Source organism: Haliotis rubra, unplaced genomic scaffold (assembly GCF_003918875.1).
Source record: "Haliotis rubra isolate DU_JTF1 unplaced genomic scaffold, ASM391887v1 Scf550, whole genome shotgun sequence".
Classification (NCBI taxonomy): Eukaryota; Metazoa; Mollusca; class Gastropoda; order Lepetellida; family Haliotidae; genus Haliotis; species Haliotis rubra.
In genome coordinates this window covers 300,764-444,942 of record NW_025767247.1, presented here as the reverse complement: position 1 = coordinate 444,942, position 144,179 = coordinate 300,764, and the positions used below count along the sequence as shown (strand labels likewise).

Here is a 144,179-nt window from a genome sequence, read left to right as displayed (position 1 = left end):
TCACAAAATGCATCAATACAAATCGTAAACAAAGTGTAAAGTCAAAAAAGAAATTAAATCTGATGTTTCATCCGTTCTGTAGCGTGTATGGCCACCACGTGCGTTCACAACTGCCAAGCAACGCTTCCTCATGGACTCATGCATGTACATGTAAACAACACATTATTGGGGAGTCGGCGCCATTGTTTTTTAACATTTACTTTTTTTCTCAAAGGAACCTCCAACGGTGGTACACGAATTATATTTTACACATAGTTGTATGGAAATTACAAAGCACAAAGATCCTGCAAATTCCGGGGTTGGTTCCTGAGAGTGCGCTGACGTTTACCAAGAGCATCCTAGATGTGCTCGATTGGATTGAGATCAGGTGACTTTGACGGCCAGTCAAGAACGTTGATTCCTGCGTTCAGCAGGTAATTCCTGCTCAAGGTGGCTTTATGGGGTCTAGCATTGTCATGTTGAAAGTGCAGACCTGGACCATGTGCTGCCATTAAAGGAGTAAGTTCTGGGGCTAGCACCTGATGACGGTAACCTGCAGCATTAAGGTTCCCACGGATAACCAGAAGTCCCACTGAGAGAACCCCAAACCATGACACTCCCGCCCCCAAATCTGTCAACTTCCTGTACACAACACTGAGCATAACGCTCACGGCGTCGCCTCCACACTCTCATCCTACCATCAGCGAATCTGAGGGTAACTCTTGATTAATCACTGAAAACAACTCGATTCCAGTCCCTCTGAGTCCATCGGAGGTGTCGTCGGGCCCACAGTAAACGCTGACGTCGATGTAATGGCGTCAAAATGGTTCCGCGATATGGTCGTCAAACATGAAGGTTGGCAGATCGCAGCCGGTGTCGGATAGCTTGTGCCGACAATCGACCCCTAAACAGCTCACTCTGGTCCCTGGAGCCGTCCAAAAGGTGTCCTCCCATGACGCAGACAGCCAGGTCGCAGACACCTTAAAACAACAACATTTACGGTTCAGTGAACAGATTATCTACTACCTGTTACTTACACATTATTACGGAATAGTAAAAATAAAAACACAGGAACAAGCTGAAGCTTTATTATTTATTTTGAAAGATGGACGAAAAGACAGTAATTTCAATTTTTATTGCTGCAATATAAAAACAGTTTATTTTCATAAACATTTCGGTTGAACCTTCTAGTCTAATTGAATTGAGTCGGCATCATCATAGTGAAAACACTGTTGTATCATATAAATCAAATAAAGACAAATGTGAACCTAAATATTATTCATATGTAATAAAGAAGTTTTGCACACAATATTAAGATATATGACGAGTGCACTTAATTACGATTTATTAAGAATAAATATTTAAAATATGACGCATCATGTCAATGTGGCCATGGATGTGAGAATGTTTTTCATTACTTCCTTGAATGTCCATTGTATACTACTCAAAGACAATAACTGTTACAATCTTTAGAAAGTATTGTTAAAAGTAAAACACTGATTTGTATTAATCGTATCTTACATGGCAATGCAGGTGTCTCATTTACTGCAAATCAGAATGTTTTCAAATATGTACAAATCGATATCTCTCCAACAAAACGTTTTCTCAGGTAACTTCTGTTGTGCATATGCTATTGGGAGGGGGCTTTTCTATCAATAAACACAATCAAACCTCTCAGTGACAACCTGTTTTTATGTTCGATAGTAATTGATAGTAAAAACAATTTTGAGAAGAGAAATAATTTATCATTTAAACACAACAAAGTTCTGTTTACCTACAATCAAACTTCACAGTAAAGAGCCTGTTTCAGGCTCACCCTGCTCTTCTCACTAGACAGTGGACTGTTCCATTATACCCGTAGGTGTTACCCTAATTAACCTTCTAGTTCAGTGTCAAATGGGTGTCTGTCAATTGGGTGCCTGTCAAATGGGAGATAACCGTCCAAAACCGGTTACGGCGGTGACGTAACACAATTTGACGGTCCCTAGCCTGTGATCAGCAGTGGTGCCAGTTTGTTGCAGTCGAGTCTGTAAATCATAAACAGTCTGACAGCTGCACCCCATTGTTCTAGTCTGTCGTACAGACCCTGCAACAAATATATCCAAGAAAGCCCATGCAAGTCTAGAATATGTGGCAAGTCTAGATTTCAACAGTTTCAGGTAATGAAAATGAAGAAAGTCTCAGGGGTCCTTTTCATTATATATATTTTTTTACTATGAACTGTTTTTTCTGTAAAATATGTTCATTTCAGGGACGAGTTGTTGGTCGACCCATTGTCGAATGCACGTGCAATGATTAGATCACGTGATCAGTGGCACGTGAAAAGAGTTTAATCTTGAGTCGATACTTGGGGATTAATATTATGATACCCGAAAACTCGCTGCTACAACAATTCATGTATATTTATCTATAAATATGAATTGTGAAGTTTTTATTTTGACTCAGTCTATGTATACGATTTCAGTGCTCAAATGCCTCTGACTCGTCTGCCAACGTGTATACCAACTTCTGAGGCAAAACTATCTCTTTTGCATCTTTTTTTGAAAAATCATAAAAATAATAAGACTACTAAAATTGGAAATGAAAATGAAAGACTGTGAAGACAATATAAGGAAAGATTTCGGAAATATAGATGAGGCCATGCTGTCAGAACTTTCTAAACATAAGATGGAATTAGAACAAATAAAGGAAGAAGAACTAAAAAGTATTCAGATTAGAAATACTGACTGACTGACTGAGTTTGGTTTTACGCCGCTTTTAGCAATATTCCAGCAACATCACGGCGGGGGACACCAGAAATGGGCTTCACACATTGTGCCCATGTGGGGATTCGAACCCGGGTCTTCGGCGTGACAAGCCAATGCTTTAACCATTAGGCTACCCCACCGCCCCAGATTAGAAATAGAATTTTATGGTATGAAGAAGGAGAAAAACCAACCAAATACTTTTGTAATCTAGAAAAAAAAGAACTTTTGTCAGCAAATCTATAAATAAACTTGTTACTGACAATAATGAGGAGATTACAGATAGCATCTCAATCAAATGTTAATTTACAGAGTGTTGAAACACCTACTCTGAATGATGAATTAAAAGAAGAACTCGAAAAAGATATTGATATGGATGAAATCACCTTTGCAGTGAAAAATATGAAAAACAATAAAAGTCCTGGTATTGATGGATTCCCTGTTGATTTCTTTCATTTTTTCTGGAATTGCCTTAAAATATGGATTTTCCGATTTGTTAATGATGTTTCTGTTAAGAATGAATTATCTTTGACAATGAAGAGAGGGGTTATGACATGCATACCCAAAGCAAATAAAGATAGAACTCAATTAAAAAATTGGAGACCAATCACTCTTTTAAATGCCCTGTATAAAATACTTAGTGCATGTATAGCAAACCGTGTAAAAAAGACTTTAGATTTACTTATACTTGAAAACCAAACAGGTTTTATTCCAGGTAAAACTATTAGTGAAAGTACAAGATTATTATTTGACATCATGTTTGAAACAAAAAAAAGAAATATGCCAGGATTACTTATTGTAATTGATTTTGAAAAAGCTTTTGACACAGTTTCAAAAGATTTCATCAATTCAGTCCTTAAGAAATTTGGGTTTGGTCCACAAATAATACGTTGGATTAATCTACTAACATATCACACAACTTCTTGCGTGATACAAAAAGGCCACTTATCTGACTTCTTTGAAAATGAAGGGGTTGTAGACAGGGAGATCCCTTATCACCATATTTATTTCTCTTTGTAGCTTAAATCTTGGAATGTATGATAAGAAATAATGATAAAATTAAAGGCATTGTTATTGATGATAAAGAATACAAGTTAGGCCAATATGCTGATGATACCGAATTATTTCTTGATGGTATAGATGGGAGACTTTATGCAGCTATTGAAACAATCAATACTTTTCATAAGATGTCAGGTCTGAAAATAAATATAGATAAGACTAAAGCTTTCTGGATTGGCTCAAAGGAAGGCAGTGAGGAAATATTAAGTAAAAGTTTGAAAATTGAACGGTATAATGGAGAGTTTGATGTTCTGGGAATCAAATTTACCCCAAACCTTGCTGATCTTTGGATGATTAATACAAGAAAAAGACTGGAAGAAATAAACAGATTATGAGCAGTATGGAGAAAAAGACACTTGACATTGATAGGAAAAATCAGTGTCATAAAAACATTGGCCCTTTCAAAATAAGTACATATTTTCAGTTCATTGCCCAATCCTCCAGATGACTTTATCAAATCCCTTGAAAAGATATGTTTCAAATTCATTTGGAATGATAAATATGATAAAATAAAATGCATCACAATGAAAAGATTAAAGACTGAAGGGGGACTGGGTATGGTAGATATAAAAATATTTATTGAAGCTCTAAAATTATCACCTCTTAGGCTCTACTGTAAAAAATCATCCGACAATAATCCTTGTAATATACCTTATAATGATATCTTCAAGTATGGAGCAAATATTGACAAAATACTCAACATTGAAAACCCTTATTGGAAAGATGTTTTAAAAGCATGGAACGATTATTGCAAAAAGTTCAATGCTGATTCTGACAATATTGATTACATTCTTGCAGAACCATTATGGCTCAATCATAATTATAAAAACCCTTGCCATGTTATTATTCACTGGGCGGATAAGGGTTTATTGACAATAAAGGATTTATGTGATGAACATGGATTTATGCCATTTGATAAGTTAAAGATAAAATGCAAAATAAGAGGGACAATATTAGACTATAACTATCTAATACCTGATATTTGGAAAAATGTTATTAAAAGGACAAGAATCATTCCTTCCTACAATTTATACATCAATGTTTACCAAAGAAATATGTTAAAGCTCTCCAAAGGTTCAAGAATATTTTATGACAAGCTGATTTCTAAAAATGATAAACTTGAAATTTGTACTAAATGGGAAATTATATTCAATGATTGTGAGTTTGATTGGTACAAAAATTTTGACTTTTATAGACATGGATTGAAAGACGTTAAACTTCTTGATTTTCAATACAGGTTTTTTGCAAAGAGTTATTTATACTAAAATAGAATTATCGAGAATGAACCTGATTGACAATGATTTGTGTAGTTTTTGCAATGATTTTTCTGAGAGCATTTGTCATGTTTATTGGGAGTGTTGTGAAAGCAGGAAATTCTGGAATGATCTAGAACTCTGGATCAATAACTATTTACCACGAAAAATAAACATCACAAAATATTTGATTTGGTTTGGTACATTGCATAATGATGTATTACTAAATCAAATCATTATCTCTGCCAAAAAACATATCAATTTATGTAATATAAAAAAATCTATTCCAAAATTCAGTAATTATAAAAATGTATTAAAAGAGATATTTTCTGTAGAAAAATTTATTTCAAAGAGAAACAATGAAATCGCAAAATTCAATCTTAAATGGAATTCGCTCATCCCAATATTCAGCAACTAATTATTATTACATCTCTACAGCAATGTATCTTCACCTTTTCTGTGCTTGTTGCTACCATATACCCTTGTTTTTGACTTTGTAACCATTGGAACAAATAAAAATAATAAATAAAAACAACTTCTGTGCGTGTATTGAATAGCTGGCAGTGATTATATACTCATGCCAATAATGGTTGTCACCCCCTCCCCATCCCAACCCCCACACACCTCAAACCCCACACCCCACACCCCACACCCCACACCCCACACCCCACACCCCACACCCCACACCTCCTCTCTAATTAAAAGAATTGAAGGGGGTGACAACCATTATTGGCATGAGTATATGCAACTTGACAGTTCCCTCTGTGAGGCACCAATTATGCAGAGACCATTTGATCTTGGCGACATACATTGTGCTGTCTATAACAGCACTGGAAATGATCTATGATCCATTTCATGAAATTGACCGTGTATATATTCAATAACCATTATCCCATCGTATCCCACCCGTGAATATCGCTGTTCATAGTGTCATGACCATGTCATGTGGAAGTCTTTTGTGTATATCATTAGATATTACTAAAACTGAGGCCTGCATATTTTTTTATGAACGTTATAGAAGAAGTGAAATGTTCATATAAATATTATCTAGGAATATCTTTGAGTTGTCCATAAAAGTAGGCACTTCTGTTTTGTATTTAAAGCAATACGTTTCTGTCGTAAGAGTTCTTCATAAAATATTCCTCTGTGATAAAGTTGCAAATAAGTTTAGTCTAAATCTTCCCCGTGGTGACAGTTGATGTACTTTGTCCAGCTTAATGAGCTGTGTCCTTGTTTACCGACTCTATCGTGTTACCGATCGCCTGCAAATATGAAAATAGTTAAATGACCTTATATTTCCAAGGTATGTCTTTTGGTTCGATTAAAAATTCATGCCCGTATACGGTCTTGAAAGGAAATACAATGGCACACCACTCACTGGTATGAGTAGCCCATGCGTATAGTTGCGAATCGTAGCTCCTATACACCAAACGTCCGCAATACATTTGAAATTGTACAAAGTCCTAACCGTTTCCATCTCCGGGAATTTAATGGAAACGTGTCATTTCGAACTTTTGAAATAATGTTTGAAATAATTATTGTAAACTGCCCAAATGTTCCTGAATTTAAAAACTGCTGCAATTCTAGTCCTGTGTGTTGTCGCACCTGGATTACTGCAATGCATTGCTGTACAGTATCCTGAAACACCAACAAGCTCCAGCCATGTCAGAATACAGCCGCCAGACTCGTGACCAAGACAAGAAAGGGCCAGCATATTAGTCCAGTCTTAAAGAACTCACACTGGCTCAAGGTCGCAGAGAGAATCAAGTTCAAGATTCTGGTACTAGTGTTCAAGGCGACGCAAGGACTGGCACCACCCTATCTACAAGATTCTTATACTGGTGTTCAAGGCGACGCCAGGACTGGCACCACCCTATCTACAAGATTCTTATACTAGTGTTCAAGGCGACGCCAGGACCGGCACCACCCTATCTACAAGATTCTTATACTAGTGTTCAAGGCGACGCCAGGACTGGCACCACCCTATCTATAAGATTCTTATACTGGTGTTCAAGGCGACGCAAGCACTGGCACCACCCTATTTACAAGATTCTGGTACTAGTGTTCAAGGCGACGCAAGCACTGGCACCACCCTATTTACAAGACCTCATTGACGAGTATGAGCCACCTAGAGCCCTGACATCAACAGGACAACATCTTCTCCGTGTTCCACCACCCAGAGCCCTGACATCAGTAGGACAACATCTTCTCCGCTTCTGAGCAGTTACTAAACTGGATACTAGCGCTATAGAAGTTATTGTGATATGGCGGACAGTTTCTTCAATGATTGAGGCCCTGTGGCCAAGGGTACACTGTGACACATTGCATGGTGATGTGTGTTTCACAGCACATGAATACAGTAGGTGAGAATATCATTTTCTATAAAACTGCCTTATTCAGAAAGATGCCTTATCTTTTTAAGATTTGCTATTTCCTGTTAGCATAAAATGTACAAGTTTCTGTTTTAATGGATATCGATAATAGTATGTGGCTAGCAACATCTCTCTGCTTGACCAATAGTAATATATGTATAGTAATGTATATAGAGATGTTAGGTTCAGTAAATACATGCTGTCACAAATCAAAAGTAGACCCAATGGATATTCAGCACATATTACAAATGGAAAATAAAACCTGTTTAGGCCAAATGTGTTTATTACATTACGGCCTTACTTCACAAACAGTACCATGAAACAGTGACATTCTCCACAAGATAATATAGGTAATCAGGGCATCTTGTACTAATCAGCACAAATATACATCCAACCACATTCAGATGGCGAGGCAAACAATGGTCAAAAGTACACACAAGTTCACTGATGGTCCATAAACACAGAATGTCCACAACAAAATAGTCCATGGATGTAATCCTGTATACGATGTGTAACATCTCTGTTTGTTGTCGTCCAGAATAGTGTAGTACTGCCTTATATCTTGACGAACTCTTGACTACGAAAACCAGAAGTGGGAGCAATTTTCCCCAAGTTAAAAAGGCCTTCTCCTTAGATCTCCCTTGACAGTATGAAGTTCAACTGTGTTAAATTCAACTTAACAAGGCTTTATATAGCACATTGAGAACCAAATGCCTGTTTTGCACAAAAATGAAATGGTGTGTTTGGGAGATCTGTTCCTACATTAAGGCTGACATCCACCCCTACCAAAATACATCCTAAATAACTTTCATAAAAAGAGCATGAAACATGACACATGCTCATTTTTTGTGTATAACATTTTGCAATCAACAGACATCATAACATGTCATGTGTACAAGTATCACACCTGCCTGCCTGTGTAAAATTACATAATGTGGCAGAGACAGAACTCGGGTGCACGAGCCATAAACCAATGCGTTTTGTTTATGGTGTATAGCCTGATAGGTGTTAAGTTCAAATTGCATGTGGTCAGTGATCGGAGTTGCATGTTGTCATTAGCAGACAGGCAGGCAGACACATAGGTGTCAATAAAATAGACATTGAGTTTTGTCTGTGACAGTTAGAAATTCTGTCAATGCTAAATAATGACATTGCTTTTAAGTATCGAACTGAGAAAGTGACTCGGTAAGAAGAACGTGTGGTGAAATAGACAAATAAAATAATATATACAGTAAACTCGGTAATCTAGCTACTGTCACAACATATAAAAAGCTCGCGCCTGTGAAATATCAACAAAACATTAGAAAAATAACTCACATCAAAGCCTTCACCGAGTACTCACGGCCAGCGAAGGTTTGAACGCCTCACTGGTTGACATATAGCTGAGTAGATCTACATCCTAACAAGGTTCTTTTATGTAACGAGTAGGTTATTTATTATTTGTTTTATTAGACTACTCCTGCTCACGACCTTATAATACGGACATCCCACTTCCAAGCTGCGCGAACATATTCACTGCACATGCGCTATGAGCGCAGCTCGGCGCAGCGCAGCACAGCTGTTGAAACCAATTTTCACCCCAAGGTGGGGTGAATTTAGTGAATCATTTGAACACGCGGGGTTTTTTCATCGCGTTATTTTTCAACTTTGTAAGTTGAATTTGCATTTTTGATGATTTGTATCTGTAAGTCCATACCGAAAGGTATCAGAATCTGCAAAGTTGTGTTTTACGTTGCATGTGACCTTTGAGGTATTTCTCAAAGCTGACATAATGTATAATTTAGGTTGTTGTAATGATATATGTCATTCATTATATTTGTGAAATACAGAAGTAAGTTTTATAACAAGTTTGGATGGGATATCAACGCATCCAGTACGTGACATGAAACACCCGCTGGTCATTTGGCTGCTGTCGGAAACGTTCATTTCCCAGCGTAGGTATAAAGTTGGAAAATACATTGGTGGTAGTAATACCCAAACGAAGAGATTCCAGGTTATCCCCGACTGAAGGTAGAAAGAGCTTCACCAAATCCTGTCATCACATCCTGCGACAACAGAGGGCAGCTTTATCTCAACTGTCAGTTTCACCCAGGAGACGGCAAAGACCACTTTTATCTCAACTATCAGCTTCGATTCGGAGACAACGGAGAGCAGCTTTATCTCAACTATCAGCTTCAACTCTAAGACGACAGAGAGCAGCTTTATCTCAACTATCAGCATCGTCTCTGAGGTGACAGAGAACAGCTTTATCTCAACTACCAGCATCACCTCTGATAGAACAGAGAGCATCTTTATATCAAGTACCAGCTTCACCTCTGAGAGGACAGAGAGCAGCTTTATCTCAACAACCAACGTAACCTCTGAGACAACGGAGAGCAGCTTTATCTCAACTATCAGCATCGTCTCGGAGGTGACAGAGAGTAGCTTTCTCTCAAGTACCAGCTTCACTTCCGACACAACAGAGAGCATCTTTATATCAAGTACCAGCTTCACCTCTGAGACGACAAAAAGCAGCTCTATCTCAACTACCAGCTTCACCTCCGAGACAACGGAGAGCAGCTTTATCTTCACTACCAGCTTCACCTCTGAGACGACAGAGAGCAACTTTATCTTCACTACCAGCTTCACCTCTGAGACCACAGAGAGCAGCTTTATCTCAACTATCAGCCTCACCTCCGACACAACAGAGATGAGCTTTATCTCAACTACCAGCTTCTCCTCTGAGATGACAGAGAGCAGCTTTATCTCAACTACCAGCTTCACCTCTGAGACGACGGAGAGCAGCTTTATCTTAACTATCGGCATCGTCTCGGTGGGGACAGCGAGCAGCTTTATCTCAACTATCAGCATCGCCTCGGAGGTGACAAAGAGCAGCTTTATCTCAACTACAAGCTTCGTCTCTGAGACGACAGAGAGCAGCTTTATCTTAACTATCAGCATCGTCTCGAAGATGACAGAGAGGAGATTTATTTCAACTATCAGCTTCGTCTCGAACATAGCAGAGAGCAGCTTTATCTCAACCACCAGCATCGTCTCGTACGTGAAAGAGAGCAGCTTTATCTCAACTACCAGCTTCACCTCAAACGACAGGAAGCAGCTTTATTTCAACTATCAGCATCGTCTCGTAGGTGACAGAGAGCAGCTTTATCTTAACTACCAGCTTCACCTTTGAGACGACAGAGAGCAGATTTATCTCAACTATCAGCATCGTCTCAAAGATGACAGAGAACAGCTTTATCTTAACTATCAGCACCGTCTCGAAGGTGACAGACAGCAGCTTTATCTCAACTACCAGTATCGTCTCGTACGTGAAAGATAGCAGCTTTATCTCAACTACCAGCTTCACCTGAGCCGACAGGAAGCAGCTTTATCTCAACTGTCAGTATCGTCTCGGAGGTGACAGAGAGCAGCTTTCTCTCAAGTACCAGCTTCACCTCCGACACAACAGAGAGCATATTTATATCAAGTACCAGCTTCACCTCTGAGACGACAAAAAGCAGCTCTATCTAAACTACCAGCTTCACCTCTGAGACAACAGAGAGGAGAATTATCTCAACTACCAGCTTCACCTCCGACACAACAGAGAGGAGCTTTATCTCAACTACCAGCTTCTCCTCTGAGACAACAGGGAGCAGTGTTAACTCAACCTTCAGCATCGTCTCGGAGGTGAGAGAGAGAGGCTTTATCAACTATCAGAATCGTTTTGAAGAAGACAGAGGGAACCTATATTTCATATATCAGCATCGTCTCGGAGGTGACAGAGAGCAGCTTTCTCTCAAGTACCAGCTTAAAATCCGACACAACAGAGAGCAGCTTTATCTCAACTACAAGCTACACCTCTAAGACGACAAAGAGCAGCTTTATCTCAACTACCAGCTTCACCTCTGAGACGACAAAGAGCAGCATTATCTAAACTACCAGCTTCACCTCTGAGACGACAAAGAGAAGCTCTATCTCAACTACCAGCTTCACCTCTGAGACAACGGAGAGCAGCTTTATCTTCACTACCAGCTTCACCTCTGAGACGACAGAGAGCAACTTTATCTTCACTACCAGCTTCACCTCTGAGACCACAGAGAGCAGCTTTATCTCAACTATCAGCCTCACCTCCGACACAACAGAGATGAGCTTTATCTCAACTACCAGCTTCTCCTCTGAGATGACAGAGAGCAGCTTTATCTCAACTACCAGCTTCACCTCTGAGACGACAAAGAGCAGCTTTATCTTAACTATCGGCATCGTCTCGGAGGTGACAGAGAGTAGCTTTCTCTCAAGTACCAGCTTCACTTCCGACACAACAGAGAGCATCTTTATATCAAGTACCAGCTTCACCTCTGAGACGACAAAAAGCAGCTCTATCTCAACTACCAGCTTCACCTCTGAGACAACGGAGAGCAGCTTTATCTTCACTACCAGCTTCACCTCTGAGACGACAGAGAGCAACTTTATCTTCACTACCAGCTTCACCTCTGAGACCACAGAGAGCAGCTTTATCTCAACTATCAGCCTCACCTCCGACACAACAGAGATGAGCTTTATCTCAACTACCAGCTTCTCCTCTGAGATGACAGAGAGCAGCTTTATCTCAACTACCAGCTTCACCTCTGAGACGACGGAGAGCAGCTTTATCTTAACTATCGGCATCGTCTCGGTGGTGACAGCGAGCAGCTTTATCTCAACTATCAGCATCGCCTCGGAGGTGACAAAGAGCAGCTTTATCTCAACTACAAGCTTCGTCTCTGAGACGACAGAGAGCAGCTTTATCTTAACTATCAGCATCGTCTCGAAGATGACAGAGAGGAGATTTATTTCAACTATCAGCTTCGTCTCGAACATAGCAGAGAGCAGCTTTATCTCAACCACCAGCATCGTCTCGTACGTGAAAGAGAGCAGCTTTATCTCAACTACCAGCTTCACCTCAAACGACAGGAAGCAGCTTTATTTCAACTATCAGCATCGTCTCGTAGGTGACAGAGAGCAGCTTTATCTTAACTACCAGCTTCACCTTTGAGACGACAGAGAGCAGATTTATCTCAACTATCAGCATCGTCTCAAAGATGACAGAGAACAGCTTTATCTTAACTATCAGCACCGTCTCGAAGGTGACAGACAGCAGCTTTATCTCAACTACCAGTATCGTCTCGTACGTGAAAGATAGCAGCTTTATCTCAACTACCAGCTTCACCTGAGCCGACAGGAAGCAGCTTTATCTCAACTGTCAGTATCGTCTCGGAGGTGACAGAGAGCAGCTTTCTCTCAAGTACCAGCTTCACCTCCGACACAACAGAGAGCATATTTATATCAAGTACCAGCTTCACCTCTGAGACGACAAAAAGCAGCTCTATCTAAACTACCAGCTTCACCTCTGAGACAACAGAGAGGAGAATTATCTCAACTACCAGCTTCACCTCCGACACAACAGAGAGGCTTTATCTCAACTACCAGCTTCTCCTCTGAGACAACAGGGAGCAGTGTTAACTCAACCTTCAGCATCGTCTCGGAGGTGAGAGAGAGAGGCTTTATCAACTATCAGAATCGTTTTGAAGAAGACAGAGGGAACCTATATTTCATATATCAGCATCGTCTCGGAGGTGACAGAGAGCAGCTTTCTCTCAAGTACCAGCTTAAAATCCGACACAACAGAGAGCAGCTTTATCTCAACTACAAGCTACACCTCTAAGACGACAAAGAGCAGCTTTATCTCAACTACCAGCTTCACCTCTGAGACGACAAAGAGCAGCATTATCTAAACTACCAGCTTCACCTCTGAGACGACAAAGAGCAGCTCTATCTCAACTACCAGCTTCACCTCTGAGACAACGGAGAGCAGCTTTATCTTCACTACCAGCTTCACCTCTGAGACGACAGAGAGCAACTTTATCTTCACTACCAGCTTCACCTCTGAGACCACAGAGAGCAGCTTTATCTCAACTATCAGCCTCACCTCCGACACAACAGAGATGAGCTTTATCTCAACTACCAGCTTCTCCTCTGAGATGACAGAGAGCAGCTTTATCTCAACTACCAGCTTCACCTCTGAGACGACAAAGAGCAGCTTTATCTTAACTATCGGCATCGTCTCGGTGGTGACAGCGAGCAGCTTTATCTCAACTATCAGCATCGCCTCGGAGGTGACAAAGAGCAGCTTTATCTCAACTACAAGCTTCGTCTCTGAGACGACAGAGAGCAGCTTTATCTTAACTATCAGCATCGTCTCGAAGATGACAGAGAGGAGATTTATTTCAACTATCAGCTTCGTCTCGAACATAGCAGAGAGCAGCTTTATCTCAACCACCAGCATCGTCTCGTACGTGAAAGAGAGCAGCTTTATCTCAACTACCAGCTTCACCTCAAACGACAGGAAGCAGCTTTATTTCAACTATCAGCATCGTCTCGTAGGTGACAGAGAGCAGCTTTATCTTAACTACCAGCTTCACCTTTGAGACGACAGAGAGCAGATTTATCTCAACTATCAGCATCGTCTCAAAGATGACAGAGAACAGCTGTATCTTAACTATCAGCACCGTCTCGAAGGTGACAGACAGCAGCTTTATCTCAACTACCAGTATCGTCTCGTACGTGAAAGATAGCAGCTTTATCTCAACTACCAGCTTCACCTGAGCCGACAGGAAGCAGCTTTATCTCAACTGTCAGTATCGTCTCGGAGGTGACAGAGAGCAGCTTTCTCTCAAGTACCAGCTTCACCTCCGACACAACAGAGAGCATATTTATATCAAGTACCAGCTTCACCTCTGAGACGACAAAAAGCAGCTCTATCTAAACTACCAGCTTCACCTCTGAGACAACAGAGAGGAGAATTATCTCAACTACCAGCTTCACCTCCGACACAACAGAGAGGAGCTTTATCTCAACTACCAGCTTCTCCTCTGAGACAACAGGGAGCAGTGTTAACTCAACCTTCAGCATCGTCTCGGAGGTGAGAGAGAGAGGCTTTATCAACTATCAGAATCGTTTTGAAGAAGACAGAGGGAACCTATATTTCATATATCAGCATCGTCTCGGAGGTGACAGAGAGCAGCTTTCTCTCAAGTACCAGCTTAAAATCCGACACAACAGAGAGCAGCTTTATCTCAACTACAAGCTACACCTCTAAGACGACAAAGAGCAGCTTTATCTCAACTACCAGCTTCACCTCTGAGACGACAAAGAGCAGCATTATCTAAACTACCAGCTTCACCTCTGAGACGACAAAGAGCAGCTTTATCTCAACTACCAGCTTCACCTCTGAGACGACAGAGAGCAGCTTTATCTTAACTATCAGCATCGTCTCGGAGGTGACAGAGAGCAGCTTTATCTCAAATATCAGCATCGTCTCGAAGATGACAGAGAGGACCTTTATTTTAGCTATTAGCACGGTCTCTGAGGTGAGAGGCAGCTTTATCTCAACTACAAGCATTACCTCGGAGATGACAGAGAGCTGTTTTATCTCAATTACCAGCTTCACCTTTGAGACGACAGAGAACAGCTTTATCTCAACTAACAGCATCATCACGGAGGTGACAGAGAGCATCCTTATCTCAACTATCAATATCGCATCGTAGGTGACAGAGAGCAGCTTTATCTCAACTACCAGCTTCACCTCTAAGACGACAGAAAGCAGCTTTATCTCAACTACCACATACACCTCTGAGACGACAGAGAGCAGATTTATCTCAACTATCAGCATCGTCTCGGAGGTGACAGAGAGCAGCTTTATCTCAACTATCAGCATCGTCTCGTACATGACAGAGAGCAGCTCTATTTCAACTATTAGCATCGTCTCGAAGATGACAGAGAACAGCTTTATCTCAACTATCAGCATCCTCTCGGAGGTGACAGTGAGCAGTTTTATCTCAACTACCAACTTCACCTCTGAGACGACAGAGAGCAGCTTTATCAAAAATACCAGCCTCACCTCTGAGGGGACACAGAGCAGCTATATCTCAACTACTAACTTAACCTGTGAGACATCGGAGAACAGCTTTATCTCAACTATCAACATCATTGTGAACATGACAGAGAGCAGATTTACATCAACTATCAGCATCGTCTCGGAGGTGACAGAGAGCAGCTTTCTCTCAAGTGCCAGTTTAACCTCCGACACAATAGAGAGCAGCTTTATCTCAAGTACTAGCTTCACCTCTGAGGGGACAGAAGGCAGCTCTATCTCAACTACCAGCTTCACCTATGAGACAACGGAGAGCAGCTTTATCTAAACTATCAGCTTCACCTCTGAGACGACAGAGAGAAGAATTATCTCAACTACCAGCTTCATCTCCGACAAAACAGAGAGCAGCTTTATCTCAACTACCAGCTTCACCTCTGAGACGACAGAGAGCAGTGCTAGCTCAACCATAAGCATCATCGAGTTGGAGACATAGAGCAGCTTTATCTCATCTATCAGAAACGTCTCGGAGGTGACAATGAGCAGCTTTATCTCAACTTCCAGCATCACCTCTGAAACAACAGAGAGCAGCTTTATCTCAACTACCAGCTTCACCTCTGAGACAACAGAGAGCAGTGTTAGCGCAACCATAAGTACCATCGCGTAGGTGACAGACAGCAGCTTTATCTTAACTATCAGATTCACCTCTGAGAAAAAGGAGAGCAGCTATATCTCAACTGCCAGCTTCACCTCCGAGACAACAGAGAGCAGCTTTATCTCAACTACCATCTTAACCTTTGTGACGACAGAGAGCAGCTTTATCTCAACTATTAGCATCGTCTCTGAGGTGACAAAAAGCAGCTTTATCTCAACTACCAGCTTCACATCCGAGGCAACAGAGAGCAGCTTTATCTCAACTACCATCTTTACCTTTGAGACGACAGAGAGCAGCTTTATCTCCACTACCAGCTTCACATCCGAGACAACAGAGAGCAGCTTTATCTCAACTACCATCTTTACCTTTGAGACGACAGAGAGCAGCTTTATCTCAACTACCAGCTTCACATCCGAGACAACAAAGAGCAACTTTATCTCAACTACCATCTTTACCTTTGAGACGACAGAGAGCAGCTTTAACTCCACTACCAGCTTCACATCCGAGACAACAAAGAACAACTTTATCTCAACTACCAGCATCACCTCTGAGACGACAGAGAGCAGCTCTATCTCAAATATCAACATCGTCTTGGAAGTGATAGAAAGCAACTTTATCTCAACTACCAGCTTCACCTTTGAGACGACAGAGAGCAGCTTTATCTCAACTATCAGCAGCGTCTCTAAGATGACAGAGAGCAGCTTTATGTCAACTATCAGAAACGTCTCGGAGGTGACAGAGAGCAGCTTCATCTCAACTACCAGCTTCACCTCTGAGACTACAGAGAGCAGTGTTAGCTCAACTATAAGCATCATCGTGTAGGTGACAGAGAGCAGCTTTATCTCAACTGTCAGCTTCACCTCTGAGACAAATTAGATCAGCTATATCTCAACTACCAGCTTCACCTCCGAGACGACAGAGAGCAGCTTTATCTCAACTATCAGCATGGTCTTGGTAGTGATAGAAAGCACCTTTATCTCAACTATCAGCATCGTCTCGTAAGTCACAGAGAGCAACTATATCTCAACTACCAGCTTCATCTCCGAGACAACAGAGAGCAGCTTTATCTCAACTACCAGTTTCACCTTTGAGACGAACGAGAGCAGCTTTATGTCAACAGTTAGCATCGTCTCGCAGGTGACAGAGAGCAGCTTTATATCCACTACCAGCTTCACCTCCGAGACAACAGAGAGCTGCTTTATCTCAACTACCAGCTTTACCTTTGAGACGACAGGAAGCAGTTTTATCTCAACTATCAGCATCGTCTCGAAGGTAAAAGTGAGCAGCTTTTTTTCAGCTATCAGCATCGTGTCTGAGGTGACAGAGAGCAGCTTTATCTCAACTACCAGCTTCACCTTTGATACGACAAAGAGCAGCTTTATCTCAACTATCAGCATCTTCTCAAAGATGACAGAGAGCAGCTTTAGTTCAGCTATCAGCATCGTCTCTGAGGTGACAGAGAACAGCTTTATTTCAATTATCAGCATCGTCTCGAAGATGACAAAGAGCAGCTCTATCTCAACTACCAGCATCGTCTCGGAGCTGACAGAGAGCAGCTTTATCTCAACTATCAACATCATTTTGAAGATGAGAGAGAGCAGATTTACATCAGCTACCAGCATCGTCTCAGAGGTGACAGAGAGCAGCTTTCTCTCAATTATCAGCTTCACCTCCGACACAACAGAGAGCAGCTTTATCTCAACTACCAGCTTTACCTCTGAGACGACAGAGAGCAGCTCTATCTCCACTAACATCTTCACCTATGAGACAACGGAGAGCAGCTTTATCTCCACTACCAACTTCACCTCTGAGACGAAAGAGAGCAGTGTTAGCTCAACCATCAGCATCGTCGCGTAGGTGACAGAGAGCAGCTTTATCTCAACTACCAGCTTTACCTCTGAGACGACAGAGAGCAGCTCCATCTCAACTAACATCTTCACCTATGAGACAACGGAGAGCAGCTTTATCTCCACTACCAACTTCACCTCTGAGACAACAGAGAGCAGTGTTAGCTCAACCATCAGCATCGTCTCGGAGGTGACAAAGAGCAGCTTTATCTCAACTACCAGCTTAACCTCCGAGACAACGGAGGGCCTGCTCTATCTCAACTATCAGCCTAACCTCCGAGACAACGGAGGGCAGCTTTATCTCAACTATCAGCATCGTCTCGGAAGTGACGAAGAGCAGTTTTATTTCGACTATCAGCTTCACCTCTGAGACGACAGAGAGCAGCTTTATCTCAACTATCAACTTCACCTCTGAGACGACAGAGAGCAGCTTTATCTCAAGTACCAGCTTCACCTCTGAGACGACAGAGAGCAGCTTTATCTCAACTACCAGCTTCACCTCTGAGACGACGGAGAGCAGCTTTACCTCAACTACCAGCTTCACCTCTGAGACTAACAAGCACACCACCAGGACAGGCACACCATTTGGACAGACACAAGACAAAATGTACTCAATGAAGGAATATTTTATTTCCTCAGCATTTCGTTGTTTTATACACCAGACTCGCTTCTGATCCACTCACGATAGCTGGAAGCACGGGCATACACTGTGGGGTATGTAGTGACGCAACCAGTGATTACCCATGATGCAGCGCCCAAGAGGGTGAACTGGTTACTTCCGCTCTTTTGACATACAAGAGGTCCTCCGCTGTCTCCCTGGAAGAGATTCAGGAGAACGTTTTAATGGAAGTAGGAACTATTCAAATGTCCCGAGCTTCCTCGCACTTATGCTGAGTATGACTTCTTTGATTAGCAGTCTAGCTGTTGGGGAGATGAAGAATGAGGACTATTTTTATGGATATACGACTTCTTTATTCTGTATAAGCGACGTTTCGACATAGATTCTAATATCGTTGTCAAGCAAGTATTATCGTTGACAACAACATTAGAATATATGTCGAAACGTCGCCTATACAGAATAAAGTAGTTGTATATCCATAAAAATAGTCCTCACTCTTTATGCTGAGTATGTTTCACTTATTGATGATTTCATACACCTGACAACATGTAACCGTGCCGTTATTGTGAGATGCCAAGAGCGGACTATTGACATTTCCCGATAGCACTGTACCAGGAGTGTAACAAAATCAGATGTGAAAACTCTGGTGGCAGCAGTTGGAAAGAAGGAAGCGTTATATGTTTTCCTGCATAGTTCATGTGTGTCCAGAACTGCTGAACCTCACCCTCCAGATCCATGTTTCAATCTTATTTCATAGTGTGGGTTTACCGCCATACTTCACATGGCTCGGACATACCCGTGTCACGAACATACCCGACATGGTCACGGACATACCCGACAGTGTCACAGACATACCCGACATGGTCACGGACATACCCGACAGTGTCACAGACATACCCGACGTTGTCACGCACATACACGACATTGTCACGGACATACCCGACAGTTTCACGGCATGCCCGACATGGTCTCAGACAGGTATACTTTACGTACGTTACACCCCCCAGTCACGCCGTTGTAGTCAAAGGCACAGATGTGGTCAGCTCTGACAGAACTGCCGATGCGACTGCGGCATTCACTGTACGAGATGACGTTGGTGGGAGCCTCCTGCAGTTTATCCGGCAAACCAGAGTTACTTCCTGAAAATAACAATAGCACTACCAGACCTGGGAAGTGACACAGCCAATGGGTACCCGTGAGGATGAGCTCAAACTAGCTGACAGGTTACTTCCCTTTTATCTCATATATTGACTGTACACCATGCATTGACACCTGCCAGTAATTTAGACGTAATTTAGATATATTAATCGTCTTTACTCAGACTTTACTAAGTATACCAGCAGTTTTCCCCCAGCCTGTGATGAAGCAGTTGCTTTCCCCAGCGAAGTCGTCGTTGTTGTCGATGAGGTTCGCGGTCTTGACGGCAGCGTTCATTACGACGTCGGTGTTGAACTGGATCAGCGCGATGTCGTTGGGGAAACCAGACTGGTTCGGATTCCAACCCGGATGCTGAGGAACAGGTAAAGCGCAGGTGAATGCAAGATGCAGATCAGATACAGATGTTATACACAGGTGGGATACAGGTAAGGTACAGGTAATATACAGGACGGATACAGGTAAGACATTGGTGAGATACAGCAGAGAAACAAGTATGATACAGGTACGTTACAGACGAGATACTGATAAGACACATGTGAGATACGGGTAGCTTATAGGTGGGGTACAGGTAAGAAATATACAGGTGGGATGCAGGTTATGAGGGTGGGGTACAGTTAAGACACAGGAAATATACAGGTGATATTCAGGAGGGATGTAGGTAAATACAGCAGGGATTAATTTATTATAAAAGGGAGATACAGGTAAGATCTCATACAGGTGAGATACAGACAAAATAATTGCAAGATACAGGTAATATATAGGAGGAGAATAGAGGTAAGACAAATCAGAAACAAGCAAGATACATGTAAGACATAAGCAATATAGTGATGGGACATAGGTAAGATACAGGTGAGATACAGGTGGGATACAGGTGAGATACAGGTGGGATACAGGTGAGATACAGGTAAGATACATGAAGGATACAGGTTATATACGTGTGAAATACAGGTAAGATACAGGAGGGATACAAGTAATATATGGGTGGGATACAGGTAATAAACAGGTAAGGTACAGAAGTGAAACAGGTTACGTAAAGGTGGTACACAAATAAGATACAGGAGGCATACAGGTCATATAAGGGTGTGATACAGGTAATATAAGGGTGTGATACAGGTACGATAAGGGTGTAATACAGGTAATATAAGGGTGGGATACAGGTAATATAAGGGTGGGATACAGGTAAGATAAGGGTGGGATACAGGCAATATAAGGGTGGGATACAGGTAATATAAGGGTGGGATACAGGTAAGATAAGGATGGGATACAGGTAATATAAGGGTGGGATACAGGTAAGATAAGGATTGGATACAGGTAAGATAAGGGTGGGATACAGGTAATATAAGGGTGGGATACAGGTAAGATACGGCGTATATATAGGTGGGATAAACGTAATATACAGGAGAGATGCGGGTGAGATACAGATAAGGTGCAAATGGATACACGTGGGATATAGGTACATTGCCGGTAAGATTTAGGAAGGATACAGATGAGGTTCAGTTGAGATACTGGTGAAATACATATAACTCCCAGGACAGATACAGGTGAGGTTCAGTTGAGATACTGGTGACATAAATATAACTCGCAAGATAGATACAGGTGAGATACAGGTGAGGTTCAGTTGAGATACTGGTGGAAAACATATAACTCGCAGGACAGATACAGGTGAGGTTCAGTTGAGATACTGGTGACATAAATATAACTCGCAAGATAGATACAGGTGAGATACAGGTGAGGTTCAGTTGAGATACTGGTGACATACATATAACTCGCAGGACAGATACAGGTGGAATACAGATAAGATGCAGATGGATACACGTGGGATATAGGTACATTGCCGGTAAGATTTAGGAAGGATACAGATGAGGTTCAGTTGAGATACTGGTGAAATACATATAACTCGCAGGACAGATACAGGTGAGGTTCAGTTGAGATACTGGTGACATAAATATAACTCGCAAGATAGATACAGGTGAGATACAGGTGAGGTTCAGTTGAGATACTGGTGACATACATATAACTCGCAGGACAGATACAGGTGGAATACAGATAAGATGTAGATGGATACACGTGGGATATAGGTACATTGCCGGTAAGATTTAGGAAGGATACAGATGAGGTTCAGTTGAGATACTGGTGAAATACATATAACTCGCAGGACAGATACGGGTGAGGTTCAGTTGAGATACTGGTGACATAAATATAACTCGCAAGATAGATACAGGTGAGATACAGGTGAGGTTCAGTTGAGATACTGGTGACATACATATAACTCATGGGACAGATACAGGTGGTATACAGATAAGATTCAGATGGATACACGTGGGATATAGGTACATTGCCGGTAAGATTTAGGAAGGATACAGATGAGGTTCAGTTGAGATACAGGTGAAATACATATAACTCGCAAGACAGATACAGGTGAGATACAGATGAGGTTCAGTTGAGATACAGGTGAAATACATATAACTCGCAGGACAGATACAGGTGAGATACAGGTGAGGTTCAGTTGAGATACTGGTGAGATACATAGATACAGGTGAGATACAGATGAGGTTCAGTTGAGATACAGGTGACATACATATAATTTGCAGGACAGATACAGGTGAGATACAGATGAGGTTCAGTTGAGATACTGGTGAAATACATATAACTCGCAGGATAGATACAGGTGAAATACTGGTGAAATACATATAACTCGCAGGACAGATACAGGTGAGATACAGATGAGGTTCAGTTGAGATACTGGTGAAATACATATAACTCGCAGGACAGATACAGGTGAGGTTCAGTTGAGATACTGGTGACATAAATATAACTCGCAAGATAGATACAGGTGAGATACAGGTGAGGTTCAGTTGAGATACTGGTGGAAAACATATAACTCGCAGGACAGATACAGGTGAGGTTCAGTTGAGATACTGGTGACATAAATATAACTCGCAAGATAGATACAGGTGAGATACAGGTGAGGTTCAGTTGAGATACTGGTGACATACATATAACTCGCAGGACAGATACAGGTGGAATACAGATAAGATGCAGATGGATACACGTGGGATATAGGTACATTGCCGGTAAGATTTAGGAAGGATACAGATGAGGTTCAGTTGAGATACTGGTGAAATACATATAACTCATAGGACAGATACAGGTGAGGTTCAGTTGAGATACTGGTGACATAAATATAACTCGCAAGATAGATACAGGTGAGATACAGGTGAGGTTCAGTTGAGATACTGGTGACATACATATAACTCGCAGGACAGATACAGGTGGAATACAGATAAGATGCAGATGGATACACGTGGGATATAGGTACATTGCCGGTAAGATTTAGGAAGGATACAGATGAGGTTCAGTTGAGATACTGGTGAAATACATATAACTCGCAGGACAGATACGGGTGAGGTTCAGTTGAGATACTGGTGACATAAATATAACTCGCAAGATAGATACAGGTGAGATACAGGTGAGGTTCAGTTGAGATACTGGTGACATACATATAACTCGCAGGACAGATACAGGTGGTATACAGATAAGATTCAGATGGATACACGTGGGATATAGGTACATTGCCGGTAAGATTTAGGAAGGATACAGATGAGGTTCAGTTGAGATACAGGTGAAATACATATAACTCGCAAGACAGATACAGGTGAGATACAGATGAGGTTCAGTTGAGATACAGGTGAAATACATATAACTCGCAGGACAGATACAGGTGAGATACAGGTGAGGTTCAGTTGAGATACTGGTGAGATACATAGATACAGGTGAGATACAGATGAGGTTCAGTTGAGATACAGGTGACATACATATAATTTGCAGGACAGATACAGGTGAGATACAGATGAGGTTCAGTTGAGATACTGGTGAAATACATATAACTCGCAGGATAGATACAGGTGAAATACTGGTGAAATACATATAACTCGCAGGACAGATACAGGTGAGATACAGATGAGGTTCAGTTGAGATACTGGTGAAATACATATAACTCGCAGGACAGATACAGGTGAGATAAAGGTGAGGTTCAGTTGAGATACTGGTGAAATACATATAACTCGCAGGACAGATACAGATGAGATACAGATGAGGTTCAGTTGAGATACTGGTGAAATACATATAATTCGCAGGACAGATACAGGTGAGATAAAGGTGAGGTTCAGTTGAGATACTGGTGAAATACATATAACTCGCAGGACAGATACAGGTGAGATACAGATGAGGTTCAGTTGAGATACAGGTGAAATACATATAACTCGCAGGACAGATACAGGTGAGATACAGGTGAGGTTCAGTTGAGATACTGGTGAGATACATAGATACAGGTGAGATACAGATGAGGTTCAGTTGAGATACACGTGACATACATATAACTCGCAGGACAGATACAGGTGAGATACAGATGAGGTTCAGTTGAGATACAGGTGAAATACATATAACTCGCAGGACAGATACAGGTGAGATACAGGTGAGGTTCAGTTGAGATACTGGTGAGATACATAGATACAGGTGAGAAACAGATGAGGTTCAGTTGAGATACAGGTGACATACATATAACCCGCAGGACACATACAGGTGGGATACAGGTGAGGTTCAGTTGAGATACAGGTGAAATACATATAACTCGCAGGACAGATACAGATGAGATACAGATGAGGTTCAGTTGAGATACAGGTGAAATACATAAAACTCGCAGGACAGATACAGGTGAGGTTCAGTTGAGATACTGGTGAGATACATAGATACAGGTGAGATGCAGATGAGGTTCAGTTGAGATACAGGTGACATACATATAACCCGCAGGACAGATACAGGTAGGATACAGGTGAAGTTCAGTTGAGATACAGGTGACATACATATTACTCGCAGGACAGCTGCAGGTGAGATACAGATGAGGTTCAGTTGAGATACACGTGACATACATATAACTCGCAGGACAGATACAGGTGAGATACAGATGAGGTTCAGTTGAGATACAGGTGACATACATATAACTCACAGGACAGATACAGGTGAGATACAGGTGAGGTTCAGTTGAGATACTGGTGAAATACATATAACTCGCAGGACAGATACAGGTGAGATACTGGTGACATACATATAACTCGCAGGACAGATACAGGTGAGATACAGATGAGGTTCAGTTGAGATACTGGTGAAATACATATAACTCGCAGGACAGATACAGGTTGAATACAGATAAGATGCAGATGGATACACGTGGGATATAGGTACATTGCCGGTAAGATTTAGGAAGGATACAGATGAGGTTCAGTTGAGATACTGGTGAAATACATATAACTCGCAGGACAGATACAGGTGAGATACAGGTGGGATACAGGTAAGATATAGGTGAGATACTGGTGAAGTACATATAACTCGCAGGACAGATACAGGTGAGACACAAGTGAGATAGTGGTTGGATACATGTAAGGTACAGTTGAGATACTGGTGAAGTACATATAACTCGCAGTAGAGATACAGGTGAGATACAGGTTGCATACAGGTAAGATATAGGTGAGATACTGGTGAAGTACATATAACTCGCAGGACAGATACAGGTGAGATACAGGTTGCATACAGGTAAGATAGAGGTGAGAAGCGGATAAGATATAGGTGAGATACAGGTGAAACCCTAATGATATACAGAAACAGTGCATGTAGGTACGACAGAGGTACAATACATGAGAGATAGTGAGATACGGGCAGATACAAGTGAGACAGCTGTGAGATAAGGTAATATAGAGGTTATATGAAGATGTTAGATTGGCGTCGAACGTGAGTCTGAACACGTTATTGTTAAACTTGAGCAAAATAGGTCCAATAACAATCAAAACAGAATCTGTGATTGTACTCACAATGACGAACTTGGAGACGCCAACTTTCTGGTCGAATCCATTATCGCTTGAGAGACTGTGAGCCCCGAACACCACCTCGTAGTCGCCGACACCCCTGCACAAAAACATTGCCATAACTGTGCGTGTATCTGTGCTGGGTGTTACCAGTGGAACAAGATGCGCACCCCTGTCCACGAGCACCTGGTGTCATCACAATTAGACAGTGATTCCTGGACAAGACATGTACACAGGTGGAATCGTGTCGTCGGTTCGGCATTTATGCCTGGTTCACATTCGGCTTGTGATGGCTTGTTACGGCGCCCGTAAACTGCCGTAAACGTTAGCTCCATTTCCGTGCGGTCGCCATGTGGCGGTGGCCGTACGATTATCGCACGAATCTACGGGCGCCGTAGCCTCTACGATTTTGTCAAACAGTGTAGTTTGACAAGTCTGAAAACATCGTAAGCTCGTTTCCCGTATTCCGTAGATGGTATCGCACGGGCACTGCTCGGGCACCGCACGATCACCGCACAATCTCCTCTCAGCCTCCCCAGAGACGCCGCACGGGCTCAGTACGATGTCCATGCAGCAACTGCGGAGACCGCTCGGAAACCGCACGATCTCCGCACGTCTTCTGTGCAGCTTCCATCCAAGTTTGCTGCGGCCTGTCACCACGGAAATCGCACGGTGCCCGTAGACAATGTGAGCACAAAACATCGTACTGAAAACCGTAGATTACTTTATCATACGGCGCCCGTGGCAAATGTGATCCAGGTCCGAGTAATGATTATGATTACTTTCTTCCTCTACCTGCACAATAAGACCATCTGGTCAAAGGGCAGCAGTCAACACTGTACTTTCGTCATCCGTACATTCAATAGATAAAACACACATGAAACTACTTGGGTGTTTACTTCTCGCCGCATATTTACTGGCTTGTTTACTGGCCATGTACTATGCGCGGGCATTGTATGCGATATAATGAATGATCAAAATTATGCTGGAATATTTCAAAATATGAACATATGAGGGCAAAATTCTCAGACAAATACTCTGGGTTTGGCGTCGCTAAAGTACCTTAGTCACCTATCGAATCGGCAAGTCTAGTGAGTTTTGTTAACACTTTAATTTATTTTAAGCTCTAATCTCACTCTTGTACTCACAAGTTCGTGTCATCCACGCAGTGGGCAGCAGTCAAAGCCCAACGGGAGCTCAGTAGAGAGCAGCCGCAGGTGTGAGTTATCTCCCCTGAAGAGCGAAGCTTCCTGAGCGACCCCTGCCACTGCCAGGTATTAGGAGCTGCCTCTGTGCCCCCGACAATGTGCGAGGCAACGTCGGCACCTGCAGAAACAAAAATCAAAAAGTCATACACACGTTCGTCGGAGAGGGAAGTCAAACATGTCCGTACAAAAACACAGATGGGTCAAGAAGGAAAAGTCAAACACTTTTTAAAAAATTATTTTTATTGCCCCCATCATTACAAATTTCGAGTATATGTGTAGTTGTATGTGAATATACATTGCTGCTACATCAAATGTATCTAAAAATATATTGCACATCGAATTCCAGCCGTTAACAATGGTCATTCTGGATCAAATAATGGGAATAGAGGAAACCATTTTGTTTTAGAATTTATCAGTATCTTTTGGATATAAAGTTTTCAACCATGAATATGTCATTTAAAATCTTTATAAAGTTTTATAAATTAGGAATTATGTTTTTCAGGGTGCAAATATAGTTGTGCCTTTTAGCAGAAAGTATTGCATGATAAAGTAGTGGGTTAGTACTTAGAGTACCAAACCAAACGTGAAATTTTGTCAGTTGCAATTCCTGTATGTTTTGATCAATCCAAATTTGAAGTTCAGTCCAACTTTTGTCCTCACATCCCCAATATATATATATGATATATGCTTTTATCCGCTTCATTACAGAAAGTACATATCAAACTATCAACTAGTTTCATCCAGTTATTTTTTTTGTATAAACAATTCCATGCAAAAATGTAGATTTAAAATCTAAAAGTTTAACATCTTTTATATTTTTTCTATATAGATTAAAGATCAAGGGCCATTCAAAATCAATATATGTGAAGAAATGTTCCTATTTGTGGCAGATATGTGAGAAAACACTATCAGACAGCAATTTATTTTTACCTTTGCTTGAACCTTTAGCTGAAGTCATGAAATCTTCATGTAACGAGTTTATATTAAGGTCATATATCTGTAGCCTTTTAAGGTCTTTTCACATGATTCATGTTAAATATATAAAATATATTCAAGATCTAAATATATACTCCTTATCCCATATGTAGTTCGCAGATCTTCAAAAGAGACCAAACCTGGTTCATCATACAAGTCCTAAATAATTCAAATTCATTTGTGAGCTCAGTGAAGTGGTTTGGGTTTTTAAAGTTATGATCGAGCCACATGGGTTCGGATAAGATTACATTTATGTTATCATCTTCAATGGTGTTTTTAGTACAATATGATTTCCATGCCTTCCAGACATTCCTCCAAAAAGGATTTTCAATTTCAACAATATTCTACAAATTTGCGCCATACTTTAATATATCTTTTAATGAAAATTGCATGGATTACTTACATTTGCTTTTCTGACATATAGTCTGAGTATGGATAGTTTCATGGCAATAACAAAGGTTTTGATATCTATCAAGCGTAAACCTCCTTCTTTATAACCTTTTTTTCAAAAAGCTCCGTCTGATTTTGTCAATTTTATTATCCCAAATAAATCTGAAACATATTCTCTCTAGGGAAATAATAAATCTGAAACATATTCTCTCTAGGGAAATAATAAATCTGAAACATATTCTCTCTAGGGAAATAATAAATCTGAAACATATTCTCTCTAGGGAAATAATAAATCTGAAACATATTCTCTCTAGGGAAATAATAAATCTGAAACATATTCTCTCTAGGGAAATAATAAATCTGAAACATATTCTCTCTAAGGAAATAATAAATCTGAAACATATTCTCTCTAGGGAAATAATAAATCTGGAAACATATTCTGAAACATATTCTCTAGGGAAATAATAAATATTCTCTCTAGGGAAATAATAAATCTGAAACATATTCTCTCTAGGGAAATAATAAATCTGAAACATATTCTCTCTAGGGAAATAATAAATCTGAAACATATTCTCTCTAGGGAAATAATAAATTCATCTGGTGGTTTACGTAAAGTATTAAACATATGCACCAGTTTTGAAAGAGCCAATGTTTTAATAACAGTATTTTTGCCAAGCAATGCCAATTGTCTGTTTCTCCATGTCGCTAGTAATCTATTACTGTCTTTCAGTCCTTTTCTTGTGTTGATAACCCACAGATCCTTTAAGTCAGGAGTAAATTTAATTCCTAAAACTTCGAATTCATTTCTTTGCCATTCTATATTCGTCTTGACAAAGTATGTCTCTGCCTCCAGCTTTAAGATTGCCTTAGTCTTATCTATATTTATTTTTAACCCCGACATATTGTGGAAAGTATTCATTGTATCAATTGCAGCATATAGACTATCCCCTGAGCCATCCAAACATAACTCTGTATCATCAGCATATTGGCCTGACGCGTATTCTTGCTCACCGATTGCAATACCTTTCATTTTATTATTTTGGCTCATCATACATCCAAGGATTTTAGCCACAAAAAACAAAAATATGGTGATAATGGATCACCTTGCCTGCAACTCGCTCATTAGGAAAGAAATCAGAGAGATTTCCGTTCTGAATAGCACATGAGGTTGTATCATACGTTAACAAATTAATGCAGCGTATAATCCCTGGACCGAAACCAAATCTTAATAAGACAGAATAAATCAAATCTTTAGAAACTGTGTCGAAAGCTTTTCAAAATCTATTAACATCATTAAACCCGGTATATCTCGTTGGCGGGATGGGGATGGTTAGCAGGATGGGGAAGTTGCTGGAGTTGAGGTGGGGGTACGGGAAAGGAGGTAAGGGGCACGGGAGAGGAAGAAAAAAGCATGAGAAGGAATGGTGAGCGTGTCGGGGAAGCGGGAGACGGTGAAGGGATGGAGGTGGGGTACGGGAGAAGGAATGGTGAGCGTGTCGGGGGAGCGGGAGACGGTGGAGGGATGGAGGTGGGGTACGGGAGAAGGAATGGTGAGCGTGTTGGGGGAGCAGGAGGCGGTGGAGGGTTGGTGGTTGGGTATGGGAGAAGGAATGGTGAGCGTGCTGGGCGAGCGGGAGGCGGTGGAGGGTTGGAGGTTGGGTATGGGAGAAGGAATGGTGAGCGTGCTGGGGGAGCGGGAGGCGGTGGAGGGTTGGAGATTGGGTATGGGAGAAGGAATGGTGAGCGTGCTTGGGGAGCGGGAGGCGGTGTAGGGTTGGTGGTTGGGTACAGGAGAGAAGGAATGGTGAGCGTGTTAGGGCAGCGGGAGGAGGTGGAGGGTTGGTGGTTGGGTATGGGAGAAGGAATGGTGAGCGTGTTAGGGCAGCGGGAGGAGGTGGAGGGTTGGTGGTTGGGTACGGGAGAAAGAATGGTGAGCGTGCTGGGGGAGCGGGAGGTGGTGGGGGTTGGAGGTTGGGTATGGGAGAAGGAATGGTGAGCGTGTTGGGGGAGCGGGAGGCGGTGGAGGGTTGGTGGTTGGGTATGGGAGAAGGAATGGTGAGCGTGCTGGGGGAGCGGGAGGCGGTGGAGGGTTGGAGGTTGGGTATGGGAGAAGGAATGGTGAGCGTGCTGGGGGAGCGGGAGGCGGTGGAGGGTTGGAGATTGGGTATGGGAGAAGGAATGGTGAGCGTGCTTGGGGAGCGGGAGGCGGTGTAGGGTTGGTGGTTGGGTACGGGAGAAGGAATGGTGAGCGTGTTAGGGCAGCGGGAGGAGGTGGAGGGTTGGTGGTTGGGTATGGGAGAAGGAATGGTGAGCGTGCTGGGGAGCGGGAGGTGGTGGGGGTTGGAGGTTGGGTACAGGAGAAGGAATCGTGAGCGTGCTTGGGGAGCAGGAGGTGGTGGAGGGTTGGAGGTTGGGTACGGGAGAAGGAATGGTGAGCGTGCTGGGGAGCAGGGAGGTGGTGGGGGTTGGAGGTTGGGTACAGGAGAGAAGGAATGTGAGCGTGCTGGGGGAGCAGGGAGGTGGTGGGGGTTGGAGGTTGGGTACAGGAGAAGGAATGGTGAGCGTGCTGGGGAGCAGGGGAGGCGGTGGAGGGTTGGAGGTTGGGTACGGGAGAAGGAATGGTGAGCGTGCTTGGGGAGCGGGAGGTGGTGGAGGGTTGGTGGTTGGGTACGGGAGAAGGAATGGTGAGCGTGTTAGGGGAGTGGGAAAGATGGAGGGTTGGAGGTTGGGTATGGGAGAAGGAATGGTGAGCGTGCTGGGGGAGCGGGAGGTGGTGGGGGGTTGGAGGTTGGGTATGGGAGAAGGAAAACTGATAACTCCTTTAAGAGTATGGCTGAACACAGCCCATAAAATGTCAGTCGAATCCAAAGTGTTTGTGTTGTATGCATCAACAATGTCACAACAGTCTTCACGTGCTGTGGAAGATCACAACAGTCTTCACGTGCTGTGGAAGATCACAACAGCCTTCACGTGCTGTGAAAGATCACAACAGCCTTCACGTGCTGTGGAAGAACACAACAGCAAACACGTGCTGTGGACGATCACAACAGCAAACACGTGCTGTGGAAGATTACAACAGCCTTCACGTGCTGTGGAAGATTACAACAGCATTCACGTATACACTATACAGCTCTTTACTTACCTTCACCAGCTAGCATGGGGATATTACACCAGTATACACTATACAGCTCTTTACTTACCTTCACCAGCTAGCATGGGGATATTACACCAGTATACACTATACAGCTCTTTACTTACCTTCACCAGCTAGCATGGGGATATTACACCAGTATACACTATACAGCTCTTTACTTACCTTCACCAGCTAGCATGGGGATATTACACCAGTATACACTATACAGCTCTTTACTTACCTTCACCAGCTAGCATGGGGATATTACACCAGTATACACTATGCAGCTAAGGACTTACCTTCACCAGCTAGCCTGGGGATATTACACCAGTATACACTATGCAGCTAAGGACTTACCTTCACCAGCTAGCCTGGGGATATTACACCAGTATAAACTATACACCTAAGGACTTACCCACCACAGCAACACCGAGACAAAGAACCAGTAGAGTCTTCATTCTGATATACCATAAACCACACCGTGGATGGTCATATATAAGGTCTACAGTGAGCAGGTGCGTGTTTTCCATTGCCACGTCACTACAGGTTAATAATATCATAAAACTTAAACATATTTCATTTCACATCTCCTTATTTCAAGTTGTTCAGGTTTTTAGAGTACGTACCTAACCGATAAGAAATAGTTTTAGAGCAGTTTGGTGTCTCTACCAATTTTGATTCGTCATCCACATCTGAATCTAGCAACTACCCAGTTATTGAGGGAACTTAATTCAAGATGGCGAGGTCCATTACTCAAAACACCAATGCTCAACGCTCTAGTACAGTCAGTACCCACAAAACACCACAGTACGGTCAATACCCACAAAACACCACAGTACGGTGCGGTCGGTACCCACAACACATCACACTACAGTCAGTACCCACAACACCCCACACTACAGTCAGTACCCACAACACCCCACACTACAGTCAGTACCCACAACACACCACACTACAGTCAGTACCCAAAAACCACACAGTACAGTCAGTACCCACAAAACACCACAGTACGGTGCGGTCGGTACCCACAACACATCACACTACAGTCAGTACCCACAACACACCACACTACAGTCAGTACCCACAAACACCACACTACAGTCAGTACCCACAACACACCACAGTACAGTCAGTACCCACAACACAACACACACACACTACAGTCAGTACCCACAACACACCACACTACAGTCAGTACCCACAAAACACCACAGTACAGTCAGTACCCACAAAACACCACAGTACGGTGCGGTCGGTACCCACAACACATCACACTACAGTCAGTACCCACAACACACACACACTACAGTCAGTACCCACAACACACCACACAGTCAGTACCCACAACACCCCACACTACAGTCAGTACCCACAACACACCACACTACAGTCAGTACCCACAACACCCCACACTACAGTCAGTACCCACAACACACCACACTACAGTCAGTACCCACAACACACCACACACAGTACCACAGTAGTCAGTACACAAACACACCAGTCAGTACCCACAACACACCACAGTACAGTGCGGTCGGTACCCACAACACACCACACTACAGTCAGTACCCACAACACACCACACTACAGTCAGTACCCACAACACACCACACTACAGTCAGTACCCACAACACACCACACTACAGTCAGTACCCACAACACACAACAATACAGTCAGTACCCACAACACACCACACTACAGTCAGTACCCACAACACACCACACTACAGTCAGTACCCACAACACCCCACACTACAGTCAGTACCCACAACACACCACAATACAGTCGGTCGGTACCCACAACACATCACACTACAGTCAGTACCCACAACACATCACACTACAGTCAGTACCCACAATGCACCACACTACAGTCAGTACCCACAACACACCACACTACAGTCAGTACCCACAGCACACCACAACAATACAGTCAGTACCCACAACACACCACACTACAGTCAGTACCCACAACACACCACACTACAGTCAGTACCCACAACACACCACACTACAGTCAGTACCCACAACACACCACAATACAGTCAGTACCCACAACACACCACACTACAGTCAGTACCCACAACACACCACACTACAGTCAGTACCCACAACACCCCACAGTACAGTCAGTACCCACAACACACCACACTACAGTCAGTACCCACAACACACACACAATACAGTCAGTACCCACAACACACCACAGTACAGTCAGTACCCACAACACACCACACAGTACAGTCAGTACCCACAACACCCCACACTACACACTACAGTCAGTACCCACAACGCACCACACTACAGTCAGTACCCAGTCAGTACCCACAACACACCACACTACAGTCAGTACCCACAACACACCACACTACAGTCACCACAACTACAGTCAGTACCCACACAGTCACCCACAACTACAGTTCCAGTTACCCTGATCCATTCCACTGGTCCATTCTTCTGATCCATTCCTGATCCATTCCCCTGGCCACCACTACAGATCCATTCCTTCCCTGATCCAGTGCCACAATGATCCATTCCAGTCCATTTTCCCTGATTTCTTCATGCCATTCCCACAATTCAGTCCATTCCCTGCTTTCTTCCATTCCCTTCACTACAGTCAATTCCCTGCTTTTCCTATGTTTGTGTTACCACACTACAGTCCAATTTATTTCTTTCAATACGGTCCAATTCTTCCATTCCAGTGCCACTGAGATCCATTCCTGGTCCATTCTTCATTCTTCCTGATCCATTCCCTGTTTCTTCAGCCAGTCCATTCCCCACCACATTCAGTCCTGCTCCACCCCCCACACTGGTCCATTTCTTCCATTCCACCACACTACCAGTCCAGTCCACAGTCAGTGCCTGTTTGTGTCCAGTCCATTCTTCCATTCCGTTGTCAGTCCGTTCTTCCGGTGCCCTTTTCCTGTAACGTCCGTGCCACTACAGTCCGGTGTGGTCCATTCTTCCATTCCATTCCTTCCACTACCAGTCCGTTTCTGGGGTCCGGTGCTTCCAGTCCGATTTTCATATTACAGTCGGTGCCACCACCACTGGTCGTTTTCCAGCCAGCCTGTGGTCCTGATCCGTATTTCAGTCCATTCCTGGTGTTCGGTCAATTGCCCTCCTTCCTTTGACTGATCCATTTTCTTTCTTTCGTTTCCCATTACAGTCCATTCCACCACATTGGTGTTCACTGGTCAGGTGCAGTCCGTGGCGATCCACCCTGCCTGTCCATTTTCTTCCTCAAATACCGGTGCCCTTTCTTCATTATTCAGATTCGGTGTTTTCTTTCTTCTGTGATTTTGGTCACAGTTCCGGTCCATTTTCTTCAATACAGTCCGGTTCCTGTACAGTCCAGTTCCTGGCGTCCGGTGTTTGGCTGGTCGTTGTGGGTCACGGGTGCCGGTCCGGTGCCACCCACAGGCCTGGCGATCCGGTGCCACTGGTCAGGTGCCACTGTCGGGGTCCATTCTTCAAATACGGTCGGTGCTACAGTCCGGTCTTCGGATTTTCGGCCGGTCCGGTCCGTTCCACCACTACGGTCCGTTATCCAGCCAGCACGATACGGTGGTCCTGGTTCGATACGGTCCGGTACCACCAGTGCCGGTCCGTTACGATCGGTGCCAGCACGATTTGGTCCGGTGTCGATACAGGTCCGGTGGTGGTGCCTGGCCTGGTATTGGTCCGTTATTCCTTCTATCCGTTATTTACTTCAATGCGGTCCGATCCAGCGCAATACGGTCCGTTCGGGGATCGATTTTACGGTATTGCAATACCGGTCCGTTGTCAGTCCGTTACCGCTGTCCGTTTTCGTCCATTTCCGTCCGGTACTACCACGGTCAATCCGTCCGCTACGGTCCGGTCGCTGTCCGGGTGCCAGTTCGTTTTCCGGTCCGTTATTTTCAGTTCCTGGTCTGGATCCTGTGGTCGGTTATTACGGTCGGTGCCACGATCCGGGTGCAATACGGTCCGTATTACGGTCCGTTTCTTCCGGTCCGGTACTGGCGTTTCTGGTACCGGTCAGTTACATCTGGTACTGGTCGTTACCCGCATCTGGTGCCGGTCCGGTGCCACGTCCGGTACGGTCAGGACTCGGTTTTACGGTCCGTTACACTGGCCATCCACTACGGTCGGTACCACTGTACGGTCATTACGGTCCGTTCTTCTTCGGTCGGTGTCCACCGTTCCACCGGTACCGGTCGGGTATTTCTTCAATACGGTCCGGCACTGGTCCGTTATTACCGGTCGTTATTCCGGGTCCGTTATGGCCGCACCTGATACGGATCGGTTGCTGGTCAATTTTCTTCCGGTCGGTGCCACCACTACGAGATCCGGTGCCGGTCCGGTACCCTGGCACCGCAATACGGTCCGGTGCCTGATACGGTCCGGGCCACCGTTCCACAGTTACAGTCCGGTCCGTTATTCGGTCCGCTTCCGGTCCTTCCGGTCGGTGTTCGGTTCGGTCCGTTATACGGTCCGTTACCACTATACGGTCGGTGCTTCCGTTTTCCTGATACCGGTCAATGCCGCAAGTACGGTCGATTTTGACCACCGATACGGTCCGGGTTACCCGCAATACGATCGGTGCCGGTCCGTTATTTTATCCGCCTGATACGGTCGGTCATACCTGGCTGGGGTCGTCCGCAATACGGTCCGGTGCAGTCGTGCCTGGTAGGTCGTTTTCTAATACGGTCCGGTGACAGTCAGTACCCACAACGCACCACAATGCAGTCAGTACCCACAACACACCACAATGCAGTCAGTACCCACAACACAACACTATACAGTCAGTTCCCACAACAAACCAAACTACAGTCAGTACCCAAACAGCTATGTTCAATACAACAGTACAGTCAGTACCCCGAATCCCTTCCCACAATGTGTTTAGTTTAATTTTTCTGTTGCAAAATGTTCGAAAGAAGAATTTTGTTATAGTCAGACGGGCTTCTCATTGAATTAAAATATGACTGTCAAACTATGTATTAACTACTCTAGTGGGTCAGGTGCAAGATTCACAGTGACACGTCACTCACACTCCTCGCTTCTCTTCCAACGTGGAGATTTAATGGAGGTATGTGTTTACACAGGGTCAAAGTTTGGGAAACATATTGTAAACTATGTCAAATGACAATTCTGGAATATTATGGTAAAAAATACAAAGCTGTACAGTGTCAATCAACCAACACTACACTCAACCAACACTACACTCAACCAACACTACAGTGTCACTCAACCAACACTACAGTGTCACTCAACCAACACTACACCCAACCAACAATACAGTGTCACTAAAACCAACTCAACACTCAACCAACACTACACTCAACCAACATTACACTTAACCAACACTGCAGTGCCACTCAACCAACACTACACCCAACCAACACTACACTCAACAAACACTGCAGTGCCACTCAACAAACACTACAGTGTCACTAAACCAACACTACCCTCATACAATACGCAAGTGTCACTCAACCAATACTACACTCAACCAACACAAAAGTGTCACTCAACCAACACTACAGTGTCACTCAACCAACACAACACTTTCACCAAGACTGCAATCAACCAACACAACACTCTCACCAAGACTGCATGCAACCAACATTACGCTCAACCGACACACTGTGTCACTAAACCAACACTACCCTCATACAATACGCCAGTGTCACTCAACCAATACTACACTCAACCAACACAAAAAGTGTCACTCAACCAACACTACAGTGTCACTCAGCCAACACTACAGTGTCACTCAACAAACACTACAGTGTCACTCAACCAACACTCCACTCAACCAAAACTAAAGTGTCACTCAACCAACACTACACTCAACCAACACTAAAGGGTCACTCAACCAAAACTACACTCAACCAACACTAAAGGGTCACTCAACCAACACTACACTCAACCAACACTCCACTCAACCAACACTACAGTGTCACTCAACCAACACTCCACTCAACCAACACTAAAGTGTAACTCAACCAACACTACACTCAACCAACACTACAGAGTCACTCAACAAACACTACAGTGTCACTCAACCAACACTCCACTCAACCAATACTAAAGGGTCACTCAACCAACACTACACTCAACCAACACTAAAGTGTCACTCAACCAACACTCCACTCAGCCAACACTACAGTGTCACTCAACCAACACTACAGTGTCACTCAACCAACACTACACTCAACCAACACTACACTCAACCAACACTACAGTGTCACTCAACCAACGCTCCACTCAACCAACACTAAAGTGTCACTCAACCAACACTACACTCAACCAACACTACAGCGTCACTCAACCAACACTACAGTGCCACTCAACCAACACTACAGTGTCACTCAACCAACACTACAGTGTCACTCAACCAACACTCCACTCAACCAAAACTACAGTGTCACTCAACCGACACTACACTCAACCAACACTAAATTGTCACTCAACCAACACTCCACTCTGCAACACTACAGTGTCACTCAACCAACACTACAGTGTCACTCAACCAACACTACACTCAACCAACACTACAGTGAGTGAGTTAATATTTAACGTCACATCGGCAATATTTCAGCCATATCGTGACGATCCAACACTACAGTGTCACTCAACCAACACTACAGTGTCACTGAAACAACTCAACACTCAACCAACACTACACTCAACCAACATTACACTTAACCAACACTGCAGTGCCACTCAACCAACACTACACCCAACCAACACTACACTCAACCAACACTGCAGTGCCACTCAACAAACACTACAGTGTCACTAAACCAACACTACCCTCATACAATACGCCAGTGTCACTCAACCAATACTACACTCAGCCAACACAAAAGTGTCACTCAACCAACACTACAGTGTCACTCAACCAACACAACACTTTCACCAAGACTGCAATCAACCAACACAACACTCTCACCAAGACTGCATGCAACCAACATTACGCTCAACCGACACACTGTGTCACTAAACTAACATTACCCTCATACAATACGCCAGTGTCACTCAACCAATACTACACTCAACCAACACTACAGTGTCACTCAACCAACACTACAGTGTCACTCAACCAACACTCCACTCAACCAAAACTAAAGTGTCACTCAACCAACACTCCACTCAACCAACACTAAAGGGTCACTCAACCAACACTCCACTCAACCAACACTACAGAGTCACTCATCCAACACTACAGTGTCACTCAACCAACACTACAGTGTCACTCAACCAACATTACAGTGTCACTCAACCAACAATACAGTGTCACTCAACCAACACAACACATAACCAAAACTACACTCAACCAACACAAAACTGTCACCAACACAACACACAACCAACACTACACTGTTGCACAACATAGTTGGGCACATATCATCGTTACACATACCACAAGTCAACAACTTCAACAAGATTGCTTTCTAATCTAATCGCTATAAAAAATGTCATTTTATATTTCAGAACGTACAGCGTTTATTTTCACTTTTATTGCGCACCTGATTGTGATGATCAAATTGTCTCCTTCAGCGCCATTAGAGTTAACTCGCCTGCGATATGGACGGAGGCGATTAATTAGCAAAACTGTCTGCATCTAAACTGACTGGTTTAGAATTACGAGTCTTACATGAAGCAGCCTGATACAGGTGGGTTGTACAGCCAAGCATTGGAAGGGGAGACAAGGTAGGCTGGATTCTGGTATCTGTCGTTGTACTGAGAACTGATACAGGTGGGTTGTACATCCAAGCACTGGAAGGGGAGACAAGGTAGGCTGGATTCTGGTACCTGTCGTTGTACTGAGAACTGATACAGGTGGGTTGTACAGACAAGCACTGGAAGGGGAGACAAGGTAGGCTGGATTCTGGTACTTGTCGTTGTGCTGAGAACTGATACAGGTGGGTTGTACAGCCAAGCACTGGAAGGGGAGACAAGGTAGGCTGGATTCTGGTACCTGTCGTTGTGCTGAGAACTGATACAGGTGGGTTGTACATCCAAGCACTGGAAGGGGAGACAAGGTAGGCTGGATTCTGGTACCTGTCGTTGTACTGAGAACTGATACAGGTGGGTTGTACAGACAAAGCACTGGAAGGGGAGACAAGGTAGGCTGGATTCTGGTACTTGTCGTTGTGCTGAGAACTGATACAGGTGGGTTGTACAGCCAAGCACTGGAAGGGGAGACAAGGTAGGCTGGATTCTGGTACCTGTCGTTGTGCTGAGAACTGATACAGGTGGGTTGTACAGCCAAGCACTGGAAGGGGAGACAAGGTAGGCTGGATTCTGGTACCTGTCGTTGTGCTGAGAACTGATACAGGTGGGTTGTACATCCAAGCACTGGAAGGGGAGACAAGGTAGGCTGGATTCTGGTACCTGTCGTTGTACTGAGAACTGATACAGGTGGGTTGTACAGACAAGCACTGGAAGGGGAGACAAGGTAGGCTGGATTCTGGTACTTGTCGTTGTGCTGAGAACTGATACAGGTGGGTTGTACAGCCAAGCACTGGAAGGGGAGACAAGGTAGGCTGGATTCTGGTACCTGTCGTTGTGCTGAGAACTGATACAGGTGGGTTGTACAGCCAAGCACTGGAAGGGGAGACAAGGTAGGCTGGATTCTGGTACCTGTCGTTGTGCTGAGAACTGATACAGGTGGGTTGTACAGCCAAGCACTGGAAGGGGAGACAAGGTAGGCTGGATTCTGGTACCTGTCGCTGCGCTGAGAACTGATACAGGTGGGTTGTACAGCCAAGCACTGGAAGGGGAGACAAGGTAGGCTGGATTCTGCTACCTGTCGTTGTGCGACAGACCCTTCAAACCCTTCACTTGCGCACCAGCATGGAGCAGGGAAATGTAGACTGTAGAATAGGTGCGGGAATAATAAGGAGAGGATAAACACGCTACGCTTGAGTCAGCTATTGAAACGTTGTTTTTTTATCACTTTATTTCTGTTGATGGGTACATAATTGTTACTCTTGTGGTACATAAAAATACAAAGTATGAACACGAGTGGTAGATAATCCGTAGGCTAGAAGAATACATTGTTATTGTAATTTATGTGAAGAGGTTATGGCAAGATGACCAAAAGGTGAAGAATTTACCATAGTTGCAGTGCGAAAAGGCAGTACATTTGTCAATTTCATACAGGTTGTGTAGGTAATTTTTTAATTCCAACAAACTGCGGATGTGAATTAGAACATCTCTTTGCATATATATAGTATTTTGTTGCGATGATAATCAGGTTTAATGCAACATTTCGTTTTTCTTTATATCCAAAAATGATATGTTTTGCATCCAGAATTAATCTTGTGCCTGTATCTTGTTAAATCCAGGCTTTCAGTTATTGCCACAACGTTTTCACATGTACACACTCACAAAATATGTGGATAATTGATTCGATTGTAACATTACAAAATGTACAAGAAGCAGATTGTGTCAGTTTATAGTTAAGAAATCTGTGTTAGTTGTAATGATTCTATGGACAATTTTATATTGAAGCCATCTCAGTTGTGAATTACAAGTTGTTCTGAAAGGTACATAGTTGAAAACTTCCCAGAGTTGTTCTGATATATCTATTAGCTTTTCTTTTAATGTATGTTTCCTTAACAAGACAGAATAGAAAATCTTGCATCCTTTACGTTCTTTGTACAGAATATATATATTATTAGGAATAAATGGCTCTTCTACTTTACACAGAGTTAGTCTTTTCGAAAGTAAGTAGGATTTGATGGAGTTGATGATACCCCTATATTCTAAGAATGTGTCTTAATATTGTATAGGGAAATAAACTCCTCATAGGTAAGAAAATTACTATCGTTGTTCAGTAGATCATTAATGAATTTAACAAGTACTGTTTATACATAATTAGTTTTTGATCTACGGTGATATTGTCGTTTGCCCATATATATTGTTGTGAAATTTCAGTATCTGTGTCGTCATTTGTTTGTAAAGATTGTATATTTGCCCACGCTTCGTAAACATCTTTCCAAAAACCATTTCTGATATTTGGGATAATAGTGTGTTTTAAATAGGTTGCTCCCGTCTCTGTTGGATGAAGACTTTTGTTGGAATAGCAAGATCTATAAGATTTGATATATTAGAATGTTTAACTAATGTTCTGCGCAGCCATGAGAGTATTTGAGCCTGTATTGGTTCAAGAATTACAGGTACATTAAGGCCCCCATCTTTGTACGATTGAATAATCGTGTTTCGCGTGATCTTGTCAGGTTTTCCTTTCCAAACGAATATAAAACATTTTTTCTGTAGATTTTGAATGGTATCACTTCTTGGATTTGGCAACATAGTGAAAAGATGGTTTAGGGAAGTTAATATAAGGCTTTTAAGAACAGTAATTCTACCAAATGGGGTAAGGTCTCTTCCACATCGTCATTGTCTTATCAACTTGTTTTAGTTTGTCTTTATAATTTCTTTCAACCATTTCAGCCTGGTTGTGTTGAAATTGAATTCCGAGTAAAGTAAAGGGCCTTTGGGACCAATCTAGTTTGAAGGTCTTACAGTATTGAATGCTTGAGTATTGCCTAGAACCAATCCATATTATTTTACTTTTTTCTATGTTAATTTTAAGGCCAGAAAATTCAGCATATTTATTAAGGATACCAAATTGTTGCTTGAAAGCATTTTTCCGTTCCATCAAGAATAAGTGTTGTGTCGTCTGCAAATTGCGTTAATAAATATTCGATCTCAGGAAATTTAACACCTTTTACATTTTTCTTTTCCCTCAACATGTGTGCCAAAATTTCTGTGCAGATGAGGAAAAGATGTAGTGAAAGTGGGTCGCCTTGTCTACATTCTCTCGAAATATTCACTGGAAAAAACATTTACTAGAACACTTGACTTTATATCATTGTAAAAAGTCTTAATCCAATGTGTAATACAGGGTCCAAAATTTAGAAAATCTAAACAATTCTCAATAAATTTCCATTCAACGGAGTCAAAAGCTTTTTCAAAGTCGATTAGTATAAGTAAACCTGGTATATTCATTTGTTCGGTGTATTCCATTACGTTACGCTATTGAAACTTTGCTATCAAGTTTCGCGGATTGTTAAATCCGCCACCTCAATATTCTCCCGTCACTTGGCCTGATCATCAACAGCTGAATCAGCTGGGTATTTGGTACGCTTGACACCCTCAAGGTGAGTCAGCTGGGTATTTGGTACACTTGACACCCTCAAAGTGAGTCATATTAAAAATAATAATAATGCTAATTTTTGCGCCTAGAATCCAACGCGATGCTGTTCTCTGGCGTTACATTAATACCCTGACGGAATTGTACTTTCAAAGCTGCTACTAAGCGCCAAGCGCGACCGTATAGGTCCGTACATCCGGGTACATCCGGGTCCGTACAGCTGGGTGGACTGAGTGCAATGTGGACGAAGTGCCTTGCCCAGGGACGCAACACAGTATGAGACCAAGGTCACAAATTTTGGTGTCTCCACCGGGATTCGAACCTGGGCCTTTGGCATGAGAGGCCAGCATGCTAACCACTACACGACTGTGCTCCACAACTCCACTGACTCCACAAGGTGAGTCAGTTGGGTATTAGGAACACTTGACACACTCAAGGTGAGTCAGCTGTGTATAAAGTACACTTGACACCCTCAAGGTGAGTCAGTTGGGTATTAGATAAAATTGGCACCCTCAAGGTGAGTCATCTGGGTATTAGGGAAACTTGACACCCTCAAGGTGAGTCAGCTGTGTATTAAGTACACTTGACGCCCTCAAGGTGAGTCGGTTTGACCTCATATCGCCTACACCACTATTTCGCCTACAGCTTATATAAACATCCTGTCAAATCCCATCTACCCTGTTCAGGGAATGGAATGGCCCTATTCCACTGTAGTTTCATCGAATGCAACTAAATGGGAGAGAAGACTATTGAGAAGTTACTATTGATACATGATTTGTTTTAAGTATACAGTGAAGGATATTAGTGAAGGGGGTTATGCTTACCCCCTGGGTGAGATAATCCCATTGTTTTGATTAGAATTAATACTTCAAAAGATTTATCTTATAAAAGTAAAAAGATTATAATTAGGTCTGTTGTGGTTGCAATGAGGGGTCATCTCAACATAATTTTCTCAAAGTATATATACATGCCACTGATCTTTAGTCGGTATCAAAATGGCAAATCTCCAGAGAGCTGAGTTCGTGACTTCACAGAGAGGTGGACAGCAGTTACTGTATGCAGGCTACCGGTACAGGCTCAATGTCAAGCGACAGGTTGCTACACACTGGAAGTGTGTCCTCACAGGATGCAATGGTCGCAGCAGCACCATCGGAGACCACGTAGTGTCCTCCACTATTCACAGCCACCCACCCTTTGAGAATGGAGAACACATCCGACTCGTCGCCCGTGTAAAAGAGCGTGTAAAGACTGACATCTCACCGGTGCTGCAGATCTACAACAACGAGCTCGACCTCCTTGGTGAAGATGATGCCGCAACTGCACCCACGTACTCTAATATTCAGGCCGCACTGTACAGACACAGAGCCAAGTCCATCCCACCACTGCCTGAGAGCAGGGCTGGCGTCACTCTAGAAGGAATATGGACCCAGACCGATGATGGCCGAGAGTTCCTCTGTGTAGACGACGGTAAAGATGACAGACTTTTGCTGTTTGCTACAACCGAGATGCTGGAATTATTGAGCGACGCTGACATTCTCTTTATGGATGGTACATTCTTTGTGTGTCCTAACCTGTGGCTACAAGTGTACATCATTCATTGTCTGGTGAATGGTAAAATGTTTCCTGTCGCTTTTGCGTTCCTTCCCAACAAGACCAAGCGGACGTATGTTAGGCTTTTCACTTTGCTGAAGGATATTGTTGTGAGACGACTTGGCATCGAACTTTCACCAGAAATATTCCAGATCGACTATGAAGCAGCAGTTATCAGTGCTATTAGTGAAGTCTTCCCCGACAGTTCCGTCCGAGGTTGCCTATTCCATTATTCTCAAGCTTTGTGGCGTCAAGTTTTGGAGAGGGACTGTCTCGCGACTACATGAACAACCCAGCAGTCAAGCCCACGTTCGACGAGCAGCTGCTTTGCCACTCCTTCCCCTGAACCAGGTCCAAGATGCTTGGTTTGAAGTCATCGAGCAGTCTCCCGACGGCGACAGAGTAGCAGCCTTCAACGACTACGTCACCAGCACCTGGGTTGAAGATGATGCCAAGTTCCCGGCACACATCTGGAACCAGCACGAAAACACAGGCCCGCGCTCAAACAACCATCTTGAGGGATTCCACTCTGGCTTGAAGAAACGCATACCCCGATCACACCCCAACATCTACCAATTCGTAAAGGAGCTCAAGAAGATCGAGAAGGCAGACAGGCGCACAAGACGACAGTTTGGACTTGGAGGAGCAAGGAGACCACGAGCACGTGTAGACCGTGATCGAGATCAGAGGATCGAGAGACTCAAGGTGCAGCTTTCCACCGGTGTGAAGTCTGTGATGCAGTTCCTTGATGCTGTTGGCCACATCCTCAAGCTAAACTGAGAACTCAATTCAATCAAACTCATAACTCTGTGTGCTCCTGATGACAATGAAGTGCTTTATTTATTTTAATTTAAAATCAAAGTTATTAATGTATTAAAGTAATGTGAATCACATACATTTGTTTGTTTTTCTTATCCCTTAGGCTGGTCCATTATTCCATGGGTAACATAGGCAGGAAATGGTGTGCAATGGTGCATAAAGTTGTTTTGATAAGACTGTAGGCGAAACGGTGATGTAGGCGATATGAGGACAGGCCGGTGAGTCAGCTGTGTATGAAGTACACTTAACACCCTCAAGGTGAGTCAGTTGGGTATTAGGCACACTTGACACCCTCAAGGTTAGTCAGTTGGGCATTAGGAACACTTGACAACCTCAAGGTGAGTAGAGTTGTGTATTAGGTACACTTGACAACCTCAAGGCACCCTCAAGGTGAGTCCCCTGCGTATTAAGTACACTTGACAACCTCAAGGTGAGTAGAGTTGTGTATTAGGTACACTTGACAACCTCAAGGTTAGTCAGTTGGGTATTAGGTAAACTTGACACCGTCAAGGTTAATCATCTGGGTCTTAGGTAAAATTGGCACCCTCAAGGTGAGTCATCTGGGTATTAGGTAAACTTTACACCCTCATAGTGAGTCAGTTGGGTATTAGGTAAACTTGACACCCTCAAGGTGAGTCATCTGGGTGTGAGGTAAACTTGACACCCTCAAGGTGAGTCAGATGGGTATTAGGTACACTTGACATCTTAAAGATGCAGGTATTCCTACCGCAGGTAACAGTCCTGCCATGCATCACGGACAGCGCCTTGCCTACAGCACTTCTCGGTGTGTCGACATGTTGCAGCCTTGTGAACTGGCTGAACAGAGGTTAAGTTACACTCTCCTTCCGTGTGGTCAACATAGTACCTCTGTCGATTCGTCGCCGCTTACATGGTGCATTCAGTTTATTGTTATTGTTTTTCATTTTATAGTAGGTCAAACATACCGTGATGTACCGTAAAATACCGTGATGTACCGTAACATAGCGTGGTGTACCGTAACATACCGTGATGTACCGTAACGTAGCGTGGTGTACCGTAACGTACCGTGGTGTACCGTAACATACCGTGGTGTACCGTAACATACCGTGGTGAACCGTAACATAGCGTGGTGTACCGTAACATACCGTGATGTACCGTAACATACCGTGATGTACCGTAACGTAGCGTGATGTACCGTACGTAACGTGATGTAACCTAACATACCGTGATGTACCGTAACGTAGCGTGATGTACCGTAACGTAACGTGATGTACCGTAACATAGCGTGATGTACCGTAACGTAACGTGATGTACCGTAACATACCGTGGTGTACCGTAACATAGCATGATGTACCGTAACATAGCGTGATGTGCCGTAACATAGCGTGATACATACCGTTACTGTCCATGTACCGTGACATATGGTAACGTAATTGAAATACAGTGATGATAATTTTATACGTCTTCACTCATTTTCCTATTGTTGTTGCAGCGTGAAGCCTCCATGGCAAGATCCAAGTTAATCGGACTTGTTTTGGCTGCTGGGATGTTCTTCGCGGTCCGATATTTGTCCACAAAGATGACACAATGTCCACATCGCAAGACAACGATGCCACGTGACCCAAGCCCTCAGACAGGACGAGGAAGATGTTGGAGACTGATGAGGGGGGAGCCAGCTGACGTCAATACAGCATCTTCACCACCGTCTGACGCCCGTGTCAACACGGGTATAGAGCGAGGCTGCGTTGCGTTGTTGCCACGTTATCAACGTCGTCGCCCTGTAGTGGAGGAGGAGAAAGTGTTCCCGTTGGCGTTTGCTCTCATCGTACACACAGCCCCCGGTCAGGTTGACCAGCTGATGAGAACAATTTACAGATCTCACAACGTGTACTGTATCCACGTTGACCGGAAGGCGCGCCGGTCTGTGGGACTCCTCAGTCAGTGGGCACAGTGTTTCCACAACGTGCTGGTCCTGCAGGAAGTGGAGGTGGTCTATGGCGGCGCTGGCTTAGTGACCGCAGCGCGTGCTTGTATGAGAATGTTGGCTAACACCCATGTTAAGTGGAAGTACTACATTATTTTGTCCGGACAAGAGTTTGTTCTTAAGACTAATCTTGAGATTGTGCAAATACTGAAATTACTGAATGGAACAAATGATATTGAACAATATCCTTTCCCCGAGCATCTGCGTTGGAGGTTTGAAACACGGTACTCGGTCATCAACGGAACCATGATGACTCGTCTCGTTGACGCCAAACCAGCCTTCAAGCAGAACATCACGCTCTACAAGGGCAGCATGTATGGGATGTTTTCCCGTGGTTTTGTATTATTTATTCTTGAGAGCAAAATTGCAGCAGAGTTGATAGACTGGGCAGAGGATAGTTATGCGCCAGAAGAACTAGTTTGGGCGACGTTGAATGGCTTACCCGGGGCTCCTGGGGGCTACAATGTGACTGTGAAGCATGATATCGCGTTGAACCAAGTTCTGTCCAGGGCCGTCATCTGGGAGTGGGACCGAGTGCCGTGCCATGGGAAGTTTGTTCGTTCCGTGTGTGTCTTCAGCTACAGAGATCTGCCCTGGCTGGTCAGCCGACCAGAAATCGTGGCTAACAAGTTCAACTCCAACTTCGATCAGTTGGTGATAGACTGTCTAGAGAGTTGGCTACACCACAAGGCAATGCTTAGCGAAACAATAAATATGAACTGGTATCATTATAGAAACGTTCCACAGTCCCAACAGAGCACCTGCAAGAACTGCAGACGCCAGTCCATGTGAGTATAAACTGGTGTCATCTCGCCGCCTTGGATATGTAAACTGTATTTCCAGTCGCTCATGTAGTCCATCATCGTCACCCAAGAGGAGATTATTTCACCTGTAGTAGTGTACAGAAGGCAAGGAGTAGTGTAGAGAAGGCCAGGAGTAGTGTAGAGAAGGCCATGAGTAGTACAAGTGCAGAGAAGGCCATGATAAGTACAGAGAAGGCAAGGAGTAGTGTACAGAAGGCAAGGAGTAGTGTACAGAAGGCCAGGAGTGGTGTAGAGAAGGCCATGAGTAGTACAAGAGCAGAGAAGGCCAGGATAAGTACAGAGAAGGCAAGGAGTAGTGTACAGAAGGCAAGGAGTAGTGTACAGAAGGCCATGAGTAGTGTAGAGAAGGCCATGAGTAGTATAAGTGCAGAGAAGGCCAGGATAAGTACAGAGAAGGCAAGGAGTAGTGTACAGAATGCCAGAAGTAGTGAACAGAAGGCCAGTAGTAGTGTACAGAAGGCCAGGAGCAGTGTACAGAAGGCAAGGAGCAGTGTACAGAAGGCCAGGAATAGTGTATAGAAGGCAAGGAGCAGTGTACAGAAGGCCAGGAGCAGTGTACAGAATGCCAGAAGTAGTGAACAGAAGGCCAGTAGTAGTGTACAGAAGGCCAGGAGTAGTGTACAGAATGCCAGAAGTAGTGTACAGAAGGCAAGGAGCAGTGTATAGAAGGCAAGGAGCAGTGTACAGAAGGCCAGGGGTAGTGTACAGAATGCCAGAAGTAATGTCAAGAAGGCCAGGAGTAGTGTACAGAAGGCCAGGGGTAGTGTACAGAAGGTCAGGAGTAGTGCAAAGAAGGCCAGGAGTAGTGTACAGGAGGCCATGAATAGGGCAAAGAAGGCCAGGTGTACAAGACCTGTAGTGTACAGAGAGGCCAGAAGGTGTACAAGACCTGTAGTAGTGTACAAGACCTGTAGTAGTGTATACAAGACCAGTAGTAGTGTACAAGACCAGGGTAGTGTACAGAAGACCAGTAGTAGTGTAAAGAAGGCCAGGAGTAGTGTACAGGAGGCCATGAATAGGGCAAAGAAGGCCATGTAGACCCGTAGTAGTGTACAAGACCTGTAGTAGTGTATACAAGACCTGTAGTAGTGTACAAGACCCGTAGTAGTGTATACAAGACCTGTAGTAGTGTACAAGACAAGACCTGTAGTAGTGTATACCTGTAAAACAAGACCTGTAGCAGTGTATACAAGACCTGTAGTAGTGTACAAGACCTGTAGTAGTGTATACAAGACCTGTAGTAGTGTACAAGACCTGTAGTAGTGTATACAAGACCTGTAGCAGTGTATACAAGACTTGTAGTAGTGTGTACAAGACCCGTAGTAGTGTACAAGACCTGTAGTAGTGTGTACAAGTCATGTAGTAGTGTACAAGACCTGTAGTAGTGTACAAGACTAGACCTGTAGTGTAGTAGTGTGTACAAGACCTGTAGTAGTGTACAAGACCTGTAGTAGTGTTCACAAGTCATGTAGTAGTGTACAAAACCTGTAGTATTGTGTACAAGACCTTCAGTAGTGTGTGTATGGCCTTTTGTGGCGTGTACAAAACCTGTAGTAGTATACAAGGCATGTAGTATTGTGTACAAAGCCTTCAGTAGTGTGTGTATGGCCTTTAGTGGCGTGTATGAATCCTGTAGTAGTGTACAAGACCTGTAGTATTGTGTACAAGGCCTTCAGTAGTGTGTCGATGGCCTTTAATGGCGTGTACAAAACCTGTAGTATTGTACAAGACCTGTAGTAGTGTACAAGACCTGTGACAATAGCTGATGCTGCCATCCCTATCTGTTCCACTGCAAAAGACCTTGGTATTGTCCTTGACTCCTCACTTTCGATGGAAGCTCAAGTCTCTCAGATCTGCAAAACCTGCCATTTTCACCTTCGTTCCATCAGTAACATCCGTCCCTATCTCTCAGTGGCTGCTACCCATCCCGTCAGAGCCCCCATAACCTCAAGATTGGATTATTGCAACAGTGAATTGTTTGACATTCCTCAAACACTCTGTGACAGACTCCAGAAAATCCCAAACCCTTCTGCCCGCATCGTTTATCGTCTCCCTAAACGCTGCCATATCAAGCCAGTACTGAAGGAGCTTCACTGGTTGTCCATCAAAGCCAGGATCGAGCATAAGATACTGTGTCTGACCTACAAAGCCAAGCACGGTCTTGCTCCCCAATACTTGTCTAACATGTTGTCACCATACTCCAATTCACGCAATCTTCGTTCCAACAGCCAGGATCTTCTCACTGTGCCTTCCTTCAGACTGAAAACTTTTGGACAGCGTTCTTTCACCTATGCAGCCCCTACTCTCTGGAACTCTCTTCCTTATGACCTCAAAACGATTGACAATTTCGACTTGTTCAAGTCCAAACTTAAAACCTACTTCTTCCAGCAGTATCTCCCTGAATGTGCTCTTGTATTACTTCTGTACATATGTACATACTTGACTCTGTAGCGCCTTGAGCATGTCTGTCGAGGTGGATTGGGCGCACATATAAATATGCATTATAAGTAGTAGTAGTTGTATTGTGTACAAGGCCTTCAGTAGTGTGTGTATGGCCTTTAGTGGCGTGTACAAAATCTGTAGTAGTATACAAGACCTGTAGTATTGTGTACAAGGCCTTCAGTAGTGTGTGTATGGCCTTTAGTGGCGTGTACAAAACCTGTAGTAGTATACAAGGCCTGTAGTATTGTGTACAAGGCCTTCAAGTAAGACCTGTAGTATTGTGTACAATGGCCTTCAGTAGTGTGTGTGTATGGCCTTTAGTGGCGTGTACAAAACCTGTAGTAGTATACAAGGCATGTAGTATTGTGTACAAGACCTACAAGGCCTGTAGTAGTAAGTTAATGTAGTGTTATATATGGCCTTTAGTGGCGTGTACAAAACCTGTAGTAGTGTACAAGGCCTGTAGTATTGTGTACAAGGCCTTCAGTAGTGTGTATGGCCTTTAGTGGCGTGTACAAAACCTGTAGTAGTGATTATACAAGACCTTGGTAGTAGTGTGTACAAGCTTTACCCGTAGTAGTGTACAAGACCAAGGCCTTCAGTAGTAAGTGGCGTACAAAATAAAGATCCGTGTAGTAGTGTGTACAAGGCCTGTGGTAGTGTGTACAAGGCCTTAGTAGTGTGTGAAAGTAAGTGTACAAGACCTGTAGTAGTGTGTATGGCCTTTAGTGGCGTGTACAAAACCTGTAGTAATGTATACAAGGCTAACACGATCTGTAGTAGTGTGTACAAGTCATGTAGTAGTGTACAAGACCTGTAGTAGTGTATACAAGACCTGTAGTGGTCTGTACATCGATCTGTAATAGCGTGCTACAAGGCCTGTAGTAGAAGCAAAACCGAGGGGCAAAAAAGAAACGTCCCCGATCATTTTTGTATCATAAAATGATACAAACACGTGCAATTCAATGCTGAAATGTTTGATATATTTTTTTGAACACATTATGCAGACTGTCATTACAGAACAATTGAAACAATTTGCTGTAAGTAGAGTTTTGTGACGTTTTTCACAGGAGGTTCAAATGTCCGGCTTTCGATCGGCGACAACACATGCACATCAGTACTGACAGAGTGTCTTTGAGTGTCCAACTCCTCAGTAGCGAGTGTAATCCACCTCTTGCAGCGATATTACATGCTGCCACACGACGTCGTGCAGAGTGCACAAGACGTCTGATCACGTGATGTGGGATGCGACGCCATTCTTCCCAGAGCTTGGAGCCAAAGCGTTTCTTGTCTGTGGGGATGTTGACGTTGCTTAACCTGACGGCCGAGATGATCCCATAGGTGCTCAATAGGTGATAAATCGGGGATCTTGCTGGCCAAGGAACGACGTTTACGTTAAGTTGTTGTTCAGGAAGTTCCGGGTAACAACAGCAGTGTGGGGAGTAGCGTTATCCTGCTGAAACAACACGCCTCGATTCTGCTGGAGGAAGGGTAACACGACAGGTCGTAAACAAACAATACCGCATCGACGGGCATTCAGGTTTCCCTCTATCACCAACAAGCCAGTCTTCCTCTCGCCACAAATCCCCATAACCATCACACTACCGCCGCCAAACGTCTCAACTTCCTGAACGCAACAACGTGCTGTGCGTTCGTTCCGACGTCTGGTGACTCGCACCCGACCATCAGCTTTGTTCAACTGGAAGCGGCTCTCGTCACTGAAGAGTACCCGGCGCCAGTTCCGCGGGCTGCCACTGCCGAACTCTACGCCCAAAGCCAATCGACGACGTCGATGTTCACGCGTTAACGTCACGCCCCGGAATGGTCTGTAGGCTCTGATACCGAATCGGCGGAGTCGTCTGGATATGGTCCTTCTACCGACTGGATGGGTAAGGCTGGTTGTTGCTGATGACGTCACAGTCAGGAATCTGTTGCGCAAGTGAAGCACCCGTAAATGGCGGTCTTCATGAGGGTGGTTACATGGGTGGTCTCCCCGTGTCCTCGGCCTGTCTGCAGTCCGACCTGTTGTTCTGAAGCGTGTCATCAGTCTGGTGATGGTTTCTTGCTGCAACCCATGATTCTTGCAACGTGACCGTGAGAAGCACCCAGCCGCAACATCCCAATAGCTCGTTCCTCTGTTCCGCCGTGCAGTCGAGGGGCATGTTCCTTTGTGTCCAACGTATTGAAGTGATGAATCTGAACAGTCGAGCATAATCTTTATACTGTACTTTCATACGGGTATGTTTCAACAGAAGCATGCAAAAACGTGAATAAAAGCAATTTTCATGCTTACTTACAAAAACCCACGTGGATTTCCTTCTGTGAGACGTGGGGATGCGTTCGGGAGATGTGTTCCTAAATAAATTTCCGTCATAACGAAACAGAAGAAAATGTTTTTACACCTTTACTAGAAGGGACGTTTCTTTCGCTCCTATAGTTTATAGATCTAGAGAGGCCTGTAGTAGACGTATATAGAAGGCCTGTAGTAGAAGTATATAGAAGGCCTGTAGTAGACGTATATAGAAGGCCTGTAGTAGACGTATATAGAAGGCCTGTAGTAGACGTATATAGAAGGCCTGTAGTAGAAGTATATAGAAGGCCTGTAGTAGACGTATATAGAAGGCCTGTAGTAGAAGTATATAGAAGGGCTGTAGTAGATGTATATAGAAGGCCTGTAGTAGACGTATATAGAAGGGCTGTAGTAGACGTATATAGAAGGGCTGTAGTAGACGTATATAGAAGGCCTGTAGTAGACGTATATAGAAGTCTAGTAGATGTATATAGAAGGGCTGTAGATAGAAGGCTGTAGTAGAAGTATATAGAAGGGTAGACTGTAGTGTAGACGTATATAGAAGGCCTGTAGTAGACTGTAGTAGACGCATATATAGAAGAGGCCTGTAGTAGACGTATATAGAAGGCCTGTAGAAGTAGATATATAAGGGCTGTAGAAGGGCCTGTAGTAGACGTATATAGAAGGCCTGTAGTAGACGTGTGTAGAAGGGCTGTAGTAGACGTATATAGAAGGCCTGTAGTAGACGTTTATAGAAGGCCTGTAGTAGACGTATATAGAAGGCCTGTAGTAGACGTATATAGAAGGCCTGTGTAAACAAGCCATCAGGTGTTCAGGAGGCCTCCCCGGTAGAATAGTAGACGTATATAGAAGGCCTGTAGTAGACGTATATAGAAGGCCTGTGTAAACAAGCCATCAGGTGTTCAGGAGGCATCCCCCAGGAATACGTTACACTATACGTTACACTATACGTTACACTATACGTTATACTATTACGTTACACTATATTTCTTCGGTTATGGGGACGAGATCAATATGTTCATGATATCTCACAAATACCAAACAGGCTAAAATATGTTTCGTGATAATCTGTCTATGTTTGAAGTTGATCCAAAAACATTCTTGCAACGACTTGTGATTGTGGATGGTACGGGGAATTACCACTGCCACCATGTCTCAACACAACAATCTGTACATACACAACAAGATTTAAGTGTTTCATTATTCTGCAATTCCTTCTCTGTGAAGCTTAGAACGCATGGATGAACGTGTGAATCACAGCCTGGATCAATCAACGTATGAATCAATCGACGTATGAATCACGTGTGAAGCCAAATGTGATGACCTCCTTCGGCTTCAGCCGCTGGTCAAGCCCCAAAGCGATACTGGGTATTGCAAGAACATGAACATACATGGCCTCTGCTGGTGTTTTAATTGGTTGTATCCAAATTTGCAATATTCGACTTCATTAGACAGTGACAAAGGGAAGTTAGACTTCGGGACGTTATCGAGTTTTATTGCGTCAAGGTTACATGATACAGGACACTGAGTATGTAATAATCATTAACGATGCTTAGCTATGTTTCAGAAGTAATCAGTTGGACTCTTGTACTTGTGTTTAAAGATGGAAAAAAATGATACAAGAAAGTAAGGACAAACTTTCGGAATAACCAGCGAGAGCGAAATGTGTTATTGTGTGGCTCTAGAAAGGTCTTTGTGCATGTGTCATTCCGGGACCCTCCACTACGATGCCTTCCATAGCCTGGGGTAGCCCTGGCATCGCTGGCCGATGGCGGGGTTGCCCTGGGAGGGGGACCTCGGTGTTCTTCAAGGCCATGATGTTTCTCACGGGCATCGCGATCCGCCCCTCCAACTCCTTCACCAGGGCGAGCTTCGACATCATCTTAAGGCGGTACACCTTGGAGATAGCACGGCTGAAACGAGGGGAACACTGTGAATATACTGAGGATAAACTTTGGGAATGTGTCTGTGTGTATGTGCTTGCGTGCGCGTAAGGGATTGATGTGGGCAGACAGGATCCTGGCGACGACAGCATATCTGCTGCATCAACCGATGTCATCAGTGGCAGGTCCCCGATCTACTGAGAAAGCTGAGTTGACATGTCTGTGTGGGTCCAGTGTGAGAGAGTAAATTGGGTCTCTGTATATAAACACGATGCGTATTTTCTATGGGTGTTTTGCTAGCGCCAACAACAAACATCGGGAACAATCAAAGCATTAATTTAGTGGATATTTGCTTTTGACTTTTACCACGGCCCGTTAGAGACAAAACAAGTCCAACATATTTCTGTAATAATCTCTGTGCAGATCCTCAAAATTTACAAACAGATGAAGTTGTGTTCACTGTATGTACTTATAATACTGTCGATAGATCCTCAACATCGTGCACTTACAACTGGAGGAGATCCTTGTAGAAGCTGCCGAGTACTGCCTTCCTGATGTCGTCTATCTGACTCTCGAAGTCCAGTAACTTCGCCACGGTGAGTTGGGCATCGCCGTTACCTGAAACACGCACACCTACCGATACATTGTGCAGAACACTGGCACGAGTGAGGGCCAACCGTCTCACAGTGAGAGACATAGGGACAGGAAATCATTACTGTATAATGTACCATCTCTGTATAAGGGACTACCTTCATAAAGGTTGCTGCAGCTAGCACTGAGGTTATAATGACATTTTATAAGATGGTTGGAAATGCTAGTGCTACCGTCGATAAGCCAGATATGCTCATCTTACTACTAGTGATAATGATGTTGATATATACTAACACAGATGCTTGCTTTTGTTACTGAAATTAAACACGTTTCCAGATAGTTCATTACTCTCAAGTTGTCTTACCTGCCATTCGCCCCATCGTCGGAGGCATTGGCTGACCACGCAACGTATTCATTGGCGGCATCCCGGGGGATGGAGATGGACCTTTGTGATCTTTCTTGCCTTCCTTATCTTCAGCTACTGTTGCCTTGGGCATCCGTGGAGACATACCAGGACGCATCACCGGAGACAATCCAGATGCCATCATGCGACTAGCTCTTTGTCTAGCCATCATACGCAACATCATTGGTGACAAGCCCCCTCGCATACCAGGTATAGGTGGTTGCCCAGGCATACTGGTAGGCATGGGCTGTGCTTGCATTCCTTGGGCCATCATTGAAGGAGGCATCCCATGACCTTGCATTCCTTGGGCCATCATTGAAGGAGGCATCCCATGACCTTGCATTCCTTGGGCCATCATTGAAGGAGGCATTCCATGACCTTGCATTTCTTGGACCATCATTGATGGAGGCAAACCATGACCTTGCATTCCTTGGGCCATCATTGAAGGAGGCATTCCGTGACCTTGCATTCCTTGGGCCATCATTGAAGGAGGCATTCCGTGACCTTGCATTCCTTGGGACATCATTGATGGAGGCAAACCATGACCTTGCATTCCTTGGGCCATCATTGAAGGAGGCATTCCATGACCTTGCATTCCTTGGACCATCATTGAAGGAGGCATTCCATGACCTTGCATTCCTTGGGCCATCATTGATGGAGGCATTCCATGACCTTGCATTGCTTGGGCCATCATTGAAGGAGGCATTCCGAGACCTTGCATTCCTTGGGCCATCATTGAAGGAGGTATTCCATGACCTTGCATTCCTATTGGCATTTGCATTGGCTCCCCAAACAAAGATGGAGGTAATCCATTCTCTGTTCCGTTCTGGTCAGTTCCTTGGGGTGGCACTTGGCCCATCAGTGACCCACCTGGCATTCCCATAGGACCCCCAAACACGTCCCCCCGTGGTAGTCCGGGCATACCCTCTCCAATGGGCATCATGGGGGGACCTCCCTCGGGCATTCCGTGACGCTGAAGACCTCCCATCTCTGGCATTTCCATACCAGACCCAAGCCGGGCACCACCCATGGCGAACGGATTAGGGACAGCATCCTTGGCAGGATCCTTTGACGATTCTTCCGTCTTTGGTGCATCTGGAATGTGAGGTGTTGGGTGTTAATCTTCTCACTTGACTGCTGTAGCGAGTGTTTCCTAACATAGTACTCACTACTTCTGACATGCACGCAATGCCTCACCCCCATCCTTACTCTACCTGCTCTAGCGTGTGTTTCCTAACATAGTACTCACCACTTCTGACATGCACGCAATGCCTAACCCCCATCCTTACTCAGCCTGCTGTAGGGAGTGTTTCCTAACATAGTACTCACCACTTCTGACATGCACGCAATGCCGCACACCCATCCTTACTCTACCTGCTGTAGGGAGTGTTTCCTAACATAGTACTCACCACTTCTGACATGCACGCAATGCCGCACCCCCATCCTTACTCTACCTGCTGTAGCGTGTGTTTCCTAACATAGTACTCACTACTTCTGACATGCACGCAATGCCTCACCCCCATCCTTACTCTACCTGCTGTAGCGAGTGTTTCCTAACATAGTACTCACCACTTCTGACATGCACGCAATGCCTCACCCCCATCCTTACTCTACCTGCTCTAGCGTGTGTTTCCTAACATAGTACTCACTACTTCTGACTACTTCTGATCACCTGCACGCAACATGCCTCACCCCATCCTTACTCTACCTGCTCTAGCGTGTGTTTCCTAACATAGTACTCACTACTTCTGACATGCACGCAATGCCTCACCCCCATCCTTACTCTACCTGCTGTAGCGAGTGTTTCCTAACATAGTACTCACCACTTCTGACATGCACGCAATGCCTCACCCCCATCCTTACTCTACCTGCTGTAGGAAGTGTTTCCTAACATAGTACTCACTACTTCTGACATGCACGCAATGCCTCACCCCCATCCTTACTCTACCTGCTGTAGGGAGTGTTTCCTAACATAGTACTCACCACTTCTGACATGCACGCAATGCCTCACCCCCATCCTTACTCTACCTGCTGTAGCGAGTGTTTCCTAACATAGTACTCACTACTTCTGACATGCACGCAATGCCTCACCCCCCATCCTTACTTTCTGCCTGCTGTAGGGAGTGTTTCCTAACATAGTACTCACACTTCTGACATGCACGCAATACCCTCACCCCATCCTTACTCTCACCTGCTGTAGCGAGTGTTTCCTAACATAGTACTGCACCACTGCCGTGACATGCACCCACCCCGCTTCCCCCATCCCACTCAGGCCTGCTGTAGGGAGTGTTTCCTAACATAGTACTTCCACTACTTTACATGCACGCAATGCCTCACCCCTTTATCCTTATTCTGCCTGCTGTAGGGAGTGTTTCCCTAACATATACTCACTACTTCTGACATGCACGCAATACCTCACCCCCATCCTTACTCTACCTGCTGTAGCGAGTGTTTCCTAACATAGTACTCCCACTTCTTCTGATACATGCACGCAATGCCGCACCCCGTGTATCCTTACTCAGCCTGCTGTAGGAGGTTTCCCTAACATAGTACTCACTACTTCTGACATGCATATGCAATGCCGCACACCCATCCTTATTTCTCTGCTGCTGTGGCGAGTGTTTCTATAACATAGTACTCACTACTTCTGACATGCACGCAATGCCTCACCTCCATCCTTATCATCAGCCTGCTGTAGCGTGTGTTTCCTAACATAGTACTCACACTCACTTCCTGACATGCACGCAATGCCGCACCCCATCCTTACTATGCACCTGCTGTAGGGAGTGTTTCTTAACATAGTACTCTCACTACTTCTGACATGCACGCAATGCCAGCACACCCATCCTTACTCTACCTGCTGTGGATGTATTTCCATAACATAATACGCTGCAGGGATACTTTCGATGACATACACATAGCAATGGTGCACACCCATCTTGACTCTGCCTGCAGCGAAGGAGTGTTTCCTAACATACTGTACTCACTACTCTGGACATGCACGCAACATGCCTCACCCCCATCCTTACTCAGCCTGTTGTAGCGTGTGTTTCCTAACATAGTACTCCACTGCTTTCTGACATGCATCGCAATGCCGCACCCCATCGCCACTCTACCTGCTGTGGGAGTGTTTCCTAACATAGTACTCACCACTTCTGACATGCATATACGCAATGCCTCACCCCATCCTTATTACTCTACCTGCTGTACATGGTATATACAACATGGCAGGATGGTATGTACATGTTATATACAACATGGCAGGATGGTATGTACATGTTATATACAACATGGCAGGATGGTATGTACATGGTATATACAACATGGCAGGATGGTATGTACATGGTATATACAACATGGCAGGATGGTATGTATAATACAACATGGCAGGATGGTATGTACATGGTATATACAACATGGCAGGATGGTATGTACATGGTATATACAACATGGCAGGATGGTATGTACATGGTTATATACAACATGGCAGGATGGTATGTACATGTTATATACAACAAGGCAGGATGGTATGTACATGTTATATACAACATGGCAGGATGGTATGTACATGGTATATACAACATGGCAGGTACATGGTATGGTATGTACATGTTGTATACAACATGGCAGGATGGTATGTACATGTTATATACAACATGGCAGGATGGTATGTACATGTTATATACAACACTGGAGGAAGCATTGGAGTTCTGTCAAAACCCTCAAGGTGTGATACAGTGAAATTGATCACAGTTTAAATCTGAATGACAGGTCACGCCTTGCCTTACTTCCTTGTCCGGGACCACGTAATCCACAACCTCGCTGTCCTCAGTAAGGAAATATACATGTATAAGTACTAATAGTTATGTAATAACAGCATCAAAAACATCGATTACTGGTCACGAGGAGGAAACATCAATGCCAAGGACGCCAGCATTAGATGATTAGATGGGTATTGTCAGGAAACATGTATCGGGGAGAACCTGAGTTTGGGTCTTACCTCTAGCCAGTTGTCTCTTTACCCGGGACGGTCGGGTGGATGCCGCCGCCAGCAGCAGGCAAAGCGTTAGTCCCGTTACTATATTCATCTGTTGATAGAAAGTTGTTGTGGTGTAAGTCATAGGGCTGTAACAAGGCTGTTTACAGGATGAAGAATAATAAAAGCCCAGGGATTGATGGATTTCCTATTGATTTCTTTAAGAAATTTTAAAAAGGTGGATCTTTATTTATTGAAGATGTATCAACAAAAAAATAATTGTTTTTAAATATGAAAAGGGATGTTATCACCTGTATTCCAAAAATCCAAAAAGATAAAACATTACTTAATTACTAGAGGCCAATCACTTTACTATTCATAAAATTATCAGCTCCTGCATTGCACATAGATTAAAAGCTACTTTAGGCGAACTTATTCACTCTAACCAAGCTGGTTTTATACCGGGTAGGACTATTAGTGAAACTACAAGATTGCTATATGATATAATGTTTGAAACAAAGAAACAAAACATTTCTGGTTTGCTTATTCTGATTGACTTTGAAAAAGCGTTTGACACGGTTTAAAAAGATTTTATCAAGCTAGTTTTACATAAATTTGAATTTGGCCCTGAAATGATAAGATTGATATATATATATATATATATATATATATATATATATATATATATATATATATATGTACGCACAAAATGTCCAAAGTAGTACAGGTGTTCAGTCATAAATATTGCATAGATAAATAAAAACAGAATGCCGTTTTTCTCCAACATGTTTCGTTCTTTACTCTTCAGGGAGATTGTAGCGGTTACAGTATGCTACAATCTGCTACTGTAACCGCTACAATCTCCTGAAGAGTAAAGAACGAAACATGTTGGAGAAAACGGCATTCTGTTTTTATTTATCTATGCAATATATATATATATATATATATTATCATCTAATGGAGGGTGTTATCGATGCAATAAAGCAATCTGATAAATTTGGTATCCAAATCTGAATAACTATGCAAATTACGTTAATCCTCGAACTACTTTCACAAAACTCCATACACGCCAAGCCAATCCTAAAACGTTTAACATTTCATTGATGACGTCGTCGCGAGTTTATATTGCGTGGACGTGTTTGCAAACAAACATGGCTGCCCCCTTCTCAAAATTGGTGATTCTGTAAGAATTGACGACAGAGGTTCTGGAGTCGTTACTGCAGTAATTGAATTTGGAAAACATCAACCGGAGTACTTCGTTCAAATTGAAGGTGCGGATTATGAGGCACGGATGAAAGGCGATCGTCTAAGAAAGGTACCAACCAAGGATGTCGATCTATCGATCACAATACAGACGATGAATCGATTCCTTCAGGTATCAGAAACTGATACTGATGTGGTGACTGTGCCAATCTTGAACCGGTTTGTACCAGCCGGAGATAGAGTATATCTGGTTTTATACAGCAGTTTTATATAATACTGTTTATCTGTACAGCCATAGAATTACTTCATTACACTTTTCAATGTCCATCTCCTTGAACTTTGTTATAAAGCTTGTACAACAAGCTGATGCCTGTTCGTACCCATGTGATTGTACCCATTATGCTGGAATAAAACAAAAATGTAATAATCTGAAAATTAATTGGTAATTGGTGAATTTTATGTACTAGGTATTAAATTTACACCAGATCTTGAAGACCTATGGGTAATCAACACCAGAAAGAGACTGGAAGAAATTAATAGACTCTTAGCATCTTGGAGAAAAACAAATTCAACACTTATTGGAAAAATAACAATAATAAAAACTCTAGCAATCTCCAAATTGCTTCATATTCTAAATTCCTTGCCCAACCCACCAGCAGCATTATCACGTCCCTTGACAAAATGTTTTTTAAATTTATTTGGAACGACAAGATTGATAAAATACAAAGGAATGTAATTGAAAACAACTATGAAGAAGGAGGTTTGAGAATGATTGATACAAAAACATTTATGGACGCTTTAAAAATTATCTACATTAAGACGGTATTTCAAAAGATGTGATGAGGACAATCCATGCAATATACCTTTCAAAGACATATTTAATTTTGGAGAAAATTCTGAAACTTACATTGAGATTGAAAATCCTTTTTGGCATGATGGGGTAAAAGCATAGCGCCTATTTCACAAAAAACCCATTACATTGACCCAAATAACATCAATAAAATTCTATCCCAACCATTATTGTTTAATCACAATTTTTAAAATTCATTAAACTTCATAAAGAACTGGGCAGATAAAGGGATTATAAATATTAGGGATATTTGTGATGAAACCGGGTTATTGTCAATAGAATTTTTTTTTAAAATATATGGTATCAAAGGTTCTTTTTTAGATTATAGATATTTAGTACATGTATTATCTGACTCTTGGAAAAATACTCTTAACCACTGTCATTTAAAACCAGTCAGGGATTTAAATATTAACCAATGTCAGATCTATCTAGTAAAAGCATCTAAAGGCTGCAGTACTTTATGATAAACTTATTTTCAATCAATGATATACACACAAATATTTGTAATAAATGGCAGCTGTTATTTCCTTAAACAGACTTTGATTGGAAAATATATTTACAGTATACAGAGAAGGATTGCAGGACACAAAACTTATAGATTTTCAATATAGATTTCTACAAGGTGTTACAAAACGAGAACCGCTTAAAATGAAAACAGTTGATAGCAGTCTATGTTGTTTCTGCAATGATCTAAATGAGAGTGTTTGTCATGTGTACTGGGAATGTCAGGAGACACAAACCTTTTGGAATAACCTACAAATTTGGCTTACCAATTTATACCCTCATCCATTGCTATTATCAGCACATATGGTTTGGTTTTGGTACTCTACGTCATAATATATTACTAAATCACATCATCATCGCAGCAAGAAGACACATTTACATATGCAGTATTAAGAATACACATGCAAACACAGATTTCTTTATAAAACTTCCGAAAGAAATATTCTTTGTGGAAAACCATATGAACAAAAAAATATAAAAATACAATAGAACATTTCAATCATAAATGGGGCCTTCCCTCCCCAGTACTTTGATGAATTTAAAATGTATCCATATTTACCTGATATCAGATTTTTCTCTATATTGACTTATATATTCTATTAACATGATATTGACAAAATACCCGTACATCATCTATCTGTATGGTGCCTCACTTTTGTAAATTTGATATTTTAAACTTGGGAACCAATAAAATAAGTCACAAGGCTGTACTTGTTGGGGTTTAGTAAGGTCTCTGGATACTTTGGTAAACAGAGTCGACAGTATCAAAGTTTGAGATAGTTGGTTAACGAAACCAGAGGTGCAACATACTCAGCTAATTTCAAATGAAGGCTTATTTAATTTTCACTTGCATCCAAGACACATAACAATCAATTTCAATGAGAGCTGTCGGGGATTAGAAATTGGCCACAACAGTACAAACGCTGAACGCACTCACACGATACAGTGCACTTGCTACGTGAACCTACCTGAAGTGTTCGGTATCCGCAGTGAAAGTCCCTTCTGGAGGTGACGTGAATTTATTTTATTTCCCGACCTCCCAAGTTACCTGAAGGCTACTCCTGTCCTAATGTCTGTCCCCGGGCACGGTGTGATCACTACTGTTAATTGATTACACCCCTGCCGCCCTGTCAATCAGCACCAACACTTCCTGTTCCCTCGCCCCACACTACCACACCCGATCCCACACTGCCACACACTGCCACACACTACCACACCCGATCGCACACTGCCACACACTACCACACCCGACCACACTCAACCACACACTACCACAATCCTTTACTCGACCACAAATTTCAACCACCCGACCACAAACTATCATACGCTACCGCGCACTACCACACACTACCACACTCGACAACACACTGTCACACACTGCCACACACTACCACACTCGACAACACACTGCCGTACACTACCACACACTACCACACCCGACCACACTCAACAACACACTACCACAATCCCACACTCGACCACAAATTTCAACCACCCGACCAAAAACTATCATACGCTACCGCGCACTACCACACACTACCACACTCGACAACACACTGTCACACACTGCCACTAACTACCACACTCGACAACACACTGCCGTACACTACCACACACTACCACACCCGACCACACTCAACCACACACTACCACAATCCCACACTCGACCACAAATTTCAACCACCCGACCACAAACTATCATACACTACCGCGCACTACCGCACACTACCACACTCGACAACACACTGTCACACACTGCCACTAACTACCACACTCGACAACAAACTGCCGTTCACTACCACACACTACCACACCCGACCACACACTGCCATACACTACCACACACGACCACACTCGACCACACACTGCCATACACTACCACACACGACCACACTCAACCAAACACTGACATACACTACCACACACTGACATACACTACCACATACTTCCACACACTACCACGCACTGACATACACTACCACACACTAACACACACTACCACACTCGACCACACACTACCACATCCGACAACACGCTGCCATACACTACCACACCCGACCATACACTGCCATACACTGCCATACACGACCACACTCGACCACACACTGCCATACACTACCACATTCGACAACACACAGCCATACACTACCACACCCGACCACACACTGAGACACACTACCACACACTACCACACTCGACCACACACTACCACACCCGACCACACACTTTCATAAATTACCACACACTACCACAACCGACCACACACTTTCATAAACTACCACACACTACCACACTTGACCACACACTACCTCTTACTACCTCACACTACCACACACTGCCACACACGACCACACCCTACCTCACGCTACCATACACTACCTCTTACTATCTCACGCTACCATACACTGCCACACACTACCTCACACAACAACGCACTGCCTCTTACTACCTCACACTACCACACACGACCACACTCTACCTCACGCTACCACACCCTACCACACACTACCTCTTACTACCTCACACTACCACACACTACCACACAATACCTCTTACTACCTCACGCTACCACACACTACCACACACTACCAAGCACTACCAAGCACAGCCACACACGACCACACCCTACCTCACGTTACCTGACCCTACCACACACTACCTCTTACTACCTCACACTACCTCACACTGCCACACACGACCACACCCTACCTGACGTTACCACACCCTACCAAACCCTACCACATCCGACCACACACTACCTCTTACTACCTTACACTGACTCACGCTACCACACACTACCACAAAACTATCTCACACTATCACGCACTGTCACACACTACCACACCCTACCTCACGCTACCTGACCCTACCGCACACTACCTCTTACTACCTCACACTACCACACACTGCCACACCCGACCACACACTACAACACCCGACCACACACTTTCATAAACTACCACACTACCACACAAGACCACACACTACCACACTCGACCACACTACTACACCCGACCACACACTTTCATAAACTTCCCTCACACTACCGCCCACTACCAGACACTGCCACACAAAATCATTCACTGCAACCCACTACCACACACGGGCACACACTGGCGCACACTACCACACACTGGCACACACTACCACAGACTAGCACACATTGACACACACTACCAGACACTACCACACACTTCCACACATTACAACTCACTACCTGACACTGTCACACCCGACATCACACAACCACACCCTACCTCACCCTACCACACACGACCACACCCTACCTCACACTACCACACACGACAACACCCTACCTCACACTACCTAAGACGAACACACCCTACCTCACACTTGCCACACACTACCAAACACAACCACGCCCTACCTCACACTACAACACCCTACCTCACCCTACCACACACTGCCACACACTACCTCAAACTGTCACACCCGACTCACACTACCACACACGACCACACCCTACCTCACACTACCACAGACGACCACACCCTACCTCACACTGTCACACCCGACCTCACACTGCCATAAACTACCACACCCTACCTCACGCTATCACACCCTACCACACACTACCTCTTACTACCTCATGCTACCACAAACTGCCACACACTTCCTCACACTACCACGCACTGCCTCTTACTACCTCACACTACCACCCACTGCCACACACGACCACGCCCTACCTCACGCAACCACACCCTACCACACACTGCATCTTACTACCTCACACTACCACACACTACAACACACTACCTCTCACTGCTACACACTACCTCACACTACCACACACTACCACAGCCTGGATCAAAATACCACGTACTTTCACTCACTACCTCACACTGGCTCACACTGCCACACCATAACTCCACACTACCACACTCACTACACACTCACTCACACTCACTTCCTCACCCCACCGCACTACCACACACACGACCCCACACTACTACACACTACCTCACACACTACCCCATGCTACTCACACCATACCACGCACTACTTTTACTATCACACACTTGCCATAAACGACTACACCCCACCACCTACGCTATCACACCCCTACCACACACTCACTTTTCACGCTACCTACCCTACAACACACTCACCTCTTACTACCTCACACCACCGCACACTGCTATAACTACTACATTCCTACCTCTTTTATCCTACCCTACCACACACTCTCCTTACTACCTTCTACTGCCACCACAAACTGCCACACACCACCTCACACTACTAACGCACCACCGCCTATTACTAACTCACACTACCACACACTGCCACACACGACCACACCCTACCCTCACGCAACCACACCCTACCACACACAGCATCTTACTACTCTCACACTACACTCACTGCTACCACACACTACCACACACCTACTTCATCTCCTCACTCCTACCACACTACCTCTTACTACACTCACACTACCACACACTGCAACACACAACCACCACCTCCTCTTCTCACGCTACCATTACACTACCACACACACTCCCTCACACTTCCACACACTACCTCACCCTACCACACTACCTCTTACTACCTCACACTACCACACACTGCAACACACGACCACACCCTTCCTCACGCTACCACACACTACCACACACTCCCTCACACTTCCACACACTACCTCACACTACCACGCACTGCCTCATACAGCCTCACACTATCTCACACTACCACACACTGCCTCACACTACCACACTACCACGCACTACAACACACTACCACACTGCCTCACACTGCCTCACAATACCACACACTGCCTCACACTACCACACACTACCTCACACTACTTCACACTGTCACACGCTACCACACCCTATTAGACAGAACCTCACCCTAGCACACCCTACCACACTACCACACCCTACCTCACACTCCTATACACTACCACACACTACCTCACGCTACCTCACTCTCCTATACACTACCACGCACTACCTCACACTACCACACACTACCTCACACTACTACGCACTACCTCACGCTACCTCACCCTACCACACTACCTCTTACTACCTCACACTACCACACACTGCAACACACGACCACACCCTTCCTCACGCTACCACACACTACCACACACTGCCTCACACTACAACACACTACCTCACACTACCACGCACTGCTTCATACAGCCTCACACTATCTCACACTACCACACACTGCCTCACACTACCACACACTACCACGCACTACAACACACTACCTCACACTACCACGCACTGCTTCATACAGCCTCACACTATCTCACACTGCCTCACACTGCCTCACAATACCACACACTACCTCACACTACTTCACACTGTCACAGGGGCGGTCGGGTAGCCTAGTGGTTAAAGCGTTGGCTCGTCACGTCGAAGACCCGGGTTCGATTCCCCACATGGGCACAATGTGTTAAGCCCATTTCTGGTGTCCCCCGCCGTGATATTGCTGGAATATTGCTAAAAGCGGCGTAAAACTAAACTCAGTCAGTCAGTCAGTCACACTGTCACACGCTACCACACCCTATTAGACAGAACCTCACCCTAGCACACACTACCACACCCTACCTCACACTCCTATACACTACCACACACTACCTCACGCTACCTCACGCTACCTCACACTCCTATACACTACCACGCACTACCTCACTCTACAACACACTACCTCACACTACTACGCACTACCTCACACTACCACACACTACCGCACCATATCCTCACACTACCACACACTACCTCACCCTAACTAACCCTGCCTCACACTACCTCACACTACCACACCCTACCTCACCCTACCTCACACTACCACACTCTACCATACACTGCCACACACTTCTACACACTGTAACGCATGTAGGGTGTAGAAACTGTTGTTTTTGTACATGTGAATTCTTTCAGATGATTTTTTCTTAGGGTAAATAAGCGTGTCTCGTACTGTTTTTGTGTTTTTATGTTCTTTAATGTGTCTTATAGTTGATAGACAATCGTTATCCAAAGGTGTCTTGTGATGTTAACGTTTTCCATTTTACAAGCTTATGACATGAACTCAAGTAGGATACAATGCCACAAAAGTGGGACACAATGGCATGGAAGTGGGACACAATGACATGGGACTAGGACACAATGACATGGGACTAGGACACAATGACATGGAAGTTTGACACAATGACATAGAAGTGGGAGACAATGACATGGGACTAGGACACAATGACATGGAAGTGGGACACAATGACATGGAAGTTTGACACAATGACGATTTCTTGTGAAACATACTTAACTCATATTACTGTATCCAAATATAGATCTTGTTTATCACGATTTAGGTTAAGTTCCCATAGTTTAGAAATTGAAAGAGGACGTTACTATAACATTCCCCGGGAACAAAGAACATGCAAAATGTGTAACTTAAACGTACTTGAAAATGAATATCACTTCTTACTTATCTGTCCAGCCTACATTGAATTAAGACGTAAATATCTTTTGTCGCAATTCTATGTTTTCCCCAAAATTCAATTCGTTGTTATCATCCAAAAATGAAGACATTTCCTTGAATACTGCTAACTATCTGTTTTATGCATTCGAAAAAAGGAAATCAATTTTGTCATATTAAGATTGTATATATTATACATGCTTTCATTGTTATCATTTTATTTCATGTCTGCACCGATGAGGTGTTTTTGTACTCATAGGCCCGTGGACTCAAAGTATCAGAAATAAAGATTTGATTTGATTTGACACAATGACATGGGACTAGGACACAATGACATGGAAGTGGGAGACAATGACATGGAAGTGGGACACAATGACATGGAAATGGGACACAATGACAAGGGACTAGGACACAATGACATGGAAGTGGGACACAATGACATGGAAGTGGGACACAATGACATGGGACTAGTACACAATGACATGGAAGTGGGACACAATGACATGGAAGTGGGACACAATGACATAGAAGTGGGACACAATGACATGGAACTGGGACACAATGACATAGAAGTAGGCCACAATGACATGGAAGTGGGAGACAATGACATAGAAGAGGGACACAATGACATGGAAGTGGGAGACAATGACATGGAAGTGGGAGACAATGACATGGAAGTGGGACACAATGACATGGAAGTAGGACACAATGACATGGAAGTGGGACACAATGACATGGAAGTGGGACACAATGACATGGAAGTGACACACAATGACATAGAAGTGGGACACAATGACATGGAAGTGGGACACAATGACATGGAAGGGACACAATGACATGGAAGTGGGACACAATGACATGGAAGTGGGACACAATGACATGGAAGTGGGACACAATGACATGGAAGTGGGACACAATGACATGGAAGTGGGACACAATGACATGGAAGTGGGACACAATGACATGGAAGTGGGACACAATGACATGGAAGTGGGACACAATGACATGGAAGTGGGACACAATGACATGGAAGTGGGACACAATGACATGAAAGTGGGACACAATGACATGGAAGTGGGACACAATGACATGGAAGTGGGACACAATGACATGGAAGTGGGACACAATGACATGGAAGTGGGACACAATGACATGGAAGTGGGACACAATGACATGGAAGTGGGACACAATGACATAGAAGTAGGACACAATGACATGGAAGTGGGACACAATGACATGGAAGTGGGACACAATGACATGGAAGTGGGACACAATGACATGGAAGTGGGACACAATGACATGGAAGTGGGACACAATGACATGGAAGTGGGACACAATGACATGGAAGTGGGGACACAATGACATGGAAGTGGGACACAATGACATGGAAGTGGGACACAATGACATGGAAGTGGGACACAATGACATGGAAGTGGGACACAATGACATGGAAGTGGGACACAATGACATGGAAGTGGGACACAATGACATGGAAGTGGGACACAATGACATGGAAGTGGGACACAATGACATGGAAGTGAGACACAATGACATGGAAGTGGGACACAATGACATGGAAGTGGGACACAATGACATGGAAGTGGGACACAATGACATGGAAGTGGGACACAATGACATGGAAGTGGGACACAATGACATGGAAGTGGGACACAATGACATGGAAGTGACATGGAAGTGGACACAATGACATGGAAGTGGGACACAATGACATGGAAGTGGGACACAATGACATGGAAGTGGGACACAATGACATGGAAGTGGGACACAATGACATGGAAGTGGACACAATGACATGGAAGTGGGACACAATGACATGGAAGTGGGACACAATGACATGGAAGTGGGGACACAATGACATGGAAGTGGGACACAATGACATGGAAGTGGGACACAATGACATGGAAGTGGGACACAATGACATGGAAGTGGGACACAATGACATGGAAGTGGGACACAATGACATGGAAGTGGGACACAATGACATGGAAGTGGGACACAATGACATGGAAGTGGGACACAATGACATGGAAGTGGGACACAATGACATGGAAGTGGGACACAATGACATGGGAGTGGGACACAATGGAAGACATAGAAGTAGGGACACAATGACATGGAAGTGGGACACAATGACATGGACAGACATGGGACACAATGACATAGAAGTGGGACACAATGACATGGAAGTGGGACACAATGACATGGGACTAGGACACAATGAAATGGAAGATGGACACAATGACATGGAAGTGGGAGACAATTACATGGAAGTGGGACATAACGACATGGAATTCGGACACAATGACGTGGAAGTGGGACACAATGACATCAAAGTGGGAGACAATGACATGGAAGTAGGACACAATGACATAGAAGTGGGACACAATGATATGGGACTAGGACACAATGACATGGAAGTGGGACACAATGACATGGAAGTGGGACACAATGACATGGAAGTGGGTCACAATGACATGGAAGTGGGACACAATGACATGGAAGTGAGACACAATGACATGGAAGTGGGACACAATGACATGGAAGTGGGACACAATGACATATGAAGTGGACACAATGACATGGAAGTGGGACACAATGACATGGAAGTGGGACACAATGACATGGAAGTGGGTCACAATGACATGGAAGTGGGACACAATGACATGGAAGTGGGACACAATGACATGGAAGTGGGACACAATGACATGGAAGTGGGACACAATGACATGGGACTAGGACACAATGACATGGAAGTGGGACACAATGACATGGAAGTGGGAGACAATGACATGGAAGTGGGACACAATGACATGGAATTGGGACACAATGACATGGAAGTGGGACACAATGACATGGAAGTGGGACACAATGACATGGAAGTGGGAGACAATGACATGGGACTAGGACACAATGACATAGAAGTGGGACACAATGATATGGGACTAGGACACAATGACATGGAAGTGGGACACAATGACATGAAAGTGGGACACAATGACATGGAAGTGGGACACAATGACATGGAAGTGGGACACAATGACATGGAAGTGGGACACAATGACATGGAAGTGGGACACAATGACATGGAAGTGGGACACAATGACATGAAAGTGGGACACAATGACATGGAAGTGGGACACAATGACATGGAAGTTTGACACAATGACACGAAGTGGGTCACAATGACATGGAAGTAGGACACAATGACATGGAAGTAGGACACAATGACATGGAAGTGGGACAGAATGACATGTACGTGGTACACAATTACATGGGACTAGGACACAATGACATAGAAGTGGGACACAATGACATGGAAGTGGGACACAATGACATGGAAGTGGGACACAATGACATGGAAGTGGGAGACAATGACATGGAAGTGGGAGACAATTACATGGAAGTAGGACACAATGACATGGAAGCGGGACATAATGACATGGAAGTAGGACACAATTACATGGAATTGGGAGACAATGACATGAATTAGGACACAATGAAATGGAAGATGGACACAATGACATGGAAGTAGGAGACAATGACTTGGAAGATAGACACAATGACTTGAAAGCGGGACACAATGACATGAAAGTGGGGCACAATGACATAGATGTGGGACACAATGACATAGATGTGGGACACAATTACATGGAATTGGGACACAATTACATAGAAGTGAGACACAATGACATGGAAGTAGGACACAATGACATGGAGTATGGACACAATCACATGGAAGATGGACACAATGACATGGAAGTAGGACACAATAGCATGGACTTGTTACACAATGGCATGGAAGTGGGACACGCACGTGAACAGATGTTCTCAGGTGAAATTGTACAGAATCGTTGTTTTTCCGTTATTTAACTTTCAAATTATTCTACAAAATCTGTTCAAGTATTAAACCCGTAGTGTAAAACTGATAGAACTCCATGCTCGCGGGTTGTTTTGTATGGTATCTGTCGAGCTCACGAAAGGCTCGGTAAATACCGATTAACTAACAATTGGTACACCCATGATGAGTCCTGTCTATACATCAGCACAACATGGCGATCATCCTGACTCACTAGGTCTGTCTAGCGTGGTCCAGTCAGGAAACTGTAAAAACAAAACATCAATGTAACAAATAAATCTGCCCTGACTCATCTGTTCCCATTGCCTGGGGTCTCGTAACAGTTCATTGCCTGCTGTCAGCCCGCAGTCAGCCAGTCCCTAATGAACTAACACGAAGGCTGGCCAGCCTCCTGTATTTATAGCTGAACACGGGAGTGTTTCATAATAAACTACACACAGATTGCTCTGCTCGCTTGGAAGCAACCAGGGATTTATTGCTTAAAACTTTGCATTGATTTGCTAACCGCCATAGGTATGTTTTAAATACTGAAACAGAATGTGCTGAACCAGAACGAACAATAACGGCTATTGTGGTTGTCATTATGCTCTGTATAACCCTGGCAAGGTTGTTTGTTGATAAACATAACATTTTGTTACTCAACCGACACGAGTGCACGACGGGTATATAGAAAACGAGTTTTGTTTTATGTATGCTCTACTACAATGGTATGGTCATAAACAGTGTATATTCAAATGTTGACATTATACGCGTCGGAAATTTATGATCATTGTACCTGATACTTAAGCCACACAGCTTCACCAACAATCAGCTCACACCGTCTACACACAGCTTCACCAACAATCAGGACACACCGTCTACACACGGCTTCACCAACAATCAGCTAACACCGTCTACACACAGCTTCACCAACAATCAACTCACACCTTCTACACACAGCTTCACCAACAATCAGCTCACACCATCTACACACAGCTTCACCAACAATCAGCACACACCGTCTACACACAGGTTCACCAACAATCAGCTAACACCGTATACACAGCTCCACCAACAATCAGCTCACACCGTCTACACACAGCTTCACAAACAATCAGCACACACCTTCTACACACAGCTTCACCAACAATCAGCACACACCTTCTACACACAGCTTCACTAACAATCAGCATACACCTTCTACACACAGCTTCACCAACAATCAGCTCACACCGTCTACACACAGCTTCACCAACAATCAGCATACACCGTCTACACACAGCTTCACCAACAATCAGGACACACCGTCTACAGACAGCTTCACCAACAATCAGGACACACTGTCTACACACACCTTCACGTACAATCAGCTCAAACCGTCTACACACAGCTTCACCAACAATCAGCTCAAACCGTCTACACACAGCTTCACCAACAATCAGCATACACTGTCTATACACAGCTTCACGAACAATCAGGACACACCGTCTACACACAGCTTCACCAACAATCAGCATACACCGTCTACACACAGCTTCACCAGCAATCAGCATACACCGTCTACACACAGCTTCACCAACAATCAGCATACACCGTCTATACACAGCTTCACCAACAATCAGGACACACCGTCTACACGCAGCTTCACCAACAATCAGCATACACCGTCTACACTCAGTTTCACGAACAATCAGGACACACCGTCTACACACAGCTTCACCAACAATCAGCATACACCGTCTACACTCAGCTTCACGAACAATCAGGACACACCGTATTCAGGAGGCAGTATTCAGTATGTCTATGTTGTTATCCCAGTGTTCAGGTGGCAGTATTCAGCATATCGATGTTGTTATCCGAGTATTCAGGTGGCAGTATTCAGCATATCGATGTTGTTATCCGAGTATTCAGGTGGCAGTATTCAGCATATCGATGTTGTTATCCGAGTATTCAGGTGGCAGTATTCAGCATATCGATGTTGTTATCCGAGTATTCAGGTGGCAGTATTCAGCAAATCGATGTTGTTATCTGAGTGTTCAGGTAGCAGTATTCAGCATATCGATGTTGTTATCCCAGTGTTCAGGTGGCAGTAATCAGCATATCGATGTTGTTATCCGAGTATTCAGGTGGCAGTATTCAGCATATCGATGTTGTTATCCGAGTATTCAGGTGGCAGTATTCAGCATATCGATGTTGTTATCCGAGTATTCAGGTGGCAGTATTCAGCAAATCGATGCAAATCGATGTTGTTATCCCAGTGTTCAGGGTGGCAGTATTCAGCATATCGATGTTGTTATCCGAGTGTTCAGGTGGCAGTAATCAGCATATCGATGTTGTTATCCGAGTATTCAGGTGGCAGTATTCAGCATATCGATGTTGTTATCCGAGTATTCAGGTGGCAGTATTCAGCATATCGATGTTGTTATCCGAGTGTTCAGGTAGCAGTATTCAGCATATCGATGTTGTTATCCCGGTGTTCAGGTGGCAGTATTCAGCATATCGATGTTGTTATCCGAGTGTTCAGGTGGCAGTATTCAGCATATCGATGTTGTTATCCCAGTGTTCAGGTGGCAGTATTCAGCATATCGATGTTATTATCTGAGTATTGAGGTGGCAGTATTCAACATGTCTCAGTATGAAATACCAACAGTATTGCCATGTTTTGAATACCAACAAGTGGATGTGATGACAGCAATATTTTTAGGATGTGATGAGTATCTACATTTTCAGGATGCGACGAATATCACTTTTGAGTTAGCGTGATCATTTAGAACTATGGAACATTCCAGGATGTCAATGGCCGCTGGTGTTGCTGTAACGTGCATTTCGTCGTTTACTATGTGGTTTCTGCAGCACGGACGTTGTGGGGGTTTGTCACTCACTCACTCACTCCAGAAAACTGACTACAGTATTGTCAACAAGAACGATGTTCTTGTGAAACTAGCATTTATTCATAAAACGAAAATAATATAATTTTCACGAACACTTCTAACCACATAAACGTGTTCCACAATGCTGTACTCTCTTGTGTTTGTGAGTTGTTGACAACACTGTCAGGTATATAAACGTGTTCCACAATACTTTACTCTCTTGTGTTTGTGAGTTGTTGACAACACTGTCAGGTATATAAACGTGTTCCACAATGTTGTACTCTCTTGTGTTTGTGAGTTGTTGACAACACTGTCAGGTATATAAACGTGTTCCACAATGTTGTACTCTCTTGTGTTTGTGAGTTGTTGACAACACTGTCAGGTATATAAACGTGTTCCACAATGTTGTACTCTCTTGTGTTTGTGAGTTGTTGACAACACTGTCAGGTATATAAACGTGTTCCACAATGTTGTACTCTCTTGTGTTTGTGAGTTGTTGACAACACTGTCAGGTATATAAACGTGTTCCACAATACTTTACTCTCTTGTGTTTGTGAGTTGTTGACAACACTGTCAGGTATATAAACGTGTTCCACAATACTTTACTCTCTTGTGTTTGTGAGTTGTTGACAACACTGTCAGGTATATAAACGTGTTCCACAATACTGTACTCTCTTGTGTTTGTGAGTTGTTGACAACACTGTCAGGTATATAAACGTGTTCCACAATACTTTACTCTCTTGTGTTTGTGAGTTGTTGACAACACTGTCAGGTATATAAACGTGTTCCACAATACTGTACTCTCTTGTGTTTGTGACTATAGCAAATGTCCGCCAGTGCTCCTGTATGTTCCCTCTTAAACAACTGGTCCCATTCATGTAAACATCACATAGAGCATGCTAAACAACTGGTCCCCTTCATGTAAACATCACATAGAGCATGTTAAACAACTGGTCCCCTTCATGTAAACATCACATAGAGCATGTTAAACAACTGGTCCCCTCCATGTAAACATCACATAGAGCATGTTAAACAACTGGTCCCCTTCATGTAAACATCACATAGAGCATGTTAAACAACTGGTCCCCTTCATGTAAACATCACATAGAGCATGTTAAACAACTGGTCCCCTCCATGTAAACATCACATAGAGCATGTTAAACAACTGGTCCCCTTCATGTAAACATCACATAGAGCATGTTAAACAACTGGTCCCCTCCATGTAAACATCAGATAGAACATGTTAAGCAAATGGTCCCTGTCATGTAACCATCAGATAGAACATGTTAAACAACTGGTTCACGTGATGTGAACACAACATAGAATTGTTAAAACAACTGGTCCCCGTCATGCGAACACCACATCAATGTTCTTCAACACACATCTTCAGTAGTTCAGCCAGCTTGTCAGTGACCTCAATGTTCTTCAACACACATCTTCAGTAGTTCAGCCAGCTTGTCAGTGACCTCAATGTTCTTCAACACACATCTTCAGTAGTTCAGCCAGCTTGTCAGTGACCTCAATGTTCTTCAACACACATCTTCAGTAGTTCAGCCAGCTTGTCAGTGACCTCAATGTTCTTCAACACACATCTTCAGTAGTTCAGCCAGCTTGTCAGTGACCTCAATGTTCTTCAACACACATCTTCAGTAGTTCAGCCAGCTTGTCAGTGACCTCAATGTTCTTCAACACACATCTTCAGTAGTTCAGCCAGCTTGTCAGTGACCTCAATGTCGGCCCCTGATACGAGCGTGACCTCAATGTCCGACTCTTCCGGTGTGTCCACGTAGAACACCATCCACAGAGGGGTCGAGGTGTCCATGCCGTCCACGCTCACCAGCGTCTTCCTCGCAGGCAGGTCGAGCACGTGCAACTGCTTCTTGGTGCCGTCAAGGAGGAAGCCAAGGTCAAGGATAAGCTCCACTTCTGGTTGATTCAAGCCAATTGGAATGTCAGCTTTAAGCTCTCCGTCTTTTCGTAACTTGAGACATAACTGGCTGTGAACATGACAGTCGCTAAGGTTCAAGCTGAAGCCACAGGGCTGTGCAAACCCAGCATCCACAGGCCTCGGCGTTACTGCAGCTTCAAATATCATACTGTTGTCAGCGGACGCTGTCTTGATCTTTGCTCTGACTGTTGTCTGCCAGAGCTGAAGACCGTCTCCTCCCAGCGTGGGGCACACTAGGGCTCGTCGGCCCACCTTTAGCCTACATCCCGTATCCGACCCTGATGTTGGCTTCTGGAGCTTCCGGTTGACAAAAACTCCCTCTGGTGTAGTAGAGCAATCACGTGATAAACATATTGCATCAAACCGAAGCCGAGGACCTGGAAGAGACACAAGGTGATGTCAAGGTGAACAGCTTACAACAAAGGAAGACAGCAATCAGTAACATCATATCTGTTACAACATATCAAGATATGTTATAGCCCTGAGGTATATCATTATTATTATTATTATTGGTGCTCCACTTACAGTGTATTGCTGCTGGCCTTGTGTCGATTTTCACGTCGTCAAGGACGATAACTCTGTCACCAAGGAGGCCTGAAAAACATGTGACGTTAACATATGTTATATTTGGGATTACACTTTCTTAGTACAGTATTTTTCTAGTATTTTTTTTAGTTGAGCCCCATCCGAGATTCGAACTCACACCCTCAGAGTCAGCCGCCTAACCCGCTCAGCTACCGCGACTTCCACAAAAATGGAAGTTGGACAACTGGTAGTCAAGACTGCGGGCTTTGTGTGCCCCTCTGATAAGTGTTAATTGGCACGGCTCCCACGGCCGAGAGCTATGATTACACAATACCATTTAGAAAGCGGCTTAGGCGGCTGACTTTGTGTGCTGGCGATTAGGTGCCTGACTCTGAGGGTGTGAGTTCGAATCCTGGATGGGACTCAACTAAAAACAGTACTAGAGTTTGTACTTTTCTAAGAAAGCGTAATCCCAATTATAACATATGTTACATTTGACCACTTTCTAAATAGCATTGTGTAATCATAGCTTTCGACCGTGGGAGCTGTAGTATTCTCAATGACTTGTACAGCCTATATTATCTCTGTGATTACTTTATGTGTATCACGTGACTTGTGTACTATGTTAGAATAAAGCAGGTGATTGGAATTACTCGCATGTCGATCGTGTTGTCCCTTGTGTGTGTTGACGAAGAGAGCCCATGAAAATACTACAGGAGCCGTGCCAATTAACACATATTAGAGGGGCACACAAAACCCGCAGTCTAGACTACCAGTTGTCCGACTTCCATTTTTGTGGAAGTCGCGGTGGCTCAGCGGGTAAGGCGGCTGACTTTGTGTGCTGGCGATTAGGGTGTGAGTTCGAATCCCGGATGGGGCTCAACTAAAAAAGTACTAGAATTTGTACTTTACTAAGAAAGTGTAATCCCAAATGTAACATATGTTACATTTGACCACTTTCTAAATAGCATTGTGTAATCATGTGACGTTAAACTGGCTTATATCACAGAGCGAGCTCGACGTCAGTTAGCTGTGTGACAGAGCGTCCGTCACACATCGTCACATCACTCCGCTCACACATATAACGTCGCATCACACCAAAGGAGTTAAGTGTTCTTATTTCAAGTACACGGTTTTGGGCCGGTGCATGTCTTCGGTTTACCCTACAGATCACTTGATGACCCCGACACTGTCTGAAACATACGGTTACCTTGTTACCTAAAGAATTACCTGATGCATGAACAACGCTTTAATGCCCCACTGCAACACACAGTTCCGTTGACCTTACTGGGTTATCGGGTGCACATCACTTGACGAGCCTGTACAAACTCGGCACACAGCGAGACATCAACAGGATACGTGAACTTGCGTAACAATGTCGGTTAGTATCCTGTATTTGGTCTGGTTCACGTCAACAGGATACGTCAAGATACGTCACTATGTTAGTGGCTGTGTCCAATATGTTCAACTTAACATCAACAAGATGCGTCAAGATACGTCACTATGTTAGTGGCTGTGTCCAATATGTTCAGCTTAACATCAACAAGATACGTCAAGATACGTCACTACGTTAGTGACTGTGTCCAAAATGTTCAGCTTAACATCAACAAGATACGTCAAGATACGTCACAGTGCTACTTGGTGTATCCAAAATGTTCAGCTTCACATCAACAACAAGATACGTCACAGTGTTAGTTGACGTATCCGATTTGTTCAGCTTCACATCAACAAGATACGTCAAGATACGTCACAGTGCTACTTGGTGTATCCAAAATGTTCAGCTTCACATCAACAACAAGATACGTCACAGTGTTAGTTGACGTATCCAATATGTTCAGCTTCACATCAACAACATACGTCTAGATACGTCACAGTGTTTGTTGACGCATCCAATATGTTCAGCTTCAGCGGTGTGCGCAGTGTGCAGTGTAGAGAGGGTTTGTAGGTTTGTTGGGCAAGTGTGGGGTCGAGGGTGGTGGGGCAAGTGTAGGGGTGGTACATGCTGACCCTCAATGATGAACATGAACCCAAGCCTCCCATTACAGATACACTGAGTGACAGTGGTAGTAAGTGGTAGTAAGTGGTAGAGTGAGTGAGTGACCCCATATTGCAATGTTCCGCTGTTTCAACATGACACAGCAGATAGGGTGCAGCCAGCTGATAGAGACGGGATGTTCCGCCGTTTTAACGCGACACGACCGATAGGGTGAAGCCAAATGATTGAGACTGGTCGTTCCGCTGTTTTAACGTGACACAGCCGATAGGGTGCAGCCAGCTGATAGAGACGGGAAGTTCCGCTGTTTTAACGTGACACAGCCGATAGGGTGCAGCCAGCTGATAGAGACGGGATGTTCCGCTGTTTTAACGTGACACAGCCGATAGGGTGCAGCCAGGTGATTGGGACGGGATGTTCCGCTGTTTTAACGTGACACGACCGATAGGATGCATCCAAATGATTGGGACTGGATGTTCCGCTTTTTTGTACGCGACACAGCCGATAGGGTGCAGCCAGGTGATTGGGACGGGATGTTCCGCTGTTTTAACGCGACACGACCGATAGGGTGCAGCCAGCTGATAGAGACGGGATGTTCCGCCGTTTTAACGTGACACGGCCGATAGGGTGCAGCCAGCTGATAGAGACGGGATGTTCCGCTGTTATAACGGCCGATAGGGTGCAGCCAGCTGATAGAGACGGGATGTTCAGCTGTTATAACGGCCGATAGGGTGCAGCCAGCTGATAGAGACGGGATGTTCCGCTGTTTTAACGCGACACGACCGATAGGGTGCAGCCAGCTGATAGAGACGGGATGTTCCGCTGTTATAACGGCCGATAGGGTGCAGCCAGCTGATAGAGACGGGATGTTCCAGCTGTTTTATAACGGCCGATAGGGTGCAGCCAGCTGATAGAGACGGGATGTTCCGCTGTTATAACGGCCGATAGGGTGCAGCCAGCTGATAGAGACGGGATGTTCAGCTGTTATAACGGCCGATAGGGTGCAGCCAGCTGATAGAGACGGGATGTTCCGCTGTTATAACGCGACACAGGCGATAGGGTGCAGCCAGCTGATAGAGACGGGATGTTCCGCTGTTTTAACGTGACACGGCCGATAGGGTGCAGCCAGCTGATAGAGACGGGATGTTCCGCTGTTTTAACGGCCGATAGGGTGCAGCCAGCTGATAGAGACGGGATGTTCCGCTGTTTTAACGCGACACGACCGATAGGGTGCAGCCAGCTGATAGAGACGGGATGTTCCGCTGTTATAACGGCCGATAGGGTGCAGCCAGCTGATAGAGACGGGATGTTCCGCTATTTTAACGCGACACGACCGATAGGGTGCAGCCAGCTGATAGAGACGGGATGTTCCGCTGTTTTAACGCGACACGACCGATAGGGTGCAGCCAGGTGATAGAGACGGGATGTCCCGCTGTTTTAACATGACACGACCGATAGGGTGCAGCCAGGTGATTGGGACGGGATGTTCCGCTGTTATAACGCGACACAGCAGATAGGGTGCAGCCATCTGATAGAGACGGGAAGTTCCGCTGTTTTAACGCGACACAGCCGATAGGGTGCAGCCAGCTGATAGAGACGGGAAGTTCCGCTGTTATAACGCGACACGACCGATAGGGTGCAGCCAGCTGATAGAGACGGGATGTTCCGCTGTTTTAACGCGACACACTCGATAGGGTGCAGCCAGGTGATAGAGGCGGGATGTTCCGCTGTTTTAACGCGACACAGCCGATAGGGTGCAGCCAAATGATTGGGACGGGATGTTCCGCTGTTTTAAAGCGACACGACCCATACATGGGATGTTCCATAGGGTGCAGCCAAATGATTGAGACGGGATGTTCCGCCGTTTTAACGTGACACAGCCTAAAGGGTGCAGCCAAATGATTGAGATGGGATGTTCCGCTGTTTTAACGTGACACAGCCGATAGGGTGCAGCCAAAGGGTTGATACGGGGTGTGACCTTTTCTAACTCAGACCCTCACAGAAATAACGTCAGCTCGGAACACGACTTGTGATGGACATGCAGCGTTCAGCGCACAGCAGTAGTTAGTAGTCAGTAGTCAGTAGTCAGTAGGCAGTAGGCAGTAGGCAGTAGGGAAAGTCATGCTACTTACTGTTCACGTGGACGGGCTGTCTCTCGTCACCCAGGTGGCCGAACACAGTCACGTGACTCTGAAGATTCTTGGCTGGAAGAGAAAGGCATATCAGATAACATGGCGACTTTGGGACATCCTATTCCCTTTATATCGTATCCTTGCATTCTTCTGTAAGTACTGATTCATGTGGACCCAGATATACACTGACGGAAAAGATAACTGCTTCATGTCAAGTTCAGTAAAATGTAGGCATTGTGAGGCGTTCTAGAGGGAGGGCAGGATGCAGGACACCCTGGCTCGAGAAGATGGTGGATGTACGGAGCACGGTGTAAGTGTTGTTTCAGCGTGATACTCCCACGCGTGTGTTTCTCAGTGTGAACCCCACAGTTATGTTGCAGGCATTAGGTGCTCATAACAACATTGTGTGAGACGGAGAAAAGCGATTACGCAATGTACGGACTGTTGAAAATCCACGTGGAAACAGTTATGGCGCCATACCAAATTTTAAGGTTCACATAGACACAGTATCATCTGTTTGTGGACGTTACTTGAGAAGGGCTGCTCTCCACGTGTGACGTCACGTGAACAAGATGGTTGGTGAATCATTGGACTATACGAAATTGGCACATTTTAACAACCTTGACAATCAACTGCTTCACACCAGTCAGTGGTAGAACCGTATGACAATCAATTGCTTCACACCAGTCAGTGGTGGAACCGTATGACAATCAATTGCTTCACACCAGTCAGTGGTAGAACCGTATGACAATCAACTGCTTCACACCAGTCAGTGGTAGAACCGTATGACAATCAATTGCTTCACACCAGTCAGTGGTAGAACCGTATGCAGAGGGTTGAGGAGATCAACTCCGACGTCCAATAATATTGTTCTTCCCACGTCACCGTCAGGCACACCTGACTTGGTGTGGACAGCATTTGTGGTTCATTGGGCGTCTTCGACAGCTCTGATGGTCGTGCAAAGTTCTACAGGCGTCAAGGAGAATGTTTACACACAGTGATCAAGTGGTCTTGGAAGAGTCACGTGACTTGAACACAAGGTGAAGACCCCATGTTGAAGTTCGTGCGACATCGTGCAGGGTAAGTCCCGGAGCAGACATTCACCCCCACAGACCAAGTCTGTAATGAGATGAAACGATGCTGGACCAGACCCAGCTCGTAACGTTATGTCATATGGGTTGGTTGGTTGGTTGGTTGGTTGGTTGGTTGGTGGGTGGGTTAATGCCGCTACTAGTATCTGAAAATATTCGATTCTGCAATTTAGAAATGTGGGTTCTTTTTTTTTATTATCGAGTTTCTTTAATTCGTAGTTGCAGCCCGCCTGTATCAACGCAAATGGTGGTTACACTCAACACTGTAGTCGTTCACCCTTCACTTATGGCTTGTGGATCTGTCTCTGTTATAGTTCATGACAACACATTGATCAGACGAATGACAAAACAGATTTGTTATTCCAAACCATAACATTTAAACGATTGTATAAAGAGCACAGGTAGTTTCTTTCTGTACACAGGAAACTGTGCTGTAATTGTAAGTGTGTACAGAAAACTGAATGGGTAAGTAAACTATTTATACTTACTACATGTACCTGCACATGACGACGGGCCACGTTCATATAATAGCTTCTATGTAACAATGAAGATTGTTCTCGCCAAGAGGGTATGGCGATTGTTCTCGCCAAGGGGGCATGGCGATTGTTCTCGCCAAGGGGGCATGGCGATTGTTCTCGCCAAGGGGACATGGCGATTGTTCTCGCCAATCGAACATGAAACAAGTTGACATGAAGATCAGTGCATGGTGTATTTCGTTGCAGTCGTATCATGTTCGGTGAACTACGACCTGATGTACTCGATAAAGTCGACTGGTCGATGCTAACCAGGGACTGACGTGATGAACCCTGGGTCACTGGGTAGTCAACCCAGTCACGGTTCCTACCTCCGATCTATTATGTCACCTCGCCGGCCGTTCTGTATTATCTATATCATCACAACATACCATCAACCTTGACTACCACCACACAGTATTCATCACTACTCGCGATCACCTTCAGCCTGGGGTAGCCTAGTGGTTACAACGTTCGCTCGTCACTTCGAAAACCCGGGTTCGATCCCCCACGTGGATACAATGTTCGAAGCCCCTTCTGATATTGCTGGAATATTGCTGAAAGTGGCGTAAAACCAAACTCACTCACTCACTCTCTTTCAGCATCACCTCAACAACAAAAGATATCGGGCTGTTGAATATTACTGATCCATTACAACATCCTAACAGAAAATATACAAAAAAAACTCTCAAATGTGAACACGTTTTGTACTCAATTACAAAGTTTCACTTCGCGACATCTGTCTACGACAAGCAACGATTCAAATTTACCTTCTCGATGGGCGGCGGGTTGAACATACAGAGTCTGGGCCTCCGAGTTGAGCTGGTCTTTCATGAAGGTGACTGTCTTTATCTCCCCTGTGTTCTGAATGAGCTTGTCCACATCACGTGCAAAGGCCGGGTCGAATCCCAAACCCTTTCTCTCCCAGTCATCTGCTTCCGGCTCCTCGTCAATGATCCCATCCAGAACTCGCTTCACCTGGGAAAACAACTGAAGCGACTCAATCTCGTCCGCCTTGGAACGCACGTGCCTGATGTACTCGGCGGCTGACGCAACACGTGATATCAGTGACTTTGTTTCGTCTAGACGTCTGTCAATGGCTGTACTGTGAACCTCATGTCTCGTGTCTGTCTCAGTCATCAACATGGCCTTTCTCTGCTTTAAACTCTCAACAAGAGCATCAAATGTAGATGCAACCTGTCTCTTCGCAGCCGTCTTGGAAGTGTTGAGAATCTTCTTCTTTTTGGTCATGGTCTCGACGTCAGCGCCTAGTGACTTAATTCTCTCATCCAGCGAGGTCAGCACGGAGTCTGCCTGGGACGCCCTCTCGTGGCAGATGTCGTCCAGGGACACGATGGTGTGACCATTGACTTCCTTGTGCTCCACCACAGTGCACGACACACAGATGGCCTTGTCACACTTCCGGCAGTAGAACTGAAGGGGGTGGAGCTTGTGTTGCCCACAGTGATGGCTGGTGCCGAAAGTCAGGATTGACTGGTTCCTTAGTTCCTGGAAACTGACGGTAGTGTGATCACGTGTCACCCCGTTCCTTCTATGGGCACTAAGACAATCCTCACACAGGAACAAACCACAGTCCTTGCAGCGAGCCACAGCTTGGTTGTCATCAGGACAGCCGGTGCAGGGGAACTTGTGGCCCTTCTGAACCTTGACGTAATCCACCATCTTCAGCATGACGCGTTCAAGGGGGAAACTCTCCACCCCCTCTGTCACAGAATGGCTGGTCCTGCATAAGGGGCAGTCGATGCAGTTGCTGCCTCCACGGGAGATGATGTCGGTGATGCAGGTGGAACAGACGGAGGAGACGCAGCACGACATCAGTCTCGGAGTCCGATCATCGCTGTCAAACACGTAGGAGCAGACAGGACACTCCATAACTGCCTCCTGCATGTCCCCGACCTTCAGATACTCCGCCATGACAGGCCTGAAACACGGAGGGAGAAGTGGAGTGAGAGGCGACGTCATAGGGAGAAGGTGAGATGATGACGTCACAGGGAGAAGGTGGGAGGGCGACGTCACAGGAGGAAGGTGAGTGAGAGGCGACGTCACAGGGAGAAGGTGAGTCAGATGGTGACGTCACAGGGAGAAGGTGAGTGAGGGGCGACGTCACAGGGATAAAGTGAGAGGGGCAACGTACAGGAAGAAGGTGAGAGGGTGACGTCACAGGGAGAAGGTGAGAGGGCGACGTCACAGGGAGAAGGTGAGTTAGAGGTGACGTAATGGTGAGAAGGTGAATGACACGTCACAGGGAGAAGGTGAGAGGTGAGTCACAGGGATAAGGTGACGTCACAGGGGTGATAAACAGGTGAGGTGAGGGGCACACGTCACAGGAGAAGGTGAATGAGGGTGACGTCACAGGGAGAAGGTGAGTGAGAGGTGACGACAGGGAGAAGGTGAGAGTGGCAGGGAAGAAGAAAGGTGAGAGGGGTGACGTCACAGGGAGAAGGTGAGTCACAGGGAGAGAAGGTGAGTGAGGGGCGACGTCACAGGGAGAGAGGTGAAAGGTGAGGGGCGACGTCACACAGGAGAAAGGTGAGTGAGAGGGTGACGTCACAGGGATAAGAAGGTGAGGAGGAGGGGTGACGTCATAGGAGAGACAGGGTGAGACAGGTGAGAGGTGAGAGGCAGGTGACGTCACAGGAGGAAGGTGAATGAGGGGTGACGTCACAGGGAGAAGGTGAGTGAGGGGTGACGTCACAGGGAGAAGGTGAGTGAGAGGTGACGTCACAGGGAGAAGGTGAGAGTGGCAACGTACAGGAAGAAGGTGAGAGGGGTGACGTCACAGGGAGAAGGTGAATGAGGGGTGAGTCACAGGGAGAAAGTGGTCACAGGGAGAAGGTGAGTGAGGGGCGACGTCACAGGGAGAAGGTGAGTGAGAGGCGACGTCAGGGAGAAGGTGAGAGAATGACGTCACAGGGAAGGTGAGTGAGGGGCGACGTCACAGGGAGAACGAGTCACAGGGATAAGGTGAGATGGGCAACATTACAGGAAGAAGGTGAGAGGGGTGACGTCACAGGGAGAAAGGTGAATGAGGGGTGACGTCACAGGGAGAAGAGTGGGTCACGTCCCAGGGAGAAGCGGTGAATGAGGGACGTCACAGGGAAAGGTAAGTCAGATGGTGACGTCACAGGGATAAGGTGAGAGGGGCAACGTACAGGAAGAAGGTGAGAGGGGTGACGTCACAGGGAGAAGGTGAATGAGGGGTGACGTCACAGGGAGGTGAGTGAGAGGTGACGTCACAGGGAGAAGGTGAGTGAGGGACGTCATAGGGAGAAGGTGAAGAGAATGACGTCACAGGGGAGAAGGTGGGAGGGCGACGTCACAGGAGGAAGGTGAGTGGGGGCGACGTCACATGAGTCAGATGGTGACGTCACAGGATAAGGTGAGAGGGGCAACGTACAGAAAGAAGGTGAAATACGTCACAGGTGAGAAGGTGAGAGGGGCGACGTCACAGGGTTTGATGAGGGGTGACGTCACAGGGAGAAGGTGAGTGAGAGGTGACGTCACAGGGAGAAGGTGATAACAAGGTGGGGTGACGTCACAGGGAGAAGGTGAGTGAGAGGCGACGTCATGGGAGAAGGTGAGAGAATGACGTCACAGGAGAAGGTGGGAGGGCGACGTCTGGAGGAAGGTGAGTGAGGGGCGATTAACAGGGAGAAGATGAGTCAGATGATATTGATAGGGAGAAAGTGAATGAGGGTCTGACGTCAGGGGAGAAGGATAGTCAGATGGTGACGTCATTAAGGTCGTGGTGAGTTAGAGGTGACGTCACAGGAAGAGCGTGAGTGCAAGAAGTGCCGTGATGGAATAACGTCAGCGATGGATAAATTGATGGTATTAGGTGTGTGGTGGAGTGATATAGTGATAAAAGTGGCAATTAAGTTGAGTCGAGTTGGGTTTTACGTCACATCGGCATTATTCCAGCCATAAAGTGACGAGTAACACTGGTCATTAAGTGTCTGATGGAGTGATATATTGATAACACTGGTCATTAAGTGTCTGATGGAGTGATACCTTGATAACACTGGTCATTAAGTGTCTGATGGAGTGATATATTGATAACACGGTAATTAAGTGTCTGATGGAGTGATATATTGATAACACTGGTATATATATTGGTGAAGCTGGTAATTATGTGAGTGGTGTAGTGATATATTGATGGAGCTGGTAATTATGTGAGTGGTGTAGTGATACACTGATGAAGCTGGTAATTATTTGAGTGGTGTAGTGATACATTGATGGAGCTGGTTATTATGTGAGTGGTGTAGTGATACATTGATGGAGCTGGTAATTATGTGAGTGGTGTAGTGATATATTGATGAAGCTGGTAATTATGTGAGTGGTGTATCGATACATTGATGGAGCTGGTAATTATGTGAGTGGTGTAGTGATATATTGTTGAAGCTGGTAATAAAGTGAGTGGTGTAGTGATATATTGATGAAGCTGGTAATTATGTGAGGTGATAACACCAGTGATTATGTGAGGAATGAATTAAGGTAGAAGTACATTGCAAGTTATTACGTGGCATCTATTTGTTAAGAAAGCATTTATCTTTTATGTTTCCATACCAAAGAAATAGCATATGCCACGCCCACTAGCGGACTTCTGGCGAGGCGTGTTTGGCTATGCATGGTACAAATATTATAGATTAATGATACCTTCCACTTTTAGTGACTTATTTTGATATGTCACTCTCATGATCATTCCATTGTTTATATAATACTTTACACATCTCAAGAGTTCAACGCATTTTTACAACTACATTTATCTGCCCGACTGCAGTGTTTGTCGCCGGCTACGTAGCAATGCCCGATGCAACATCTACGGCGAAAGATAAAATATGCTTTTATGACAAAACGTCTCAAGCCTTTCAGAGCCATTGAAGTTGAACGTGAACTGTCCAAACTACAACACATACCCGACAAAAGATTCAGAACAACTAAGAGGACTGACGTCGATCCAAAGCAACGAAAACAACACCAGATGGGATGTTGAAATGTTCCACTGTGGCTAATAATATGATAACTCAGCCTGCAATGGCGATATATGCTCATATACAACAAAGGATAATTGGAAAAGCAGTCCATTATCTAGACCTCATTTGACAGGCAAAACTGTCATCCAACGACACGCTCTGTGGCCCAAGGGAGACAACTCATTTCTTTCCGTTTTTCTATCAGCTGCTCAGTGGACTTGTCCATGCCTACATCTATATATCTTGATAACAACAATAGTGAGTAGGTCTGTGTGGGAGGGATATATCGATAACAATAGGGATGGCGTCTGTGTTGGAAATCCAGTGCGGACAATATACATGTCTGGAAACACCGAAATACTGGCAGCTACTTTAGATTCAAGCGCTGTGACAGGTCACTTCAGTCAACAATCACGATGCTTCGTGATGTCCGGAGGGTACTGTCTCAGGACCTGTTACTTCTGCTACTGCTACTGCTACTGCTACTGCAACTGCAATAGTTACTGCAACAGCTACTGCTACTTCTACCGCAACAGCTACTGCAACAGCTACTGCTACTTCTACCGCAACAGCTACTGCTACTTCTGCCGCAACAGCTACTGCAACTGCCACCTCTGCTGGCACTCCATCGCCCACTCCACTACAATTTTGAGCATTAATTGTGTGTTTTAACATAATCGATCGTTTCAGATAATCAGAACGATTGCTGGCGTCAGCTGAGGCCACACAACTTTCACCCCAACATTCCCTATATAACCAGAACAATTACCAGGCCCTGCGATTGGTAACACCATGACTGTCTCCCCGGGTCTGTGTAGGTCACCCCGACAGTCAATATATAACCAGAACGATTACCAGGCCCTGCGATTGGTAACACCATGACTGTCTCCCCGGGTCTGTGTAGGTCACCACAACATTCCCTATATAACCAGAACAATTACCAGGCCCTGCGATTGGTAACACCATGACTGTCTTCCCGGGTCTGTGTAGGTCACCCCGACAGTCAATATATAACCAGAACGATTACCAGGCCCTGCGATTGGTAACACAATAACTGTCACCCCGGGTCTGTGTAGGTCACCCCGGGTCTGTGTAGGTGACCCCGGACAGACATCGCGATAGCACTAATGTATTGATCTAATGTTAATTAAGAACTATGTTTCAGTCTGAATATGGTTACACTTGATCAGTTTGATTCATCTCTGCATACTGTTGATACAACCTCGTGGTCTGCTATATCGACAATGCATCTCCGTCTTCATTCCCACACTTACAGCAGTCAGACGATTACATGCTTGCCACTTACTAAAGTGCTGCGGGTGAAATAATTGAGGTGGTATATACCGATAAGATATAGGCTATAATTCAGGTGGTATAAACCGATAAGATATAGGCTATAATTGAGGTGGTATAAACCGATAAAATATAGGCTATAATTGAGGTGGTATATACCGATAAGATATAGGCTATAATTGAGGTGGTATAAACCGATAAGATATAGGCTATACTTGAGGTGGTATAAACCGATAAGATATAGGCTATAATTCAGGTGGTATATACCGATAAGATATAGGCTATAATTGAGGTGGTATAAACCGATAAGATATAGGCTATAATTGAGGTGGTATATACCGATAAGATATAGGCTATAATTCAGGTGGATAAGATATATACCGATAAGATATAGGCTATATAACCGATGAATTACCGAGATATAGGTGGTATATACCGATAAGATATAGGCTGTAATTGAGGTGGTATAACTATAAATGAGGTGGTATATACCGATAAGATATAGGCTAATTGAAAGATATAGGCTAGAGGTGGTATAAACCGATGATAAGATATAGGCTATAATTGAGGTGGTATAATGGAGGTGGTATATACCGATAAGATATAGGCTATAATTGAGGTGGGTATATAAGATATAGGCCGATAAGATATAGGCTATAATTGAGGTGGTATAAACCGATAAGATATAGGCTAGAGATAAGATGGTATAATAAGATGAGGTGGTATAAACCGATAAACCGATATATAGGCTATAATTAAACCGATAATAAGATATAGGCTAGGTGGTATAAACCGATAAGATATAGGCTATAATTGAGGTGGGTATATAACCGATAAGATATAGGCTATAATTCAGGTGGTATATACCGATAAGATATAGGCTATAATTGAGGTGGTATATACCGATAAGATATAGGCTATAATTCAGGTGGTATAAACCGATAAGATATAGGCTGTAATTGAGGTGGTATAACCGATAAGATATAGGCTATAAATGAGGTGGTATAAACCGATAAGATATAGGCTATAATTGAGGTGGTATATACCGATGAGATATAGGCTATAATTCAGGTGGTATAAACCGATAAGATATAGGCTATAATTCAGGTGGTATATACCGATGAGATATAGGCTATAATTCAGGTGGTATAAACCGATAAGATATAGGCTATAATTGAGGTGGTATATACCGATAAGATATAGGCTATAATTGAGGTGGTATATACCGATAAGATATAGGCTATAATTCAGGTGGTATATACCGATAAGATATAGGCTATAATTGAGGTGGTATAAACCGATAAGATATAGGCTGTAATTGAGGTGGTATAACCGATAAGATATAGGCTATAATTGAGGTGGTATAAACCGATAAGATATAGGCTATAACTGAGGTGGTATAAACCGATAAGATATAGGCTATAATTGTCCACACTCTCTGTTGTGCTCAAGTTCTGTGTTGATAGAAGAGACCAAGTGCGACAAGTTAGATTCCCCGTTGCTATTTACGAGGAGAAGAAGGCTCAAGAAGATTGCCCGTTGTTGTGAGGACGGGTCTGTTCGCAAGGTGAGAGGTGCAGGGTTTCGTCTGTTGCTGTCTTGTCATACAACATCTCCCCCACCAACCTATCCAGTAACCACACGATCCACACAAAAAACAAAACAACACAAAACAAAAACAAACAAAAACCCAACCACCCCTTTTCACCCCAACCCCAACAGTACACTGGTCCTCCATGCTTACCCCAACATTTTCGTCAAGAAACCGGGAAATTCATTCAGGCGAATACAGTGTCCTAAATGTTCAGGCTGGAAAGGTGAAGCAAATATAGGTCTCAACCTGACAGTAGACTGGATGTATTTAAGAGGAATAAAACACCCAAGCACACCTCAACCACATCATCTACACCACACAGGTGTAGGAATAAAACACCCAAGCACACCTCAACCACATCATCTACACCACACAGGTGTAGGAATAAAACACCCAAGCATACCTCAACCACATCATCTACACCACACAGGTGTAGGAATAAAACACCCAAGCACACCTCAACCACATCATCTACACCACACACAAGAAGAGGGCTTCATTCAACACTGTGAACTATAAAAAAAAATAATACTGTCGGAAATAGAAGAAAACCTGTATTTTCTCATTTATCTCTACAATTTATATAGTTGATATGTGAAAGTGTGAAATATCTGTTAAACTAAGTTCGGTCTAACTACAGTCTCAGTGGTAGAGAGATAGGAAACGGAGAAAAAGGACTTTACTGAGGGGAAATTAGTGCAGAAATGAGCAATGCGGGTTTTTTCTAAGTCCAAAAAGTATTTGGAACAGACCATGGCTTTATGCAAATTAGTGTGCGTCGATATTGGACCCCGGGGCATGTTGGACCTCGTCAGCTGATCGCATGACGTCACAGTATTATAACTTACTGCGATGTAGTTGTATGGTGTGCACCAAGTGAAGCAGTTAATGGCTTGTTTCCCGAGTAATGAAATGTTGCTTGTCTCTACCAGTGCAGTTGTGTGACAGGCTCTCTAGTAAAGCAGTATTTGTTCCCTTGTGACGCAGTCGGTGAGAAGCGGTTATATCTGAGTCTCTGACCTCAAAGCGATCGTAAATCATTTACAGGAAGGCAGCTGCTATAGTACTGTCGGAAATAGAAAAAAACTGATTTTAGGCTGTTACTCTGTATCCCTAATATTGACACATATATACCAACATGCCCCGGTCCTTGATCAGCTGACAGGGTTCACATATATACCAACATGCCCCGGTCCATGATCAGCTGACAGGGTTCACATATATACCAACATGCCCCAGTCCATGATCAGCTGACAGGGTTCACATATATACCAACATGCCCTGGTCCATGATCAGCTGACAGGGTTCACATATATACCAACATGCCCCAGTCCATGATCAGCTGACAGGGTTCACATATATACCAACATGCCCCGGTCCATGATCAGCTGACAGGGTTCACATATATACCAACATGCCCCGGTCCATGATCAGCTGACGGGTCCACATATATACCAACATGCCCTGGTCCATGATCAGAGCTGACGGGGTCCACTTATATACCAAAATGCCCCGGTCCATGATCAGCTGACAGGGTTCAAATATATACCAACATGCCCCTGTCCATGATCAGCTGACAGGGTTCACATATATACCAACATGCCCCGGTCCATGATCAGCTGACAGGGTTCACATATATACCAACATGCCCCGGTCCATGATCAGCTGACGGGTCCACATATATACCAACATGGCCCGGTCCATGATCAGCTGACGGGGTCAACAGATATACCAACATGCCCCGGTCCATGATCAGCTGACAGGGTTCACATATATACCAACATGCCCCGGTCAATGATCAGCTGACGGGGTCAACAGATATACCAACATGCCCTGGTCCATGATCAGCTGACGGGTCCACATATATACCAACATGGCCCGGTCCATGATCAGCTGACGGGGTCAACAGATATACCAACATGCCCCGGTCCATGATCAGCTGACAGGGTTCACATATATACCAACATGCCCCGGTCCATGATCAGCTGACAGGGTTCACATATATACCAACATGCCCCGGTCCATGATCAGCTGACAGGGTTCACATATATATACCAACATGCCCCGGTCCATGATCAGCTGACAGGGTTCACATATATACCAACATGCCCCGGTCCATGATCAGCTGACGGGTCCACATATATACCAACATGCCCTGGTCCATGATCAGAGCTGATGGGGTCCACATATATACCAAAATGCCCCGGTCCATGATCAGCTGACAGGGTTCAAATATATACCATTATGCCCCGGTCCATGATCAGCTGACAGGGTTCACATATATACCAACATGCCCCGGTCCATGATCAGCTGACAGGGTTCACATATATACCAACATGCCCTGGTCCATGATCAGCTGACGGGTCCACATATATACCAACATGGCCCGGTCCATGATCAGCTGACGGGGTCAACAGATATACCAACATGCCCCGGTCCATGATTAGCTGACAGGGTTCACATATATACCAACATGCCCCGGTCAATGATCAGCTGACGGGGTCAACAGATATACCAACATGCCCTGGTCCATGATCAGCTGACGGGTCCACATATATACCAACATGGCCCGGTCCATGATCAGCTGACGGGGTCAACAGATATACCAACATGCCCCAGTCCATGATCAGCTGACAGGGTTCACATATATACCAACATGCCCCGGTCCATGATCAGCTGACAGGGTTCACATATATACCAACATGCCCCGGTCCATGATCAGCTGACGGGTGAACATATACACCAACATGCCCCGGTCAATGATCAGCTGACGGGTCCACATATATACCAACATGCCCCGGTCCATGATCAGCTGATGGGTCCACATATATACCAACATGCCCCGGTCCATGATCAGCTGACGGGTCCACATATATACCAACATTCCCTGGTCCATGATCAGCTGACGGGTCCACATATATACCAACATGCCCCGGTCCATGATCAGCTGATGGGTCCTCATATACCAACATGCCCTGGTCCATGATCAGAGCTGACGGGGTCCACATATATACCAAAATGCCCCGGTCCATGATCAGCTGACAGGGTTCACATATATACCAACATGCCCTGGTCCATGATCAGCTGACAGGGTTCACATATATACCAACATGCCCCGGTCCATGATCAGAGCTGACGGGGTCCACATATATACCAAAATGCCCCGGTCCATGATCAGCTGACAGGGTTCAAATATATACCAACATGCCCCGGTCCATGATCAGCTGACAGGGTTCACATATATACCAACATGCCCCGGTTCATGATCAGCTGACAGGGTTCACATATATACCAACATGCCCCGGTCCATGATCAGCTGACGGGTCCACATATATACCAACATGGCCCAGTCCATGATCAGCTGACGGGGTCCACAGATATACCAACATGCCCCGGTCCATGATCAGCTAACAGGGTTCACATATATACCAACATGCCCCGGTCCATAATCAGCTGACAGGGTTCACATATATATACCAACATGCCCCGGTCCATGATCAGCTGACGGGTCCACATATACACCAACATGCCCCGGTCCATGATCAGCTGACGGGTGAACATATACACCAACATGCCCCGGTCAATGATCAGCTGATGGGTCCTCTTATATACCAACATGCCCTGGTCGTGATCAGCTGACGGGTCCACATATATACCAACATGCCCCGGTCCATGATCAGCTGACGGGTCCACAGATATACCAACATGCCCCGGTCTGCGATCAGCTGACGGGGTCCACATATATACCAACATGTCGCGGTAACAAACACATTTCGCTGAACACAACCCACATGTTGTTCTGATTCTCTTTAAAAGAATCCATAAAGCTCTACACAGGATTTCCAGCTTACAGGGTGTTTTGTTCACGAAATATGCGATATTAATACAATAACAAATAGGCGTCTATAAATAGATGTATGTCATGTACACAAAGAGAGGGGCGCCAAGTGAATCTACCAGTGAAGGAACATTTCAATACATCAAACAGACTGACCTTGAATTACTCTGCGAGTTTGATCTAGTCAACCCCTTCACGGGTATGTCGGCTGGGGTTTGGACGCTCAAAGACCGTATTAGACTCCCGGGATAGCGGCGTGTTGGCCGACTGTGTCTACCACCCATAGCCGAATGGCAGGTAACTTCAAGGCCGGGTAGCCACCTCACATGCAGCTGTACGTGACGTAGACTCTTACTCTGAGCTGTGCTTGGGGAGGGGATACAGGCCGAACTCACCTGTAGAAAAGAGGTGATACAGGTAGAACTCACCTGTAGACGTTCAGGTGTCACAATGAGGTGTATATTCGGCTAATCCTGTCGTGGTCGGGGGTATAAGTACTTACTGCAGCGTATAACACTAAGCCCGGACACACAAGGCTGATCCCAGCTAAATATATCCCCTGTCTCGACAGGCTTGTTTCAGTTCAGTACAAGGTGAGCTCGCGGGACCGGATTAGCAGTGGCAGGCGATATAAGTCTCTTTATATTTATATATGTATACTCCCAGGCAAAAGTTACTGTGACACACAAACAACAAACAGGAATCAGGGCTAAACTCTCTTTGTCGCGAAAGAAAAGTTATAGAGGAAAGACACATGTTGAAAACTTAGTAATAATCAACAAACGAACATCGTACCTGGGTAATGCAAATACTAACATCGTACCTGGGTAATGCAATTACTAACATCGCACCTGGGTAATGCAAATACTAACATCGTACCTGGGTAATGCAAATACTAACATCGTACCTGGGTAATGCAATTACTAACATCGCACCTGGGTAATGCAATTACTAACATCGCACCTGCGTAATGCAATTACTAACATCGCACCTGGGTAATACAAAAACTAGCATCGGACCTGGGTAATGCAATTACTATCATCGCACCTGAGTAATGCAATTACTATCATCGCACCTGGGTAACGCCATTACTATCATTGCACCTGGGTAATACAAATACTAACATTGCACCTGGGTAATACAAATACTAACATCGCACCTGGGTATGCAAATGAGCCACAAAACAAGAGGGGGAGGTATCACAAGAAAGTTCAAAAGGTCAGTAGCAAGTATGTCCACCTTGTGCATTGATGCATGCCTGGCACCTTCACCTCATTGAGGCTACTAAACGATGGAAGTCTTACGGAAGATAATTTCATATCCGAGGAAGGATTTGTCGGCGTTCCTGCAGCTTGTTGGATTCGGGTGACGTGGTTGTCGTTCTATTGCATCGTGTTCAGTGGGGGACAAATCCAGGGTAACACATTTCCGTTGTTCTGATTAAGATACTGCGATACAGGTGGAGCAACGTGTGGTCTGGCGGTATCAGGTTCTGTTGCCAAAATGGTAGAGCGGCCACATGTAGACTGTGGACACCTGTCCTGATGTAACGTTCACCTGTAGACTGTAGACACCTGTCGTGATGTAAGGTTCACCTGTAGATTATAGACACCTGTCGTGATGTAACGTTCACCTGTAGACTATAGGCACCTGTACTGATGTAACGTTCACCTGTAGACTGTAGACACATGTCCTGTTGTAACGTTCACCTGTAGACTGTAGACACATGTCCTGATGTAACGTTCACCTGTAGACTGTAGACACATGTCCTGATGTAACGTTCACCTGTAGACTGTAGACACCTGTCCTGATGTAACGTTCACCTGGAGACTGTAGACACCTGTCCTGATGTAACGTTCACCTGTAGACTGTAGACACCTGTCGTGATGTAACGTTCACCTGTGAGTCTGTAGACACCTGTCCTGATGTAACGTTCAACTGTAGACTGTAGACACCTGTCCTGATGTAGACTATAGACACATGTCCTGATGTAACGTTCACCTGTAGACTGTAGACACCTGTCCTGATGTAACGTTCACCTGTAGACTGTAGACACCTGTCTGCTGTCAGGTTGGCAGACTGTAAATTTGGCGAAGAAGGAAATGTCACTCAACGTTGAAGAGAAGTCTTTTTCATTCACGTGCTCCCCATTGCAAGCACTGTCTGCTCCAACGGCTACGCCGACGCGAAATTCTGAGGGCAGAGTTAGCCGTTGGGTTGGGCTTTCTGCTCGGATGTCGTAGATGTCGTAGTCTGTAAACTGGTGTTGACGATGTGTGTGATGACAGGAATCAGAACATCGCTCACCTCCATCAGCAGACTCGTGGGTATTGGACCTAGTTCACAGGTCGTCTGCTTGGATTTCTTGATGAGGGTTATCATTTCACTTTCCAACACAGGTTCAATCTGAGCAAGTCGTTCCCCTGAGATATGATCGTGGGCCGTAATATCTTTGGGTGTTGAAGACTGCAGAGTTCTTAAATCTGCTCGGATATTGAAAAGTTTAGTTAAGAAGTAAGAATTGAACTTTTTAGAGAGATTCTCATCACTTTCCTCTGTCGGAAGTGGCTTTTGATCTCCTTTTCCTAGGAGTTTTGACAGATCCCAAAGAACTTTAGGGTCGTTTGAGTTGGAGAGAATCATCTCACGGCAGTCTGTTGACTTAGCATTCCGGATAAGCTTCTTCAAATCGGTTCTTGCTTGCTTATATATTTGCCTGTCAACTTCTAAACCTGATTTGTTCCACTTCTGTTCTGCTCTACGCCCGTGTACTTTTGCCGTCTATATGTCACAATTGTACCAAGGTGCATTTGGTTCGTGTAACAGAGGGTGCGTGCTTGTCTAGCAGGTCACCCAGTGTGGATTCATACAGGTCCACTATAGTCTGTTTGCAGTGAAAACGTACCGATGAATGTCAATTTAAACAAAAAAGTAAATCGAATAAGAAGAAATTAAGAATCCCCATAATTTTACCTTGCCAATTGAACATTTAAATACCAGAATTTATTCAACTTAGGATAAAAGTTGTTTAACAAACGATCATAGTTGCAAATCGCTATTATTGGTTTGTATTACAAGGGTGTATGCACATTAAATGAAACACCGAGAACAAGTAGAGTTGGTCTAAGTTAACGCTCATCACGAACCGCACGTGCATTTGTTTCACTGTTCAATCTACTGCGCTCACCCCCTTGTACAAACCAATAATAGCGATTTGAATGTATGATCGTTTGTTAAACAACTTTTGTCCTACAATGAATAAAATTCTGAGATTTAAATGTTCAGTTGGCAAGGCAAATTTATGAGGATTCGCAGTCTTAATTTCACTTTATTTGATTTACTTTTTTCCTTAAAGTGAAATTCATCGGTACGTTTTCACTGCAAACAGACTAAAGTTCATCGATCCAGTTTGTGGAGTAGACTAAGAGCGGGGTGTCATTTCTGTCATCAAACTGTCATCACCAACTGTTCGGAGCCACGATTCTGTGATAAACATTACATCCAAGTTCTATTCAACAATGAAATCTGCAGTTTCTAAAGTTTATTCCTGGCTGACTGTGCGTTCCACGTGGCAGCTTGAACTTTAGATGATCTCTTCGGTGGGTGAACATTTATTAGGTTATTTACATTACATGTCAAACGAACACATAATTTAACTCTTGTGTACATAGGGAACACATATCCCAGGCCACCGTTGATGATACGTTGAGACAATTTAGAACGATCAACAGAGTCAAATGCCTTTTTGTGACAAAATGTCTGCCGACGTTACCTATGATTTAAGTCTTTACCGTTGTTTGATCGGCAGAAGTTGGCGAGTCAACAAATGAAACATGACATATAAAAAACTTTTATTTTGATAAGTTATTAACGATGTAAGAATCTACATCGAAAGGTCGCTTAACGCAAATAAACCAGAAGTTGTCATCCATCAAGTTGTATGTTTCATTCGTCTTTACAGTTCTTTTTCTTAATATATTCATGCATATAAATTGAAGTTGTGGTCTGTAGGTGAGTTGGTCTTGTGGAAACCAGCCTGGTATTCGGATACTTGCCCAGTGTGATAGAAAGCCTGATAGTAAGACTGTTGTGAAAATAGTTCATAAAATGCTCAAGAATGATATCAGCTATATTTTTCAGGCACGACTGTGTCCTCATTCCTGTTTAAGGGGATTATAACAGAAGAAGCTCACAAACTTGGAAAAGTAGCTTCATCAATCTTTATCTTACAAACATTTTTGAGGAATTATAGTATAATTTCAGACTGGCAGCAATTCCATATTTCCTGTGAGATATTCTCATGGCCTGGAAGGGTGGGGGGGATAGCCTAGTGGTTAGAGTGTTTGCTCGTCACGCCAAAGCCCCTGGTTTGATTCCCCACGTGGGTACAAGGTGTGCAGCCCATTTCTGGTGTCCCCGCCGTGACATTGCTGTAATATTACTAAAAGCGGTGCAAAACAATATTCACTGACTCACTCTCATGGTCTGGTGCTTTCTTTAATCTCAGATAGTTAATCATCTCCGTTATTTCCTTTCACTTATGGCTGGTTCCAGTTATAGTTCACTCGTATCACCATGGGCTGGATTATTGGCAGTACCAGATAACTACGTCACTATATTTATAACAACAGTGGGTTTCGCATTGCAAAACAGAAACGTACGGCGTTCCAAATGTAACTCATGATGCAAATGATAGTATCACCGTTCAGCCCATGGTGATGTGGATGAACTATAACTGGAATCAGCCATAACAGAAAGTGAAATAACTGAGGTGATGAACTATTTGAGGTTCATCATTCACCTGATGGAGGAGTAACGATATACTCCTAAACATAGAGTTCCTCATAATAAACAAGTTGACATGCATAAACCTCTCGTCCTGATGTGTATCATTTCTAAATGCACTGAAGGACCTCGGATGTAATTTGATTATGCACACAGGTTGTCATGAGAACACATGAAGCTTGCCATGTACGGGTGTGTCCTCTCCACGTTGTCCACCCGTACTTTCACATGTACTTTGACTGGACAGCCAATATCTATAGAAATAACAGCGACACTTTCCACAATCATACGAAACCATTTAATATTGTACAACTACATATTCATCCTACGTTCATGAATCACTCTTCAGCAGTTGTCATATCAGGCGAAATGCTGTCAAACAAGGTAAGAAAAGAATCATACATCATTTTGATTGTAATTCGTCTTTCTGTACAATGTGCTGTCTACCATAAAGATTTCTCAATGCTTTACTGGGAAATGAATAATGAAACACTTGCCTAATTTCTGCGAATATGCATATGTGGAGCTGAGTTGTAGAAGGTCCAGTCGAGGCTGGAGGCGTTTCCCGTGTAGGCCCGGTCCTGCAGCTGCTTTTCAAGACAGTCGATGACCAATTGGTCCTTCTGAAGGTCAAACTTGTTAGCCACCACTTCCGGTCTGCGGGTCAACCAGGGTAGATCTTTGAAGCTGAACACGCACACGCCGTGGACGTACTCCCCCGCACAGGTGTCAGCGTCATCCTTCCATACCATCGCCCTCGATAGGAAGCTGCCTTTCTTGTGGTCCACCACCACGCTGTAGCCCCCGGGTGCGTTAGGTAGAGCGTTCAACGTCCCCCATATCATCTCCTCTGGGGCAAAGGTATCGTTGAGCCACAGAACAAAGTCTCTAGCAATTTCGCTTGTCATAACAAACTGAACAAACTTTCTGGAGAACAGACCGTACATGCTGCCTTTGTAAAACGTTATGTTATGTTTAAAGGGCTCTTTGGGAATGTGTGTCTTTTTTAGGACGCCATTTTCTATGTATTTGTGAGTCAAGTACCGGGATTTGATGAAGTCGGGAAAGGGATATGCCTCGATATCGTTAGTTCCATTCAAAGCTTGTACAATTTCTACTATTTCCAAATTTGTTTTAAGGGGGAACTCCTGGCCTGCTAGATTGATGTAATATTCCCAGTGTACGTGCGACTTCAACAGTTCCTCCATACATACAAGGTCCGTCTGTAACAGGCCAATCGAGAAATACACCACATCTATTTTCTGAATAACGATCACATTATGAAAACATTCAGACAGCTGTTTAATGACTTGGAACATCCGCCTGGACGACCCGTCGACGTGGATACAGTAGACGTTGTGAGGTCGGTAGATGTTCCGTAGTATTTGCTCGACCTGGCGCGGGAACTTATGCACCTTTATGGCGTAAGCTATAGGTATCTGTTTCTCCTTCACTGACACCGGCTTGTCCATATAGCCGTGGTGCTCCTTCAGTGATTCACAGTCTTTTAAAGCTGTTTGGAAATTGCAGTGTTGCTCTGGGTGGAGACGGTTATTGGAGAGACTCTGGTTGGCGAACATATGGAATCCCCTGCCGTGGACTAGGTCCTGACAGTGGAACCTCCTCTTGTCACGGATGTCGGAGAAGCAGGGGTGTTGTTGTCTGACATCAGCAGCCACACGCCCCCTCCTCCCCGGCAGTGTGACCTCGTGACGAAGGAGGATGGTGTGTTCAGCATAAAGCTTGTACCAGGAACACAGGACCACCAAGCCAAATACAGCGTACAGCTTCCTCCTCCTCATTGTGGTCACTGAAATGCACGTCACAATGGTCATTGAAATACACGTCACAGTGGTCATTGAAGTACACGTCACAATGGTCACTGAAATACACGCCACTGTGGTCACTGAAATACACGCCACTGTGGTCACTGAAATACAGCACGTAAGTCCCAAAGGATTTCACTGTAAATTTAAATCTACTATTATTTTTTAATCGTAGAATATATGTTCTTTGAATTTGTGGCTTGAATATCCTATAACTGAAGGGATGGTGTAAATCCAGTTAGGGTCCATGCAGGAAGCAAACGTACTGTAAGTACCCATGGTGCCTAGTATGGTGATCTACCTTCAGTTGTTGGCAATCTATAACCCGTTTTAATATTGAATTGTCATCTATAGTTAAACTGTTTTAGATTTAATTACTAGATTTAAATTCGTCTCTGTGATAATCTAGTTATTGTACTGTCCTTCGTAGACAGCTTTTTATAATTTACTTTTACTTACTATGTATACCAATTATTTGTTCTCGTCACGATATGGCTGTAATATTGACGATGTGACGATAAATTTAAACTCACTCAATCACTCACTCACTCAAAAACACGTACCAGCGCCTACTGAAACACACGTTACAGTATTCACTGAAATACACGTCACACTGGTCACTGAAATACACGTCACACTGGTCACTGAAATACACGTCACACTGGTCACTGAAATACACGTCACACTGGTCACCGAAATACACGTCATTCAAGTGTGTTCCTGTCTGTGGAAGCGTGTATATCTCTGTGTGTCGGTGTATATAAGTTTGTTCCTGAGTGTGCAAGTGTGTATATCTATGTGTGTCGGTGTATATAAGTGTGTTCCTGAGTGTGCAAGTGTGTATATCTCTGTGTGTCGGTGTGTATATGTTTGTTCCTGAGTGTGCAAGTGTGTATATCTCTGTGTGTCGGTGTGTATATGTTTGTTCCTGAGTGTGCAAGTGTGTATATCTCTATGTGTCGGTGTATATAAGTGTGTTCCTGAGTGTGCAAGTGTGTATATCTCTGTGTGTCGGTGTATATAAGTGTGTTCCTGAGTGTGCAAGTGTGTATATCTCTGTGTGTCGGTGAGTATATGTTTGTTCCTGAGTGTGCAAGTGTGTATATCTCTATGTGTCGGTGTATATAAGTGTGTTCCTGAGTGTGCAAGTGTGTATATCTCTGTGTGTCGGTGTATATAAGTGTGTTCCTGAGTGTGCAAGTGTGTATATCTCTGTGTGTCGGTGAGTATATGTTTGTTCCTGAGTGTGCAAGTGTGTATATCTCTGAGTGTCGGTGTATAAGTGTGTATATCTCTGTGTGTCGGTGTATATAAGTGTGTTCCTGAGTGTGCAAGTGTGTATATATCTCTGTGTGTCAAGGTGTATATAAGTGTGTTCCTGGATGTGCAAGTGTGTATATCTAGTGTGTCGTATATCTCTGTTCCTGAGTGTCGGTGTATATATCCTGTGTGTCGGTGTAAATAAGTGTGTGTTCCTGAGTGTGCAAGTGTGTATATCTCTGTGTGTCGGTGTATATAAGTGTGTTCCTGAGTGTGCAAGTGTGTATATCTCTGTGTGTCGGTGTATATAAGTGTGTTCCTGAGTGTGCAAGTGTATATCTCTGTGTGTCGGTGTATATAAGTGTGTTCCTGAGTGTGCAAGTGTATATATCTCTGTGTGTGTCGGTGTATATAAGTGTGTTCCTGTTCCTGAGTGTGCAAGTGTGTATATCTCTCTGTGTGTCGGTGTATATAAGTGTGTTCCTGAGTGTGCAAGTGTGTATATCTCTGTGTGTTCCTGAGTGTGCAAGTGTGTATATAAGTGTGTGTTTCCTGAGTGTGCAAGTGTGTATATCTCTGTGTGTCGGTGTATATAAGTGTGTTCTGTTCCTGTGTATCTCTCTGTGTGCAAGTGTGTATATCTCTGTGTCGGTGTATATAAGTGTGTTCCTGAGTGTGCAAGTGTGTATATCTGTGTGTCGGTGTATATAAGCGTGTTCCTGAGTGTGCAAGTGTGTTCTCTGTGTGTCGGTGTGCAAGTGTGTTCCTGGTGTGCATCTCTGTGTGTCGGTGTATATAAGTGTGTTCCTGAGTGTGCAAGTGTGTGTATATCTCTGTGTCGGTGTATATAAGTGTGTTCCTGAGTGTGCAAGTGTGTATATCTCTGTGTGTCGGTGTATATAAGTGTGTTCCTGAGTGTGCAAGTGTGTATATCTCTGTGTGTCGGTGTATATAAGTGTGTTCCTGAGTGTGCAAGTGTGTATATCTCTGTGTGTCGGTGTATATAAGTGTGTTCCTGAGTGTGCAAGTGTGTATATCTCTGTGTGTCGGTGTATATAAGTGTGTTCCTGAGTGTGCAAGTGTGTATATCTCTGTGTGTCGGTGTATATAAGTGTGTTCCTGAGTGTGCAAGTGTGTATATCTCTGTGTGTCGGTGTATATAAGTGTGTTCCTGAGTGTGCAAGTGTGTATATCTCTGTGTGTCGGTGTATATAAGTGTGTTCCTATGTGTGCAAGTGTGTATATCACTGTGTGTCGGTGTATATCACTGTGTGTCGGTGTAATAAGTGTGTTCCTGAGTGTGCAAGTGTGTATATCTCTGTGTGTCGGTGTATATAAGTGTGTTCCTGAGTGTGCAAGTGTGTATATCACTGTGTGTCGGTGTAAATAAGTGTGTTCCTGAGTGTGCAAGTGTGTATATCTATGTGTGTCGGTGTATATAAGTGTGTTCCTGAGTGTGCAAGTGTGTATATCTCTGTGTGTCGGCGTAAATAAGTGTGTTCCTGGATGTGCAAGTGTGTATATCTCTGTATGTCGGTCTATGTAAGTTTGTTCCTGAGTGTGCAAGTGTGTATATCTCTGTGTGTCGGTGTATATAAGTGTGTTCCTGAGAGTGCAAGTGTGTATATCTCTGTGTGTCGGTGTATATAAGTGTGTTCCTGGATGTGCAAGTGTGTATATCTCTGTGTGTCGGTGTATATAAGTGTGTTCCTGGATGTGCAAGTGTGTATATCTCTGTGTGTCGGTGTATATAAGTTTGTTCCTGAGTGTGCAAGTGTGTATATCTCTGTGTGTCGGTGTATATAAGTGTGTTCCTGAGTGTGCAAGTGTGTATATCTCTGTGTGTCGGTGTATATAAGTGTGTTCCTGAGTGTGCAAGTGTGTATATCTCTGTGTGTCGGTGTATATAAGTGTGTTCCTGAGTGTGCAAGTGTGTATATCTATGTGTGTCGGTGTATATGGAGGTTCCTGAGTGTGCAAGTGTGCATATCTCTGTGTGTCTCTCTATATAAGTGTGTTCCTGGATGTGCAAGTGTGTATATCTCTGTGTGTCGGTGTATATAAGTGTGTTCCTGAGTGTGCAAGTGTGTATATCTCTGTGTGTCGGTGTATATAAGTGTGTTCCTGAGTGTGCAAGTGTGTATATCTCTGTGTGTCGGTGTATATAAGTATGTTCCTGAGTGTGCAAGTGTGTATATCTCTCTGTGTCGGTGTAAATAAGTGTGTTCCTGAGTGTGCAAGTGTGTATATCTATGTGTGTCGGTGTATATAAGTGTGTTCCTGAGTGTGCAAGTGTGTTTATCTCTGTGTGTCGTCGTATATAAGGTGTCCCTGAGTGTGCAAGTGTGTATATCTCTGTGTGTCGGTGTATATAAATGTGTTCCTGAGTGTGCAAGTGTCTATATCTCTATCTGTGTCGGTGTATATAAGTGTGTTCCTGGATATGCAAGTGTGTATATCTCTGTGTGTCGGTGTATATACGTGTGTTCCTGGATGCGCATGTGTGTATAACTCTGTGTGTCGGTGTATATAAGAGTCTTCCTGGATGTGCAAGTGTGTATATCTCTGTGTGTCGGAAAATATCAGTGTGTTCCTGAGTGTGCAAGTGTGTATATCTCTGTGTGTCGGTGTATATACGTGTGTTCCTGGATGTGCAAGTGTGTATATCTATGTGTGTCGGTGTATATAAGTGTATTCCTGAGTGTGCAAGTGTGTATATCTCTGTCTGTCGGTGTATATAAGTGTCTTCCTGAGTGTGCAAGTGTGTATATCTCTGTCTGTCGGTGTATATACGTGTGTTCCTGGATGTGCAAGTGTGTATATCTCTGTGTTCCGGTGTATATAAGTGTGTTCCTGGATGTGCAAGTGTGTATATCTATGTGTGTCGGTGTATATAAGTGTGTTCCTGAGTGTGCAAGTGTGTATATCTCTGTCTGTCTGTGTATATAAGTGTGTTCCTGGATGTGCAAGTGTGTATATCTCTATGTGTCGGTGTATATAAGTGTGTTCCTGGATGTGCAAGTGTGTATATCTCTGTCTGTCGGTGTATATACGTGTGTTCCTGGATGTGCAAGTGTGTATATCTCTGTGTGTCGGTGTATATAAGTGTGTTCCTGGATGTGCAAGTGTGTATATCTCTGTGTGTGTCGGTGTATATAAGTGTGTTCCTGAGTGTGCAAGTGTGTATATCTCTGTGTGTCGGTGTATATATAAGTGTGTTCCTGGATGTGCAAGTGTGTATATCTCTGTGTGTCGGTGTATATAAGTGTGTTCCTGGATGTGCAAGTGTGTATATCTATGTGTGTCGGTGTATATAAGTGTGTTCCTGAGTGTGCAAGTGTGTATATCTCTGTGTGTCGGTGTATATACGTGTGTTCCTGGATGTGCAAGTGTGTATATCTCTGTGTGTCGGTGTATATAAGTGTGTTCCTGAGTGTGCAAGTGTGTTTATCTCTGTGTGTCGTCGTATATAAGGTGTCCCTTAGTGTGCAAGTGTGTATATCTCTGTGTGTCGGTGTATATAAATGTGTTCCTGAGTGTGCAAGTGTCTATATCTCTATCTGTGTCGGTGTATATAAGTGTGTTCCTGGATATGCAAGTGTGTATATATCTGTGTGTCGGTGTATATACCTGTGTTCCTGGATGTGCAAGTGTGTATATCTCTGTGTGTCGGTGTAAATAAGTGTGTTCCTGTGTGTGCAAGTGTGTATATATCTGTGTGTCGGTGTATATAAGTGTGTTCCTGAGTGTGCAAGTGTGTTTATCTATGTGTGTCGGTGTATATGTTTGTTCCTGAGTGTGCAAGTGTGTTTATCTCTGTGTGTCGGTGTATATACGTGTGTTCCTGGATGCGCATGTGTGTATAACTCTGTGTGTCGGTGTATATAAGTGTCTTCCTGGATGTGCAAGTGTGTATATCTCTGTGTGTCGGTAAATATCAGTGTGTTCCTGAGTGTGCAAGTGTGTATATCTCTGTGTGTCGGTGTATATACGTGTGTTCCTGGATGTGCAAGTGTGTATATCTATGTGTGTCGGTGTATATAAGTGTGTTCCTGAGTGTGCAAGTGTGTATATCTCTGTCTGTCGGTGTATATAAGTGTCTTCCTGAGTGTGCAAGTGTGTATATCTCTGTGTGTCGGTGTATATACGTGTGTTCCTGGATGTACAAGTGTGTATATCTCTGTGTTCCGGTGTATATAAGTGTGTTCCTGGATGTGCAAGTGTGTATATCTATGTGTGTCGGTGTATATAAGTGTGTTCCTGAGTGTGCAAGTGTGTATATCTCTGTCTGTCGGTGTATATAAGTGTGTTCCTGGATGTGCAAGTGTGTATATCTCTGTGTGTCGGTGTATATAAGTGTGTTCCTGGATGTGCAAGTGTGTATATCTCTGTCTGTCGGTGTATATACGTGTGTTCCTGGATGTGCAAGTGTGTATATCTCTGTGTGTCGGTGTATATAAGTGTGTTCCTGGATGTGCAAGTGTGTATATCTATGTGTGTCGGTGTATATAAGTGTGTTCCTGAGTGTGCAAGTGTGTATATCTCTGTGTGTCGGTGTATATACGTGTGTTCCTGGATGTGCAAGTGTGTATATCTCTGTGTGTCGGTGTATATAAGTGTGTTCCTGGATGTGCAAGTGTGTATATCTATGTGTGTCGGTGTATATAAGTGTGTTCCTGAGTGTGCAAGTGTGTATATCTCTGTATGTCGGTGTATATAAGTGTGTTCCTGAGTGTGCAAGTGTGTATATCTCTGTGTGTCGGTGTATATACGTGTGTTCCTGGATGTGCAAGTGTGTATATCTCTGTGTGTCGGTGTATATAAGTGTGTTCCTGAGTGTGCAAGTGTGTATATCTCTGTGTGTCGGCGTATATAAGTGTCTTCCTGAGTGTGCAAGTGTGTATATCTATGTGTGTCGGTGTATATAAGTGTGTTCCTGAGTGTGCAAGTGTGTATATCTCTGTTTATCGGTGTGAATAAGTGTGTTCCTGAGTGTGCAAGTGTGTATATCTCTGTGTGTCGATGTATATGGATTTGTTTCTGAGTGTGCAAGTTTGTATATCTCTGTGTGTCGGTGTAAATAAGTTTGTGACTGGATTTGCAAGTCTGTGTATCTATGTGTGTCGGTGTATATGTTTGTTCCTAAGTGTGCAAGTGTGTATATCTCTGTGTGTCGGTGTAAATAAGTGTGTTCCTGAGTGTGCAAGTGTGTATATCTCTGTTTGTCGGTGTGAATAAGTGTGTTCCTGAGTGTGCAAGTGTGTATATCTCTGTGAGTCGGTGTATATAAATTTGTTTCTGAGTGTGCAAGTTTGTATATAATTCTGTGTGTCGGTGTATATCAATATGTACTTGTGTTCCTGTGCATATCAGTGTGTATTTACCTGTGATTGAACCCGGGATTAAATTGCATTTCAGCAACCCATGCTTATCATAAGAGGCGGGTGGTCGGGCTCGCTGACTTACTAGTAGTTGACACATGTCATTGTATGCCCACTGTGCAGATCGATGTTCATGATGTTGATCACTGGATTGTCCGGTCGGTGTGTATATTTCTGCGCATGTTTTTGTATATCTGCATCTGTCTACATCTACGCGAGTCTGGGAGAGAGTGTTTCATAATGCCAGACAACTGAGATACCGGGCCGTAGTGTAGCAATAAGCCAACTCACCAGCCTTCGTATCACGCTGTTACTGCACGGGCAGGAACGTAGTCGAGGATCGACGCATAACACTACCGCCCTCCGGTGGTCTGCCTGCAAAAACATTGAGTTCAGTTCGCTTTCATTCTCGTACATAAAGTCTTGAAGTCGTGGCTAGAGCTAGATGTTCACCTGTTGCCAATGATGCTTTTCAACCATACTTACTGATCTCAGTGGTGTAAATGTCCCACCTTCAGCGCCCTGTACATGATGATGTTGATCTGGAAACATGTATCTATGATGTAGAGAACGTTGAAGGCATCGGCGTCAGTCTATTCATCACTCAACCGATCGAGGTAACAGCTTCTCCCGGTGACATCGAGTGGTACACAATATACACATTGATCCCACAGCGCAATGTACAGCAGCTTGCTGGACACACACACACACCACTCAATAACCCTATGTTAGACAGCATGGCTTGCTGAGAGAGCAAAGTCTCGTCATGGGCCTTGTTTTGGTTAATTTCTCCAGGTAATAAAATGTAATATTTTCTGTGATCGGAAGCTGTCTGCTTCCACTTTCCATTGTAAAACCTCTGGCACTCTTCAAACACCACAAGTTGCAGTGGAGTACAAAGAATGTGTCCCAGCACATCTATGTGAGGTAGGGCGAGCGGTTTACGGAGACTTCATGGGGAAGTGGCAAAGTTAGTCTGACACTTCGTCCCTCCTCTGGCTTGCCTTCTGCTGGTCTGACCGCGCTCTTCCCGCTGTCTGCCGCTCTCCCCATCCTGCTTGTCTGTCTGCCTTGCCTGTTTTTAACGCAGATGGACGACTAAGAATCTACTTAAGTAGGCGATTCCCATAGACATAACCTGCTTAGCTGGTCATCTTCTGTCCAGCTTGACACGGCAAATAGTGTTACACAGGCGTCACCCGGTAGTGATATTGTAATGACATATGGCGAAGCGTAAATATACCGTGGAAAGAAAGAAGCGATAAGCCGGTAATTTCTAATAGCATGTTTGACTAGTGTATGAAATAAGGCCCGTCCAACCGCAGAAAATAATATTGCTGACAGACGGTCTAAATTTAGAGCTAGCAAGCCCGATGGTCTTGTAAAAGTTTTAGATAACATGTTCCATACATCTGAGTAAATTCACCATATCTTAAAATCTGTTTTTCAAACTGAGCGTTACATTTAGACTTGACAATTACTGCTTGAACATTGAACTATCGTATCGAAAGCTCAAAGCATTGCGTTGAGACACTGAAACCGTGACACCTATCAATGCGCAGATTTCTGCAAACTCGAAACACTGTTGTGTACAAATCAATATTGCCGAAATGTGACATCTCTCGAAGCACGGAGTTTCTACAAATTGAGTTATTTTCTTTGGACATTCGTAACTATTCGTCCCTTTCCGTAACTACTCGTCTCTTTCCGTAACTATTCGTCCCTTTCCGTAACCTGAAAGAAGACTCGTACCGCTCTCGTAGCCATTTTACTGAACTTGACTCTGCCTAAGCGCAAAAAGCGGAGAGAGAATGAATTAGTCTAGTCGCCGAACTATTTTCAAGGGCATGTAACTCTTGTTTACTTGGAAAACAAACATGGCATCTACGAAAAGGAAATTACCTCAAAGGGTATGTTTAACATGCTTAATGTTGATATATCCTGGTTATATAATTCAGGAAACCCAGGAGGACTATGCAATAATTAATATATACTTGAAGTGTCTGGGAAAAAATTATGCAAGCCAAAATGAAAACTGTTTTTGCCAAATTTCTTCTGTATATACGCACATTCTGATTGGATTGGGGAATATTTCTCCCGGACATGACCACGAGAAGGCTACAAGTCTTCTTTCAGGTTATGGAAAGGGACGAGTAGTTACGAATGTTTCTTTGGATTGTCTGGTCTGGTTAAATCCATTTTTGGCTGGTAACATTTTGAAGTTAACAGTCCTGGTGTCTGGCTGGGTTTTAGGCTTATTTCATACACTGTTATAAATTGGAAACATCTTTAGTTAGCGGTAGTATTGAATAAAAAACGCTTTGCACGGGCTCTTTGTATCCACTCGAAGCATATTTCTACTAGGTTATAGTTTTCAATATACAGTGGAGTCTGTCAAATCCGGACTTTTCACCATAATCCGGACTACTCTCTGAGTTCGTTTGATTTCAAACTTTTAATAATTACCAACACTTTTGCATCAGTATCTGTACTACACCGTCACGACAACATTGTCATTACATCAGCGTCAGAACAACACCGTCACAACAACACTCTCATTACATCAGCGTCAGAACAACACCGTCACAACAACATTGTCACTACATCAGTGTCTGTACAACACCGTCACAACAACATTGTCATTACATCAGTGTCAGAACAACACCGTCACAACACTGTCATTACATCAGTGTCTGTACAACACCGTCACAACAACATTGTCATTACATCAGTGTCTGTACAACACCGTCACAACAACACTGTCATTACATCAGTGTCAGAACAACACCGTCACAACAACACTGTCATTACATCAGTGTCTGTACAAAACCGTCACAACAACACCATCATTACATCAGTGTCTGTACAAACACTGTCATTACATCAGTGTCTGTACAACACCGTCACAACAACACTGTCATTATATCAGTGTCTTTACAACACCGTCACAACAACACTGTCATTACATCAGTGTCTGTACAACACCGTCACAACAACACTGTCATTACATCAGCGTCAGTACAACACCGTCACAACAACACTGTCATTACATCAGTGTCTGTACAACACCGTCACAACAACACTGTCATAACATCAGTGTCAGAACAACACCGTCACAACAACACCATCATTACATCAGTGTCTGTACAACACCGTCACAACAACATTGTCATTACATCAGTGTCTGTACAACACCGGCACAACAACACTGTCATTACATCAGTGTCTGTACAACACCGTCACAACAACACTGTCATTACATCGTCACAACAACACTGTCATTACATCAGTGTCTGTACAACACCGTCACAACAACACTGTCATTACATCAGTGTCTGTACAACACCGTCACAACAACACTGTCATTACATCAGTGTCTGTACAACACCGTCACAACAACACTGTCATTACATCAGTGTCAGAACAACACCGGCACAACAACACCATCATTACATCAGTGTCTGTACAACACCGTCACAACAACATTGTCATTACATCAGTGTCTCTACAACACCGTCACAACAACACTGTCATTACATCAGTGTCTGTACAACACCGTCACAACAACACTGTCATTACATCAGTGTCTGTACAACACCGTCACAACAACATTGTCATTACATCAGTGTCAGAACAACACCGGCACAACAACACTGTCATTACATCAGTGTCTGTACAACACCGTCACAACAACACTGTCATTACATCAGTGTCTGTACAACACCGTCACAACACTGTCATTACATCAGTGTCTGTACAACACCGTCACAACAACACTGTCATTACATCAGTGTCTGTACAACACCGTCACAACACTCTCATTACATCAGTGTCTGTACAACACCGTCACAACAACACTGTCATTGCATCAGTGTCTGTACAAACACCGTCACAACAACACTCTCATTACATCAGTGTCTGTACAACACCGTCACAACAACACTGTCATTACATCAGTGTCTGTACAACACCGTCACAACAACACTATCATTACATCAGCGTCTGTACAACACCGTCACGACAACACTGTCATTATATCAGTGTCTGTACAACACCGTCAAAACAACACTGTCATTACATCAGTGTCTCTACAACACCGTCACAACAACACCATCATTACATCAGCGTCTGTACAACACAGTCATTACAACACTGTCATTACATCAGCGTCTATACAACACCGTCATAACAACACTGTCATTATATCGGCGTCAGTAGAATACCGTCACAACAACATTGTCATTATGTCAGCGTCTGTACAACACCGTCACAACAACACTGTCATTATATCGGCGTCAGTAGAACATCGTCACGACAACACTGTCATCACATCAGCGTGTGTACAACACCGTCACAACAACACTGTCATTACATCAGTGTCAGTACAACACCGTCACGACAACACTGTCAGTACAACACTGCCAGTACAACACTGCTAGTACAGATATGTCAGAACTAGACTGTCACAGAACAGGACACTGTCAGTACAACACCGTCACGACAACACTACCAGTACAACACTACCAGTACAACACTGCTAGTACAGATATGTCAGAACTAGACTGTCACAGAACAGGACACTGTCAGTACAACACTGTCTGCGTCTGTGGGTTCCCACAACTCTGCGGTGAGGCAGACTCTAATCTACGATTAACATCCGACAGTTGATGCTCCAACTCCTTTCCAATACAAGTGTCACAATTAAGGCAACCTTTATGTAATGTGAAATTGTTCTCCGATACGAGTATGGTGATGTTTTATCCCCAACACCAGGTGAATATCGGATACATCAGTCGGTCATGGTGGTTACTGTCTCTTGGTTGCAACGATCTTGAATGGCCTGGCACATCGAGCCGAGATGAAAGTCTGCTGGTCGTCCAAAACCTCTCCTTCCGGCCTTGAGAATTTGAAGTGTTGCAGTAGCGTAACAGTAAAGATGAAGAGCTGGTCCTTGGCCAGAATCTCCCCAACACACTGACGCGGACCTGCAGAGCAACACAAGTGTAACAGTAAAGATGAAGAGCTGGTCCTTGGCCAGAATCTCCCCAACACACTGACGCGGACCTGCAGAGCAACACAAGTGTAACAGTAAAGATGAAGAGCTGGTCCTTGGCCAGAATCTCCCCAACACACTGACGCGGACCTGCAGAGCAACACAAGTGTACATGTGTCGATGAACTGGTGAAACTCCTTATATGGGTCAACACGTAATGTCGAGGTTCTGACAATGGTATGAATAACAGGGAGACTATCTTACATTGGACCTTGTCCGTGAAAGCTGTGCTGTAAAGAGGATTCCCCACCTGTCTTTAAGCATGCATGTGTGTATCCTCAGAACATTTCTATGAAAGCTGTGTTATTCTCCCCCTGTACGTAAACATTAGTAAATGAACCCGCCGACTTTTTCTATGAAAGGGGATTCCCCACCTGCTGAGAAGGGAAGAAATGCCGGCTGTTTTCTGTTGAAGCGCCCCTCTGAGTCCAGGAATCGCTCTGGCCTGAACATCTGAGGGTCTGGCCAGTACTTGATGTCTGTGTGACACGACTGGAGGTTACACAGTACCGTCGTATCTTTGGGAATTGTATATCCGTTGATAGTCGTCTCCTCTAGATTCTGCCGCAGTGTAAAGGAAACTGAAAGCAAGGAATCGTGAATTAAAGTTGCCAAATTTAGAAGAGAATTGTGACGCTTTGTTCTACTGTTTTCAAATGGTCAATGTTCTCGCATCATCCAACATATAATGTCAGGCGGTGACAGATTACAGTTCTCCAGAGATCAAAGATTAATTGTAAATGTGAGCTCAGGATGTGAAAACTATTCTGATTTTACAAAATACCGAAAATCTGATCATAATTTGCTTAACATCAATAGACTGATCCAGTCTGTCAATCAAAACTGGCGCATGCGTCAAATTTGGCCAATCAGCAGGCCGGGCGCGCTGTGTGGATTTGTCGGACTTATTTCCGGGGTCAAACGATACCTCCGAAGCGATGTGCTTCGAATTATGCTATTTACACACGCTATATTTATTACATATTGCTGCGATTTGATGTGTTCCTTTAACAAACCATTACGGTCAAGACAATAAAAATGGAGGCGGATCAAGAAACACGATAGGCCTAACGATCAGTTAAATGTCTGCACCATCGTTCAGGAAACCTACGTCTGCCTGCTGATGAGAATTTGCACGAATTTCCACACTTTTGCACATGTGCAAAATCATTACCAATTGATGACAACAAATAGCAGTTTAAGACTTTGCAAGTGTTATAAACACGGACAATTCTCGTAACTACAAAATTGTTTTTGCTTAACGTGTTTAGTCACTACTAGGCATTGAGTTGGTACGCCATAAAGCTCAAATGAGACAGGCGAGAAAGCCGTGACACAATGTAAACAAATCTCCATTTCGGTCAAAGGTCAACCGAAATAGCAAAACTTGTTACATGAAAGAACAATGTGGCGGATATTGTCCCCTTCGCTCTTAGATATTCTTCAATTTGTCACACATTTTAGGATGTTTTAAGTTTCATAAGCACAATCTGAAGGCCTACAGTACCTTGTTAACAGAGCAAAATATTCGAGGAGTAATATTTGTTGTTCAAACGGAAAAATTGTCAGTGTCAGCAGTTGCCTATCATGCAATATCCAAGTATCAGACTTAATTCATATGAGTGCCTATAAAACCATGCTTTAAATATTTCAGCTTTTTTTATAAAGAGTTGCATGGGACTTTGAATTGAATTACCTTCCTCCATGTTGATCGAATACGAAAAACTATGTGAGAAGAATAGTGACTTTCTGGAGTATTGAACGGAGTGAAATAAAGTGTGTATCTTAATTATGAGAACATTATTTGAAGTTTTGTTACCACATAAATTATTCACATATATTGGTACATTTTAGGAATATTACAACTGTAATTTTGATTAATTCACTGGAAATGATAGCAAGGTATGTTTTAAGAATCTTGCTAATTTTAGTAAACGTGGAAGGGTAATAAAATTAATAATAATCTAATCAATAATAAATAATTATTTAATTGATTGACATATCAGATTCTTATGATTTTAAGGCAGAACTAGGGAAACAAACACCATACATATCATGGCAGGACAATCACTTGGTATTAACTTAGTTTCTTGGCTCCTGCTTTTAGATGTATTTTTAAATACTACATTTACTAATAAGATAATTCTGAAAGTGATTGCTAGTATCATAACTCATTAAAGTTATTTCAACATCCAGAGAATTTGAAAAAGCAAAGGCTTCGTTTTGGTCAAACCCTGGTCATGCATTATCCAGTCCTGCTGGGCCTAGATTTTCGAAGCTCTCTTAGCGCTAAGATAGTCGGAAGTGCCATGCATTAACATTAACTTACGACTATCTTAACTCTAAAAGAGCTTCGAAAATCTAGGCCCTGGAACAGAATACCTTACAAAAATCTCAGTTGACGTTTCATGTAACGGAATAAATATTGAAACATATATTTAACCCATATTTGATGTAATTCTTCTGATAAATCATCAGTTTTTTAGGAGGTTATCAATATTTGAAGACTGAGCCAAAGCTAGTGTTTATTAAGACGATGGATTTTGACAAATTGTTCAGAGGTTTGTTGATGGTTATTTGGAAAATGAGCTTCATATTAAATTGCACACTGGTTTGTAGGAGGTGAATGCTTCAGGATATTTTCATGTCTGTTTTCCTAAACCTTTGTTATGACTTTTAACAAATTTTAAATCAACTTTACTATAATTTTTATGACACCAGTAAGTATCTCAGAAAAGGAAATAGATCAAAATCAGTGTTATGTCCTCTAGGGATATGGTCTCAGATCTAATAAAACAAAGATTATCATTGTTTAATTAAGAAGCAATAATGTCAATATGTAATTGTATTGAGAAAAAGCTTTGAACATAGGATATATTCTTTGCACCTTATTTACACTAGTAGTTAGCAGTTAAACATCTCTGATGAAAAAACAATAGATCTACATTTGTATTTTGTGTAAAATTCTATTTCAATGCTAGTTAATTGTTCGGATAACTGTGGATCCTCTGTTCCAAGATTTTGCATCACATCTTTCCTATTTCTGGAAGATGGCTCAGCTAGTGTACAGGTGCAGACTGTATCTTGGATTTTTTGTGTGTTCTGGTACTGTGACATACATGTACATAAACGCTGGCAGTTCATGAAGTCCAGTATTGTGGAAGTTTGTATGTAAATTAGGATTAAACAACAAAGTACATATAGAAAAGTAAAATGGAAATGATTAAAAAAATGATTTCCTTATATTCAGTGTCATTTTATCATGGTGTACAGATTTTGAAGAGAGAAACTTTACTGAGAATTGCTGCAGATCAGCTGTTGAATATTTGCTTCTGGGTATGTCCAGATCTAGATACATCCATGGAAACATACTGTTTACAAGCCCAATTAGTTTTCCAGATTTCCAAATATGATTGATTTGTTTACATAAATTATATACAGACAAATAAAGTGCATGAAGTAGTACACGGGAAATATTTTCTGCTTTTAATTTACCATTCTCTTAATTCATTAAAAGACAGAAACCCATGTTTTCAGATTATTGAACTAAATTTGAACAACGCCAACGGATAAGTAAAGGCAATGTTGATAATCTATTTATAGATATCAAAACGATCTGCAACATGAACATGTGGTTGTGTTCACGAGTAAAATTATAAAATTATAAACTCAAACAACAAAATTTCAGTTACCCTTCCCCTGCTAATATCTGTGACGGGAGGTGAATTGCCAGATAGATTAATTGATTCGAAAGAAATTACTCTTCCTACAGTCTCGGCAGCTAGTCGAGACGATTTTTCATCGGGCATGTAACTCATTTTCAGTCGCCAGTTGCAATCTGCCAGCTATAATATAATAAAAATCACATACGTATAACTTGCCTCTTTAAATAACATTCACAAACGACGGATACCAAAGTATCACAAGCAGAATTCATCAACAACGTTCGCAATCACGTAACGTTTCGCCGGCGGTGACGCCATTGTGATTTGTCAGTGGTTGTCCCCCCTAACGTCAAAAACGAAGTGGGCGGGGCTTATCGGCCGGGATTGGATCGGTCTATTCGTTGTACAGTAGGAGACACAACTTAGAACTAGGAGGACGGTGTGGCAGCAGGTAGAAGGCGAAATTTTCGCAAAGAAGACATAATCTGCAATTATTTTAACATGATTGACAATTAAGAAGATGATGAAGATAAAACTCTCAGTTTTGAAAGAAACTACGAAACGGTTGTGTACCTAAAGTGCATTGTTAACTGTTGTGCACCTAAAGTGCATTGTTAACTGTTGTGCACCTAAAGTGCATTGTTAACTGTTGTGCACCTAAAGTGCATTGTTAACTGTTGTGTACCTAAAGTGCATTGTTAACTGTTGTGCACCTAAAGTGCATTGTTAACTGTTGTGCACCTAAAGTGCATTGTTAACTGTTGTGCACCTAAAGTGCATTGTTAACTGTTGTGCACCTAAAGTGCATTGTTAACTGTTGTGCACCTAAAGTGCATTGTTAACTGTTGTGCACCTAAAGTGTTAACTGTGTATTCAATAATTCAGTTCTTATTTTATTGCATGAAAGCCAAACTTTCGTTGAAGTTGGTGTAATGACTTTCTGTAAACTAGCAACAGCCACACGACAATAACGTATTTAGCAATATCTGTGCATTGTATTTTCTTGTCTGGAAGCACGACCTCTGCATCTCCACTGGTGAAGTGCACGCCACATGTTTTAACCTACCAACACTGCCCAGTCTCTGCACCTCGGCAACCGTGGCTTGTACATAGGGGAGACTTGCTCGGTCTGACAGTCTCACGGGCCGACCCCTCCCTATTATCTGTAAATAGAAGGTGTATTTAAACAAGCTGAAGCTTACAAAACAAGTTATTGATTGTAAGACAGAATGTAGAAGCACTATGAGCGTATTGTCCCACGACCCTCGGTTTGGTCTGCAGATGATTACTGTGTCGTATATCAGGGCCTATCAGTCGCTGGTTTACCCACGGTTATCTTCGACTAGAAAGTCATCAGTATTGACCCTCGGACACTCACCACTAACTTTCAATTGTTTGATATCATGATGTGCTTTTCATGACGCTAGCCAGCAATCTGAAGCTTTGCAGAGCTTGTACATGATTATAAATGTACTGATATTTTATGTCGGTATTTACAACTTGCCGGATTGGACAGCTATTGGTTTTGACAGTTTCCGCTGTATGTTACGGTTGTGTAGACAGTCATGCAACTTATGTAACAGTACAGTTAAATGGCGCTATAATCATTGCAGGTTCATAATTAACTCGCTCACCTGATCAATCTCCTCCTGACATCGATCCTGCTCATCAGGGTTCCGCACCATGTACAGAAGGAACCAGTCCAGGGTGGCGGAGAATGTCCCCACAGATCCCACCAACACGTCCATTAGGATAGGAACAGACTCCCCTGGAATTATGACGACAAACTGTACTACTTGACACATCCTAGAGCCATGAGGACAGACAATACTCCCCTAGAAACATGGCGACAAACTGTACTACTTGACACATCCTAGAGCCATGACAACAGAACATAATCCCCTAGAAACATGACGACAAACTGTACTACTTGACACATCCTAGAGGCATGACAACAGAACATACTCCCTACAAACATGAAGACAAACTGTACTACTTGGCACATCCTAGAGCCATGACAACAGAACATAATCCCCTAGAAACATGACGACAAACTGTACTACTTGACACATCCTAGAGCCATGACAACAGAACATACTCCCTACAAACATGAAGGCAAACTGTACTACTTGGCACATCCTAGAGCCATGACAACAGAACATACTCCCTACAAACATGAAGACAAACTGTACTACTTGGCACATCCTAGAGCCATGACAACAGAACATAATCCCCTAGAAACATGACGACAAACTGTACTACTTGACACATCCTAGAGCCATGACAACAGAACATACTCCCTACAAACATGAAGACAAACTGTACTACTTGGCACATCCTAGAGCCATGACAACAGAACATACTCCCTACAAACATGAAGACAAACTGTACTACTTGGCACATCCTAGAGCCATGACAACAGAACATAATCCCCTAGAAACATGACGTCAAACTGTACTACTTGACACATCCTAGAGCCATGACAACAGAACATACTCCCTACAAACATGAAGACAAACTGTAGTACTTGGCACATCCTAGAGCCATGGCAACAGAACATAATCCCCTAGAAACATGACGTCAAACTGTACTACTTGACACATCCTAGAGCCATGACAACAGAACATACTCCCTACAAACATGAAGACAAACTGTACTACTTGGCACATCCTAGAGCCATTACAACAGAACATAATCCCCTAGAAACATGACGTCAAACTGTACTACTTGACACATCCTAGAGCCATGACAACAGAACATAATCCCCTAGAAACATGACGTCAAACTGTACTACTTGACACATCCTAAAGGCATGAGGACAGACAATACTCCCCTAGAAACATGACGACAAACTGTACTACTTGACACATCTTTGAGGCATGACAAGTTTGTTCTGTCGTCATGTTTCTAGGGAAGTATATTCTGTCGTCATGGCTCTAGGGTGTGTCAAGTAGTACAGTTTGTCGTCATGTTTCTAATGGAGTATGTTCTTTTGTCATGCCTCTAGGATGTGTCAAGTAGTACAGTTTGTCGTCATGTTTCTAGGGGAGTATTGTCTGTCCTCATGCCTGAAGGTTGTGCCAAGTATTACAGTTTGTCGTCATTGTTCTAGGATGTGTCAAGTAGTACAGTTTGTCGTCATGTTTCTGGGGGAGTGTGCTCTGTCGTCATGGCTCTAGGGTGTGTCAAGTAGTACAGTTTGTTGGCATGTTTCTAAGGGAGTATTGTCTGTCCTCAAGCTTCTAGGATGTGCCAAGTAGTACAGTTTGTCGTCATGTTTCTAGGGGAGTATGTTCCGTTGTCATGCCTCTAGGGTGTGTCAAGTACTACAGTTTGTCGTCATGTTTCTAGGGGATTACGTTCTGTTGTCATGGCTCTAAGATGTGTCAAGTAGTACAGTTTGTCGCCATGTTTCTAAGGGAGTATGTTCTGTTGTCATGGCTCTAGGATGTGTCAAGTACTACAGTTTGTCGTCATGTTTCTAGGGGAGTATGTTCTGGTGTCATAGCTCTAAGATGTGTCAAGTAGTACAGTTTGTCGCCATGTTTCTAGGGGAGTATGTTCTGTTGTCATGCCTCTAGGATGTGTCAAGTACTACAGTTTGTCGTCATGTTTCTAGGGGAGTATGTTCTGTTGTCATGCCTCTAGGATGTGTCAAGTAGGACATTTTGTTTCTAGGAGAGTATCCTCTGTCGTCATGTTTCTAGGAGAGTATCCTCTGTCGCCATGTTTCTAGGGGAGTACGTTCTGTTGTCATGGCCCTAGGATGTGTCAAGTAGTACAGTTTGTCGCCATGGTTCTAGGATGTGTCAAGTATTACAGTTTGTCTTCATGTTTCTAGGGGAGTATGTTCTGTTGTCATGGCTCTAGGATGTGTCAAGTAGTACAGTTTGTCGTCATGTTTCTAGGGGAGTATGTTCTGTTGTCATGCCTGTAGGATGTGTCAAGTAGTACAGTTGACATGACGACAGAACATCCTCCCTTAGAAATATGACGACAGAACAAACTCCCCTAGAAACATGACGAGTCAAGTCAAAGATATTAATTGTACTTAAGGCCTCCGGCCCATATACAAGTAATACAAGTATATATACAGCATATGTTACAGATATTTCACAAAGAAATTACAGTTCAGATAAGATGTTGCTTCTAAGGAAAGCAGCATGTTTTACATAAAGGGCAAGATAACGTATTACATTTTTGGAGGATAGAATGGAAGCAAAGGCAGATGAAGGATATTTTAACAGGTTATTATTTGGGAATTTATGTTTTTCTTAAATCAGCATAATGTGGGCATACAAAAGCGAAGTGAATTTCATCTTCTGTAGCTGAGTTACATAATGGACATATCCTTAAACGTCTCTCTATTGAAAATCGTTTGCTCTTATTTACTGATGAGCCTAACAAGCCCTATCGAAAATTGACAAGTGTGCGTCTGATATTTCTAGATGTCAATACAGATATATATAGTTCTGGTTGGATTAAGCTCTTATGTGATCTAAACAACTGGTATCTTGAACTATTGTCTAGACAGGAATGCCATTCTTGATAATACATGCTAACAGATTGTTCTCGATATTGCTTAAGAAAATGATTCATATTACCAACTGTTTGATTTAGCCACAGAAATCCAAAGCCATGAGAAAATAAAAGAGTTCTAATATGAGACGTGCATGTTGTCTTACCCCTATCATCTAAATATACAAGCATGTTATAGCTAGTTTGGGGATTCTTTGTTCGTGCATCACAAGGATCTTTAACCAATATTTTAAACATCTGATTTGTGAATTTATATACTGAACCGCAAAAGAAACGCAAGTTACTATTTTCAAAACATACGTTCCAAATGCATTCCTTTTAGGACAACAAAGTATACCATTATAGAACCAGGCATTCGAAGATGGCTTTGCCGTTGTTGCCGCTGATTCTTGACCATATCACCCAAACGCAATCATTTTCATGTTTTTCGTGTTTTTTGCATGAAGTTTTTGTGTTTCACACAAAAATGCGTGTATTTCACTCCAGTTTGAAGCTTTATAAGGCAGGTCATTCAAAAAACACCATAGAATACAAAATTGACTGTGACAACGCGGAGAAAACATGCCACGTCTAACTGAACAGCAACGATGAATCGCCGTTGGAATGTTGCAGACCGGATCCACACCAACTAAAGTGGCCAGGCACTTCAGATGTCACGTGACAACAATCACAAGACTATCCGCAAGGTATCGTCAAACCGGTAATGTTCCAGACCGACCACGTTCAGGACGTCCCAGGGTAACAACGCCAGCGCAAGATCGTCACATCCGGGTTACTCATCTGCGTAACCGACAGCAACGAGCAACACAGACAGCTGCAACCATTCAAGGGCCACAACGTCACATCTCTGCAGACACTGTTCGTCGTCGTCTGAGGGCAGCAGGGATCAGATGTCGCCGTCCTTACGTCGGACCGATTCTGACGCAACGTCACCGCCAAAATCATTTACAGTGGGCCCAACAACACCAGCGTTGGCGACGTCAACAATGGCAACAAGTGTTGTTTTTTGATGAGTCCAGATTCAACTTGTCCCACGCCGATGGCCGATTACGTGTATGGAGACGACGTAATGAACGTTACGCCAGCTGTTGTGTTGTGGAAGCTAACCGCTGGGGAGGTGGAAGACTCATGGTATGGGGTGGCTTCAGCTACCACCACAGAACACGTTTACACGTGTTTTGTCAACGTGTGACTGCTGTAGTCTACAGAGACCAGGTCTTTCAACACCACGTTGTACCGTTCTTCCAGGCCCAACCTCAGCTCCAGACGTTCCAGCAGGACAATGCTCGTTCTCACACTGCACGGGTCTCTATGGACTTCCTCTGAGGGAACAACATTGCTGTACTGCCCTGGCCCTCTCTGTCCCCGGATATGGCACCAATCGAGCATGTGTGGGATGAAATTGGTAGACGGATACAGACAGCTGCTCAACCTCAAAACCTTAGAGATTTGGAAGCAATATTGGTCAGGGAATGGAATCAAATTCCCCAAGCCTTCTTTCAGACACTTGTTGACTCGATGAGAGGTCGTTGTGCTGCCTGCATTGCTGCCAGCCAATGGTGGTCACACGCGCTACTGATTGACACACTGTTTCGTGACATTTTTGGTGTGTGAGGGTGGAGTGATAACATATGCGTTTACAGTAAACTTGAGTGTTGTTTTCACCAGAGACCACGACTCATTTCTTCAACAATCACTTGTCTGTTGTTTTTTCGTAGTGTTAAGATTGTTTGTTCCACAGATTCAGAAATATTGATATTTCTAAATCAACTTGCGTTTCTTTTGCGGTTCAGTATATATATCGGATATCTACCGCATTCTCCATAAACCATACAAGTTGTGCTGCTTGAGCTCCATCTAAAGATCTTTTACATGCTAAAAGGTGTAGTTTCTCTAGACATTCATGACGTTGAAACCCCCAAATTTCAGACCCATAAAGCATAATCGGTTGGATTTGTGCATCAAACAATTTAAAATATATTTTCAGGGTTAAGATTCCAAAATTCTGGGAAACTGACATAACATTAATAAGAGCCTTCTTAGCACGTGATTTCAGGTTTATAACACTCTTTTTAAAGTTCATGGTATGGGAAAACAATAGTCCGAGATAAGTATACTGATTAACAATAGATAAATTTTTGCCACTCAAAAACCATTTTTCTTTAGAGGCGACAGGCCCCCCTCTTCTAAAGATAAATATGTTTGTTTTTTCAAAATTAACAAGTAATTTCCATTCATTTGTATAAAGTTCCAAAATATTCAGTTGGTTTTGTAGACCGACTATAGTATCTGACACTAAGATTACATCATCGGCAAAAAAGGAGCATCGGCATAAAAAATTCAATCATATCTGGAAACGTTTGCACACATTGTTTACCTGAATTAGAAATGTCATAATACAGTTCGCTTATAAAGAAGGTAAACAATACAGGGCTTAAAATACACCCTTGCCGAACTCCCATGGGACAGTCGAAAAAATCGGTGACATCATCACCACAACGAACACATGATTTAATATTCAAGTACATAGATTTTAAAAAAGAATACATTTTCCCTTGTAAACCAGACTTTCGCAAGCAGTGCCATAATTTACAACGATCCATAGAGTCACAAGCTTTCTTAAAGTCAACAAATGCTACATAAAGTTTGTGTTTATTACGCGATAGACACTTTTGTATTATTGCATATAGTGTAAAGATATGGTCAGTAGTTGAATAATCTTTTCTAAAAGTCGCCAGACATTCAGGAATTAAGTTTCTAAGATTTTGAGAAATCCAGTTTGAGATTCTGTTGTTTAAAACAGTTGTAAATATTTTCCCAATAACACTCATTAAAGATATGCCTCTGCAATTATCTGGATTGTCTTGAGACCCCTTTTTATGTATAGGAATGATAATTGAACAAGACCAGCTTGCTGGAAACGAACCGCTTTCAAATACAGTATTAAAACACTTATGGAGGACGGGCATTAACTCGAATTGAGAACATTTAATCATTTCGATAATAATATTGTCGGGACCAGCTGCTTTTCCGCTCTTTAAGTTCTTTATAGCATTCTTTAGCTCATCTACTGAAATTTGTGTTTCCAAAATCATTTGATCAACAGTGTCATAGTCATTCGAAGAGATAATATCATCATCGAAGGAATAACCATCGCTTTGAAAAACAGCATCATCAGAAAAAACTGTCTTGAAATGTGTCATCCATTCACATTTTGCAATATTACAGTTAGGATTTGATCTCTTTCTAAATGAACGAATTTGTTTCCAGAACATAGCCAGATTGTGGATAGAATCATTCAATCTGTTCAATCTTTGATTACGCAGGTTAGATTTGAATTTTCTACATGAAGCTTTGTATTTGTTTCTCATTTTACAAAAATAATTTCTGTTGCTCTCCGAGCGTCTACACCGAAAACTTTCTAAGTGCTTTGCGCGCGTCTCGTCGCGCAGATTTACACTCGTCACTTAAGGGTGTTTTATAGTTTTGCTTAAACGGCTTAGTCTTTTTCTTAATACAATCCGCTGAATCTAATATGACATGGACAAACTCATCTAAAGCTCCGTTTAGATCGAACTCAAGTTTCGGTAAGAACATACTCCTCTATAGACCAGACGACAGAACATAGTCCCGTAGAAACTTGACGACAGAACATACTCCCCTAGAAACATGACGACAGGACATACTCCCCTAGAAACATGACGACAGACCATACACCCCTAGAAACATGATGACAGACCATACAACCCAAGAGACATAATGACAGAACATACACCCCTAGAAACATGACGACAGAACATACTAATCTAGAAACATGAAGACAGAACATACTCCCCTAGAAACATGACGTCAGAACATACTCCCCTAGAAACATGATGACAGAACATACCCCCCTAGAAACATGATGACAGAACATACTAACCTAGAAACATGACAACAGACCATACACCCCTAGAAACATGACAACAGACCATACACCCCTAGAAACATGATGACAGAACATACTCCCCTAGAGACATGACGACAGAACATACACCCCTAGAAACATAATGACAGAACATACACCCCTAGAAACATGACGACAGAACATACACCCCTAGAAACATGATGACAGAACATACTCCCCTAGAGACCAGACGACAGAACATACTCCCCTAGAAACATGACAACAGACCATACACCCCTAGAAACATGACGTCAGAACATACTCCCCTAGAAACATGATGACAGAACAAACCCCGCTAGAAACATGACGACAGAACATACTAACCTAGAAACATGATGACGGAACATACTCCCCTATAGACCAGACGACAGAACATAGTCCCGTAGAAACATGACGACAGAACATACTCCCCTAGAGACATGACGACAGGACATACTCCCCTAGAGACCAGACGACAGAACATAATCCCCTAGAAACATTACGACGGAACATACACCCCTAGAAACATAATGACAGAACATACACCCCTAGAGACCAGACGACAGAACATACTCCCCTAGAGACCAGACAACAGAACATACTCCCCTAGAAACATGATGACAGAACATACTCCCCTAGAGACCAGACGACAGAACATACCCCCCTAGAAACATGACGTCAGAACATACTAACCTAGAAACATGATGACGGAACATACTCCCCTATAGACCAGACGACAGAACATAGTCCCGTAGAAACATGACGACAGAACATACTCCCCTAGAAACATGACGACAGGACATACTCCCCTAGAAACATGACGACAGGACATACTCCCCTAGAGACCAGACAACAGAACATAATCCCCTAGAAACATGACGACGGAACATACTGCCCTAGAAACATGACGACGGAACATACTCCCCTAGAGACCTGACGACAGAACATACACTGCTTGAAAAATGATGACAGAACATACTCCCCTAGAAACATGACGACAGAGCATACTCCCCTAGAGACCTGACGACAGAACATACACCCCTTGAAAAATGATGACAGAACATACTCCCCTAAGTACAATATAAAACTTTATGGATAAACAACTTCTTGCATTTCCATACAAATTATGTCAAGCAGGAATCTGTATGACACTACACGTCAAGGTAAACATAACTGTATGACACTACATGTCACTGTAAACATGTCTGTGTGACACTTTATGGCAACAGTAAACAAACCTGTGCGACACTATATGTCAACAGTAAATAAATGTGTGTGACAGGACATGTCAACTGTAACCATATCTATGTGACATTACACGTGAACAGTAAACAAATCTGTGTGACACTAAATATCACTGTAAACATAGCTTTGACACTATATGTCAACTGTCAGCATGTCAAAAGTAAACAAATCTGGGTGACAACATGCCAACAGCCAACATATCTAGTTGACACCATATGTCAACAGCGGAGCAGGTTGGCCTACATGACTCCTGCAATAAGCAACCTGTTAAACACACATGATGAGAATCCGGGACACACTTACTATAAGGCAGTGAATTCTCCTGTTTCTGAATGACAATCGTGTCAAGGAAATCTCGGACATCCGATGGGTCGAATGTTGACTCGCGTGCCTTGACGTCAGCCTTGACCAAAGCGAACACATTACTGAATCCCCGCAAAAACTGCATCACGTTCTGAAGTAAACAAAACCAGTAATCTGCCTTTGGACAAAACATACTGACGTACTTGATTAGCATTTCTAGCTGACATACTTCAAACACAACTACGCTATAGAAGATAGGAGTGAAGTACCTGCTTCCTGGGCAGCAGAGTTTAATTATTAAAACTGTGATGAAATAGAAACTTCGAAATCGACCTGATCTACCGGATATATACCGATGTAGACAGAAACAGTGGTTTACTGGAGTACTTCGGTAACCCGTCACTGATCTACCAGGTGTAGACAGAAACAATGGTTTACTGGAGTACTTCGGTAACCCGTCACTGATCTACCAGGTGTAGACAGAAACAATGGTTTACTGGAGTACTTCGGTAACCCGTCACTGATCTACCAGGTGTAGACAGAAACAATGGTTTACTGGAGTACTTCGGTAACCCGTCACTGATCTACCAGGTGTAGACAGAAACAATGGTTTACTGGAGTACTTCGGTAACCCGTCACTGATCTACCAGGTGTAGACAGAAACAGTGGTTTACTGGAGTACTTCGGTAACCCGTCACTGATCTACCAGGTGTAGACAGAAACAGTGGTTTACTGGAGTACTTCGGTAACCCGTCACTGATCTACCAGGTGTAGACAGAAACAGTGGTTTACTGGAGTACTTCGGTAACCCGTCACTGATCTACCAGGTGTAGACAGAAACAATGGTTTACTGGAGTACTTCGGTAACCCGTCACTGATCTACCAGGTGTAGACAGAAACAGTGGTTTACTGGAGTACTTCGGTAACCCGTCACTGATCTACCAGGTGTAGACAGAAACAGTGGTTTACTGGAGTACTTCGGTAACCCGTCACTGATCTACCAGGTGTAGACAGAAACAGTGGTTTACTGGAGTACTTCGGTAACCCGTCACTGATCTACCAGGTGTAGACAGAAACAGTGGTTTACTGGAGTACTTCGGTAACCGTCACTGATCTACCAGGTGTAGACAGAAACAGTGGTTTACTGGAGTACTTCGGTAACCCGTCACTGATCTACCAGGTGTAGACAGAAACAGTGGTTTACTGGAGTACTGGTAACCCGTCACTGATCTACAGGTGTAGACAGAAACTGGGTTTACTGGAGTACTTCGGTAACCCGTCACTGATCTACCAGGTGTAGACAGAAACAGTGGTTTACTGGAGTACTTCGGTAACCCGTCACTGATCTACCAGGTGTAGACAGAAACAGTGGTTTACTGGAGTACTTCGGTAACCCGTCACTGATCTACCAGGTGTAGACAGAAACAGTGGTTTACTGGAGTGGTTTCTACTGGACAGAAACAGTGGTTTACTGGAGTACTTCGGTAACCCGTCACTGATCTACCAGGTGTAGACAGAAACAGTGGTTTACTGGAGTACTTCGGTAACCCGTCACTGATCTACCAGGTGTAGACAGAAACAGTGGTTTACTGGAGTACTTCGGTAACCCGTCACTGATCTACCAGGTGTAGACAGTGGTTTACTGGAGTGGTTTCACTGATCTACCAGGTGTAGTGGTTTACTGGAGTACTAACCCGTCACTGATCTACCAGGTGTAGACAGAAACAGTGGTTTACTGGAGTACTTCGGTAACCCGTCACTGATCTACCAGGTGTAGACAGAAACAGGTTTACTGGACAACTTCGGTAACCCGTCGCTGATCTACCAGGTGTAGACAGAAACAGTGGTTTACTGGGTACTTCGGTAACCCGTCACTGATCTACCAGGTGTAGACAGAAACAGTGGTTTACTGGAGTACTTCGGTAACCCGTCACTGATCTACCAGGTGTAGACAGAAACAGTGGTTTACTGGAGTACTTCGGTAACCCGTCACTGATCTACCAGGTGTAGACAGAAACAGTGGTTTACTGGAGTACTTCGGTAACCCGTCACTGATCTACCAGGTGTAGACAGAAACAGTGGTTTACTGGAGTACTTCGGTAACCCGTCACTGATCTACCAGGTGTAGACAGAAACAGTGGTTTACTGGAGTACTTCGGTAACCCGTCACTGATCTACCAGGTGTAGACAGAAACAGTGGTTTACTGGAGTACTTCTACCAGGTAACCCGTCACTGATCTACCCGTCACTGATCTAGGTGTAGACAGAAACAGTGGTTTACTGGAGTACTTCGGTAACCCGTCACTGATCTACCAGGTGTAGACAGAAACAGTGGTTTACTGGAGTACTTCGGTAACCCGTCACTGATCTACCGGGTGTAGACAGAAACAGTGGTTTACTGGAGTACTTCGGTAACCCGTCACTGATCTACCAGGTGTAGACAGAAACAGTGGTTTACTGGAGTACTTCGGTAACCCGTCGCTGATCTACCAGGTGTAGACAGAAACAGTGGTTTACTGGAGTACTTCGGTAACCCGTCACTGATCTACCAGGTGTTTAGACAGAGAAACAATGGTTTACTGGAGTACTTCGGTAACCCGTCACTGATCTACCAGGTGTAGACAGAAACAGTGGTTTACTGGAGTACTTCGGTAACCCGTCACTGATCTACCAGGTGTAGACAGAAACAATGGTTTACTGGAGTACTTCGGTAACCTGTCACTGATCTACCAGGTGTAGACAGAAACAGTGGTTTACTGGAGTACTTCGGGTAACCCGTCACTGATCTACCAGGTGTAGACAGAAACAGTGGTTTACTGGAGTACTTCGTCGCTACTCTCAAAGAATTAATTTTAATTCCGATGTCACATATGCGAGAGGTTGGGAGAATCAAGGACAGTCAGGGTGGACAGAAATAGATGAAATGTTTTCCACAAGTAGCGTTCCTGGAACCGTCTCTTTACAAATACCCAGTCCATGTTCTACTATCAGTCCATGTTCTACTATCAGTCCATGTTCTACTATCAGTCCATGTTCTACTATCAGTCCATGTTCTACTATCAGTCCATGTTCTACTATCAGTCCATGTTCTACTGTCAGTCCATGTTCTACTATCAGTCCATGTTCTACTGTCAGTCCATGTTCTACTGTCAGTCCATGTTCTACTATCAGTCCATGTTCTACTATCAGTCCAGGCCCAGGTATTCAGTGGACATTGCTTGTAGGCTGTTACCTTGTTGACAAACTTACCATTTTATTTAAGATGATTCTCAAAATCTTCCACAGATCTACAAACGTGGGATGGTACTCTGTGTGTATTAGGGTAAAAAAGACAAAACTTTTGCAGCATTACTATGATGTCATATTTTCTCAAATACGCGATTTTTCACTGTGCGCAACACACAGAAAAGAATTTGCAAGAGATGTTTTCAAAAGCAGTTTTGTTAATTGTTGTCAGAACTAGCGGTCGCGCTTTAAATGCCTTCTCTGTGAATTCATGTTGGAACTAGCGATCCAGCTTTAGATGTCCTCTCTGTGAATTCATGTTAGAACGTGGAGTGCCTGTGGTCGTATATTCGAATGAGAACTCGCCAGATGATTGGTTGCATTAGCAGTGGTTATCGTTGATTCTGTCCTTCCAGTCACAGTAGTGTTATATCGTTGATTCTGTCCTTCCAGTCACAGTAGTGTTATATCGTTGATTCTGTCCTTCCAGTCACAATAGTGTTATATCGTTGATTCTGTCCTTCCAGTCACAGTAGTGTTATATCGTTGATTCTGTCCTTCCAGTCACAGTAGTGTTATATGGTTGATTCTGTCCTTCCAGTCACAATAGTGTTATATCGTTGATTCTGTCCTTCCAGTCACAGTAGTGTTATATGGTTGATTCTGTCCTTCCAGTCACAATAGTGTTATATCGTTGATTCTGTCCTTCCAGTCACAGTAGTGTTATATCGTTGATTCTGTCCTTCCAGTCACAGTAGTGTTATATCGTTGTGAATTGTGGGTCGCATGTATACACTTGTGCGATTCAAATTCACTCACTCACACTCACTCACACACACACACTCACACACACATATTGATATATACTAGGCACATAAAGAAACTGTGCATACAAAAATTTAAAATCTAAATTGATCAAACCTGTCTAGACACATAAGGATTTCAACTCAGAGTTTAGTGACATGTATCCAACATGCATGAACGTGCCACGTTCACGTCAGTGGGTTCGTCCTTGAGACGTGCCATACGTTGTTGCACGTGCATTCCGGGAAAGAGAAACAGAGCAAATGAATGCCACACAATACTGTCACTTTGGAAAGGTCAACCCCTGTCCTTGCGATCGCTCAAATAATTAAACGGTTATTGAAACACAAACCATGCCAAGGATCACGTCTGCACAACGTCATGAGGCCATTGGGGTGGTCCGTGGGGGAATGTCTCAACGACAAGTGGCTGCATATTTCCACTGCCACCGGAACATTATTTCTGCACTGGTGAGACGCTACCAGAACACAAATGATGTCATCGATCGGCCACGTTCTGGATGTCCACGTGTAACAACGCCAAGACAGGACACACGGATAAGGGGGACCCATCTTCGCCACAGGTTTCAGACTGCAGTGATGACTGCCCGAACCATCCCAGGACTTCGTCGTATCTACCCCAAAGAACTTCGACAACGTTTACGTCATCACGGGATCAGACCACGACGTCCTGCCATATGGCCTATCCTGACACGTCATCGACAAGCTCGTCGAATGTGGTGCCGAAATCATGTCCGCAGACCCTTGTTGTGGTGGAGAAATGTTGTTTTTACAGATGAGACCAGATTTAACATTTCCCATAGTGATGGACGTCAACGTGCCTATAGACGCGTGGGAGAACGTTATGCACAATGCCCGCCCTCATACGGCAAGGGTTGCTATGGATATCTTGCAACACCACAACGTTGACTTACTGCTTTGGCCTGTAAATTCACCGGATCTCTCCCCGATAGAGCATGTTTGGGACGAGATGGATCGACGTCTACGCCGTCTTCCTCATCCGCCAGATAACGTCTTTCACCTTGCAACAGAACTTGAGAGATTCCGACGTGACATCCCACAAGCCTTCCTTGCACGTTTGATAGGCTCTATGTGTCGTCGATGCACTGCTGTTCTCAATGCCGATGCTGGACATACCCGTTATTGAGCTTGTGACATGGTCGTTTGACCTCTGTCCCGCTTGTGGACTCGTGACATCATTGTGATTGACTTTTCAATTGAAATTATTCCGAAATTATTCCGACTGGGATAATATTTTGACAATGCAGTTTCTTTATGTGGCTAGTATATAGACGTAGGACGAACAGAACAGTCATCCATGTCACATTGTACAATTAAAGATATCACCCAGATAGCGTGCAGCGTCAGCCGGACAAACAGAACAGTCATCCTTGTCACACTGTACAATTAAAGATATCACCCAGATAGCGTGCAGCGTCAGCCGGACAAACAGAACAGTCATCCTTGTCACACTGTACAATTAAAGATATCACCCAGATAGCGTGCAGCGTCAGCCGGACAAACAGAACAGTCATCCTTGTCACACTGTACAATTAAAGATATCATCCAGATAGCGTGCAGCGTCAGCCGGAAAAACAGAACGGTCATCCTTGTCACACTGTACAATTAAAGATATCACCCAGATAGCGTGCAGCGTCAGCCGGACAAACAGAACAGTCATCCTTGTCACACTGTACAATTAAAGATATCACCCAGATAGCGTGCAGCGTCAGCCGGACAAACAGAACGGTCATCCTTGTCACACTGTACAATTAAAGATATCACCCAGATAGCGTGCAGCGTCAGCCGGACAAACAGAACAGTCATACTTGTCACACTGTACAATTAAAGATATCACCCAGATAGCGTGCAGTGTCAGCCGGACAAACAGAACAGTCATCCTTGTCACACTGTACAATTAAAGATATCACCCAGATAGCGTGCAGCGTCAGCCGGACAAACAGAACAGTCATCCTTGTCACACTGTACAATTAAAGATATCACCCAGATAGCGTGCAGCGTCAGCCGGACAAACAGAACGGTCATCCTTGTCACACTGTACAATTAAAGATATCATCCAGATAGCGTGCAGCGTCAGCCGGACAAACAGAACGGTCATCCTTGTCACACTGTACAATTAAAGATATCATCCAGATAGCGTGCAGCGTCAACAGGGCGAACAGAACAGTCATCCTTGTCACACTGTACAATTAAAGATATCATCCAGATAGCGTGCAGCGCCAACAGGGCAAACAGAACAGTCATCCATGTTTAACTGTCTTGTAATATTCAAGCACAAACGTAATACTCCCTTCACACTTGAGGTGGAATGAGACGGAATGCTGTCGGAATGAAACTCCTTGAGATTCCTGGAAATTCGAACTGCATTCTAAAACCTCTTACTGCATTCCGAATGCATTCCAACTATTCGGGTCAGTTCTTGTAACATGCGTTAATGTTATGAACATGTTCAAAATTTCGACGTACATTGGAAGTGGAAAAATATCGAAGGGCATTTGAAGTGCAATCTAACTGCATTTTAAGTATTCTGAACGTATTCGAGGGAGGAAAGGAAAAGGCAAGCCACTTCAAATCATGTCAGAATGTCCCGAATGCGCCTCTAATGAGTCGGAATGTGTTTCGATTTCTGCTGGAATTCAAATGGAATATTCCTCAAATGTATCGGAATATTTCAATTGCATTTGGATACAGCTCGAATGTACCTCGAATGCAGGCTGAGCGTCCTGAATGCTCTTCAAGTGAGCGTTGACGTCATCAGAACACCGCCGAGTCGCATAAAAACGTGTCCATCCGTCTGGAAGCCTTTCTAATAAAGTGAGTGAATTCAGTTTTACGCCGCACTCAGCAATATTCCAGCTATTCCAGAGGGCTGTAAATAATTGAGTGTGGACCAGACAAACCAGTGATCAACAGCAAGAGCATCGACCTACGCAATTGGGATACGATGACATGTGTCAACCAAGTCAGCGAGCCTGACGAGTGGCTCCCGTTAGTCGCCTCTTACAACAAGCCTGTGTTACTGAAACCATATAACCCGAGTCTTCACGGGTACCGAGGCTGGTGTCAGGATTTGCATGGTGCTGACTCACCCAGAAGCTTATTTGGGCGAATCGTGATTCGATCCTACAATCACAGATTCCTCAAGTAACAGGTCGCAACTCTGTAGGAGGAAAGCCCTAAGCACGGGTTACTGAAGACCAATTCTACCAAGGATCTTCACGGGAGACAAGCATTGGTTACTGAAGACCAATTCTACCCCGGATCTTCACGGGAGACAAGCATTGGTTACTGAAGACCAATTCTACCCCGGATCTTCAAGCATTGGTTACGGGAGACATCTTCACGGGAGACAAGCATTGGTTACTGAAGACCAGTTCTACACCGGATCTTCACGGGAGACAAGCATTGGTTACTGAAGACCAATTCTACCCCGGATCTTCACGGGAGACAAGCATTGGTTACTGAAGTCCAATTCTACCCCGGACCTTCACGGGAGACAAGCATTGGTTACTGAAGACCAATTCTACCCCGGATCTTCACGGGAGACAAGCATTGGTTACTGAAGTCCAATTCTACCCCGGATCTTCACGGGAGACAAGCATTGGTTACTGAAGACCAATTCTACCCCCGAATCATCACGGGAGACAAGCATGGGTTTAACTCTCACTCACCTCTCTGACGGATCGCAGATGGCGGTAACCCTAACTCACTCACTCACTCACCTCTCTGACGGAAGGCAGATGGCGCAAACCCAGAAACGTCATAAACGGGAGTTTCCAGTTTTCAGCAAATGCAAACATCTGTACTAGTAGGTCCAACATAGACTTGAACTTGTCGTCTTTGTAGTCGAACCTGCAACCAGACACTGTTGATGAGGATGGTGGAGGATGTCCAGTCATTGTCACAGCTCTCACTCCGTGAACCCAAGTTTCGAGTTTATGTGCCAAACAAAGGTTTCCATTACGCTTCTTGATGAGAGAGGAAACTAATTAGAAACTAACACGTGTCAACTTACACTATTATTAGAAGTGTTCCACACACTAAAACATGTCAACTTACATCTATCAGAGGTGTTCTCCAAACTAACACGTGTCAACCTACATCCATTCGAGGTGTTCTACAAATTAACACGTGTCAACTTTCATCTATCAGAGATGTTCTACAAACTAACACATGTCAACCTACATCCATTCAAGGTGTTCTACAAATTAACACGTGTCAACTTGCATCTATCAGAGGTGTTCTACAAACTAACACATGTCAACTTACATCTAACAGAGGTTTTTTTTTGCAAACTAACACGTGTCAACTTACATCTAACAGAGGTTTTCTACACATAACACGTGTCAACTTCCATCTAACAGAGGTGTTCTATACATAACACGTGTCAACTTACATCTATCAGAGGTGTTCTACACATAACACGTGTCAACTTACATCTATCAGAGGTGTTCTACAAACTAACACATGTCAACTTACATCTAACAGAGGTTTTCTTCAAACTAACACGTGTCAACTTACATCTAACAGAGGCTTTCTTCAAACTAACACATGTCAACTTACACCTAACAGAGACTTTCTACAAACTAACACATGTCAACTTACATCTAACAGAGGTGTTCTACACATAACACGTTTCAACTTACATCTAACAGAGGTTTTCTACAAACTAACACGTTTCAACTTACATCTAACAGAGGTGTTCTCCACATAACACGTGTCAACTTACATCTAACAGAGGTTTTCTTCAAACTAACACATGTCAACTTACATCTAACAGAGGTTTTCTACAAACTAACACGTGTCAACTTTCATCTAACAGAGGTTTTCTTCAAACTAACACATGTCAACTTACATCTAACAGAGGTTTTCTTCAAACTAACACATGTCAACTTACATCTAACAGAGGTTTTCTTCAAACTAACACGTGTCAACTTACATCTAACAGAGGTTTTCTTCAAACTAACACGTGTCAACTTACACCTAACAGAGGTTTTCTTCAAACTAACACATGTCAACTTCCATCTAACAGAGGCTTTCTTCAAACTAACACATGTCAACTTACATCTAACAGAGGTTTTCTACAAACTAACACGTGTCAACTTACATCTAACAGAGGTGTTCTACACATAACACGTTTCAACTTACATCTAACAGAGGTTTTCTACAAACTAACATGTTTCAACTTACATCTATCAGAGGTGTTCTACACATAACACATGTCAACTTACATCTAACAGAGGTTTTCTACAGACTAACACATGTCAACTTACATCTAACAGAGGTTTTCTTCAAACTAACACATGTCAACTTTCATCTAACAGAGGTTTTCTTCAAACTAACACGTGTCAACTTACATCTAACAGAAGTTTTCTACAAACTAACACATGTCAACTTACATCTATTAGAGGTTTTCTTCAAACTAACACGTTTCAGTTTACATACATCAGAAGTGTTCTATACAAGAACACGTGCTACGTGGGTTTCTGTCGTACCTGTGTCCGAACACCAAGCTGCTTGTTACGTTGAGTGACGCCTGCCGGATGAACGTGCGTAGACAAATGGGGCTCCCTTCGTTGGCGGAGAGATACTCCAGGATGTGATTCATTTCCTCCGTCATGTTCGTGTCAAGTAATGATTTTCCCACTCCAAAGTCTCGGAGTCCTCGAAGAATGAGTCTCCTCCCATTTCTCCAAGGGGTTCCATGACTGAATATCACACCTGCATATAATATATACACCTGCATAGAGTTTAAACACATAATATTACACCTATACATCATATATACACCAGCACACAGAGTATAAACACATAATATCACATCTGCACATCATATACACACCTGCATAGTGTATAGACACATAATATCACACCTACACATCATATACACACCACCACAGAGTATAAACACATAATATTACACCTGCAAATCATATACACACCAGTATAGAGTATAAACAGATAATATCACACCTGCACATCATATACACACCTGCATAGAGTATAAGCACATTATATCACATCTGCACATCATATACACACCTGCATAGAGTATAAGCACATCATATCACACCTGCACATCATATACACACCTGCATAGAGTATAAGCACATGATATCACACCTGCACATCATTAACACACCTGCATAGAGTATAAACACATAATATTACACCTGCAAATCATATACACACCAGTATAGAGTATAAACAGATAATATCACACCTGCACATCATATACACACCTGCATAGAGTATAAGCACATGATATCACACCTGCACATCATATACAGACCTGCATAGACTATAAACGCATAATATCATACCTGCACATAAAATACACTCCTCCTCAATAGACACTACGATATCAGTGACCACACTAGGATATCAGTGTCTATACTAGGATATCAGTGACGCCACATATATATCAGTGTCTATACTAGGATATCAGTGACGACACTAGGATATCAGCGTCTATACTAGGATATCAGTGAAGATATAGGATATCAGTGACGACTCTTGGATATCAGTGACGACACTATGATATCAGTGACGACAATAGGATATAAGTGACCAGTCTTGTATATCAGTGACGACAATGTGATATTAGTGACCACACTTAGGTATGAGTGACCACACTAGGGTATGAGAGACCCCACTAGGGTTTGCGAGACCACACTAGGGTATGAGAGACCCCACTAGGGTTTGAGAGACCACACTAGGGTATGAGAGACCACACTAGGGTATGAGTAACCACACTAGGGTATGAGTGACCACACTGATATATATCAGACGGAGGTCTGTGTGACAACGCTTTATTTGTAACAGCGCTCCGATGTATATGAAGCTACTTAGCCACATATTTGTCAAAACAATAAGAGTGATGTCAACAACATACGTGTGACAACAGGTTTATATATGTGTTGACTTGTTGATAGTGACATTACTGAAATAAGATTAACAAAGTCTGTATTTCACCTGTGTTGCTCTGTTGAGGAAACAAAGCCGGCTTTCCGGTCATCACTAGCCCTCTCTGTACCAACGCCTCGTGGTTGGCGTCGAAGCCCTTGACTACAACCAGCAGCTTATTGCCCAGGTGGAGGCGGAACACGTTTCCGTGCTGTCGGTGAAGACGCTCGAACAACGGCTGCAGGTTCTCCCGATTGAGCAGCAGCTGAATCACATTGCCAATACACGGGATGGCATACGGCCCAGGAGGCAGCCGCCGCTTGCCTTTAGATACATGAGTGTACAGCAGGCAGACGGCGAGTACAAGCAAGACAACAAGCATTACGACATCCATGTTGGCCCCGCAACTGTCGACAGTCAAGTGAACCTGCAGCAGGTCCATGTCTGTATGTACACACTGCCACGCACACAGGGGAGTCAAGTCACTGTTTGTGTGTTCTATTGAAGAGTTAATTGTGTCTAGGGTCAGCAGCTTGTTTCATCTCCTCGTGTTAATATAATCAAGGACAGGAACAATAACTCTGCAACAGTTAGCAATTACATTGTGAGCTCATGCAGGGCTTCATAAACGTGAAGTCACGTGAAAACAGCGGTGTTCCGTCACATGGCCAATCCTGGTCCCAGTGTGCACCCGACCTGTGTATAATATCCCACCCCCTCTCGTTAGAATGCAAAAGAGATGTTACCTGTAGCCAATCCATATAAAAATATAGTCTGACAAAACGCTCTCTACTTCACACGACTCTTTCTCTCTCTAACTCGAAGCTCTATCTATCTAACATGACTCTTTGTATCTAACACGACCCGCTATCTAACACAACGCTCTCCATCTAACACGACACCCTTCATCTAACACGACACCCTCCATCTAACATGAAACTCTCTATCTAACACCCTCCATCTAACACAACACCCTCCATTTAACACAACGCTCTCCATCTAACACAACACCCTCCATCTAACACAACGCTCTCCATCTAACACAACGCTCTCCATCTAACACAACGCTCTCCATCTAACACAACGCTCTCCATCTAACACAACACCCTCCATCTTAGACAACACCCTCCATCTAACACAACGCTCTCCATCTAACACATAGCTCTCCATCTAACACAACACCCTCCATCTAACACAACACCCTCCATCTAACACAACGCTCTCTATCTAACACAACACCCTTCATCTAACACAACGCTCTCCATCTTACATGACACTCTCTATCTAACACAACGCTCTCTATCTAACACAACGCTCTCCATCTTACATGACACTCTCTATCTAACACAATGCTCTCTATCTAACACAACGCTCTCCATCTTACATGATACTCTCTATCTAACACAACGCTCTCCATCTTACATGACGCTCTCTATCTAACACAACGCTCTCCATCTAACACAACACCCTCCATCTAACACAACGCTCTCCATCTTACATGACACTCTATCTAACACAACGCTCTCCATCTTACATGACACTCTATATCTAACACAACGCTCTCCATCTTACATGACACCCTCCATCTAACACAACACTCTCCATCTAACACAACACTCTCCATCTAACACAACTCCCTCCATCTAACACAACACCCTCCATCTAACACAACGCTCCAAATCTAACACAACGATCTCCATCTTACATGACACCCTCCATCTAACACAACGCGCTCTATCTAACACAACGCTCTCCATCTTACATGCCACTCTCTATCTAACACAACGCTCTCCATCTTACATGCCACTCTCTATCTAACACAACGCTCTCCACCTTACATGACCCTCTATATCTAACACAACGCTCTCCACCTTACATGACACTCTATATCTAACACAACGCACTCCATCTAACACGACACTCTCCATCTAACACGACGCTTTCAATTCTTGAGTTTGTCCACCACCAAAGTCTAAGACTTTGTCTTGGAACTTTTAGAACCTCTCCTGTTGACAGTCTCTACGTCGAGGTCGATGAGCCATCTCTTACCCAACGCCGCATAACATTATCTTTACAATATATTACAAAACTATATTCTTACGAGTCTAACCCTGCATTTAACTCCTCTTTATGGGGATTTGTGCAACAAGAAGTCCTCTCTTGTCCCACCTACCGGATTAAGAGTAAAAGCCGTACTTTCTGCTGCATATCTCCTCCCCGTATTCTTTCCTCTCCTCCTTGGCAATTCGCAAGGCCAGTGGTTGACCTAACACTGACAACATTTAAAAATCAGAAACTAATGACTTGCAATATAAGCAGTGATATAATCAATTAAAATATCAATCAAAGAGTAAATAAAATGCGTACAAATCCATATTTACAGATTGGTCCAAGGATGTCGGTTACCCAGCCACGTTGGCATTTCAGGTAACACTATGGCCGATCTTGCTGCTAACCCAGCACTCAACAAATCTGTGACACTACTTCTCATTCCATACTCCGATTACAAAGCGACCATTAGATCGTGCATCCGTGATCTGAAGAAAAACAAAGGGTGATGGTGAACATGATAAACGGCCTCCCATGAACGCCAATGAAAGGTTGTGGAAACAGTTGTGGTCAGTTGTGGCGACTGTAACCTTGAGGCACCATGGGTCCTGGTTTACGATCATACAATGCATGAGAAAATAACTAGGTCGTTTGCTTGTTACATCTCACCTCATTGCCTGAAAAGTGTTATCAAAAAAAGTCAAAATCTAATGTGGGGCGTGTTGTGCGAGCTGTCAAACGCGCCAGGCTTGTTATTCAGCGAGCATGGAGGTGCCGGGATCGAGCCCACCTGTGACCGGGTGTAAAAACCTTGGACTCAACCTCGTGTGCAGACTCTCTCAGTGTTGTCACAACCCATAGTGTACAGTACACAACCCTGCGCACTTAAAAGAACCCGCGAATCTGTTGGTAAACGAATACGTGAATACATGAATACGTGCACAAACAGCATATCTTAAAAGACATGATGGCATGGACAGCTGCTTCTACTATAGTCTTCGCCATGCCTGTGACTTTGACTCCGAGGTCCATCCATGGTGCGACCCTGAACATATCCGGGGCGTCATGGAAATGATGCTTTTACAATTCTGGAATAGGCCCATATATAGTGCCATTGGTTTGGTACCTCCTGATCTCTTGGTGGGAGCACAGCCCTTCTGACACTCTGGGTAATGCCGGAGGCATCAGTGTTGGGCAGTTTACATATTCTCCGGAAAGTTCTTGGTTGGTTCCACTAGGTACTGTTTCCTTGGAGAAGTCCCATTTTTTGTCTGGGCTGCGTGTAGAGGGGGCAGGGGTCCAAAGCTGATGATGAGCCTTACCAGCCTGACTGTGCCAGGATCACCCGAACCCTCTCTGTTGCATATTTCATCCTTTCATATATTTCATGTGTAAATAATGTAATAATAAAGAGCACACATCCATTTGTAAAGAGCACACATCCAATGTACACTCAAAGCGCTTTAGCAAAAGGAGTCTAGAGTCAGAGATAGTTGTTGAAACACTGATTTTCTGTGGCATGATGTACCCACAGTCTACTGTCCAGGCTAACCTTAACCCTAATCTGCCTTGTTATAGTTCTCAGGAAAGCAGGCATGTAAAACATGCATCTGACTGATGTAGGGCATTCCCCGGGTAATGTGGGAACCTGACCTACATGCATCTGACTGGTGTAGGGCATTCCCCGGGTAATGTGGGAACCTGACCTACATGCATCTGACTGATGTAGGGCATTCCCCGGGTAATGTGGGAACCTGACCTACATGCATCTGACTGGTGTAGGGTATTCCCCGGGTAGTGTGGAACCTGACCTACATGCATCTGACTGGTGTAGGGTATTCCCCGGGTAGTATGGGAACCTGACCTACATGCATCTGACTGGTGTAGGGCATTCCCCGGGTAGTGTGGGAACCTGACCTACATGCATCTGACTGGTGTAGGGCATTCCCCGGGTAGTGTGGGAACCTGACCTAGATGCATCTGATTGGTGTAGGGTAATCCCCGGGTAATGTGGAACCTGACCTACATGCATCTGACTGGTGTAGGGTAATCCCCGGGTAATGTGGAACCTGACCTACATGCATCTGACTGGTGTAGGGCATTCCCCGGGTAGTGTGGGAACCTGACCTACATGCATCTGACTGGTGTAGGGTATTCCCCGGGTAGTGTGGGAACCTGACCTACATGCATCTGATTGGTGTAGGGTAATCCCCGGGTAGTGTGGAACCTGACCTACATGCATCTGACTGGTGTAGGGCATTCCCCGGGTAGTGTGGGAACCTGACCTACATGCATCTGACTGGTGTAGGGCATTCCCCGGGTAATGTGGGAACCTGACCTACATGCATCTGACTGGTGTAGGGCATTCCCCGGGTAGTGTGGAACCTGACCTACATGCATCTGACTGGTGTAGGGTATTCCCCGGGTAGTGTGGGAACCTGACCTACATGCATCTGACTGGTGTAGGGCATTCCCCGGGTAGTGTGGGAACCTGACCTACATGCATCTGACTGGTGTAGGGCATTCCCCGGGTAATGTGGGAACCTGACCTACATGCATCTGACTGGTGTAGGGCATTCCCCGGGGTAATGTGGGAACCTGACCTACATGCATCTGACTGGTGTAGGGTATTCCCCGGGTAATGTGGGAACCTGACCTACATGCATCTGACTGATGTAGGGCATTCCCCGGGTAATGTGGGAACCTGACCTACATGCATCTGACTGGTGTAGGGTATTCCCGGGTAGTGTGGAACCTGACCTACATGCATCTGACTGGTGTAGGGTATTCCCGGGTAGTGTGGGAACCTGACCTACATGCATCTGACTGGTGTAGGGCATTCCCCGGTAGTGTGGGAACCTGACCTACATGCATCTGACTGGTGTAGGGCATTCCCGGTAGTGTGGGAACCTGACCTACATGCATCTGATTGGTGTAGGGTAATCCCGGTGTAATGGGAACCTGACCTACATGCATCTGACTGGTGTAGGGTAATCCCCGGGTAATGTGGAACCTGACCTACATGCATCTGACTGGTGTAGGGCATTCCCCGGGTAGTGTGGGAACCTGACCTACATGCATCTGACTGGTGTAGGGTATTCCCGGGTAGTGTGGGAACCTGACCTACATGCATCTGATTGGTGTAGGGTAATCCCCGGGTAGTGTGGAACCTGACCTACATGCATCTGACTGGTGTAGGGCATTCCCGGGTAGTGTGGGAACCTGACCTACATGCATCTGACTGGTGTAGGGCATTCCCCGGGTAATGTGGGAACCTGACCTACATGCATCTGACTGGTGTAGGGTATTCCCCGGGTAGTGTGGGAACCTGACCTACATGCATCTGACTGGTGTAGGGTATTCCCCGGGTAGTGTGGGAACCTGACCTACATGCATCTGACTGGTGTAGGGCATTTCCCGGGTAGTGTGGGAACCTGACCTACATGCATCTGACTGGTGTAGGGCATTCCCCGGGTAATGTGGGAACCTGACCTACATGCATCTGACTGGTGTAGGGTATTCCCCGGGTAATGTGGGAACCTGACCTACATGCATCTGACTGGTGTAGGGCATTCCCCGGGTAATGTGGGAACCTGACCTACATGCATCTGACTGGTGTAGGGCATTCCCCGGGTAATGTGGGAACCTGACCTACATGCATCTGACTGGTGTAGGGTATTCCCCGGGTAATGTGGGAACCTGACCTACATGCATCTGACTGGTGTAGGGCATTCCCCGGGTAATGTGGGAACCTGACCTACATGCATCTGACTGGTGTAGGGTATTCCCGGGTAGTGTGGGAACCTGACCTACATGCATCTGACTGGTGTAGGGCATTCCCGGTAATGTGGAACCTGACCTACATGCATCTGACTGGTGTAGGGTATTCCCCGGGTAGTGTGGGAACCTGACCTACATGCATCTGACTGGTGTAGGGCATTCCCCGGGTAGTGTGGGAACCTGACCTACATGCATCTGACTGGTGTAGGGCATTCCCCGGGTAGTGTGGGAACCTGACCTACATGCATCTGATTGGTGTAGGGTAATCCCCGGGTAATGTGGAACCTGACCTACATGCATCTGACTGGTGTAGGGCATTCCCCGGGTAATGTGGAACCTGACCTACATGCATCTGACTGGTGTAGGGTATTCCCCGGGTAATGTGGGAACCTGACCTACATGCATCTGACTGGTGTAGGGTATTCCCCGGGTAGTGTGGGAACCTGACCTACATGCATCTGACTGGTGTAGGGTAATCCAAGGGTAATGTTGGAACCTGACCTACATGCATCTGACTGGTGTAGGGTAATCCAAGGGTAATGTTGGAACCTGACCTACATGCATCTGACTGGTGTAGGGTATTCCCCGGGTAATGTGGGAACCTGACCTACATGCATCTGACTGGTGTAGGGTAATCCCCG

General features: G+C 43.9%; 8 protein-coding genes across 9 annotated transcripts; 3 read left to right on the top strand and 5 right to left on the bottom strand.

Annotated features, from left to right (window-relative positions):
• Positions 1-12,464: 12,464 nt before the first annotated feature.
• Positions 12,465-14,591, top strand: LOC124253759 (uncharacterized serine-rich protein C215.13-like). Its single transcript, XM_046687584.1, is given in 3 exon segments — positions 12,465-12,550; positions 12,986-13,714; positions 14,420-14,591. Coding segments are annotated over 3 exon segments (987 nt in total).
• A 156-nt stretch (positions 14,592-14,747) lies between these two features.
• On the top strand, positions 14,748-15,623 carry LOC124253758 (uncharacterized serine-rich protein C215.13-like). Its single transcript, XM_046687583.1, has 2 exons — positions 14,748-14,792; positions 14,970-15,623. The coding sequence occupies exons 1-2, from the start codon at positions 14,748-14,750 to the stop codon at positions 15,621-15,623; spliced, it is 699 nt and encodes a 232-aa protein (XP_046543539.1).
• Positions 15,624-18,405: 2,782 nt separating this feature from the next.
• Positions 18,406-31,593, bottom strand: LOC124253772 (elastase-1-like). Its single transcript, XM_046687601.1, has 6 exons — positions 31,551-31,593; positions 26,578-26,755; positions 25,436-25,529; positions 19,751-19,922; positions 19,407-19,552; positions 18,406-18,610 (listed from the first exon to the last, which is right to left on the bottom strand). The coding sequence occupies exons 1-6, from the start codon at positions 31,591-31,593 to the stop codon at positions 18,446-18,448; spliced, it is 798 nt and encodes a 265-aa protein (XP_046543557.1). The 3' UTR covers positions 18,406-18,445.
• A 14,592-nt stretch (positions 31,594-46,185) lies between these two features.
• LOC124253757 (beta-1,3-galactosyl-O-glycosyl-glycoprotein beta-1,6-N-acetylglucosaminyltransferase-like) lies at positions 46,186-47,457 on the top strand. Its single transcript, XM_046687581.1, has one exon. The coding sequence runs from the start codon at positions 46,186-46,188 to the stop codon at positions 47,455-47,457; it is 1,272 nt and encodes a 423-aa protein (XP_046543537.1).
• Positions 47,458-53,720: 6,263 nt separating this feature from the next.
• LOC124253748 (actin cytoskeleton-regulatory complex protein pan1-like) lies at positions 53,721-55,585 on the bottom strand. The gene is made up of 3 exons (XM_046687573.1): positions 55,081-55,585; positions 54,635-54,743; positions 53,721-54,155 (listed from the first exon to the last, which is right to left on the bottom strand). The coding sequence occupies exons 1-3, from the start codon at positions 55,571-55,573 to the stop codon at positions 53,924-53,926; spliced, it is 834 nt and encodes a 277-aa protein (XP_046543529.1). The 5' UTR covers positions 55,574-55,585; the 3' UTR covers positions 53,721-53,923.
• A 19,307-nt stretch (positions 55,586-74,892) lies between these two features.
• Positions 74,893-95,336, bottom strand: LOC124253765 (tripartite motif-containing protein 2-like). Of its 2 annotated transcripts, XM_046687589.1 has the most exons (6): positions 94,908-95,159; positions 83,803-84,974; positions 81,430-81,501; positions 77,305-77,373; positions 76,558-77,156; positions 74,893-76,245 (listed from the first exon to the last, which is right to left on the bottom strand). In XM_046687589.1, exons 1-6 carry the CDS (start codon positions 95,033-95,035, stop codon positions 76,195-76,197), a joined length of 2,091 nt encoding a protein of 696 aa, XP_046543545.1. In that variant the 5' UTR covers positions 95,036-95,159; the 3' UTR covers positions 74,893-76,194. The 2 variants fall into 2 exon arrangements, with proteins under 2 accessions (XP_046543545.1, XP_046543546.1); XM_046687590.1 differs by lacking the exons at positions 74,893-76,245; positions 94,908-95,159 and adding an exon at positions 95,180-95,336 and having other exon boundaries at positions 76,313-77,156.
• A 4,475-nt stretch (positions 95,337-99,811) lies between these two features.
• LOC124253766 (N-acetyllactosaminide beta-1,6-N-acetylglucosaminyl-transferase-like) lies at positions 99,812-108,622 on the bottom strand. Its single transcript, XM_046687592.1, has 3 exons — positions 108,490-108,622; positions 108,295-108,378; positions 99,812-101,346 (listed from the first exon to the last, which is right to left on the bottom strand). The coding sequence occupies exon 3, from the start codon at positions 101,336-101,338 to the stop codon at positions 100,034-100,036; it is 1,305 nt and encodes a 434-aa protein (XP_046543548.1). The 5' UTR covers positions 101,339-101,346; positions 108,295-108,378; positions 108,490-108,622; the 3' UTR covers positions 99,812-100,033.
• A 4,187-nt stretch (positions 108,623-112,809) lies between these two features.
• On the bottom strand, positions 112,810-138,151 carry LOC124253756 (cytochrome P450 2B4-like). The gene is made up of 8 exons (XM_046687580.1): positions 137,779-138,151; positions 136,299-136,524; positions 134,526-134,655; positions 126,734-126,884; positions 118,356-118,489; positions 117,788-117,884; positions 113,431-113,637; positions 112,810-112,988 (listed from the first exon to the last, which is right to left on the bottom strand). Exons 1-8 carry the CDS (start codon positions 138,149-138,151, stop codon positions 112,810-112,812), a joined length of 1,497 nt encoding a protein of 498 aa, XP_046543536.1.
• Positions 138,152-144,179: the final 6,028 nt, after the last annotated feature.

Excerpts from the sequence above, each read along its gene's own strand:
- LOC124253757 (XM_046687581.1), top strand. The coding sequence starts at position 46,186 with ATGGCAAGATCCAAGTTAATCGGACTTGTTTTGGCTGCTGGGATGTTC.
- LOC124253772 (XM_046687601.1), bottom strand. The coding sequence starts at position 31,593 with ATGAAGACTCTACTGGTTCTTTGTCTCGGTGTTGCTGTGGTGG. Across the intron at positions 19,923-25,435 it reads GCGTCTCCAAGTTCGTCATT|CATCCGGGTTGGAATCCGAA; the intron begins GTGAGTACAATC and ends CCTGTTCCTCAG. Across the intron at positions 18,611-19,406 it reads GCGTGACTGGGGGGTGTAAC|GGAGACAGCGGAGGACCTCT; the intron begins GTACGTAAAGTA and ends AATCTCTTCCAG.
- LOC124253765 (XM_046687589.1), bottom strand. The coding sequence starts at position 95,035 with ATGGGTGGTAGACACAGTCGGCCAACACGCCGCTATCCCGGGAGTCTA. Across the intron at positions 84,975-94,907 it reads AACTCGCAGAGTAATTCAAG|GCCTGTCATGGCGGAGTATC; the intron begins GTCAGTCTGTTT and ends TCCGTGTTTCAG. Across the intron at positions 77,374-81,429 it reads ACAGCCCGTCCACGTGAACA|GCCTCCTTGGTGACAGAGTT; the intron begins GTAAGTAGCATG and ends CATGTTTTTCAG.
- LOC124253766 (XM_046687592.1), bottom strand. The coding sequence starts at position 101,338 with ATGAGGAGGAGGAAGCTGTACGCTGTATTTGGCTTGGTGGTCCTGTGT.
- LOC124253748 (XM_046687573.1), bottom strand. The coding sequence starts at position 55,573 with ATGCCTCCTTCAATGATGGCCCAAGGAATGCAAGGTCATGGTTTGCCT. Across the intron at positions 54,744-55,080 it reads GACGATGGGGCGAATGGCAG|GTAACGGCGATGCCCAACTC; the intron begins GTAAGACAACTT and ends TGCGTGTTTCAG. Across the intron at positions 54,156-54,634 it reads TACAAGGATCTCCTCCAGTT|CCGTGCTATCTCCAAGGTGT; the intron begins GTAAGTGCACGA and ends CCCTCGTTTCAG.
- LOC124253758 (XM_046687583.1), top strand. The coding sequence starts at position 14,748 with ATGACAGAGAGGACCTTTATTTTAGCTATTAGCACGGTCTCTGAG. Across the intron at positions 14,793-14,969 it reads CTATTAGCACGGTCTCTGAG|GTGACAGAGAGCAGCTTTAT; the intron begins GTGAGAGGCAGC and ends ATCGCATCGTAG.
- LOC124253756 (XM_046687580.1), bottom strand. The coding sequence starts at position 138,151 with ATGGACCTGCTGCAGGTTCACTTGACTGTCGACAGTTGCGGGGCCAAC. Across the intron at positions 136,525-137,778 it reads TCCTCAACAGAGCAACACAG|GTGTGATATTCAGTCATGGA; the intron begins GTGAAATACAGA and ends TATTATATGCAG. Across the intron at positions 112,989-113,430 it reads ATTTCTTCCCTTCTCAGCAG|GTCCGCGTCAGTGTGTTGGG; the intron begins GTGGGGAATCCC and ends GTTGCTCTGCAG.